This window comes from Hevea brasiliensis, chromosome 9 (assembly GCF_030052815.1).
Source record: "Hevea brasiliensis isolate MT/VB/25A 57/8 chromosome 9, ASM3005281v1, whole genome shotgun sequence".
Lineage (NCBI taxonomy): Eukaryota > Viridiplantae > Streptophyta > Magnoliopsida > Malpighiales > Euphorbiaceae > Hevea > Hevea brasiliensis.
Genome location: NC_079501.1, coordinates 10,170,502 through 10,300,494, shown reverse-complemented (window position 1 = coordinate 10,300,494; position 129,993 = coordinate 10,170,502). Strand labels below are relative to the sequence as shown.

Genomic DNA, 129,993 nt, shown 5'->3' with positions numbered 1-129,993 from the left:
ATATATTTTGTGTTTTTTTTTTTTTTTCTTGAGAGTGGTTCGTGTGCATATGCTCTAGGGGCGCATGGCACACACGTGTGTATGCGTGTTTTTTTTGGCGGGAATTGCCTCTTCTAATGTCCTTGGCCTAACCATACTATTTGGACTCTTAATCACGTGACTGGTGGTTGCACGTGTGAAAACTTTTTTTTCTTAAAAAGGTTTTTCTTTTGTTTTATTTAATTTTTTTCTTTTTGAAGAGGAGAAACCTCTTACGAGGCCTAGCTTTGGCCTGGCAAATGCGAAGGTCTTTGGGGCCTTTCACGTGTGCTTGTATCTGATTCTGATTATTAATATAATAATCCAAATATATATTTCTTTCAAAAATTTATTTCTTTCTTTTCTTTATGTGAATGGCACGTGATTGATAATAGATACTTTGTAGCTTAGCGATTTGTTTTATTACTGTATCAAATAACTCTTAAGGAGTTGTGGAATTTAGCGAGGCCAGTGGCCAGCGCAGTGAAGGCCCTAGCAAAAAATTGAAGAGACTGCTCGGTCCCTCAAGTAATAAAGGGGGTTTCATTCTTGAATACGACTGCTTGCACCTTATTATTTTGTGACCAATCCATGGCTGCTTCCTTTTATCTCCCTAAAGATATCAGACAGCTCTGCCACACTCTCATCTTTGATGGCTCAACTAATAATATTATTTAACATGCACATACACATATATGTATATACACAGAGCTCGTATTTTTATGATCATGTCGAGCAGTCGATCATACAGATAGATCACATACTTGTTCTTTAGGGCTTTTGTCAATTTCTTGCAGGTAAGTCTCATGGTGCAAGGCGGGATGCATTTAAAGGCTTGTTTGACATTGTTATTGAAATTGTTGTTGAAAAAATTACTTTTTTAAATATGCTAGTTAGAGAGTATTAAAAAATAATTAAAAATTAAATTTAATAAATTTTAATCATAAAAATATTAAAATAATAAAATAATTTTTTTTAAATTATTTTTTTTAACAACATATAAAATGATATTTTTATTTAGAAAAGCAGTTTTAACCTTTAGAACTCAATACTAAATAGGCTGTAAGTTGTTATTGTTTGATGGGATAATATTATTGTCGGAAAAACCAAGAACTTAAAAGCTACTTTATATTTACATTACCTTCAGAAAAACAAATGCGGAAAGGAGGCTGTCATTAGTCCTAGATCTCCGACATGTGGCATATATTATTTTTTGCATGTAGTGACGTAGCATAATGGCCCTTTTATCTTTTTTATTTTTCTTATACAAGTGATCATGCGTTTTAGGAAATAACCATGTGACCCATCATCGATCATTTTATATCATGCAAACTTTCTGTGATTCCTGCAGTATTGGTGATGAAGCAGTAGATGAAGCAATAACCTTTATCTCTCATCTTAGTATGTATAAATAGGATACCTGGTTCATTCACATCAATCACCAATATAATGCGAATATGGGCCATACCATATGAAGATAAATAGCAACAAGTAGACAATTTTTACCTAGTACATATTTCGCTCCTTTTTCTTGGATTTACCTTAGATCTTCGTTAGATGGGCATTTTATAAGCCTCTGATCAAGGACAGAATCAGGACCACCTGATTGATACAAATTAGTTTTTTTTTTTTTTAAATAAGATATTTGAGCCAAAACCACGCATCATGAATTGAAAATTCAGTTTGCAAGGCCTTTTTAGTCGGTTGCAACAGTGTGGAACCCATTTGCCATGGTGTCGGAATCCACTTGGTGATTTTTTTAATATCTCGGTTGTACTAATACTACTATATAGTAGCAGCTCACTAACCTATTAATGCAATTAATGTGGCATTTCCGCATTAGAAAAGCTCCGTGGGAGCCATGAAGATTTGGACCACATGACCAATGAATAGAAGAGCACCAATATATCTTCCCCAAAGTCGTCACATAAACAAATTTAAGGTCTGGTTTGGTGATCAACAAGTAATAACTATTATAAATCGTTACAGCCCACCCTCTTGAGTAAAATTTTATTTTATTTTTATTTTTTTTTTTAAATTAATCAGAACAACCATATGGACAAAGAATACGGCCAAAAGCTTATTTATTTTGATATAATAAAGAAAGTGGAAAGACAGGTATCAGGCTTTGGATTTTGTTTGCAATTGCTTCCCACCACGTTAATCCCTCGTCATGACAAATAGTGCCATACGAATTAAGAGGATGGAAATTTTAGTTGTATATTACGAGTTTAAGATTCACAGTGAAATTTATATATTAAATAAATTTTTCATCTTATAAACATAAATTTACATTTTTATGTATAAATTAAAAATTATAATTAATATAATTAAAATAATAAATTAATTTTAATATTTTTCTAATATATGCTTCACTCATAAATTACTTCTTTTATCTATTTTTATTTGTTGCATTTAAATTTGTTTTTTTATCTAAAATTATTGAGAAATCTAATGAACATTAATTTTTTTTTCAAATTTTATTCTTTATTTTTATTAAATATAATAAATATTTACACAATGAGTAATTAGGTGAGATAAAAAGTAGTTTAATCAATTAATATTATATTTTTATAAAAATAAAGTTATTCAATTATTTCTTTAATTATTATATAAAACTCAAATATGACATATAAAAATAAACAATAAATAATTTATGTTATTAAATTGTTCTTTAAACTAATAAATTTTATCAATACATATTAAATAGGGGTATACTATAGTAACTAATTAATAAATTATTATTTTAAAAATAAAAGTAATCTATAATTTAAAACAAATAAAAAAAAGTAAATTTATATTTTTAAAACGAAGAGAGTAATATGAAATTCACAGAAAAATCGCAGGCAAGTTTTTCCCTTAATGGGTTGTTGATCGGTAATTTGCTGCCATAATTCACCTATAATGCTTTGATCATGTGAAAAGAAAAATAAATCAGGTAATGAGCATTAATCATATGGAATACACAGAGAGAATGTGGATTGGGACCAATGAAAGGGTGACATGTACAACTGAAATAAGAAGAAAGGACCCAACTGCCAATGGCTATCACTTTACTAATAGAATCTGTGTGGTATGAGATATTGACTGCAGGTCCCCTTGGCTTCACTTCCTTCCATATCTTATCCCTTATATATATATATATATCCCCACAACTTTTCTTTTATGCTAAACAAAATGATCTTTAAAGAGTGGAATCCTAAGTATAAACCAAAATGCCAAAATTTCTTTATCTCTCCCTCCCTGCCAATGAATCTTGCTCTTTAGTTACAAATTGAATTTTAAAAAGAAAAAAAAAAGTGAAATAAAATAATAAGGAAATTCCAACTTTATAATAAGGGTGTGGCCATGACAAAAATGGAGGACCCCTAAAACTCAGCTTTTAAAGATGATTTATAGTTGTAAAAACCGTGGTTGTGGGGTTGCTGTAAAAGGTCTATAGGCCCATGGAACTAAAGGGTTCAAAAGCTGGAATGATTCACGCAATATTGGAGATAAAGTTTTTGTGATTTTCTGCTGAATGCAAGACAGCAATACTCTCAAGTTCATAGGGTACTCAAATGTCATCGTCCTATGTGTCATATGCTTTACCAAAAAGAAAAAAGAATATCCCTCATATAGGATCATACCCATCTCTCATGCCCTGGAAAATTTACATTTTGTCTCTTTAACAGTGAATTTTCTTATCTTTTAGCCATACCCATTTTCCAATTTTCATGGAAAATTAAATAATTTTCTCTTTTCGAGAAGTTTCATGCACTGATCAATAAACACCTCTAATTAGGTTGAGTTGGTATGTGGGAGTATTAAAGCTGTGATAAATGTGTAGAAGTATGTATAGATGAGCACGAAGTGATGATGGGGTTGTGGAAATTGGGGGCTAAAAAAAAGAGGTGTCTTTTGCGAGAGGGAATTTGGCTTTGGCTTTCCAACTCACATTGCCTCCTTTGGATGCCGTGAAAAGAAGCAGAAAGGGAAGCATGGGAGTGACTACTCTCGAGGGAGCGTGAATGTCGTTGTTCTTTATTGCCTTTGTGATAGTGCTTTGGACCTCCATTCATTCAGTTCATCAAGAGTGATGACAAAAGAGTCTTCTGTTCAATCATCAAACAAATATATTCAACCACGCAACACTCACACCCACACCCCCTCATATATATGCATGCATATCTCTTACATTTACTTCAACCCAAGTGTACGCATAACACCTACGTATGCATATGCAATTAGGGCTATTTTATTAAACAATATTGTTTTTGTATGCATACGTGCAAAGTGAAAAGCAAAGGTAAATTCAAGAAAAAAGATCGATCGCGCTGGCGAAAGCTTCCAAATATGGCATGGATTTTACTTGGCTTTGGTCAGCAAGGTAAAAGGGAAAACGATGGATTTGATCCTATCACAAAGGAAAATTAATTTGCTGTTTAGCCGAAAGCTTTGTACTCCACATCTCCACGAGGATTAATAAAAAGACCAGAAGGGGTACAAGGGATAGAAAAGTGCATTGAGAGACGTTTCATTATTGAAGGAGTTAAGCTTTTAACTAAAAAAAAAAAATTATTTTATGAAGCTTTCACACACTTCATATTGATTCTGATCTCATCTCATCATATATATATATATATAGCAACTCAATAATAAATAATTACCAATTAACTAATAATTAATGAAGACATAAAGCAACAGTACCAGAGCTTAATTGAAGTGCATTCCACATCAAAATCACACAGTGAACTTATATTTTCCACTTGTCGACAATGGAAAGAAAGACAAAAAAAGGACGGCCAGACACAAAAATTCCATTCTCGTTTATATGTGAAGTAGTGAATTCAACATATACATTTATACTGATCTCTCTCTCTCCACTTGATATTTCACATAAAAATATTTTTTTTAGCACAAAATTGTTTAGAGTTTTAAACTTTCTAATCATCTGAGTCAAATTTATAGGTGGCTATCTCACTATGAATCAAAGTTTAATCTGCAAATTATTGTTATAAGACCCAGAAAAGGGATTATACTCTTTTGGTGATAAGGAGGGAGCATATATATGTGTGTGTGCATGATTTGAGTATATAGTATACAAACTACAGAAACAATAAAATCACTTGCACCCAAAGTTTGATTCCCACTTTAGGAAATAGAAAAGAGATTGATGGGTTCAAAAGCTATCCATTAAGCAAAAGTTTTATGTATATATATATATTCTATTGGATTTTGATTTGTTAATGCCCATTGCTTTAAAAAATAAAAGGGTGTGTGTTTATTTACCAGACACCCTTTTTCTGCAACTTTTGAATTTTGTTTAATGGCGTTTCCTCTACTTTGGTTCTAATTTGATTATTTGTATATATATCATGCCCACACTGTAAACTCTTTATTAGCTAGGGATAATATATATAAAAATTTTGAAACAGACCTTAAACATTGTTTAACTTTATCTTTTCTCTCCTGCCCTATAAATTTTTTACAGGAAAAGGAATTGTTGAAATTAAATGAACTCTCCAACAACGACACAAACTCTTAGACTTAGGGCTTCATGAGCTAATTTTAGTTCATTTGGGTTCTAAATTGGCCCATTTAGCCTAGAAGGCCCTTAGGCTTATTGGGCTTGTGTTGGGCTGTGATAAAAGACAGATTTTGATTGTGGGCTTTTAAAGCACCACCGGCAAAACTCTAGAATTCTGTAACTGCAGCACATGGCCCGTCTATACGCTCTCCCTTTGCCTCTGCTCCGTCCCGCCAAAATTTCAACCTCAATCACTCCTGTCCTTCGCAATGCCAATGCTTCCCTAATCCTCCATCCTCCTGCTCTCTCCATCCCAATCCTCTCTGCAAAATCCATCTCTAGAAACCGTCTTACAGCCAATGCCCCTCACCAGAAGTACATTTACCCGGACCCCATTCCCGAATTCGCAAAATCTGTAAGTACATCTATGAGAATTATATATATATATAATATATATATATATATATATATATAAATTTTCCGCTGTGCATTGTCTTGTTTATCGTTTTTGTTTTTGTTCTTCGTTTTGGCTTATTGCAGGAGACCCTGAAGTTTAGGGCTGAGCTCTACAAGAAACTGTCAAAGGACAAGGAAACATTCCGTGATGAACTTGATAAAGTAGTTGACGTTTGCTCGGAGGTAAATTTTCTTTTATTTTATCGTTTATTAACTTGAGACTTTCTTTGAATTTTTTTTTTCTCCTTTCTATGGTGTTTAAGTAGGTATTGGATGTTAGCAATTTTTTAGCTGAATGTGTATTGGTATCAAACAATGACATGCAAACGGAAAGTTGAATATAACCTGCTCGAGAAAATGTGCAAGTGAAGCCACGGATTTCGTTTTGTGATAAGAATTTGGCACTTGCCTTGACGTCGCCAAATGAATTTAATGGAAGTCCTCAAAGAAGTTCATTGAATGCGCTTCCATTAGATTTGGAAGTGAATACACTCTGTTAAAATTACTGTTTTGCTGTTTCATTTCAATGTTATAGGTGCCATTATATTGAACTATTCCATCCAACATCTTCTCTCTCTCTCTCTCTCTCTCTCTCTCTCTCTCTCTCTCTATATATATATATATATATATATATAACTGCAAAATCAGAGATGGAGATAATCTGTATATATTGTTTGACAACAAATAAACCTTCATAGATCAGTATCTTATTCTGCTCCTAAGGATGAGAGTTTGACTGTTTGATTTGAAATTTGCTGTCTGGAGATACCAATCAATGTTGGCTACTTAGAGAGAGAAAATTGTCAAGGAAGAATGATCTCATACCAACAATATAGATTAATAAGCAAAGAAGAACAAGGGTGAAAAACAAGAAGGAGACTTTTTTTTTGTTTACATTAAATTCTTTTCCCATTACTTGTTGGCATTACTAATGAACATGTATGGGCATGTCTGTATCTGCTTGATATCCTTGCTTTCTTCTTGCATTATGTGGAAAGAAAGCCACATCTTCCATAATCATTTAAATTTGGCTAGGATGCATTGGGTTAGGGAGAATTGAAGCAGAGGGACTTGGATTTTATGTTTAGTTTAAATTACTTTAATGGAGTTTATAAGAGTTAGGCATCTTTATGTTAGCTGGAGATCTGACCTTTGGAACTCTCTTTTCTCTACTTTACTACCTCAATCTCTTAACTCTTTTCTCATATTCCTAATTCATCTTTCCTAACATATTCCATTTATCCATTCTCTTACAGAGCATTGAAGAATATGCGTAAATTAGTTTAAATATGAATTTTATACACCTACTTAAAAAGTTGTATTTGAAAATACCAGTATTTTTTTTAATAGCATTTATCTAAAGATGGGATGTTTGAAACTATGGCACGGTAAGAATATGTAATAGATTGATTTTAAATTCACAAAGTTGTGATCAAAATGATCTTTATAGGGTGTTCAAGCATATAACTAATTAACTATTTATTGGCATACTAAAAAATTCAACAAAACCGGAGGCCCTGATTTATGGCCAACATTTGTTCTTGCATTGAAGGAGAAAGACATTCATTTATGCTAGATAGAACGTCCTTGCTTGTTAGGATACTTAAAATTCCAACAAAAACCTAGGCTAACATTTACGGTCAACATCCTTACAATAAAAAGAAAGTCTGCATTGAGAATTTTGATTAGAATTTTCTTACATTCCACAGCTTACTTAAAGGGCCTAAGCCTAACTGCAAGTTGTTTTATCATTCATTCTAGGAAATTCTATTTTTCCACTGATGTGACATATGGTCCTAGGATTGGCCATGCTTTATCCCCTGAAATGTGTTTGAATTACAACCACAGGATCTGTCATTGGTTTCTTTTCATCCAGTTTTTATTGAACAAATGTCTAGCGAACACATAGTTAGCAAATTTGTGAAAGAATGGGTTCAAGGAGAGTATTAGAGTAAACTTGCTTGCTGCTTGTTCCAACTTCCAAACATTTTCTCTTAAAAATTTTCCAGAAAAAATTATTGGGGAAGAGGTTGTTGATATATGATGATTTGATGGCACAGCAAGCCTGCTTGCTCATTTTAAGGGTGGAACTGCAAGGGAGAGGAAATATTTGATTTGAAATTAGCTTCTCTTCATTATGTTGCTTGTAAATGTAGGAAGAAGTTCCTTATTCTGATAGCCAAGAGACATGGGTAAGTGTTTGGCCCAAATCACAAGCGCTGAACAGAATTTGCGTTTTTAAGGAAGTTTAGCTGGCTGTGGTTCAGCAGTCATTGCTAAAACAAATTGTGAGGCAGCTATGTAAATAAGATGGTAACTTTTGGTTTGTGGCCCTGGGAAGTTGACATCCTTTAATAGTGTAAAGTCCCCTTCTTTCTCTCTACGCTTTAGTGGTGGGAGGGGACAACTATGTAAACATGACATTTAAATTTCTATTCCTAAAAGAGCCAGAGCTGTAGCCCTTTTGCTCCTTTTTTCCCTGTGAAATTCCATTGTTTAAGTTGTTGACACCCTTTAGCAACTTGAAGCTCCTCCCCTTCCCTCTCTTGGGAAAAGAAAAATCAAATAGTTCATGCTATTCATATTCTTAAGAAAATGAAGTGGATACAGTTTTTATTTTATTATGAATTTGCTAAGTAATAATGATTATGGAAAAGGAGCCATTTTATCTTGTAAGCAACAGTGTGTAAGCATAACCAAGACGAAGGAATGACTTTGCAAAATGAACAATTGCGGATGATGCTTGGGTACATATGTGAGGAAATAGTACAATTTATATTTTTGTGTTTTTGTATTTTTACTTTATAATTTTTGTATTTTTTAGATTAATAGAGGATTTAGGCCAGCGTTCTTAGGCCTAAATTGGTAATGAAATGAGAAACAAGAAATCCTTCATCGCCTGATCTCAAATTTAGGTCCTAGAAACTGAATGATAATAAAAAGGTTACTTCCATTCCCATTCCCTTCTTCTTGATAATCATATGGGATGTTGTTATTTTAAGGCAATATAGGTAAATGATGATAATAATCAGCATTGAAGCCATAGTCTATTTTTCCTAGCCCACACAACTTAATTTTATTTTCTTCTAATTGAGTTTTATGGTTTCTTTCAGTACTGATTCCTTTTGAACTTGGTCGACCATCTTTTTCTCATCGCATGGGAACCCTGCGATTGTTTGACTGGATAACAGTTAGTAATTGACCCCAAAAGAGTTAACGGACCTGACAAAATTATAAGCACTGTTATACGGACAACTTCCATCAATTGATTCCAACTTTTTGTGCATGTCTAGTTCAATGTTGGCAATTTCTTCATATGCTACCTGTATGTTTGAAGTTTGAGATAAAAGCAAAGATCCAAAATTGTCTTTGATGCTAACCGGCTTGTAGTGTTGGAACAGATATTTAGCGACTTCTTGCACAAGGAGTATGGAGGACCTGGAACATTATTGGTGGAGCCATTCACTGATATGCTGGTTGCCCTCAAGGAGAGGAAATTACCTGGAGCGCCTTTAGCAGCAAGGGAATCCTTGTTATGGGCTCAAAACTATGTTGATCAGGACTGGGAAGCTTGGAACTCAAACCTACATAATTGACTTATTTTCGCTGTATTGATACTTTTATGTAGGATATCTTTTATGTTATGCTATTCTTATTCTTGATCGATCATAAGCTTGCAGAATATGAAGGCTAGAAAATATTACTTGTTACCCAATGGTAGATCCATTGCTATTTTTGTAGCTATACAGATTTCTTATTACTTGAAAACGGCTTAAAACTGGTAGCTTTGATTGACAATGCTTTCGACATCTGTTAACCCGTCTCCTTTGATGGAGTGATGAATCTATTTCGCTGTGTATAAGCAGTAGTCTCCAGAAATGTTGGAAGCAATCTACTGAATTTTTCATGTGCCACTGGAGCGATTTCAATAAAAACACCATCAGCTTGCAGCCTCAGAGATGCTTTGTAATGTGGGGCTCCATGACTTTGTCCTGAGTGCAGTAGAGGTGATTGATGGTGTCATTGGTCGGTGTCTTTCATTCTTGGTCGCCTGAAATTTTTTGAACACTATCAGAATGATCAATGTTCATTAATAAGCTAGAATGAAAAATACTTGAATAATAATATTTGAATGGTTGAAATTTGAAAATTCTCCATAACCATCTACTATTATATTCATGGACAAAAATTTAGTTGAAATAATATTTTTTTCCTCACAAAATTAAAATGAATTTGATAGGGAAAATAAAATGAATGAAGCTTTAGAATAATACAGGCCTAGTTGGAAGTATATTATTATATATACCTGATGATCTCTCTCCTTATCCTTGTCCGTATCAGCAGGCTTATTTCCTGCCTCACAATCTGAACTCTTCTTCTCCGATGCCGTCTGAGGCTTCTCAACTGATTCATTCTGCTGCCTCTTCATTTTCGCATACCTCTTTGCCCTCAGCACCTTCATTACTTCTGAACCCCCAGAAATAAGCAGATTATATTTAGAAGCTCAAAACCCACAAGACAAAAACTAGCACAGGTCGAGATTATTTAAAGAAGAAACATTGTATAATTAATTCTGACCTTGAGTAGTAACAAGGCGATAAGCATGGCCAAGTGCAAGAGTATCAGTAGACCTGAGAAGCTTGACACGAGTGAACTGAACAGTCTTCTTTTCAGGGTTATTATCTTTATGTTGATCCCCAGATACAGGAGGCAATGGAATAATCAAAGAAACGTAGTGACCAGGGTTCAATCTCATAACCTCACTAGCTGAAATTGGCCAATAAAGCCTCTCTATTTTGCCGCAAGGGTGCTGTATGACCAAAGCAGCAGCATCTATGGCTTGACAGTTGCCCATCTCTCATGGAAACAGCTAGGCTAGGTAAGGCAAAAAAGAAACAAAAGGATGGGAGAAAGATAAGGAGCAAGAAATGAAAGAAGGAGGTGAAGTAGTAGCAGCAGTCTCTTTCTTTACAGCTACCACCTCTCACAAATATACCAGTAAGGGTCTTAATCAATAATTCCTACGTGGTCAAATTTAAAATTAAAAAAAATATATATATATGAATGAATTTTAACATTTTAATTAATTACTATACTAAATGAAATGATTAAGATATAATGATTAAAATAATTGGCACTGGCACGGACGTCGGAGCGTGGTAGGGGTGCCACTTGGAGAGATGTCAAGTGATGGAAACACGGCCGGACGTGCTCGGCGGTGTCGACGGAGTCAATGGTCTTTGGAATTATAAGAGAAGAGGTTAATAATGAAAATATATAATAGAAAAGCTAGCAGATGTGCAGTACGTTCCTGTGTTTTTCTTTATCTGCAAAGCCTGTGCTTTCTTCTAACATTTTGTATTTGGTCTATGGCTCCAGCCAAAAATAAAAATTTTGTTTGTTTTATTAAAAATAATTTTTAATAAATTAAATTTTAAATTTTATAATTTTAAAAATAATTTTCTTAGTATAAACGATTTTAAAAATAATTTTAATATCATAAAATTAAAACTTATTCATCGATCCTTTTTGCTCTCATTGTCATTATTCTTTACTTCTTCGATTCTTACATATAATTTCTTAATTTTCTTTTCAAGGTTTTTTTGCCTCATTGTTCCATGAATCAACTTCTAATATTTCTCATCTTTCTAAGCACTGAATTAACCTTTTGATTTAATTGAAAATATAGCACATTCTGCGTACACATATAATTGAGAGATTAAGATTAACTCAACTCAACTCAACTAAACTTTATTTAATATATAACTTTTAAAAATTAAGTGTTTTAATTGTCATGAAAATATAATTCATGGATTATGATTATAATTAATGGGTTACATAATAAGAGAGAGATAACACTCTCTCTTCTTCTACCTATTTTAATTGTTAATTTTCGATAATATTTAACATTATTATCTTAAAATAATAATAATATATTAACAAAAAATAAAAATTAATTAACAACTACAATAGTTTTTCGGTTTATTGTTTAATTAGTTTGGTTTTTATTTTTATGCTTTTAATTATTAAATTATATTTTATCAATTTATTTAAAAGTAACTATTAATTAAATAAAATTTACTTTATAAAAAAAATAAAGTTATGATAGAAATTTTTAAATTTGATTTGTATTTATTGTATTAATATTAATAATGATTAAATTGAGCAATTAGTGGGTTGTCATAGAAAGCAAATCCACTATCTTCAAATCAAATTATTAAAAGATTAAGCACAACTTTTTTTTGAATGTTCCATTCAATGGACTCAATTAGCACATAAAATTTTTCACAATATGCTTTTCATAAGAACTTTTCCTTTAAGGCTCCCTCTTGGATTGTGGAAGGTGATATGGAGCAAATCATTAGAACTCATTTGCAATTAATTAATGTATAATCCTTTAATATAGTCAACAAATTAACCATTGAAATATTAAAAAGTGAAGATAAATTTTTATTTATTAATACTTAATATTAGAAAATAATTCACCAAATTTAAAAATAAAAAATTTCTCAAAGTTATACAAATTGAGTTAAAATAGAATTAATTGATTTAATTTTATCAATTCAATTTAATTTTTAAATTGAATTATTTATGCAGCAGCCGGCTTGGCGGCTTTCAATTGTTTGAGCATTTTGGATGCAAACCCTGGTTTCTTTAGTCACCATCCTGCTCCATTTCTCTCACATAAGTCAAATTGGCATTGGGATTTTGATGATATCAATATTTATTGGGAAAGAGACAATAATCTTCCCAAGGATATTTGACTCTTGTAAATCTGGTTTATGTAATCCCAATTTTTGAAAAATTATCTTCCATGATTCACATGTGTAAATGTCAGTCTCTGTAAGCCATGTGAGATGTTGGGTGATCTTTAACTCAAATAATAAATGGTGAATAGACAATTTCTGGTTCAAAGATGACTCTTGTAGGGGACTACATCTCCCTAGCTTGTTGGGACAATGGGTTTGAGGTTAAGGCAGACTTCAAATATTAAATACTTGCCAGTTGATGGAATTCATACTCTAATATGTTCATAGATTGTACCTTTGTGGGGGCTGCAAATTTAGGTCTGGTATCTGTATGTCTTGCTTTTAAAAACATTCTAAATTTCTAATTACCGTTAGTGGGGTTATTGTTTTAATATTTTTTTCTTCAAGATATATATAATTTTCAAAAGTTGCTTTCTCTACATTCTTGCCCTTTAATACAAAACACATAACAGAACACATCCACTCAACAGTATTTTAAAAGAATTAATGTCTACAGGAAAAAGATTAACTATTGAATTGAAAATTTGGGTGAAAGGAGAAGGGAAATAAGTACAGTACAGAAGTTATGGAATTTTTCCCAACTAAATTCTTAAGAGGAGATATAGCTCATTAACTGTAGTATAATTCTTTGTTCTCCAATATATAATCCCCACAAAGGATTATAATCAACATATATAATAGTATTCTTTTGCCATAATGGGAGAAGTGCTCTAGCTTTTGATAACACTTTCCTGGAAAGCAAAAGAAAGGGGTATTTATTTTTCCATGTATTAGAACAAGCTTTGGTGCAAGCACTAAGCAGGATTTGGATGAAATTTAATATGGAACACAAGGTGTCCCATTTTGGGGAAATGGAAAATATTATCAAATAGAAGTATGCTGCAAAATATTATGATTAGAAATCATTAAAATAAGGGTCAAAGATGTGGGCTGGTTTTCTATTTTTTATATACACCATTGCATAGCATATATATTGATAGACATAAACAAACTTTTGAAGATTTTTTTATAGCTAATTTAGTGGGGAACTTGAAGTTTTTTAATGCCCCTGGATTCTTGAAGAAGCATTAAAAGGTGTTGGAAGTGATGATCAAGAATTTGTATATTCTCTGCTCTCTCTAATGGAGCATTTCTATGGTCCTTAAACTAGATAATACAGCATCTTCACTGCATTCCTGGTAGTGGGAAGCCCAACTTTGTAACTTATTGATAAAGAAGTTGTAAATAGAATCAATCTTTTAGCTAGCTGTGGTGATGGGGATTTGCCTTGCAAAGGCAGCTATTCCCATTTGAAAACATGTGGCATCTATAGCTTTATTAGTTGCATTATTGAGTTAGTGATGGAATATTTAATCAAATACATTAATTCTCCTGATATAATAATAAGAAATTGGAAATTCAAATATTTATGAGTTTTCAAAGATACTTAATCATACCAATTTCTTTAATCAAATTAAAATATCAAATTTGAAAAGATAAACTCTAATTAAAGAACTAGATTTTGGGATATGATTACAAATGATAAAATCATGTACTTTATAAAACCATAATTGGGTCAACGTAGGTTATGAGCTCGAGGCAAAAAAATATGTGCAGTGCCCTTGTAATCGATTATCAACACAAATTAAAGATTGCATTGGACTGTCCCATACAATTTTACAAACCCAGCCAGACCCTACACTTTCCTGCCTTAGGATTCAACAATTCCTAAAATTATTATAAAATTGTAAATTTTAATTAAATAATTTAAGACCCTTTTAGCTAAATGGCTAAGATTAATAAGACCTGTAAATTTTAGAAGTATATGCTTAAAATGGGTGAATTGGTTGGCTAAAGACATTATATTAGAATGAGAGAGTTAAAAGGAAAATTCATGCATGACAAAAAAGAGAGAAACTTTTGACAACTATAGGAATACTGATTGAAACCATTCATTTGCATGCATTGTATGTGAGATTAATTGACAGTTTATTTGAATTATTGGTTTGGCAGGAACATGAAAATCGAAAAATAGACATCACCAATCGTGGTGGTCACCTCGTCACCTACAGCCTTCTGTGATTTATCAAATCAAGAACTGGTTTGCCTCTTTTTTTGGAGACACTCAGATTTATATTCTCCGATTTGCATATCTTGAGGGAACCACCTTCAATAACGTGCCGGTCTAATAAGTTTATCAAATTTGTTATTAATCACCTCATGTTGTTCCATTTCTATTCCACTTCAGAACCTAAGATTCTTGAGTAAAGCATGGGCCCATTCACTAAATTCGAAAATGAACATTTAATGAATATTAGCAAAGAATTTGGCCATTTGGCAAAGATTTAAAACCTCACTCGTGAGTTGCTGGGGACATCAAATTGGGAGGAACTAGTCCTTCAAGGCAACTCATGTGTCTTTATTAATCTCTGAGTGCATTATTGTCCTGATTATTATTATTTTTTTAAGCTAAGGCCTAAATATGATAAAAGGACAATTAAGCCTCTTGACTACATTTGGCACCAAATAATCTGACAACAAATTCGAAGGCTAGTGCCGGCAACACCAGGATATCACAGGTGTCTGCTTGCCCTTCGAAACAAGGACTTGCATAATGCTCCACAAGAACACTCCATGTAACAGTTGAGGATCAATGTCAAGTAAGATAGAAATGATAGGAAAGAAAATTGTATATATTCTTCAAACGTGATGTACATAATTTATACACAGAGACTGCACTAATCAATACATTTACAGCACTAACTACTCCCTTATTATAGGCTAATATAAAGCTTATTACTATATTTATACAGCAGCTAATTTAGGTAAAGATAATTACATAAAGGGTAACAAATATCTTTTCCAATACTCCCCCTCAAGTTGGTAAGTGGAGATCTAACACTCCCAACTTGCTGCGTAAAAATTCAAAGGTTTCTTTGCCTAAGGGCTTAGTAAAAATATCTGCCAATTGCATCTTAGTTGAAACATACGCTGGACGAATAATTCCTGACATCATTTTTTCTCGAACAATGTGGCAGTCTATCTCAATATGCTTTGTCCTCTCATGAAACATTGGATTTGCAGCAATGTGAAGTGCTGCTTGATTATCACAGTAAAGTGGCGAAGGACCTATTTGTGATACTCTTAAATCATGAAGGATATACCTTAACCAAGTTAGCTCCAAACAAGTATTCGCCATTGCTCGTTATTCTGCCTCAGCAGATGATCTAGAAACATTTGTCTGTTTTTTTTATTTCCAAGATATGAGAGAAGGACCAAGGAAAATACAACATCCTGATACCGATCTTTGAGTTGTTCGGCAACCTCCCCAATCAGAGTCACAAAATGATTTTAATTGCAAATTATTATTAGATGGCAAAAATAATCCCTGACCAGGATTTCCTTTCACATATTTGAGGACACGAATTGCCGCATTCCAATGAGATTTACATGGCTCATGCATAAATTGGCTCAACACACGAACTGAATAAACAATGTCCGGTCTAGTCACAGTTAGATAAATTAATCTGCCAACTAACCTTCTATATTTGGTAGCATCGTGTAATTTTTCATTGTCATCAAGATCCAATTTGCAATTTTGTTCCATCGGAAACTTCTCCGGTTTAGCACCTGTGAGTCCTGCGTCGTGTAGCACATCCAAGGCATATTTTCTCTGTGACATAAAAATGCCTTGATTGGAACGGGAAAACTCAATCCCCAAAAAATATTTGAGGTCGCCCAAATCCTTGATATGAAAGTGCTGAAGCAAATATGATTTGAGGCGATTAATTTCCTGTTCATCATTCCCTGTCAATAATATGTCATCAACATATATGAGAATAACAGTAATAGATGATGCATTAACTTTGGTGAATAAGGAATAGTCAGCTTTAGGCTGTGTATAGCCGCCTTCTTGTAGAACATTGGATAATGTAGAGAACCAATTTACGGAGGCCTTTAAAAATCAGAGAGGACTTATGAAGCCTACTTTGTGTTCTCCCCAATCCGGTGGCGGTTGCATATATACCACTTCATTTAATTTACCATGTAAAAATGCATTCGCACATCTAATTGATAGGTAAACAAAAGACATCTCAAAGTGGTGAGCTTAGCAGTTGGGGAAAAGGTTTCCTTGTAATTGATCCCTTCAACCTGTGTATAGCCCTTAGCGACTAATCGAGCTTTATAGCGTTCAATAGTTCCATCAGAATTATATTTAATTTTATAAACCCAACGACATCCAATAGGCTTAATACCATGAGGTAAAGGAACCAATGACCAAGTGTGATTCCGTTCTAATGCTTCAAGTTCAGCAGTCATAGCCTTCTCCCATTGGGGATGACCGGCGGCCTGATCATATGTCTGTGGTTATGTATGAGTAGAAATGTTTGCCAGAAAATGTTTATGAGAGGAAGAGAAACGATTAAAAGAAAGGAAAGATGAGAGTGGATACCTTGTACCTGTTTGTGAAACCCTTTTACCGGTAGGATCATTGGTTTGAGTAGACAGAATGTAAGAATCATGCCATGCAGGAGGATGTTTATCTCGAGTGGAACGGCATGGAGGATCAGGTGGTGATATATTGGGTTGATCAATGAGTGCTGGGCTTCGATAGGTGCAGAAAGATTTGGTGATGGACTGTGAATGGAGGAATCGATATTATTATAGAAGGTATCATCTAAATTTGTTGAGGAAGGATCAGAATTTATTTTTGGTAAGGTGGCAGGATCTATGGCAAGATTTGGCAATAATGGTGGAGGTGAGGATAATGGTGAATCAGTTCTAGAAGAGGAATGTAATTCAGAAGTCATGAATGGGAAGATATTCTCATTAAAGGTAACATCTCGGCTGATAATAATTTGATTAGAGACAAGATCAAGTAATTTATATCCCTTTTGATGATGTGGGTAGCCAAGAAAAACACAATGTGTAGCTCGGGGAGAAAATTTTTGCTTAGGTTGGACAATAGTGGCATAGCACTCACACCCAAACACACGGAGATGTTGAAGAGGAGGTGGCTTTTGGTATAATTTTTCATAAGGGGACTGATTAGAGAGTAAGGGTGAAGGAAGCCGATTGATTAAATAAACGGCTGTTAAAACACATTCTCCCCAAAAATGATGTGGCACATTTGATTGATAAAGTTTGGAGAGAGCAACATTTAAGATGTGACGATGTTTTAGTTCAACGACTGAGTATAGACACATGTATTTTGAAACTCAATACCATTTTTTTGTAGAAAAGAAATTATGGGAAGAAACTCAGTACCATTGTCTGTACGAAGTATTTTAATAGATTTATGAAATTGATTTTGAACAAAAACCACAAATCGTTGTAACAAAGATGTTGTAACAAAGATGTTGTTTCAGATTTATTGTGCATTAAGAAGACCCAAGAACAACGAGTGTAGTCATCGACAATGCTAAGGAAAAATCTCGCCCCTGAATGTGTAGGGACTTTATGTGGTCCCCAAACATCACAATGTAAGATTTCAAAAGAACTTTTTGTAGATATAGAACTTGTAGGAAAGGGCAGACGAGTCTGCTTTGCTAAAGGACAAGTGTTACATTTATTATCAATATTGCTGGAAAGTTTTAAAAAAGATAGAATGGGTGCAAGTCGTGATGAAGATGGGTGACCCATTCGCAAATGCCATAGATAAGAAGACTGAGATGTGTGATATGCAGCTGGTGAAGGGGTTGAAGGATGTATGTAGTAGAGTCCGCCATTGAGCCAATCATCTTCCTCAGAGTCTGTAAAACAAATTTGGAAAAAGAATAACACAACAATTGAGTGCATTAGTGATTTTACTGGCAGACATTAGATTCAATTTGAACGAGGGAACACACAACACATTTTTTAAAACTAGTTGAGAATTAAAAGACATTGTGCCAGTATGTATAATGTTGGCAGTGGCACCAGTCGGCAAATTAACAAGAGGAAATGGAAGCTGAATTTGTGTGAGAAGAGAAGGATCGAGGTGATATGATGCCCGTAATCCAAGGCTTAACAACCGAATTTGAAAAAGCATTAAATGGAGAGATTATACGCATTAGCGAATATATCTCCATTGCGAATTTTTATTTTGATTAATCATCGTCAAAGCCTGTGCTAATTTTTGCAATTGTTCATTGGTAAAATTAATCGAAATCCGAGCTTTCCGTACTATTGTCTCCCCAATTGTTGTTTCAACCCAAGATTCGATTGTTGCTAGATTGTATGGATCTAGCATTTTGGTTAGCCTTTTGAGTCGATAACGATCTTGTGCCCACTATTGTCACAAAATTTGCAATGATATTTTAACTTGCGACACTCATCAATATTATGGGTTCACAAAATTTTCTTTAGCACCTTTTGTGTAGAAATTCTCGGTGATGCTTGGACCAATCGGGTTTCTTATTGAATGATCATGGAGTATGCTTGAACGTTGGGTAATGGTTTCATCGGTAATATGTTGGATCTCACAATCTTGTAAGGATCATTGAGCCCCATGAGAAATTGCATCAATTTATCCTCCTCTCTTGTGATCATTGGTGCGATTGCAAGTCAGGTGTCTGATGAATCTCTAATTCATCCCACAAAGCTTTGATTTTGATGTAGTAGCCACGGACATTGTACTGAGTGATTGTTGCTATTGCTTTTGGATTTGGAATATAGCACAAAGATTCTTCGAGAAAATCGATCCGAAGATCATCCCACACTTGTTTGCATTTATGAGGCCGAATGCTATATCGTTCGATCGAATGAGATATCCATGAGAGTATCATGTTATATTGGTTCCATTTTTCAAATTCGGTTGTGGATGATGGCATTTTGATAGATCCATCAATGAAACCCAATTTTTCTTGGCAATGAGAGCATGCGTCATACTTTTATACGATTGATAATTTGTTCCGCTTAACTTAGTTGGAACCAACAAGTGTCTGGTTGATCGAATGGTGGATGTAATATGGATGTGATGGATCCATAATGTCCGATTTGGATTGATGCAAACTTCTTTTGACATTGAAAAACGAGCGGAAGAAGGTGAACAATTTTATACAGAGTACCAAGATCGGCGCTCTGATACCATGTCAAGTAAGATAGAAATGATAGGAAAGAAAATTGTATATATTCTTCAAACGTGATGTACATAATTCATACACAGAGACTGCACTAATCAATACATTTACAGCACTAACTACTCCCTTATTATAGGCTAATATAAAGCTTATTACTATATTTATACAGCAGCTAATTTAGGTAAAGATAATTACATAAAGGGTAACAAATATCTTTTCCAATAATCAAGATTTACGCTCTCCTTCAGGATTCTCCATTTTCTTTTCTTGCTAGCCAGTATAATTCCGCACTATAACTATGTTTGGTTTAATTTTATGATAAAATTCATTTGATTTGTACATAAATTTCATGATAAAATTTATTTACGAATGAGTTTCTTTATTTAATATATTTTACATTAAATATGGAATTCATTTCAAATAAAATAAATTTTATATTTGAAATAAATAATAAAAGAATAATTTTATCACTTAAAATATATATGATTTTAAATTTAAAATTCATTTACAAATTCTATCAATTTTGATGAAATTTAGTTTTGTTATAATAAATTTCATGAAATTGATTATTAAAAATTTTAAATAAATTTTTATTTAAATAAAATACTAAAATTTTATATTTACAATGAATTTTACAAAATTTTGCGAAATTCATTTATACCAAACACTACTTATAGAACAATTAGCTAAAAACAGTTTCACATTGAACCCACGGTTACCTGCATAAGCGAGCAGGTGTAGGATCACTTGGTCTGCACTTTATGATTAGGTTTCATACATCCGACACGGGCAACTGCCAAAAGAAAAGTATCAATCAAGGATTCTACAGAACCTTTCACAATGCGCATATGATAATGGCATATCTCCAAAATTTGGCCCTTTCAAGCGTTAGCTCGAAATAGGCACATATCTATCCAAAATAGAACATTAAACACACGCAATGCAGTAAAAATGAAATAAACAACAAAAGCAGAGAACCAACAAAAAAAAAAAAGAAACTTTGCTTTTATGCTAATTCAGTACCACTTTCAACTATCTGAGATCCATGTGAAGGAAAATGATAGTTAGAAGTATTAAAACAAATATTATACATTATATCACCAAGTTCTTGCTCTCTTAGATCTCACTAATGCGGGCAAAAAGCAGAACAAGATCCATGTTATGGTGTAGTGCCCACAACATGATATTTAGGGGTAAAACCTGAGCAAACAACTGCAGAATTTTATGTTCCAACATCACACAGATGGGAAGAATTTGTTCAGATTGAAAGGAAGGGAATAGAACTCTTCACTTCTTGTGTCCGTCTTGAATGACCGGAACCTGTCCCACCAATGCATACCTCTGTCTTTCTTTGTTGCACTGTCTTTCTGGTGCAATGTAGTGTCCAAGAAGAATGCCAATATGCCGGCAACAAAAGCCTCTGATGAAAATGGCACGTTTATCATGTCGTTGAACTGCCATAACATACAAAATTATGAGTCCCCAAGGAAAAAAACCAGGTTCCAAAAGGCTTATTATCGTTATTAATAAAGTTAAGGCATAGTCAGTTACCCATCTTGCTCCAGTGTGGACTGGACCGTAACCATTAATAGCTGTGTACTCATTGAAGTATTGTGGTATTGATAAGCCCATGAAAACAGAGAATCCAAGTATAAACTTTGTCCTGAAGCTGTTTAAGTTACAGAACTGAAGGAAACTGAGACCTCCTGAACCTGCTCATGTAATGAAAGAATATAAATTGCCTAACCTTGCAATAAATTATGACAAAAAAGAAATTGCAAAGTTTGAGAGGACGTACCAACATATGCAAAGAAAAGGCAATATAGAGCTGCAACAATTGGAACTGGAATTGAAGCAAAGACAGCACCAAATTTCCCTGGAAAACCAAGCTTGAGAATTGAGAAGTGAGAACTATATGTACATTTAATGGAGAATGACAGATTCACTCACCAAGAATGGAAAAGAAAATCATAAACCCTGCTGATATTTGAACAACCCTTCGGCTGCCAACACGTGTCAGTGCCAATAAACCAGCATTTTCCCTGCAATTAAACCAAAAAAGTTTTTCATGCCAATTTGAAGAATAAAATCATGGGAGAATTTGGTTGGAGAATAATAAGCTATTGTTATTTGTGAGTAAAAGAATATATTGCACAAGAATCTTACACAGATACTGCTGATCCACTTCCAGTTCCAAATATCCCAGAGAAGAGAATTCCTACTCCCTGAGAAGAGGATAAAAGAAAATTCAGTCGAACAGTCGATCAAAATTGTAATGAAAGAAATTGCACAAACTGTAGCCATCACAAATCAAACAAGATCCTATTTTCAGCTACATTACATGATACATGCAGGTAACAGAAAGGGAAACAAAAATATCGACTGTTTCTGTAGAAATTTGGGCCTTTGTTCACTTCTATAGAAATTGACTTTTATCAAACCAGAGAAAAAAGATAAGCAATCAGAAAACTTCTACCTGCCAACCAACACCGCGGCTAAGTATAGAAGGTGGCAATGGAGTGGCACTTGCATATCTCGACACAGCAATGAAAGCACCAGTGGACTGTTAATCAGAGAGAGAGTAAAGCACATTTCAGTGGATCATGAATAAATGTAACGAGTTCAAATAAAATTTTGGGGGATCATGTATAAATAAAATATAATGAGTTCAAATCAAACATTCATAGAACTATGAAGTACTAGAAAGATTTGGACTTTTTATGCTCAGAACAATGAAAAGATTACGACAGTAAAGGGATTCTAGAAATTGATTAAGTTTATTGAAGAACTTAGGAGGCAAAGTTCACCAGGCAGTACAATCCCATACCTATAGGATATGTTCATTGAAGATCCTATTTCCACAACTATGAGCTCAAGATATAGAAGATATTCCCACTAAATGAAATAGTAACACTCCAAGTTTATTAATACTTCTAAAAGTCGTAAGCACAGGTAATCAAACCTCTACAAGAGAAACAAATGATGCAGCCATCATTGCAAAGGCCTCTCCAGCATCAAAAGTGGGAGCTCCCCATTGGAAAGGGTATGGAACTCTAATCCTATATAAAAGTGTTAACAAAACAAATGAGGATCAGTAAGCAACAAAAAATGAAATTCATAATGTCGTATTTATATAATATATACACGTAAGAAAGCAACCGACAATATAACGTAATGCCATCAACAGAGTATATCAGCACTATCCTTCTAGATAACTATAACAGAATGCTTGTTTAGGTAGTCAATCCAAGCAACAATAACCACAACTCATCCATATACAGTGTTAAGATCTCATCACCGTATGTGTCAATAGAAGGAAGTTCAAGAACCTTACCATGGGGCCCCACCTATAATCCCCGCACGATCAGTTCTACAGCTTATTTGAGTTTTTGGTCCTGAATTCTTATATGCTCCACCAACAGTGAGGAGATGAGCATAAATCCATACAATAACCACTGAGAATATTACAGCAAAGCGATCAAATACAGCTCTCTCCCCCCGTATCAAATGAGGTAGATACTGCAAGAACTCATCAAGATTACTCATATTTGACAAAACTTTCATCTAAGACAAAATCATATGTTGACATTATCTTCAGTGCCCCATTGAAAGGCGAAAGAAGAGATATATGCAAATAAAATATTCCATTATACCTGTGAGAAAATAACTAGAAAGATGATCTGTGGCAGTCCAATCTCCACACATTTTGCAAGCTAGAAATAGCAAAGCCAATGTCAATAATGAATAGTATAGATGGGGGGCTAAGAGAGAAACTTTCATCCACAAATAGTGACACAAAACAATTCAGAAGAGAAGCATATATACATACCAGAGGAAAACCGAATTCATAGAGCCCAAAACCAGATAAAGCAACCAAAGGAACAGCAGATAATGGACTCAAGAACCTGGCAAAGTATAAATAAGCATAAATTGGTTGACATTAATTTAAGCAGATTCTTCAATATTGCAAAGCCATCACTAAAATTCCTAGCTACAGAGATTTTACTGTTTCTAGGACCAAATCTGACAATGGCATAATCAAGTTGGTATGACATGAAAAGTTTAATATGAATTGGAATTCACATTCAAAGAAAAGACAAACAACTATATAAGAGAGGAGACCCTGAAAGTGCTACATGCAGCAGAACTAAGCAATACAGAAGAAGTGGAAATCAGGTTGGTAATCAAGTCCATGAAACTCATGCAAAATTCAAGAATTGATCAACACATAAGGGCTGGAAATCATGGCCATGAACTTAAAACAAAAATTAAGGAAATCAGAACCAAAAAGTTGTCAGAGTTAATCAAATAATATAAAAATAATAAACCTTGCAACATTACGCCAAAGGCCACTGAAGCCAACGACAATCTGTAGAGTTGAGGCAACAATAAGAGAACCTTGAATTCCACGCATTATCTTCTCAAATTTCTGCATGATTATTTTATAGGAGCTAAATCAATATCATATCATACTTTATCTGATAAACAATACTAGGCAACATCCAAATGACAAAGGATCCAGTGAAGCAACCTCCTGGGGACTCAAAATGTCACTGTATCGACCAGCCAAAACAATCGAAATGGTGGTTGGCAAATAGGTAAAAGAGCCTCCAATTACTGCAGGTAGTCGAGTACCAAACATTGTTTGGAACAATGTATTCAATCCAGCCACAAATAGCAAAGTTTGAATCATCTTTGCTTTTTCTTCCTAGAACAGAGTTCGTATAAATGAGCAAAAGATACATATAAGCCAAATAGGAAGCATCTTAGGGCAGAAAGTTTGGCCATTAAAGCTTACATTTCCTCCTCCCATTTGGGGAACTAAAGTAGAGGGTATAAGCACTGTTGTCCCAAGCATCACCAAGTAGTGTTGGAAACCAAGTAGAATCGCCTCAGCTGCATTTTGAAATACCCCAAAATATAAGCTCATCAAATCAAGAAACCAATGCAGCTTGGATTGCAAAACAAATATACTTCCAAGTGGGTTCCATTTAAACCCACTGCCACAAATGGAAAGACAAGCAAAAGAAAATTGGAAATTCCAAGTCATCAAATGGTAAATTTCCATTCAAATCAAGAAAAATATGAATCAATCAGAAATCAACACCGTAAAAGATCAGAACGACAAAAAAAAAAAAAAAAAGAAAAAGAAAAACATGCATTCTATTTGAAAATATTGGATGCAAATAGAAACACGTTCTACGCAAACGGTGATTAAATTAAATAAAGCAAAATGGAACACGTCATGTTACATTTTTTTAATCTACAGGACAAATTCGAGTTGGAAACAACAGGGGATTTAAAAACAACTATCGCAAAATGGCTTATGAATCATGAATATCAGGACCAAAACACTTTGATTATTCCATGCTTGATGATTAAGCGGACAAATAATATCAACCAATAAAAAAATAACTAAAGAATGAGGAACTACAATACAGAAAATTAAATAAATAAATAAAAATGAACGAGGGAAATGAGAAACTCACGCCAAGGAGGAGGACTCGTAATGCAGTAAGCAATGTTAGGCAGTTGATCCTTCACTGGATGTGGCTGTAACTCTTCCTGTTTTGGCGGCGGCGCGGCTCCTCCTCCACCTCCTGCCATCGTCTCTCTCTATCACGCTCTCTCTGCTACTGATTTCTCCTTTTCTAAGAAATTCCTTTCACGACTTTATTTAGTCCTTGCTCACTAGAAAACCCAAATCTCAATACAGAACTCGGATCCCAAATATCTAAAGAAACCCAACACCAAATAACTACCAAAAACCAGATGCCACAATTTCCAAAAGCAAATAAAAAAAATCACCACCACCCTCTACACAAACACCCAGAGAACCAGTTTATTTAAACCCTACGCAAAGGAGTATCAACTGATAAGACTGCTAAACCAAAAAAGAGCAAGAAAAAAAAATGGCAGAAAAAACAAGCACAGAGCTGAGAAGCAGAATCAAAAGGCTGGAATAGCAGTGAAAAACACAATATTCTACGCTTATAAAGTGCACCCAGACGCAATGAACAACTCAAGTCTCAAGAGATGTAAAATGTAGCTTAACAGGCTTGTTTTAGAGCCCAAAAAAAATTAAAAAAAAAAAAAAGAGACCACTTGGAGAGCAAGTAACATAAAAGCGAGTATGAAGTGGCAAAGAAAAGCAAAAGGAGAGAGGAGGCTCCCAAAGCAAGAAAGAAACCAAAATGCCTCTCTCTGACACAAAAGAATCTATCTTATTTGCATTGCTTTACAATTTTTAATTTAATTTAAATTATTTTGCCACAGTGGGTCTACTTTCCTTTCTTCAATCACGTAAAGATAAAGCTTACTGATGCATAAAAGCTCCTCTCCACCATCACGTTTACCCATTTCTTGTTACTACACCAATATTCCCTGTTGTTCTTTTAGATGAAAGAAAGAATAGTTAATACTGATTTACAAACAGAATAAGATTATTAAACTAGAAGTCACAGAAGCAAGTCAGCCAAATTTTGTACTAGCTTTCTGGGTTAGGTTATTTGACGTATTTACTGTGACAAGAAAATCAAAAAGTAGTATTTTCTTTCTTGAAAACGAAGTAAAAGACGCGTTTTTGATATTGCTGCGAGAGGTTTTTGATTTTGCTGCGAGAGGATTTTGTAGGAGAGATGAGTCCTTTTCTTTTTGGAGTATTGTCAAACGCATTCACAAGCAATCTCCTATTCTGTCTGTCAATCCCTCTGTCGTGTTTTCTGACCTTAACGGGTTTCTCCTGACACTTCTTACTGAGCTGTTCACATCTCATAGAAACCATCTCTGGGGGCTCAAAATTGCACCCATGCATGCCCTGTTTTGGATTTTTTTTTTTTAATTTTCTTTTTCCTTTCTATCGGTCTAGAATTTGAATCTTTAACATCAAAACTACTAATCAGTAATCACTCAGACTCAGCTACTGATTCTAAAGAACAGTGCATTAAATCCTTGTACATGGTTGGTACACATTGTGCCGCTAAAGTTCTAAGCATGACCTTTTTTATATAATAACAAAGGATGATTTTTGGTTATCAAATATATATAAGTTAAAAGAATTATATAAAAAAATCAGATCATCTATTTGAAAAGATAACACGCTCAACGATAATGCACGCAATGCCTTCCACATTAACTTTGTTTTTTAATTATTTTCTTTTAATTACTAAAAGAAAACACCATCAACACTTAAAAAAGGTAGAAAAAGAAAATCCAAGTCAGGGGTAAAGAAGATTAAAAAAAAAAAAAAAAAAGAGGAAAGGCAACCCGCGCAAACTGAGCGTTGTGGCATACATTTAACAGTAGAAACCTTTATTACCTTTTTCTGGGCATGCAAGCCCACAGCTCACTTGTAATCTTAAATCTTAATTTTGGGAATCTTAAACATGTAATTTAAAATAATAATAATAATAATGGGAGAGATAAATGAGAAATCACGAAAACAGTCCCATGTGATAATTTTAATTTGCTTGCTTTCAATTATGAAATAAATGTACCTAAAACTATGAAAATTGCAAGGTTTGATTTCGCTGCCCCACAAGAAGAAATGAATGGAAGAATTAATCATATTAATTAGTAATGAACTTTAAAAAAGAGTAAAGGGCAAAAGCAATGTTTGAAAAAGAGAGGTCATCCACACAAATTCCTTCCCTCCATGTATGGATTGTATTATTCCTATAATCCTTTCTTTTCTAGCTTGTTAGTTTTTCTTTTTCTTTAATTTTCGTAGTGCATACATTGTTCAATTACTTTTGTGTTTATAACATACGATAATAAAATCGTATCAAAAATAAATTGATTAAAATAATAAAATTAGGAATTTAAGTATTCCCATCTCATTAGTTTAATGCTTAATTTGAAGCACTTAACTTGGGTAACAAAAATCACTAGGAGAACAGAATAGTTAACACTAACAGAGATGGTAATATCAATCTTAAATTTATAATACTCATAAATCCTTGGTAGGCATTTAGCATTCTTCATTTTTAACTTTAAAGCTGCTTTGAGAAGTTTTTTTTTTTTTTTGGTTCTCCATTACATTGTAATTTCCAGAACTATCATGTGAAGCTGTGCAAGTATCCAAAGCTGCTGCTGTTTGTGTAAAGCTCTAAAAAGCAGAACACACTTTATCTTACTCCAGGATCAGGAAGAGGCACTCACACAATGAAATGAAAATGGGACGAGCTGAGGCAGATTTCGACATTCTATGAACTATGATCCCCATTCCCCACCCTGTTAGAAAATCAAGTGTTGTTAGATTTTGACATTCTATACCAGTACCATCCTGTGAGAATTTATTGGCTACGAATGCCCACATGTTAGATTTGATGATGCTTCATCCTCCATGCTCTTTTCTGTCGAGACAACCAAGAGTTGATGATTACTAACATATTATTTTGCCCAGGAGATTCCAGCCAAATCATTTGGTAATTAACAAATTTTGAATAGAAAAATAACGATTGCAACGATAACAATTTTAGAACTAGTTAAGTGAAGCACTTGGCTATTCTCGAATCGAAGTCCACATTCCTCCTAATTCTAATGCTGTATCCCATTTTTTATGTCTCAGCTTTAGGCATTAATGCTCTGACACCAACTCTACTGGAAGTGAATTTCCTGCGAATGATAGCACAGAAATAATAATAATAATAATAATAATAATAATAATAATAATCCTAGCGTAATTCAGATAACTGACACATACTGCTCGAAAATTCTCGCAGGGCACATGAAAGCATGAATCCAACCGCTAAATTACGGTTTCCAACTATTCCATCCTAAAGGGCCAAAGATTAAAAAAATACTACCAGGCTCACCCGTAGGCATCTTCGTGGGAGAAAGTGCCGATTCATTCCTTACCCTCATTGCGTAAGAAAAATAAGAAAAATTTTAAAAAATAAGAATAAAAATTTTAATTCAATTCATAATGATTTTTGAAATAGAAAAAAAAAACAATTTTTCTCAAAAAAAATAACATTGTTATACTCTAACAAGTTAAAAAAAAAAAAAGCTTTTCAAAATAGAATACTTCAAGTATTTTAATTCAAATAATACCCATCACATTTTTCACAATTTGAGGAGAAATATTTTGAATTAAATTCATAAAGTTAAGAAATATAATTTCTCCTCTTTTCTCCTTTATCTTTTTTTCTTCTCAATTTAATTTCCAAACAAGAGAATTTAAATAAATCAAATTTCTCCTCCTCATTTCCCTCAATCCATAACTCTCTCTCTCTCTCTCTCTCTCTCTCTCTCTCTCTCTCTCTCTACACACACACACACACAGGCATTATTTGTTGATAGAATATTATGTAATCATGGAAAGGGTCATCTTTCATAGCAAGGAAGAAACCACATACAACTTGCTTCCATATATGATTTCAAAGAAATTTGGTCACATTCTTCCACAATGGCAACCAGGAAAGTACCTTTTTGATCGTAAGGTAGCAAGCTTATTCGACTTTTAAGCATATAGCATCTGCGAGGAGACGGCAGCAGACCATGAAATTGCAATAACTACGTTGCATAACCAGGATAACCTACCATCAATTTAGGTCCAATAGCAACATACCAAAAATCGAAAATGCCAGAGGCAGCAAAATGAAGGAACATCTACTTAATAATTCTATCGCGAAATCTATATTCCTTCATCAATATAACTTGCGATTGTCTCAGCATGGGAAACATGTTTTTCTCAGTTAAGTTTGTACTACAGCTGGAAGCAAGCAACACATCCACAGCAAACCATTTCTCCAGGTGCCTTTACCAACAGTAGTAGGACATGTACAACACTCATCACTGACTGGCACCACGAGCTTGCAACCTCTTTCTCTCAAACTCAATCTGGAAAGGAGCAATACATAAACAAATAAATTTTCCAAATTTCTGGGAGAATTAAAAACTAGTACATTTTGTTGTGCGTCTTACCACTTTTTTCACCCTTTCATTTGCAACAGAAGTTCCCCCACTTACAGAGTCAGGAAGATATGGACTGCTAACTCGCACTTCATTCATAACCACTATGACTGTCTTGTCCCAGCGCACTGGAAGTCTGGTTATATGCAATAAGGTTGATTGTAAGAACTATGATAACCCATTAATTAATTTAAGATATGTAATTGTACAAAGCAAAACCAATTTCACAGTTTAAAAATAAATGATGCTACAAGATTAAAGCAATTCAGAAGCTTCGAGTTCCATTCCATGCACAAGAAACAACTTGCATCACCTTTTTTTTTTAAATTGGGGAAATGGAGGCTAGGAGACAGACATAGTTCAACAGAATGCTGTCTGGTATGAGAAGTTGCAGATGACATATGCTTTTTTTGGTTAATGACTCACCAAATGCTGAGTTCATAAATTCAAGAACAATTCATCATTGTAAACAGAGCATGTCCATGTCATTTAGGCTCCATAATTTAGTTTAATGCAGAAGATTCAGCCAGCACAAATGCAATAAATAATGGAGCTAAGAGAAGAGGTTATCATACGGTTTTGCAGATTAAGTCTTCAATAGTTTAGAGCTAAATGAGATTATAATTTGGGCTTAATGAGTTAAGCTATGGGAGAATTTATAGGTCGCAACAAAAAATTCTAATTTCCTGCATGAACCGGGATGTGGAGCTCTGAACAGTCTTATGTGTGTTTTATTTGAATCAAGGCCTGGTTCTCAAAGTTAAAATATGTTAAAATTTTGAAACCTAACGGAAAAAAGAACCTAAACGTGGTAATAAAATTATTATTTTTTTGACTTCTGGCAATAGAATCCTAAGTGATTGATTTATTTTTGAAAGCATTAATGCCAGCCGTAAGACTTTTATTTCTTGTCTACTTATTTTTCCTTTTCATCTTTTCCAATTCCAAGTTCTGCTGCTGATTTTAGCTCATTGATCCTGGCTGCTCAGTGACCTCCAAGACCATCTTCTTGCACTAAAGAGCCTTTAAATTCATTACATCATCACATCAATATAAACTGTAGCTGCCACATATTTTTCCACTCCTCCTTCAATATCACAACAACCTGTATCTCAATATTTAGCTGCTGCCCAAAAGAGCCGCAGCATAATCTCTTTCAATTTGTCAACTTTTTGCCATCAAACTACTTTATTCTCCAACCATATTCAAATGCTGAATAATTTACACATTCTTGCTCAATTTAGAAACAGAAACCCCCAATTTAGTTAACCCTAGCCCTTCGAGAAACCCACCATGGTAAATTTTTCTTATCTTTTCAACATAAACAAACCATTGGACTAAGTCATCAAGAAGAAAAAAAACCCTCTAAGTTTGACAATGCTGAAATAAGCAAACTTATATGCTGAAATAAGCCCTCTTCTCTCACATTATGCCTTCAATTCACTTATGCTAACCATACACATCTCAGGCTGAGGAATTTTTACTTCATTACTTCTTACTATAATAACACATCCCTGTAAAGTGATCAAACTCAAAGGGTTTGTAGACCATCTCCAGTCAAACCAACTCTATAGTCTATAGACCATTATATCTCCTTCACCAACATCCAAATATCTACACCTAACAAAATCAGATATATGGTTCTAAGAGCAAAAGCACAAACAGAGACCACAAATGTGCATAACAAAAAAACACCAAGTAGAACACCTAACTTCGTATCCTCAAATACACAGCCGGATTAGGGTTACAAAGTTTACATTTCTATGATCAATATTCCAGATTAAAAAAAAAAAGAATCAAGGAAGGACCTTTGTTTCCACATAACAAGCCAGTATAGTATGAGTTCATGATTAGTAAGTTGAAAAGGAAATATTTCCACAAACTACTGTAAATGAATTGGTTAAATTTATTCAATACGTTAAAAATAAATCTCGCCTATTAATCTACTCACGCCAAACAAACCGTACTAAAACAACAAACTGACAATTAAAACATAAAACACACTGTCTAGCAATTTTGGTGGTCAGCATATAATAAGAGTAAGGAACATACGTCTTAGACAAAGCATCAAAGATACTCTGCGCCTCAGCCGTGACACCCACTCCAATCCTCTCTGCTTCTGCTTCTGCCTGCCTGCAAATCCAATATACCTCCTCAAAACCCGTCAAATTTACCAAACACAATTTTTTTTTTTTTAAGAAGTACAAATCCCCAAATGGTTTTTGTATCACTTGTCAAAAATCACCTTAAAGCCAATTCCTCTCTAGCTTGAAGAGTATGGAGATCAATATAACACTTCTTGACATCAAGTGGGTCATCGGCTTGACCTAGAAAAGAAAACTCCTTGATATAATTAGCTTTCAAGAACCTTATGTTTCTCCTAGGCCCAGGTTTCGATCCCTCTTGTAAAACGAAATAGTCAAGGAATCGAAGGGGGAAAAATTTACGAATCAGATAATTAGGGATATATACAAAAGAGAAATAAATTTTAATGAGTAGGCAAATAGTAAAACGAAGGATATGAAGCACGAGGATGTTGGATGGACGATCGAAGGTGATGACTTGACCGTCGAATTCGTCCCCTAAAGTGGTCTTGATGGAGAGCAAGCAGCCCACTGCAAAGTCCTCGCTGTTGTTGCTACCTTCCATTGCTGCCCCCTCTCTTGATTCGGTGTCCGCTTATTTTCGTTGGGTTTTGAAGTTTCGAAAGATTTGATTCAGTTGGCCAGATCTGGCCCATAATCCCAAATAACATTACGTCCAGAGCAGGCCCACACTTGGATTGACGAGATGCTACAATGTCATTAATTTAAGTTTGATTAATTATATGTTTTGAAAATCGAAAAAGAAATTTTTTATTTTTTATTTAAAAATTTAAAGGAAAATATGACTGTGGTAATTTAAGTTTTTAATTTTCTATATTACCAAGCAGAGCCTTAATTATTAATTCAATAATAAAGTTACTGTAATTTATTTTTTTTACTAAAAAATAAATATTTATTACACTTTTCAATTCTTTTGAATAGTATAATTTATTATTATTTTAAAATTTATTCTAAACATGTGAATTTTAATATAAATTTATTTAAATTGACTTATTAGTGAAATTAAATTTTAACATAAGAATTATTTCATTTAATATAATTTTTTTTACTTATTTTACTCTAGTTCAAATTTAAATTCAATATCTCATAACTTTTAAAAATAATTTTAATATCATTAAGGTAATACTCATTAATATTATTTTTTTATTCTTGTTAAGTATATTATCGTAATTGATAATGGCATCAATATAGTTAATTTAATAGTAATAATCTAAATAAACTCCATGATCCGGCCAAATATATAAATAGCACCACTAACAGAAAGTTAAATTTCATTTTATATTATTTTTTAATAAGTTTTTTGAAATAATTTTTTAATATTTTAAATACATAAAAATATAAATTATAATTCTATTAACTACTAATTATGAATTTATCGTGTTTATTATGAGTGTTACTTGAAAAAAATGGCGATTATGTAATTTATTAATTATTATTTAATTTATTAAACGGTATTATATACAAAAATATGTGCTCTTTCACTCGTATATAATTAAAATCTATTTGCCAAATCCTCACATGCCGTAACTTGCAGCCATTGGGTTCCGCTCGAAGAAGAGGCGTAGGATCATGATCCTTGGCTCTCTCTGTCTGAAGCATGGAGGAGTCAGTGTGGGGGGGGCAAATATAATCTACAAAAGGTACTTACAGTGGTCACCGTCACTGTCCCTGACTGAATTATCATTTTCTGGGTCGTAGCTGGTCAACACTCAACAAGCCCATCTAGGCCAAGGGCATGATCTATTCTCCATTTGAGGCCATTTCTCGTTCTCATGTGCAAAAGGCTCTTGCACTACAATGCCAAACACATTTTACCAATGCGCATTCCTATGAATTCCATATGGCAAACTATTTACTATTTATAAAAATAAAAAATGTAAAGCATAAAAATAGCAGGCAGCAGCCGTGGCTAATGAAAGCTCACAATCATTAGAAACAGGAAACCGAAAACCATTGCCTTCCATACAAATACAATCTTGCGCATATATAGATACAGTTTTAGATGATGATGGCAACAACACATTGAGTCTATGAGTTCTTACGTTATGACTTTTTTTTTTTCTTTAAATTCATAATATTAAGTAGTTGTATTTTCACACCCACACACACACACACATATATATATATATATATATATATATATATTTAAAAGGCATTTATTTAAGAGTATTTTATATATTATTTTCATATTAAAATGACAGGTGTGCTTCTGGACTCCCAGTAGCTTCATTTTTTTTTTCAAAGGATTTTAGGTAGGGGGTCATGCGCGAATGGGCCACCGTCAAAGAGCCATTAGGTTCTAAATAATACTGAATACTGGTTAACAAACTCATTAATTGAGCTCAATTGTTATCATGGCCATCCCCATTGTTTTGATGAAAGAAAAACACTGCTATTTTTTCTGGTGATAAAGTGCTGATATTGTCAGGAATAACGATCAGGTTTTAACAGGAAAATAATTATCTACTTAAAATCATGAAAGCAAGGGATCGTATACTTGGCGCACTTTATTTTCCCTTGAGAAAAACCTCTAAAACTTTTTAATTTTTCCATAAATATGCATTTATATAAATACAGAAAAATCGAGAAAGTATACTATATTATTGTGATTTTATGTGACATGAAATAATAAATAAATAAAAATTAAATACATAAGTAAATATATAATATTATTTTGAAAAAAAAATTAAAAAGTGATTATAGATTTTGAAGCTCACACACCTATACATATCTATCCATAATTGAATTGTAATTTTAAATTTTATATGAAATTATTATTTTATTATATAATTTATGAGAAAAATAAAGATAATTTCGCGAGGAGTATTTATTTTTTTAAATGAAAGAGTGACACGTGAGAAAGGGAAAATACAAATAACCATAAATTTGTGAAATGTCTCTTATCCATTTTCGATGTTTTCGAAGCTTTGTACAAAAGCGTATACATATATATTAAAAAAATTAATTCAGACGAGTTTTTTTTTTTTTTTGGAATAATTCAGACGAGTTTAAATTTAAATTAGTGTTAAATGAAATAAAAGGTAAAATAAAAATACACAAATAAGAAAAAAGTAGGAGTGGAGAGAATAGCGAGTGTTCGAACGGGGAAGAAGACAAGACTAAAGAGTCACGGCTTGCAAAATTAGTTGGCCAAGCCACAGGGACAATGGGATTCTCGACCTTTTTTTTGACTCTATCACCCCATTGAAAACTCTACCACACACACACCACACCCTCTCCCCCCCCCAACCCCACTGCCTCTCTCCTCTCATCCTCCACCGGTCCACACCTGGGCAACCCAAGTGCGCCACTGTACTGTTCTCGTGGCATCCCCTGCCATCTTGGAATAGGAATCAGAGCGGGAAGACACTAGCTGCAGGCCCAAAACACAGCAGACTTTGAAGATAGGAGATAGGAAACAGAGGGATAAAAAATCCCAGAATGAGCTCTTTTAGTCCTTCCAAAAACCATTCTTATCGTTCTCTCATTAGGAAGCTCCTTCCATGGACCTTTTATGCTATCATCCCTTTGGTTTTCTTCCGCTTGTATTTCTACCCTTGCACTGTTTCTCACTCCAACCTCATTCTCATCTCCTCCTCTCCCTTCTCTTTTTCTCCCTCTACTCTAGGTACATCATTCTACTCCGAAGCCTGTTTTGTTTATTTTCCTTGTTAAAATTTTGGGTTCTTCTGGCACTAACAAGGTCTTTTTGAAATTGTTTTCTATTGTAGAAGAGGAAAGTGCTAAGGAAACTACTCCATGTGACTACACCAATGGCGACTGGGTCCGTGACGAGAGGGGCCCTTTGTACAATGGTACTTCCTGCGGTACAATCAAGGAAGGCCAGAATTGCAACTCCCACGGCAGGCCAGATATGGGTTACTTATACTGGAGATGGAAACCAAAGCAATGCAAGCTTCCAAGGTTTGACCCCGACACATTTCTTCGACTCCTTAGAAATAAGCATTTAGCATTTGTTGGTGACTCCATGGCTAGGAACCAACTAGAGTCACTTCTTTGTATGCTAGCCACTGCCTCTGCCCCTAAGCTTGTTTATCGAGATGGTGAGGATAACAAGTTTCGCAGATGGCATTTTGATTCTCATAATATAGATATATCTATATATTGGTCACCCTTTCTAGTAAAAGGTGTGGAAAAATCAAATGCTGGCCCAAATCATAACAAATTGTATTTGGATCATGTTGATGAGAGGTGGGCAGCTGATATGAACGGATTTGACTTGATTGTTCTTTCAATTGGGCATTGGTTTCTACATCCAGCAGTGTATTATAAGGGTGATTCTATTCTGGGTTGCCATCACTGTCCTGGTCTTAATTACACTGAAATTGGATTTTATGATGTCTTGAGGAAGGCTTTAAAAACTACACTAAAGACTGCAATTGAGAGAAGAGGGGGCGGTTCTAATGGCAATGGGACTAAAGTGATTCTTACTACCTTTTCACCTTCACATTTTGAAGGTGACTGGGATAAGTTTGGTGCTTGTCCAAAAACCAAGCCTTATCAGGAGGGAGATAAATCACTTGAAGGAATGGATGCAGAGATGAGAAAAATTGAAATCGAAGAAGTTGAAGCTGCAAAGTTGAGTGCTATGCAATTTGATTATCTAAGATTAGAGGCACTGGATGTGACCAAACTATCGCTAATGAGGCCGGATGGTCACCCAGGACCTTATATGTATCCATTTCCATTTGCTAATGGTGTAACTGAGCGTGTGCAAAATGATTGTGTGCATTGGTGCTTGCCAGGGCCTATAGATACCTGGAATGAGATATTACTGGAGGTGATTAAGAGATGGGATTATCAGTCAATAAGAGAAGAATGAGTGATGACAATGTGCCAACATAGAGGGTTTGTCTTTGTGCTAAATTTTGATCCATTTGGGTGGTGTTTATTGCTCTTGAAGAGAGACAAAAGGAAAGGAGACAACTAGATAAGAGAGGTTAAGTTGTGCCAAGAATAATGAGATTTTGGAGTATCTTTTGGTTTTTGTTAAATGTACAAATGATATCAATGTGAAGTAAATATTAACAAATGATATCAAGGAAACCTTGGCAACATTCCAAGTGATTGGGACCTTCCATTTTGTCTACAGAGCAGTTTCTTTTGGATGTGAGTTATGCATCTTGCTTAACCGTTCCAACTTTTATCCCTTTTTTTTATGAACCATCCAATCTTTTAGCATATTATCCTTATAGAGTCTTCTTTCGCTGGAGATGTCTTTCTTAAATGGTCAATGACGCTCTTCCCGGTTAAATTAGGTGAATTGATTTGATCAAATCAGAGATACAGCACTGCAATAACTTGGTTGAAACAAACATGTTTTCCATTTTGATAATCAATCTGGTTAAATTAGGATCAGCTTAGGTGAATTGAATTGATCAAAAGCAAGGACTTAAAACAATATTATTTGTTATGAACTTCAGCTGCTAACCCAAAGTCTTCGTGTTTAGCTTAACTACTCTTAAGAGCACCAATCAATATCATAATGAGACCTGGCATAGAATGATTCCCTCTCTCAAAAGTCAAAACAACCCTATTCTATTATCATTATTATTATTAATCTTTGTGGGGGTCCATTATTTTATAGCTTAAAGGCCCTGGTCCAAGGGATCCAAGGCAACCTTGCAGTGCTTGTTTATGAAGAGACCATAATAAGACTACTACTATGCTAGATTTCAACCAAATACGAGTTAAAAAGCGAAAGGCTTTGCTTTGAAAGGGGAGGGCTCCGAAAGCGGCTGCTAGCAACTATTCTGGTATTAATAATCATTACGCCATTGCCATCCAAGCTCTAGCTTAAGGCCCTCTAAACGTGAATTGGGCTCCAACAAGTCCAGTTCTATGTATGCAGGCCATTTTATTGTGAGAAGAAGCGGATTTGTAACCAAAAAAAAAAAAAAAAAAGCTATTTGCTCAAGAATTAAGTGAAGGTTAGGTTAGGTTAGGTATTGATAGACTCCAATTCAACTACAGATGGTTAGGTGCTGAATGATCCAAATCAATGATTAAAATTATCGGCATTCATCCACTTGCAATCTGCATGATTTGCTGAACTAATTAATTAATCCGATAAGCAGAAAAAAAAAAAAATCAAAATAGGTGGTGAAAATTTTCCTCTGCTAATTTTTCTGTGTCAAATGTGAGCAGAATATGAACTCGCATCTCAAAATTACTGTTTCCAGCGAAAAGCAAAAATTGATGTTATTATGAACCAAAGGAATACCCAAGGCCTGTAATGCACATGAAAATCCATTCAATTTTTGCATTTCATCAAAGATGTTGACCTGTGAGCTGAGAGATATCCCTTGGTTTTCAAACAAATACCTCGAGGAAGATGGGATTTTGGCTTCAATCACTCTGCCTTTTAATTTTATTTTTGTTTTCCGAACTGGAAAATTCTACCCCCTTGGGAGCAAAATCCAATGACTGTATCAGAGAACTCTGGTGAAAATAGAAGCAAATGAGGTGACATAATTGTTTTACTTGCAACTAGTTCCTCACTTTGGACAAAAAGGTCATTGCATGGCATATAAAGAAACAAAAGGTTTACAATTTCAGAATTTTTGGGGTTATTTTGTTGATAGTTCATTAAATGATTCAAAAAAATCTCATAAACTATAAAAATCTGGGATCTTGTGAAAGACAAATCTGCCACTTAACCGGGAGGATGATGTTTCCAGTTATCTCATCCGATTAATCCAAGAACTGATGAACTGAATTCAGTCTTTCTATGGCTGCATCACTCTCATTTTCTCTCACTCTCTCCTCTGATCCACAACCCCATCAAAGACTACCCTTCTTTTTCTTATCTCCAAATCATAAACGCACATTTTTACCTTTCCACAAATCGTACCGTTTCAATTTCAAATCCTCCTCTTCTTCCTCGTCGCACCCCTCTTCTTCAACAACAACAGAAACAACTAGTGCTTCGGCTACCTATTCAAATCTTGAGGATTCATTCAAAGTAGGGAGGTTTTTGAGCAATGAAGAGATTGAGAAGCTTCAGAACCTTCAGAATTTTAGATACTATCAAGAACTGGAAACTGGGTCGATGTGGGTTAGGGTGATGAGGCCAGAGGAGATGGATATCACTGTTAAATTGCTGGCTGAGTCTTTTGCTGAGTCTATGTTGTTGCCTGTGGGGTATGTGTCTTTGTTAATGTTTCTGGTAAAGCAATACTTGATTGAGAGGAGAGCTGTGATGCCACATGCTGTTACACTTGTTGGGTTTTATAAAGGGAAACAGGAGAGTAATGGGGATGGGGAAGAAGAAGAGCAGGGGGAGGAGCTGGCAGGGACCGTGGAGGTTTGTTTTGATAAGAGAGGTGCAAATGCTTCTCCTCCTACGCCAACTCCTCCCAAGAATTCTCCTTACGTTTGCAACATGACTGTTAAGGAGCCACTTCGTAGGTATGTCTTGTTTATTCCTTTTTTTGTTTTGGTTCTTCGAATTAGGCATTTCTAATTGACATTATGAACTGCTCCATAAGAATTTATTTTTACTTATTAAAGTGGTCAATAATGATCTATGAGAGTGTTAATAAACTAATATATGAACACAATCACTTGAGGAGGTTGATAAAATATTCGTCCAAGTAGTTGACATACTTAAATGGCATTCAAATTGTAGCCTGTTAAGAATTTAGGAAGAGGATTTTAGGATCGTCGTTTGGAATTCAAACTTCACTAGCACTCATCCAAAGATTTGGTTATCCACCGTCTTTATTTCTGTTCTTAAGCCCTACACATACATTCCTGAGCAAACTTATGGTTCAAACCAGTTAATTGAACTGATAGTGAAAAGGGAAAAAAAGTAAGATAAACGATCTATACAAATAATGAATCTTAATTGATATGTTCTTTATTGAGAGAAAGAGCTCAATATAATTAAATGAGAATTTTGAGTATAGAGAATAGCTTTTTTGAACTTATGGCTTTACCATTGAATTGCCTTTGTGGAAACATGATATGCACTTGATGAAGTTGCCATGATCCACTCATCACCATCATTCAGCCTCATTCATTTTTTTTTTTTAATGTTATTTAACTTTCTACACCGTGACTCTAAGATACCACACCAGCTTCAAACTTGAAGCATTTCTGTGCAATGTATTGAACTAGCCTAGATATCTGACTGTATGTGTGGAACTTCCAGGAGGGGCATTGGTTGGAATCTTCTGAAGGCAAGTGAGGAACTAATTTCTCAGATGAGTTGCACAAGAGAGGTGTATTTGCATTGCAGAATGATTGATTCAGCCCCCTTTAACATGTATACAAAAGCAGGCTACAACGTTGTTAAGACAGATAGTGTATTGGTCCTTTTAATGTTGCAGAGACGCAAACATTTGATGTGCAAGAAACTTCCAATCTTAAAGAATCCTTCAGAACTTGATTTCTTGGACTCTGACATGGAACTTTTTTCACAATCGGATACACAGATGCCATGATATGTGTTTCTAAGGTGCATCAAACAGTTTCGCCATGTATGAATCATTTACTAATTGCAATAGATACATCAGCCACTGATTACTTTTGTTCTTTCACTTCTTTTTTAATTGGTCTCTTAGAAGTTATTCTTTAAGATTTTCCTGGCTGTCTCATGCTAATTACCATATCAAATGTTGCCTACTATATTTTTCAGGTCCAGTTTCTTCAGGATATTGTTAGACTGGATTTTGGTGATCATACAATCTGGTTGATTATGGTAGGAAGCTGGATCTGATTATGTGATGTCTCCTTCGCTTGTAATTTTTCACAATTATGGTAGAAACCTGTTGTGCTCCAGGTAACTTGCACCAGGTACCTCCATTTCTTGCTAGCAATTTACACTCAAAGCTTTATAGAACATGTATACGTATATTATTTGAAAAAAATGAGCATGAGCTTGGATGAAATGAAACAAAAAGAAAGAGGAAAATAATGGGCCACCTCAAGGAATCTAAGTTGAGAGAGATAAATTGAACAAGCATGGTCGCCCAGAGTACTTCTGGAGCGGATCTAGCTTTTATTGCAAAAACATGTTCCCTGTTTTAGAGCAGCACATGAAGAGGTGGAAGGAAAAAAAAATTTGAAGTAAGGAGTTGATGTTACATTGAGCCATACATACGAATGAATGTTTCTTTCTGGCCAAGTCCTCTTAATTTCTACTTTTAAGGTTCAAGTTTGTTGCCAAAAAAATCCTCCCTGTAGATCTTCATTTAACTTTTTGTGACACTAAAAATCACTAGTTTTCTTTCTTATTATGTGTCTATTTCTTTGTTGTATTGTTAAACTCCTAGGTGCCATAGCATCCAAGTCTCAATAACCTAATGAGGAAAATAAATAACGTTTATTACTGATGTAATAGAGTTTCTGGTTGCTGATAATTCATCAGGTCTATTTGACCATTTTGAATGTACGCAATGCTGTGCCCAAGCCTTTTGAATTTGTATATATGATCATTTGGAGTTCTTTTACACATTCAGTCATGGAGGGTCTCTCGCTGCTCTCAACACGGACACAACGTGATGCCAGGTTTGCGAACTTGGCTATAGATTCCATTGTGTATGAATTCCGACTTAGATCTGGATCTATCAACTTACGTAACTTCTTCCGATCATTCAGTATATGCCTAACCTGAAACAAAAAGGTTTATTCATTTGCTATTTCAGTAATGTTTGCTTAGTGTTGCTGTTGTCCTTGAAACCTGAGAAGAAAACATCTATGCCAAATAAGAAAAAAAACAAATTGCATACCTGTAGTACAAGGTTTTGATCAGTTGGTCCCTGACTTAAGTCTACAGCTCTGCGTCCTGTCAAAAGCTCAAGAAGAACCACTCCAAATGCATAAACATCACTTTGTAAAGTGAGTTTCCCTGTCTGTCATGAATGGAGATGGACTGATGTTTACACCTCACTTTCTATTTAAATTAAGTAGGAAAAGAAGTAGGATCTCAAAATAATTATTGTTCCTATTACTTGATTGAAAGCAAAGACCGTAACTAGCTTGGGAATAAGGCAACCAAGCCTTAATTAAGTTGGGTTAAAGTGATAGTGCAGGGGCTGGACTTTTATTGATGGTTGGTTCAGTGGTTGTCGGAGACAGAAATTCCTTATTCTATCAACAACAAAATAGCAGTTTCTTGATTTTGTCTGAATGATTAGTGAATCCTTGTGGGATAGTGTTTATTTGTTTTGCAGTGTTTTCAATTCAAACAGATCAGTTTTTACTTTTTAGGCTTAAAAGTTGCACGATGGTTATTTATCTATCTAGGAAGGATGAAAGATAGAGACTCTACATGGCAACAATGTTATCTATTTGTGCTTTGAATAAAATGCAGCTGATAAAGTTCAGGTGAGCTTGAGATTGTTGTTGTAAATTCACCAGAAGGACAACCAAAGGAAGCATGGATACTTGGATAGAAGTGCTTCACATGTCTAAATACTTTTGATATCATAAGCTTGTTGAATTCTGGATAATTGGATTTACTAAGCAAATGCAAACCTGTCAGAAGTGTGGGTTTAGATTTTTGCCAACTTAATTTGGAGTTTAAGAAGCTTGGCATGTTTAAATACTTTTGATATTATAGGCTTGTTGAATTCTGGATAATTGGATTTAAGAAGCAAATGCAAACCTGTTGAAGGTGTGGATTTAAATTTTTGCCAACTTAATTTGGAGTTTAGTATTAAACATGCAAAGCGGTTCCTAGAATGTCCTCTAGGAATCACAAAATAGAGAAATTACCTACTTTATCTGTATACTGCATGTTTTTCTGGAAGTCAAGGAAACAGTTTATGAACATAGCATAATACATGAACTTAGTATATCGAATGAAAAAAATGTTAAATCTAGTTAGGTTCATAAATTTGTAATCCCATGACTTCATATCTACCAAGTATTGTATGTTCCTAGTGTCTTACTTGCCTAACTATCATTGATGCCTCCATCAACATGCAAAGTAAAGCACAAACTAAGAATAGTTACATATTTCACATGCATGTGGTCTCCATGGTGCAGGAACAGTCATTTCCTTTTGCAAAGTTAGGCAACCAAAAGTTTAAATCTTATTATGATGAATTGCAAGTGAGTAATTAGGAGAATTTAGAGAATTCTGTTCCGTGATAAGGAGATTATAGTTGGCAAAGCAGCAATGAACTCTAGCATTCATGAAAGGACATGAAATTCTGAATAAACAATTCCAATTGCTCTTTAAACGTTTGCAAATTAGAAATTGAAGAAAGATGCATACCGATGTATACTCCGGGTCAAAATAGCCAAATGTGCCCAGAACCCTAGCTGTCACATATGTCTCATGGCCCTCTGGCATCAACTTAGCAAGCCCAAAATCAGAAATCTATGAAAAATAAAAATATGAAGTTTAGCTACAAATTTTCATTATATTGGGTTTAGAACTATTTATTAGCTGTATTTTTTAAGAAAGTTCCCTGGTTATGTGGGAGTGAAACTTTTGATGAGTTTCAGTTGAGAGTACAAAAAGCTTCAAGGTTATTTACCTTGGCATCAAAATTGGCATTTAGGAGAACATTAGTGGATTTAAAATCTCTGTGAACAATTGGAATCCCAACTGCAGAACTGGAATGGAGATAAGCCAGTCCCCTTGCTGCTCCAAGTGCCACTTTAAGCCTCAAGGGCCAATCCATTTTTGCATTCCGAATTCCTAGAAAAATTTGCAATTGCTAGATGTGACAATTTAATAAGTTTAACATGAGAAAAGGATTTTGAGTAATACCAACCATTTAAGTGATCTTGCAGATTCCCATTTTGCAGATATTCATACACTAGAAACCTGTGCTTCCCATCAGCGCAATATCCTATCAAGGATACCAGATTTGGGTGGTTGAGCCTGCTCAAGATATCAACTTCTACACGAAACTCTCGTTCTCCTTCAGCTTCTTTAAATGGTGGCAACTCCATTTTCTTGATTGCTACAACCTTTATATTGCAGAAGAGAAGCAAGTTCGTTTGTATTCCTATTATGTGGTATTGATGATTAACAACTCTTAACTATTTTCCTGTTTTATATTCTGGAATTTAATCGATTCACTGAAATTTTTGTTCTGAAACAAAATTATATTAGTGTTGTTGGTCTATTTGGGGTGTTCTGAATTTTAGACTATATTTGTGAATTATTTCATTTTCATCAATTTTGTTGCTGTAAATGACAATCCATTGCTCCAACATACCTCTCCTGACCGCAGAGTGCCCCGGTAAACTCTACCAAATCCTCCTTTTCCAAGCATTTGTTCATCACTAAAAGAGCCAGTTGCCTCCTCCATTTCCTTGAGTGTGAAAACTGAAGATACATGGTGTCTTTGTGTGGCCTGGGGAGTTTGCTCCTCGAGTTGCCAAAACTCCACAGGTTTGTAAACCCCTGTAAAGAAGGTAGGTGCATATTTAAACTATGAAACTATTTATGGAAAAATAGGTTAAAAGAGCATGTTGTGAGGAACATACAGGGATCTGTGTGTTCTTGGGACCTGCTTCTTCGGCGCTTGTTCCACGCGGAGACCAACCCAAAAGGCATGATGGCTCTTCCTTGGATTGAATTAACTTCTGTTTTCAGGATTTAAATGAACTCTATTATCTGTAACACCAAACTGGATAGAGAGAATGTTTCATGGAAATCCTAGGAATAAGAGATGTATCTTGACGCCACTGATCACTTGACAGAAAAAAGTGCAGATTAGGCTAAGGTCTTGAGAGTGTTTGCCTGAGTAAAATATGATGAAAATAGAAAAGATGATGAAGTGCGATATGCAAAAAGAGAGCAGCTGATATTAAGAGAATGGTCTCATGAGTACGCATTGAGCAAGGTAAGGTAGATAAGGAGAATACTCAACTACATCTTTCAACAACCTGGAAATTGGAGAAGGGGGGGAGAGATGTACTTGAAGAAAAAGGAAAGAAATGAAGAAAATAGTTGGTATTGCTTGCTTACCTTAGGGTGATGTGGTGGAAAGGTGGTAGGGGAACGTTTTGTTTGATAAGGATATACAATCTGCTGCAGTCTAATCCTCCTTTTTCATTCGATTTTTGTTTTTAACTTTTTATGAAGATAAAGGTAGCCGTTGAGAGGCTGTTTTCATTTGTTTCTCTAATTTTTATTTCATTTGTTTTCTCTCCCACCTTTTTGTATATTTTTTTTTCTCTGTTATTATTATTTGAAAATGACCAAGGATTTAGATATCAACAATTGGTTGATTAGCATTGATGTGGGAGGAGCTAGTAAGATCTCGATCTCTGTATTTTTCAAGTCACTATAATTCACAATTCACTAATTATAAAATGATAAAAACATAGGAGTCTTGAAAAGCGTAACTCCAGAATGTCCTTCCATGAAAGCTGACCCACTGGCTATAACCAAGGTTTTTGAGAAAGGAATCCCTCCTTCTGGGAAGATTGAACTTTAGCCAGCCTATGGCAAATCATTTTGTTTACTAGCTTTGGATGACGGGAGCATTCAATTCCCATTCTGAAGCCACCCATTCCTTTCAGGCTGAAATCTAATACGGCCCCGGTCCATTTGGGCTTATCAGTTCTATAACAGGCAATTTCTTTCGTGCTAATTGGGCCTCCAATAAAAAATCTTACTTTAGCAACTTGAACTATTTTTTTTTTTTTTTTGAGCAGAACTTGATTATTTTAACAAACTGATACCTCTAAAAGAAAATCTTTATATCTTAATCAAAATGGATAAAGATATAAAATTTCAATTCTCAAAATGAAAAGGAAATTCCAAAAATACTTTCTATTAGAAAATATAATTACAAAATTACCATTCTCATTCTCCCTCCTGAATCCCCTCAAACCCAGAAATCCCTCTTCTGTCCAACTAATCCAGGGTCGTCCTCCTCTCTAGCACACCTACCAATGCCAACTTTGTTAGTTGGGAAGGAGGCCAATCACATTAACGATGAAGGAGGTGAAAATTGGAGAAAGAGAAAAAAAGATTGAAGATATAAATTTGGTGGTTCCCCTCATTTCTAAAAATGATAGGACGAGCGATAGGGATAAAGATGGGAGGGGGTATACAGAGAGAGAGAGAGGGGATGGTAGAGTCTTTTCTTTTGACAAAAAATAATTATTTTTTAATAAAAAAAAATTTATTAGCAGAATTGTAGTATCGAGATAAATTAATTTTATTTTAAAAATAAAAAATTAATATTGTGAGTCTTTTTTTATCAGTGTGATTTTAATATAAGCCTGTGTCACAAAAAAATGCATGAGGTCCATGGCCTATTAACAAACCACTTTAACACTCAAGTTAAAGATTCATTTAAAGAGTAAAAGCAATGATAATAAGAAAGCAAGTGTTCAATTTAGTAGAATAAGTGTACTTGACTTGTAAGGTCATTTTGATATTTATAAAGTGAAACCTTGTATGACATTGGAGACGATTTCTAAAATCTGAGATTGTTTGGGTGTTAGATTTATAACCCAAAATCCTAATTCATTTGAAAAACTCTTTCCTAATTTAAATAGGAGAAATATTTCTCAATAAGATGGAAGAATATTTTCTATATATAGTATAATTTCTATTTTAGTGCTATTCTGAAATTGTGTGGAACTTCTAATCAAATTAGGATTGAGGGAATTAACAATATTTAGAATAGTAGAGAAATGTTATTTGACTTTACCCATAAAGATGAGCTTTGCCTATGGAATGTGGCTTTTTGCCATGGAGAGTAATTTTGCCCATGAGAGTGGCTTTCAGCCCACGAAATGGGGTTGTCACCCATTGTAGAGAGAGACTTTATTAATTGTTGACGATTTGGCTCTACCCATTAATAAGGGCTCTTACCCATTGTAGTCTCATGGAGGAAAAGAGACTTCGGCCTAAGATAGAGAAAACACATAATCTAGAATGGATTATTATCTATTATAGTTGAAAATACCTTTATGATGTAGTAATTGCAGTAGTAAATATATTATGTTATGTCCAAAGGAAATTGAAAGGGCTAACTAATGTATTTATTATGAATAATTTTTTTATGAAGTGTAATTGGGATAATGGGTAGTATAGCTTTAGGCTTATAATGATAATTATATTTATTGATAGTAGAAGATGGCATGCCTATGAACATAGCCCTATGTGAAGGGTAAACCACATAAATATTAATGTTTTGTGTGCTTGCTTTATTTCTTTATAGTTTATACACTTTTGTGATGCACAACAATTGGTATCAAAGCTTAGAAATGATTTTAGTGAGTTTGATTGAAGGTGAAGTTGCTGTGACATGTAAAAGTTGCACATGCAACATGGAAGATGCAAGCTCAAGGTAGTAGAAAGTTGAAATTGAGATGAAACTTTTGACATAAAATCAAGAAAATTCAAGATTTTTTTAAGAAAGAAGCAAGTTACACCCAATATGAAGATTTAAGAATGAAAATTCTAAGAGTTCAAGCTCAAACATGAAGATTTGATGATTTGACGACACCCAAAAATTTGAGGTATGCATCAGTTGATGGGTTTTGCGTAAAGGTGGAGATTGCTAAATTTATAACCCAAAATCTTAGTTGATTTGGAAGACCCTTTTCTAATTTGAGTGGGAGAAATATTTCTGAATAGGATGGAAGAATATTTTCTATATAGAGTAGAATTCTTATTTTAGTATTATTCTTAAATTGAGTAGAACTTCTAATCATATTAGGATTAAGAGAATTAACATTATAAAGAGAAGAATGGTGGAAATATTATTTGACTTTGCCCATAGAGAGTGACTTTCAACCCATGGAGTGGGTTTGTCGCCGATTATAGAGAGAGATTTTGCTAATTGCTGAGAATATGGCTGTAACGTCCTCACTTTAGGTATTCCGTACATTCTACTGTTCCGATGACTAATGTCTGTTCGGACAGCCAAGATGTCTAGAACTACATTCAAACTAGAGTGAGTAAATATAAATTGATTGAATAAAGACTAAGTAGAATTAAAGAAAAGTAAAAGAAGTGAAGTACAACTCGGTTAAACGAGCTGGGGTCACGGCGATGGGTGACCGTACTGGGAAACAACTGTAAAGTCAGTTGCCGATCCCAGACCTGCGATGAACCCTAGGAGATAATTTTAGGACTTAATTAAAGGTCTAATAAGGCATAAATGATATTAGAAATGCAAAAAAAAAAATTCATGAAAAATTTATTTATCAGTACAGACAAAAAAATAACCGATAAGCTTAACGAAAGGCATTTTGGTCATTTCAATCCCAGAGTTAAATTTTGATCTAATTGTCAATTAAAATAAGAGAGATTAAAACACATAAAATAAATTAAATCATGAATTATGTAATTGAAATGGGAAAATAAAAGAAAAGAAGAGAAAATAAAATTTATTGCATGAGCATGATGTCATAATGACATCATAAAAAGTGAAAGCCAATGGAAAAGTAACAAATTCTTATTAAGGGATAAGAAAGACATAAAATGAGACAAAAATCATTAAGAGCTAGTCTTCTTCTTCTTTTCTCCTTCCATGGCTGAAATTCATGAAGTTCCTTCTTCCTCCATTTTTTTTCTTTTTCTAAGCTTGATTCTCCCATTTTCTTCCCATAAAACCCTAGTTCACCTTTACAAAAGTTCATCCCCACACCATAAGGAAGCTAGTGATAGTAATAAGAAGAGGTAGGATTGAAGTTTGGCAAGTTAAGAATTTTCACAAGTTGAGGTTAGTGCTTAATCTTCTTACCTTTCTTCTTTAATTCTTACTTTGGACTTAGGAGGAGTTGAAATTGCATGAAATAAAAAGAAAATGACAAGTTTATGAGGAAGTGAATTTTGGCAGCTTAGGGAACCTTAGGAGTTTGAAAATTTTGACTTACCTAAATTTTATTAGTGATGTTGGTGAATGAAATTAAATGTATTGGAAGTTAATTTGCATAAGTGTGCTTGAGATTTGAATCTTGAAATTAGGGTTTGATCATAAATTACGGCTTTTGTGAAATTATTTGAAATTGACAAATTGAGATTGATTGATGATATGTAAAAGTGTTATGTATGCCAATTGAAGTAAGGGAGTTGGAGGAAATTGAAAATTTGGGAGTGCTCTCTTGTGCAGGTTATGGGACTCAATGAGTCCAGTTTGGTTTTTGACTTATAACTAAAATTGTGTGGCTCCAATTGGTATGAGGCCAATTGGAGATGAAACTAGGGCCAAAATACTCCATTTTTCATAAAGAAATCATGCCCAAATTCTGTTCACAAGTTGACCTAAATCCTACTTGAATCCGACTGTTTATACCCTAAACCCAGAAAAATGACTAAATAAATAGTATGTGTTCATTTGGCCATAACTTTCTTTAGAAAGGTCAGAATGACCTGATTTTTATACCATTGGAAAGTTTAAACATAGGACTACAACTTTTATGAAGAACACAGGCTCAAAAATGTCTCTAACCAAATCAAATTTCTAGCCTAAGTTGGGTCAACAAAACTGTCCAGAACTAAATTGTTCATAAATTCTGGACTTGAACCTATCTGACCAGTTTTGGCAAAAATGTCATAACTTAGTCTAAAAAATTGCAAATGCAATGAAACCAATGCTAAAATTTTTATAAGACATAGATCTACAATATTGTTGTTTTGACCAAAACCCTGAACCCAAGGGAATTAGGCCAAATTGCTAGAAAAATTCAACACATCAAAACATGGAATTTGACTAAACCACCACTTAACCCCAGAATAGTTTTTATAGCATATCTCCCACTAGGAAATCCCAAATGGGATGAGCCAAACTGTTCTAGAAACCTAAGAGATAGGGCTTCAACTTTGATTCAGAAACTTTTCTCAAAATTTGAGTGTAAGAACTCTAAAATGGGAGTCATAGCCACTGACCTGAACTTGGAATCCGATAGACATAGGGTACCTGAGTCCAGGCTAGTTAATTTGCTATAATTAATTCTATAAGATCTAAAAAATTATAATTCAAAATTTTAAGTAATCATAAGACATAGGGTAATAACTTCTATAAAAAACATTAGGCTTAAAAGTGGCTGTAACATGTCTAATTAATTAGACAAAGATTTACTCTAGAATCTGCCTGAATCTGGACCCAGAATGAAACTATGAACCAATTGTAGTTATTTGACCATAACTTGAGTTTTAAAAATTCAAATGACATGAATCAAAAAGGAAAACAAAGACAAGACATAGAAGAACAACTTCCATGAAGGAAGTATGGCCAAACAGTGGCCACACCTTGACCAATTTGTTAGGTGAACTTAAGACATCAAATCTGGACCTTGAGAAAGGTTCATAAAATGACTTGTTATATGATATGAAGTTAATCAAAATGGTTTGTTAAACATAAAAGTGACATGAATATGCATGTGGGACTTATGTTTCCCATCATAAGTAACATGAAAATGTTATTAAATACAACTAGCACATAATATGAAATTATAAATACTTAATAACTCTATTTTGCCCAAAGTACACCTAGACTTATTTATATAGCATGGATCGATTGGTCTATCAATTAGGGCTACAGATTATAGTACTGCCCACATGAATAATTATTGATAGACAATATATGTCTAAGATGATTGTTCTTCTAGCTTTATGCCTACCCATTTGCCATTGTGCCTGATTATATTTCTAGCTTTATGCCTGCCCACTGGCCTTGTGCCTGACGTGACAGATGTATACATATTAGACATACAGATATTTAATTAGTATGTTCTCATGTATCCAGTTTTTATAGTCTATCATAGGTTACTTAGGCACATATATGTGTAATACACTTTAAGTTTAAATAAATACATGAAGAAAGTATTAATATGGGTATAATAAGATTGAATATGTAATATATGAATAAAAAGATCTTGATAAATTATTTGCTCTCAAAGTTTCATAAATATGTAATTAATTCAAAAATTTAGTAAATTTTATATGGGATAATTATTTCAATTATCAGTTATTTTTATTTCAATTATTGCACCACTAAGCATAAATGCTTAGCGCGATGGATTGTTTTCTCATGTAGGTACAGGAGATTACCACCAGCAGTCGCAGCAGCAGCAGTAGACTCTAGCTAGGATCTTGATCAGATTTACTACAATATCAGTGTCACCTCAGTAGTCAGTTTTGATAGGGCTCATGTATATTTAGGTTTTTGCATTTTGATTATTGCATGTAAGTAAATTATGTACATCATTTTGTGAATGTAAATAAATTGTAAATTATTATATACCAATTTTATATGAATGTATGAAGTTTATATGAATGAAATGAAATTTATTTTCTTGAAATTTTATATGAGCTATGATATAATATAATGCCTGGAAAATTGATATGACAACGAGATGATGTATGAAAATATGAAAATGATATGAAATTGTTTTTAACAGGTAAATAAGGAAACTCGCCATGCACTAATAAAACAGAGGAGACCTTGTCTGGGTCTCCATAAAAAAAAATGAAATGGGATATAAAAAAAAATTTCTACACTTAAGATAATATAATTAAATATATATTAAATTAATATTGTACACGACAAGATAGGACAGGGTGCTCCAGCATCAAATGTAGCATACCTTGCTCGACTACACTGTAGACGGGTGAGAAGTGTTACATTAGCTCTGCCTATTGATGAGGGGCTCTTATCCATTATAGTCTTATGGAGAGAAACAGAATTCAATCTAAGGTGGAGAAAGGATTTAATCCAGAAATGATTATTATCCATTGTAGTTGAAAACACCCTTTATGATATAGTAGTTGTAATAGTAAATATATTTAGTTATGTCTAGAGAAGATTGAGAGAACTAATTAATGTATTTACTATGAACAATTTTTTATGAGATGTAATTGGAATGATGGGTAATATAGTTTTAAGATTGTAATGATGATTATATTTATTGATAGTGAAAGATGGCATGCCCATGAACGTAGCTTTATGTAAAGAAAGTGAACCACATAAATATTAGTATTTTATATGTTTGTTTTGTTTCTTTATAATTTATACACTTCCGCGATACACAACAAATGTAATCTCAAAATTCTTGGTGAGTACGGCCGTTGTAAACTGTATAGCTACCAATCAATTGCCAAGTTATTCCAATTGTTGAGCCTAATCCAGTAGATATTTGGTTGGCAATTGCTCAGAGTTCATTATTTGGATCTCTCATTTGATAGTCCGAGCTAACTAACGTTTAGGTGTCTCGACTAAACATTTGAGCCATCTACTGCTCCAGTTTTCGAACTGAGTGTCTAAACAACTTACCTTACTTGACTTTCTTTGATCGAACCCTTAATTATTTGACTATTTAACTGAGCTATTTGACCATTTGACTCGGTTTTTTGGGCCAAAGAATATCAATACATTATACAGAGCAATTTATTAAAAAGGACAAATAATTTACACTCTGAATTTTGCAACAAGCAAAAGTGAAGTGCAATGATCAAATGTTGCAAATGAAATGACCTAGCAAAACAATGAACAATTACAATTCTTTTTTTTAATTATATTTTGAATTCTCCTTTCTGCATTTTTTTCTTAATCTAAAAGCATTCCCCAAAAAATGTGTACATCTCTTCTATTGCTACTTTGGTAGGTTAAATGAATGGTAGGTTAAATGAAAGAAACAACAGAACAAAGCATATCTGCAAATAGTTTATAGTGCAAGAAGGCTTAATTACCTATACAAAAGCATGCATGAAGAAATAAAATAGACATTTCAGCAATAAATTAAAAGCTTGAGATTTTTGAAATCTTTTTAATGAGACCTAAAATCTAAATCCTAATTGTGAAGAAAATTAACTCTTGCCTATTTGAGAAGTCATTTTAAACGACAATTAAGGCAGAGGTAGTTGAACTTTGCCTCAAGATCATGAATTAAGTCTCCCATGCAGCCAAGAAATTAAGACCCCTTCCCAGCACTATATATACATGTCCATGTTACGCTGTGGACTCACCTCACTTGAGTGATTCTCTCTTAATCTGCTTTGCTTCTACATATATCAAAATGGCTTGCAGTGCAGTGAGGTCTAGTGGTGGGGTACAGGTTAAGATTAAGTCTAACCCAGATGAATTCTGGGATGCCATTTTCAACTCCACCAAGCTCTTCCCAACTGCCATTCCTAGCCTTTACACCACCATCTCTACCAGTAACGCAGATGGCACTGTTCGCTACATTAAATATGGCCAAGGTAATAAAACTAAATAATTTTTTTTTCTCGAGAGTTTTAATTTTATTAGTGAAAGTAATGGTTTTTGTTTTATAGATTCTCCTCGAATTAAACAGTCGGAAGAGCAGATCAATGAAAGTCAGAAGCCCAAATTTTCATATACTGTGCTGAGTGGGGATATTCTCAAGTACTACACAAGTTTCAGAGCAGAAATATCTATCGTTTTAAACGAAGATGGGGCATGGGCGAAATGGACATGGGAGACTGACTTTCCAAAGGCAAATAATCCTCTGGACATTGGAGTGGACTTGGAAGAACTTGCAGTGAAGACCTTGGGAAAACTTGATGATTATGTTGTCAGGGCATAATTCATGGGAGGATGATGTTGATTATTGACCACCTTAATCGCCAATTAATAAGTTAAATAATATAAATAAAACGCGTGGTCAAAATAATCTACGTATCTCCCATTTTATTTAATAAATAAAATAAAAATGGTTTTATCTTTGTAAGATCATATTTGTCAATTGATGTGTTTAAGGCTTCTCTTAGTGCTAGTATAACGTACACTTCCGTCTTTAACTAGCTTGCTATTAATTAATAATATATATTTTGGCAAATAAATAATTTAATTTGTTGGAAAAATTAAAACGTTACTCAAAAGAATTAGGTGTGAATATCTGCCATGATAGGATAACTTTTAAAAGGATTACAACCCTAGAAGTGAAGTAGATTTGACGATATCATCAATAAGGTCTCTCAAATCAAAATAAGAAATTTCACATGCACCATATGATCGACTGCATCTCCCTAAATGGAACTTAAAACATTTCTTCTTCTGCTTCTTGAAAATATAACTTTCTAAAATCAACAAGGTCTTCAGTTTATCTCTGAAAGTGTGTGTTTGAGACAATGCCATATAGCATCTTCCATACGTTCATCTCAGGCGTAACTTTGTGCAGCCTACACTACATATTATCCATTTGGTTGATATATAGTTGATACTTGGCAGCCCTCGTTTCTAATCCCTTAAGCAAAAAGTAATATCTTTGAGACGTTAGATGTTCAAGACCCCTTTTTTGGGAGAGAGAATTCATTAAATTAGTTAAAACACAGCAAGCCTAGGGCCTAACAGTCTCCTATTAAGGCAGGCCCAAAATCACCGATAGATAAGAAAACATACAAGGCCTCCATCTCAGCTAGCCTAAAACTTTCAGGGTCCATAAGCCCACAGCAAAACAAAACCTTTGCTTTCACAAGGCAGAAGTCGCCGCCGCCGACGCATCACCGCCCATCACCACCGTCTGGGAGGCAAAAATGAGGTTTCCTCCGATAAGCCAAGAAAACCTTAACAGCAACAAAGAAGCCCACATTCAAGACCTGGAAACGGCACTAGTAAAAATGGTAACTATTTTGGTAAAAATATGCTCTACATTACAGTGATCCATGTACAAGATTCTGACCACTTCAAAGAATTTATGTGATTGGGCCCATTTCTAGCACCGGGCAGTGATACAGCAGCAGAATTCTTGATGACAAAAACAGTGGCAGTTGAACCTGCCTTCAATGAATCGAAAGCTCCCATCTAATGCCCAACCTACTACCTGTACATATATAGATGTCAAGGTCCCTAAAATGCGAGTGATTCAAGTGATTTTCTCTTGTTCATTTACTTATTTCTTTTTTGCATCCATCGTCCCATCCCAATATGGCCTCTAGTGGAAAGCTCGATGTAGAAGTTCACATCAAATCTTCTCCAGATAAGTTCTGGAATAGCATTAGGGACTCCACAACTCTCTTCCCTAAGGCCTTTCCTGACCAATACAAGAACATTCGAGTACTCGAAGGCGACGGAAAGGCTCCTGGTTCTGTTCGCCTCTTCACTTACGCTGAGGGTACGGGCTTCAACTTCTTTGATTAATATAGAGATTCAATTTTAATCACACTATTGAATGTGGGTTGTTTGATTTTTCAGGTTCTCCGCTTGTTAAGGTATCGAAAGAGAGGATCGATGCTGTTGATGAAGCAAGCAAGCACGTCGCTTACAGTGTGATTGAAGGTGACCTCCTGAAATACTACAAGACTTTCAAGGGCTTCATATTTGTTGGTTCTGTTGAAGCATGTAATACTATTGCTTCAAACTCTAAATTTTCTACAAATTCCATGATATAGTTTGTGTATTTTGTTTGAATTCAGATTCTGAAATCTAGCTGTAAAAGTAGATGTGAAATGTTCAAACTTGTAAGACTAATTTTCTAAGTAAGGTGCTTCATCCCTCTCTTAGTTGATTAGGTAGAAATTATGTAATATTTAGCTCTATAAATAATCATGTACTGCAGAAAGTGTGTAAAAAAGAAAAGCAAGAAATCTATCTTATTTTCAACAGAAATCTCTCATATTTTTTCTTAGTTTTTCTTCTTTCAAATCCAACAAATGGTATCAGAGCTCTATTGATCTTAAGGGAGCAAATAAGAGTTTTCTCTTGTTGAAGAAACATGGCTGAAAATGCTTCACTTCCAGCACCACCAGTATTCAAAGGGGAGAACTACAACTTTTGGTCTGTCAAATTGAAAGCTTTTCTCATGGCATATGATATGTGGGAGACAGTTGAGAAGGGTTTTGAACCATTACTTCAAGACAATCCTACTATTGCTGAGATGAAGAAACAAAAGGAAGATTCAACAAAGAATTTCAAAGTACTCTCATTTCTCCATTCAGCAGTAGATGATTCAATATTTCCAAGAATTATGGGGGCAACAACTACAAAATCAGCCTGGGATGCTCTTCAGGAGGAGTTTCAAGGTTTAGAAAAGGTAAGAGCTGTTAAGTTGTTAAATTTGAGAAGGGAATTTCAATCATTAACGATGAATGAAGAAGAGATTATTAAAGATTATGTTTCAAAACTAGTTAAGGTTGTTAATGAAATGAAAATTTATGGAGAGAATATTTCAGATCAAATGATTGTGGATAATGTATTAGCAAGTATACCAAACAAATTTGAGCCAAGAATTGCAGCAATTGAGGAATCAAAAGATCTTAGCAAGCTATCTATCAATGAACTAATTGGATCTTTGCAAGCTCAAGAGCAAATATTCAATCTCAAATTTGAAAAATCTACTGAAGGTGCATTTCTAGCAAGGAACAACTTCAAAGATTCATCTTCTAAAGGAAGCAAGTTCCTACCAAGAAAGTATTCTCCATGTGGCATATGTAAGAAAACCAGTCATGAAGACAAAGATTGTTGGCACAAGGGAAAGCCACAATGCTTCAAATGTAAAAGGTTTGGGCATGTACAAAAAGCTTGTAGATTCAAGGAACAGAACACATCAAACACCTCAAATCTAGCACAAGAAAAAGAAGAAGAAGAATTTCTGTTCTAAGGAACAAGAAATTCACTGGTGAGAAGTGCACCAGACAAACTAGAAAAATGATGAGAAGTGCACCAGAAAATGAAAATCAAAACAATGGAGAGATGTACACCAAAAGTGAATGAAGAATGTTGGAGAGAATTGCTCCATGAAGAAAGAATTGGAGAGATGTGCTCCAAAGACAATCAATCAAAGCAGAAAATTGGAGAGATGTTGCTCCAAGACAACTTAATTTGGAGTCTTCAGCAAAAGTATCAAGGAGGAGTGTTGAAGCATGTAATACTATTACTTCAAACTCCAAATTTTCTACAAATTCCAATGATATAGTTTGGGTATTTTGTTTGAATTCAGATCCTGAAATCTAGCTGCAAAAGTAGATGTGAAATGTTCAAACTTGTAAGACTAATTTTCTAAGTAAGGTGCTCCATCCCTATCTTAGTTGATTAGGTAGAAACTATGTAATATTTGGCTCTATAAATAGCCATGTACTGCAGAAAGTGTGTAAGGAAAAAAAAGCAAGAAATCTATCTTATTTTCAACAAAAATCTCTCTTATTTTTTCTTAGTTTTTCTTCCTTCAAATTCAACAGGTTCAAAGGAAAATGGTGACAGCTTGGTGAAATGGAGCTGGGAGTTTGAAAAGCCGAGCGCTGACGTTGAAGTCCCACACGTGATTAAGGATTTTGTAGTAAATAACTTCGAGGAGGTGGATGAATATATTCTGGATCAGATTGCTTAATTAGATGCCTGGTGCACATTGAGTACCTATGGTGTTTAATGGTCCAGTAAATAATGTGGAGTAGCAACTCTCTGCAATGCTCCAATAAGTTTTTAGCTCTATTAGCTATTTGGACTATGGTTTTTGTCATGATCTATTGCTCTGCATTGATGTATGGAATGTTATTATAATCAACATATTATCCTCTACTGCATAGTTTTTGACACCTAAACGATACACATTAATGGTCAGGGTTCGTAATAAGGGTAATTACTCTTCTAACTTTTAATTCTCATTCATATTGTTTGCATGCTTAAAAGAAAATAAATTAACTTTTTATCTTGAAGGGTCTAAGTTAATAATTATCTTTTTTAAATATTAAAATTTATAAAGATGATATTTAATTCTTAATTTTTTTAACAATCTACTAAGCACATTTAAGGAGTATTTTTCTTAATTCCTTTTTCCCCCACCCGTGGTTGAGGACTTGAGGTTTGCATTTGCAATCTCAAGCATGACTACTCAAATACATCAATGAGGCCTATTACCACCACATGGTGGGGGATGGCCAAAATTCATTATTATATATATATATATATATGTTTCGTGTAATGAAGAAGGGAAAGGAGCTCGTTAAAGACTGAGGTCCGGATTCAAACAGACCCACGAGGTCAATGGGCCACGACATTCAATTTCTTGGCTTACCTTCTGCATTTGTCTCCCCCTTGTTATATTTTCTTAAAGCCAATAAAATTAGAATTCAGGTCGTAATTATTTTCAGTATTAAAAAAAAAAAATTATAAATCTAAACCCAAATCCAAAAACTCTGCGTGTATGTGTATATATATATATATATATTTCTTTTTTGAAAGTAATTTAGTTGTCTCACAGCTTATAATTGTGTGAATGTATCAGATACTTAGTATATTATTTGGAATTACACTTTAATTTCTAAGATAAAAACTATAGAAGCTGATTCTATTATACGCAATTTCGTCAATCTCATAAATAACAAGTAAATAAAGGTAAGTTAATTGAAATTGAATGCTTTAATTACTTAAAAAAAGTACATTACTTAAAATTAAATACAAAAATTTTGAAAAATTAAAAGACAAATAAAATTAAAAATATATAGACTACTAGAGTCTGGTTAAGTTATTATTATTTGATGTGGAGAGGCTTTTCAGGTTGCTATATATTTGATTTTCGTAACTCTTCTTGCAGGTATCTGGAAGATTTTGAAAGACATCTTGTCACCTTTTATAATTATCAGTAATTACCTATCCACTCTTTGGAACTACTATCAACTTATTTCTCTCGTATAAATATCCACTAACTATCAGATATTTATTTAATAATTATCTTAGGCTATAAATTAATTAAATTAATAAAATAAAATTAATTTAATTAATTCTTAGGCTTAGAAATGATTAATAAATAAATAAATTATTTTTATGTAAACTATATATATATATATATATTGTAATTTTTTAAATGTGTAAATATAATAGGTAAATACTTCCTATTAGAATCATAAAGTATTTACTTGCCTCCCGTTCTATAAAAAAAAAAAAAAAAAAAAGGAAAATATAATACATTCACAGTTGTTTTTACAAAGTCTATACATCTTCATCAATTTTATTGGGCAACACAGGGGACTTGCCGTTGTCCTCACTTGTTTTCTGCTCCTTAGCCTTTCCCCACGGTACCACGTAAAATCCAGTAACGATAACAATTGCTCCAATATAGCTGCAAGAATTTAAAAAATAAAATTCTGGAAATCAAGAATTCAGGATGGCTATAAATAAATTTGAAAATTTGGAAAATGAATTATACTAACCTTCCTAGAGACTGTAAATCTCTGAGAAAGATGACATCTGAAATAACAGCAAAGACTATAGCCAAAGGTATGAACATGGAAACATACACAGGTCCAGCCTTTTTCACGCACTATGCAATTAAGCTTATACGAATAGCACGCCCAATAATTCCCTGCATTTTACATAACATTAAAATTTTCAACCATACTAATTACCCATATTAAAACTCACATACACATATAAGAATCTATTATTATTTTTGTTGGGATTTGATTTAAAATTATGAGCATATCAGAGTTTGTTCTTTAACGTTTTTGAAAGATAGATAGGTCTGCCTATCAACTTACTTGATAAAAAATGGCAAGCAACCCCACATCGGATCTTAATTTCCAAGCGCTAGCCTCTTCAACGACAATCAAACCAAAAATTGTAGTCAAAATGGTCTCAAAAACAAAGTTGATACACATTACTTTAAGCACTGCTGGGAACTTCCTATATATATATATATATACACACACACACACACATTATTTTCTTTAATTATTCTTTCGTATAATTAATTTATGAATGGGCAATTAACTGACGAAACCTGTATAATATACAGTGATGAATCCATGAAAGCTTAAGCTGCAAAGGAAAGCCCTCCAATGGAGATCCAAGTAGCTGATGAGGATTACCGCTGAAAAGTGTTGGGCCTTTGTGGAATGTGGCAACAAATGCCCCAGCAATTGAGACTATGGTTCCCAATGATTTTGCATTGCTGCTTTTGCTTTTGCAGTCTAGTTTTTCCAGCCTAGCTAATTAAACCACCGACTTCAAATGGTGCACAGGATTCTCAATAAATGTAATACAAAAATAATAAATTTTTTTATGTAATTAGTTACTGTGATTAATATAGCATCATAATAATTACAAAAAATTAATTAATTAAATCACCATTTTTTTAGTGTAATTAGCTCCGATTGAAGCTATACAAAAATTTAATATAAAATAAAAATCTTCTATATAGTAAATTATATATTATAGTGAATAATATTTTAACGGTAGTGATTGGAAAAACATAGTAAACAAAATATAATTATATAAATTGAATAAATTAAAATAATAAAAATAAAATATAAAATTTATAATAAAAAAGTACTAATTGATTATGATTTTTGGAAAGAATGATTATGAAATTATTTGGAATTGTTGTACAAAGCATTAAGTAGGTTAGAGCCAAGCCAAGTATTGGAATTTCATGGTGATGGGGAATTAAATGGTAAGAAAGTGGGAGGGGCTGGCCTATAGCTTTCATGGAGTTTGACAAGAATACAGTTATTCCGTGAGATGGGATCCTCCATCTTCAAAGTAACAACATTATCTTTGATAAATTCAAACGAAACAATGCCAAACACAACTTATATATGGATTCCGATATTTTCATTTGTTTGGTACATTTTATTTAATTTAATCGCCAAAGTTATATTACTCATATGAGGTAAGTTTCTAGTTTTCATCCTCTCAACTTAAAAGAAAAGGAAAACCTATTTTCATGATAAGCTTGAGTTGCACATCATTCATATATATAACTATTTTCTTGAGAAGGACAAGTAATCGCAGACAACAATTAGAGCGTAGGTATATGAACCTGAGCTAGTTGACATACTGCTGTGTTTGGTTAATTCTGCTGACCACTTTGACAATACTTCACCTGCGTTCCAAAAATTTTCAATTTTATTTATTAAGAAAAGGAAGAGTTAAAACCTGATAGGTACAATGGCACAGATTAATTTGATTGTATATTGGTGAAAGAGTGATAATAGCAACTTTATTTATCCTGTCATGTCCTTTATTTTTCTTCAATCGACATAAAATGGTGCGTTTGTGAATATAATTCACGATAAACTAAATTTATTCTAAATTTTCATCAATAGATGATTTCAAACAAGGGAAATTTATAATTTAATTTTTGAGTTTTATGTATTATATTTTAATTTTTAAATTTTAAAAAATTAATTATTTAATTTTTAAATTTTACATTATATTTTATTTTAATTATTAAATTTTAAAAAATAAATTATTTAATCCTTTAATTATAATATATAAAAAAATTTAATCTATATTTTAATGTTTATAATAATTTTAATAAAAAAAATTAAATTAAAATTATAAATATTAAAATATAATATAATATAAAATTTAAAGATTAAATAATTAATTTTTAAAAAATAAAAATATAATATGATATAAAATTTTAAAATTAAATCATTAATTTTTTAAATTTTAAAAATTAAAATATAATATAAAAAATTTAGGGTCAAATTATAAATTTTCCATTAAATAATCTATCATCCGCTCAAGAAAAAAAGCAAACGATCAAATAAATTCTTTTATTTAATGACAGCCAATTAGCTTTCCCTATATGGCTGTTCTTGCAGGACCATGGACCATCCTAGGGAACCACTTGCTGAGCCCCTGCTAGCCAATAAAGCTTTTGTATTGTTGATGACGTTGAAATGAAAAATGAGACTTATCTTTTAAGAGGTGTTTGATTCATCTAGCTAATAATTTATAAATATTTAAATAAATAAATTAAAATATTTAATAAATTAAAAAAATAAAATTAATAATTAATGTGTAATTGATATTATATTTATTAATTATAATTTATATTAATTTTATTTTTTAAACTGTTTTTTTAATTAATAATTAATTTTATTTTATTTTTTATTTAGATTATATTATTATTTTGTATTTAATTTAAAAATTAATATTATTAATTTTTTATTTATAATTTTAATATCTTAATTAATACAATATAATTTTATTAAAATATTTTTTTATTAATAATATAAAATATAAATATTTATTTATTATAAAAAATATGTTTTTTTATATCTAAAAATTTTAAATTAATTATAAATTTTTTCTTTACTAATAATAATAATTACTTTATTATTTTATAATTATATTTTTAAAGTTATTTAATTATTTTTTTTATTTCAATAATAAAATAAATAATATAATATAATAAATTAGTAATTATATATTTATTTTAATAATATAATAAATGATGTAATATATTAAATTAATAATTATATATTTAATTTAATAATATAATAAATAATATAATATAATAAATTTATAATATTATATTTACTTTAATAATAAAATAAATTATATAATATATTTTTTTAATAATAATAATAATTAAATATAATTTTATTAAATATTTATAAATTAGTTATAATTAGTTATCGGTTTTTAATATCGGCCATCGATTAACAGTGACCAAACAGGCCCTTATGAGACCTGACACTTGGTAGGCGCTCCTTTTATTGGCTGGTTGCAATTTCTTTTCTTCTCTAGTGTCAGCTTTCAGTCTCCTTTAGCACTACGGCTGACAAAACACAATCAATGGCAATAATTTTTTCGGGCGTCATCTTAACGACTACAACCAGAACTGTCATAATTCTCTGATTGAACTGTTCTTTGACCATTTCGGTTCAAGATTTCTTCATTGAATTATTGATCCCGGCCAATAGCCACACTCTTCTTCAACAAATCTCAGGTAACAATTGTTACTTTCAGCGCAAACTCTCAATTATATTGGAACACTGAAGGGGGAGCAATTAAGCCTTTTTCAACAAAATCATGAATCTGACTACATCTTAATATAACAATTAGTTTACTAATATATTCTTAAAGACCTGTTCTGTAAATATCATATCATCCACATTTTGGCTTATTCAAACTTCAATAGCTGAGACGTATTCTCACCAAGCAGGACTAGTGAAAATTTTACAATTTCATTTAATCAACTCTTCATTTATAGAAAAATTTATCAGATACAGTTACAGTACACAGATAGAATCAGCTAAATGTTTATGAATATATAACTATGGAATCTTATACCCCTTCAGCTCTGCTCCGGAGCAGAGGGACATTGTTACTGAATGACTCAGAACTCCCTGCCCCATTGACCTCACTTGTCGTCTCCTCTTCAGCTTTTCCCCACAGCACAGCATAAAATCCAGTCATAATAATTATTGCTCCAATTAAGCTGCAAGATTTTGAGAACTAATTGTATTGGATTGCATTGGCTCAAAAACATGTTTAACTTCTATTCAGGATAGCGAAGTACATGATTTGTAATTTTCCTAAGATTCATTAATCTTGCAGCTTGTAAATAATGACATGAATTACACTGGAGCTGATGTTAATGATGGAGAGGAATTTAATAAATTAAACCTTCCAAGAGAAAGTGCATCTCCTAAAAAAATGGCATCCATAATAACTGCAAAGATAATTGCCAAAGGCTTGAACATGGAGACATAGAGAGGTCCAGTTCTGTTTAGGCACCATGCAACCAAGCTGATACGAAATGCAAGACCAGTAACTGCCTGCGTGTTACAAAGCATTGCCTGTGAAATCTTAAAGACTCATAAATACAAGGAGGTATAATTGTTCCAAGGGAGGTATAAGGGAGACAAATATCTAATCTCATTTCATTCTTTACCACTCAATGGCTACATAGACTTTTGGGGACATAGCAACTTGTGTAATAAGTATTCCAGGGGATCAACTCTCTTAAAGTTCTAAACTTACAACAGTGTTCGAAGTTCTTATCCAAAATAAAAGATAAGTCTGGCTATCTACGTACTGTGTATGATGCAACCAACCACATATTAAGCTTTAACTTCCAAGCACTCGTGTCTTTAACTACAATTAAAGCAAAATTGAAGACAAAATGGTATTGAAGAAGCGGAGATAACCAATTATGATAAGCACTGCTGGGAACTTCTTAACGATAAAAGTCTGCAAAAAAAAAAAAAAAAAAAAAAAAAAAAACGAGTTATCTGCATTGTAGTGGATCTTTCATCTTCATGAAAAGGGTAATATACCGAACCTGCAAAATATACCATGCTGAATCCAAGAAAGCTTCAGCTGCAAGAAAAAATGATCCAATTATCCACAACAGTTGCGGTGAATGAAGTAGTTGAAGAGGTTCTCCGATAATATGTGAATGTCTACTGAAGAGTGTTGGGCCTTTGTAAAATGTCACAACAACTGCCCCACCAATTGATATTATGGTTCCCAATGATTTAGCAATGCCGATTTTACTTCTGCAATCTAGTTTTTCCAACCTGAATCACCAATTTCAAACAATGCTGGTTGTCAGGAAAGCAAATAGTAAAGAATGCATAAAAAATTTCTTTCTATAACTACCTTAAAAAGCACGAAAAATGTCATACAATTTGAAAAAAATATCCTCCTTCAATAAAACCCTTCTTTTAAACAAAATTGACAAGAAAGAATAACCTCAAAATGATGGCAAGTATGAAGGTAAAAGCTGGAATAAGACTGAGCATGGCCGTCCCTAGTGTAGGAGAACTGTACTGTAAACCAACATATCCAAAAATCTGGGCAGAACACCTGCATGCAAAAGAAACCGAAAAATAAATATGCAAACCTTTCTTTTCAGAAACATATAGAACCTGTCGCTCAAGAATTTAAGCCAGGCAATTTTATTTCTTTAAACCAAAAGAGAGAGAAGCACATTATTAAATACCCAAACACTGAAAGCAAGAAGAAGTTGAAAAGCAAGGAGAAGGTGAGTGGAGTCCGGTTTGATCTGCCAATTACAAGAAATTTTAGGCCCAATTCTACAGAATAAACAGGGAAGGAAAATTATAGCAAGGAAGAACAGTTATAAAGATGTGAATACCTGTGGATTACGAGGGAACAGGGAAGAAGAACAAGAGCAGAGATAGCATCAGAATAAACAATAATAACATATTTGTTCAAACCTTGAGACAGAGCTACTTTGGTTTCTACCATTGTGCTAACTTGAGCCAGCATAGCAACCATCATCCTAACAAAGGGCAGGAAGGCCCCCATACTGCATATTGTTAATCCCATCTCTTGCATAGAAATTTCTTCCCTAACTTGTGAAGTGGCCTATTGTTTCAATTTGTTATACTGTCACAACCACTTGGGTAGACTTTTGTTTTTTTGGGTGCGTAACGAGTCTTTTACAAATGGCCCTAGAAAAGATTACAATGTGTTGTCCTCTTGACTTGAGTAAAATAGCGAATCTTTGGTCTTTTGCTCTTTTTCCCCTAAAGAATTAGAAATTTTACAAAAATGGAAAAGAGGAAGAGGCAGAATGAGAAGTGAAAAGTACTGTTGAAGTCTTAAGTGTGCTGGTTGAAAGCAAAACTTCCATCATGAAAAGTTCTTTATAACTACTTTTCACGTCACAATCTTCTCCTCAAATGATAAGAGAAGCCACACTACACAACTACATGTAAGCACATAGGTATCCACAGCTCAGCATCCATACGGGGCAAGCATGATGATTTTAGCAGGTAGCTATTTATATAATTTCAGATTATGGGAAGATTAATTATGCAACTATTTGGCACATTCTATAAATTGTTGAATCATGTGATACTATTACTTCCAACTCTAAATTTTTAGAAGTTCTAAGAATTTAGTTTATGTATTTAATTTGAATTCAAATTCGAAATGTTGGTGCAAAAGTAGATATGTTATGTTTAAACTTATAAGACCAATCTTCTATATATGGTGGACTACTCCTTTCTTAGTTGATTTGGCAGAACTCATGTCATATTTTGCTCTATAAAAAGTTTTGTATTGCTGAAAGTAATGTGATGGGAGAAAAGTAAGAAATGAATCAAAGTTCTAACTGAAATCTCTTTCAATTTTCTTAGTTTTTCTTCTTTCAAATCCAACAAATGATATCAATATTTTATTGATCTTGAGAGACATTATTAAAATTTGTTCTTCTTGTTAAGTATGGCTGCAAGTGTTTCACTTCCAGCGCCTCCCATGTCTAAAGATGAATTAGCTGCAACTAAGCGAGACTATGATAGCCCCCAAGAGGAGAATTGCTTCGAGAATAATTCGGTCAAGAATAGTTGGCTACATGATTGCTCCAAAAAGACAAATCCGCCCAAAATGCTTGGAGACATAGAGAGAAGAATTTCTATTTTGAAGAAAGAAATTTTGCTAATGGAAAAATGCACCAGAAAATCAATCAATAATGTTGGAGAGATGTGCCCCACCAAAACAAAACAACTTAGTTAATTGGAGAGATGTGCTCTAAGACAACCGATCAAATTAGAAAAATAGAGAGATTTTAGAGTTTTTGGCAAAAGTATCAACGGCATGTGATACTATTGCTTCAAACTAGCAAGACCCATCTTCTAAGTATGGCGGACCACGCCTCTCTTTATTGATTAAGGAAAGCTTATGTCACATTTTGCTTTATAAAAAGATTTGAATTGATATATGATTGCAACGGAAAATTGAAATTCATGAAATTTGTTTGCCTGAAGCGAAACTTTCATGTTCAATGCAACTGCTGGATATGATCACTTAAGGAACTAGTAATACACAGCAATCATGACAAAAAATTAATATTAAAGATGAATTCAATCAATCATACACCAAGGCCAAGCCATGTTTTATTTAGTGAAATTTATAGGTTACCAAGATTATACATAGCCTCATGGAAATTACTCCTGTTTTAGAAAGGAAACAAACTTTCTCTTCAACTCCAAAGCCTTGTCATGGTCGGGATTATGCAAATGGAAGCAGTTTTCTTCCTTTTCATTCTCAACAAGTTCAAAACTTCCTTTCCATTCACTCTTCTTCAACTTCTCACAGTAGTTCTTGCCCACACTGTTCAAATGGTCTTTCTCGGCTAAAAAAATCAGCGCCTTCTCACACCCAAGCCTTGCAATATCCTCCACAGGCGTGTTGATCCTAGGATCATCCAAACCTCTATTATCTGGACACATGTACAGCCACATTTCATCATCTTCAGTACCACCAAAATATGGATGTACCAAAATCACCCCAACCACCTTCACTCCGGCGTGTATTGGGTTGACCCGACGAGAAACGACAAAGTGTGCGATATGTTACCCCCTGCACTATCCCCACCAATAAAAACTTTCCCAAAATTAGCATGATCATTCAACCACTGCCCGGGACCATTCCGATTTACATGAGACGCCACCCATTGAAGCGCTGCCCACGAATCTTCATAGCATGCTGGTATGGTCGGGTTGGGAAGAGACCGTACGCCACAGAGACGACGAGGACGTTAGCCTCAGCAGATAGAGCAGCGCAGTGATTGTGGTAGACGGGGGAAATGGCAGACAGCATGGAGAAACCACCATCATGAATGTAAAATAAGAGAGGGAGTTTCTGATTAGGATTTTGGAGTCTGGGTAAGAAAATACGGGCGGAGACGAGGGGTTCCGTTGAGATAGTGACATCTTTGGATTGGACTCCAGTGGCAGGTGTTAATGTATGTGCTGTGTTAATTGCAAGTGTGATTACTTAATTTATGTATATATATATAATTTATTCTTAATAAAAGATTGCTTTATCTTTAATTTTATCATTTAATTTTAATAAATATTAATTAATAAAGATAAAATACATGGGACTTATATGCATAACAGTAAAAATTATAATATTGTTATAATTATGAGATTCTGACTATATTATAGCATTGTTTCAAAAATGTTCTTGGTCAATGTTACATCAAGATTGGACATTGATAAAACTGTTGAAACCAATACACGTTGCATTCTTTCTTTTATGAAAGGAAGCAGCAGTTCTCATTAAGCTGAGGTATGTAAAATACCTAGAACCAACGTGTAAGTACTTGTGGTGACAAGTTTACTGAACTGACCCGCATTAGGATTCCATATGGATGTTTACCTGTGTCTATAGAAAGACTCATGTAACAGTCGTGCAAATGATCTTTAGATTTGAAACATTAAGTTATCTTATATAGGAATTACTGTATTTTGATACTGCTCACATGTCATTTTATATAAAGATAACGAATGTGGCAGCTGTTGGATATAGTATGAACTATGTGGAGATATTTAATTGTTAAGATAGAATTCATCACCTTAGGTAATTAAGGAAAATATTTCAATTGTTCTTGGCCAGTATGGATTTTTAAATCCAAGCGCAAGGTAAAATAAGATTGAGATTTTATTTAATTAATCAATCATACTGGGAGGACAGAAATGATTTATATATAGCAGACACATTCCATGCATCAATGTATAAATCGAAATATTATGTTGAAGGGATATTAATTACACTGACAGACTGATCATAGAAAGGTTAGTCAAGCCACATTGACAAGTTCTAATATTTGGGTAGTCGTTACACATTGCTAAATGTCAATAATGATCTACAAATATAATTAATCAATTATGAATTGATGATAAAATTAAAGTATTAATTTTATTTGTTGCCAATATATTAGGAACCTAATGGGTCACACACATAAAGACTGTAAGTGAGGAATTAAATTGGATTATCAAGTTGGACTTGATAAAAATAATTCTAGAGACTTAAGGACTGAAGTATAAATTTAATTTACACTGCTTAATGTTCTATTAATTAAGTATAGACTTAATTTAAAGTTTCTAAAATTATAGGAATTAATTATGTGAATTATAATTCCTATAAGGGGTCAATTTATAATTAACAAATTTAAAGGGTTAAATTTATAATTAAAAGGGGTTGTTCCCTATAAATAGGGAAGCTTGTCTTCCATTCTATACAAGTGAGAAAAGAGCTAGCACTCATAAAAACTCCCAATATATTCTCTAAGAGTGTCTTGGAGAATTTCCTCACAACCGGTCTGTGTGGATACCATCAGAGGCCAGACATCTGGACGGCTGGTGGTTTGCTACAACCCGATCCGGTAGTCAGAAAATTTCATAAGCTGTTTGAGGTAATTTAATAAATAATTTTATTTTAATTATCACCATTCCATACTTAGTTAAAGTTGATCTTGTTTAATTGAGAATTAATGCTTCCTAACAGTGGTATCAGATCCATTTTAATTAATTATGGAATGGTTTATTGTTGTTGGTGTTAGTTTGAGTATTAAATTCATGTGATTATATATTGTTCCTCTGCTCAAATTTGGATCTGAAAATTTTGAAGATTTGGGTTTTGTTTCTTATAGATTTTAATCTATAATAAAAAAAAGGAAGGAAAAATTTGGGATTTTTTTTTTTTTGGAAACCCATTTGAGGGTCTTCCAGATCGAGCAAGGAAGCTCGTTTGCTGGAGATTGGCTCCGCCAAAGGACCATTCGGAATGCATGTTGGACGTCCGGTGGTCTTCATGGTGGCGATGCGTCGTCCAGCCGCCTCAAATGCAGCAGATTTATGGCTGTCAAAGCCATGCGAAGCTGTTGGTTGTGCGACAGGAGAATGGCAGCTTGATGCTAGTTCTGGCAGTGTCAACGACGCTCCTGCGGCCGGAAACAGCCGTGGAGATGGCTGCTGAACCTGTTGCACTTGGTGGTTTTAAGTGTGGGCTGCTGGTTTTTTGGAAAACCAGACTGGACGAGGAAGGAGAAAGGAGCAGTTAGCTGCCACTCTGTTTCATGATATTTACAGTTTTGCCACTGTGTAATACTGCCATTAATTTTGCTTGTAATTGCAAAACTGCCACTGCTATTATTTACAAAATTGCCACCGGTCATGTGGCTGTCAATAGGTTCTTGTTTTGGCAGAATTTGCAATTATGCCATTAAGATTTCCTTATTCCAGTTTTGCCCTTGAATTTCCTATTGACTAAAATTAATAATTACATAATATTATTTTATTAAAATTAATTCTACTTTTTTTTAAATAAATAAAATTATGATTTTATTTTAGTTCAATTGGAAGATAAATTAAAATTGTTTAATTTAATATTAATTTTGGAAATTAGTTTCTAAAATTAATTTAGGGCGTTTGAAATAAAGGAATTTATTGAATTAAATTGTTTAATTCAATATCAATTTTGGAAATGTGTTTTCTAAAATTGATGGCAAATTATGTAGCGTCTAAAATTGTTTTAGATTTTAATTATCTAATTAGATTAGATATTGAATTAAATTGTTTAACTCATATATATATATAATATTAGAAAATTGTTTCTAAATTATATATTGCATTGGGTAGTATAAAATTTAATTTAATTGTTTTGTTAAATTAATAGGTATTTAATTGTGATTAAATTACTTATTAATTAAAGGAAATTGTTTCCAAGACAATTAAATAGAATTATTTAGTGGGAGGAACATTATATATATTTTTTGATTTAATATTTCTAATTGTTAGAATTATTATTTAAATTACACATGAAACCAACAACAACAATAAGGATGATTAAATTTATTTATGCATTTTAATTTGATTATAATGCATGATGGATGGTTATGGACTAAAGACCAATGCAATTGCTCTTTATATGGTTGAATGTCTGCATATTCATAAATAGGGACTGTGTTCCCTGCCTTCTCTTATATTCTGTGTTGTAAATTCTTTTCTCATCTTACTCCCCTCAAATGTAACTCGAGGTTTCAATTTCTGAAATATGTAAACGTTATAAAGTTTTTAGAAAGAGTAGATAACAAATTATTTATGAATGTAAGCAGAAAGAGGAGCTGATGAATATACTTCAAGGAGTTGCTAAGAAGACTTGTGAAGTCCTACAATGCTACTACCTAGGTTTTTGTCCCTATAATTTTCTCAAATGGCTCGAGAAAATTATTTAGTAAAGTCCATAATCATCCAATTAGAAATGCATGCTAAGGGTGTATGTTATATATATGTGATGTATGATATTGCTAGCATGTTAATTAATGAGACCTAAAAATTGGCATAGACCCAAAATCCCTCATTCAAATATTAAGTACATGTTATGAACATGATGCCTTCCATTGTTATAGTATAAATCTGAGTTCTATATTAAAGTTAACTTGTTGAGCACACTCAAGGTTGCTTTTCCCTCGAACATGTTTATGGCTATAAAATATTAGATATTTGTGAACAATGGGTTTTACTTAACTGATTTACATGATTTGGATGAGCACACTCATGATCATGTAGAATCAGAGGCATAGTTTGGAGAAACATAAAATTATGTTTAGACAAATAGTTGTCACCTAACTGATCTAGGAGTTACATAGAGATGTGATTGATAAATAGTTATCTACCTAATTTAATTTTTTTTGATTTGTTGAGCACACTCAAGGTCAAATAAAATTAAATGGGGTCCTAGCCCACTAAGGAAATTAATGTGTTAAATTTCCCGAATTAATGGTGAGGGCTATTAATTTGAGTAAAATAGTGGGAGACCAAATGGATATTAAAGACCTTATATTAATTTGGTTAATGAAAATCATATACATGAAATTAATACAATTTTTATCTTTGCATTTGTAGATCACTAATATCACCATGAGTAACAACCATTCCCTACGTAGCATACTGGATACTAATAAGTTGACTGTGTCACACCTTACCCCTCCGTAAGGCATAACATGATCCCGTAGAATACTTAATGAATTACTGAACTTCACCTACCGATAACTCATTAAGTACCCTATAAGGGATTTTAAAACGATTTTCTTACATTTTGGAAGTGGTGAGCATTTTAGTGAGAATTAAAAATCATTTATTCAAGCTTAAATACTAGTAAAAATTTTGTCCATTTTAAATTTTGCCGCATTTTTTATAAAAATTTTGACAGAGTTCTGCTTGAAAACTGGAGTAAACAGTTCTTCAATTACCTAAAAAAAAACACTTCTAAAAATATTTCATAACTCCAAACCTTCAATAACTCAACCAACTCAGTTCAACACACTTCAAAATAATTTCACAATACAAAACAAGATTTCTCATCTCAAAATATTTAATATCTCCATTCACAAGCATAAAATGAGAAATTCATAAGCACCAATATTAAATTTACAGAAGAAAATCCAAAAAAATATTATTACAATTTATTTACAACTGCTCAACTACATTGATACATACAACATTTCCATATTTACATCAAAATTATCTACAAGGGTATAAAATAATACCCGTACAAAAGCTTGATGTGATCTTCAACTCAAGAGTGACTCATTCTCACGCTTTTTCCTTGCTCTTATCTCATGATAAAGAAAATAAGCCATCGCTGAGTATAAAAATACTCAGTGGTGCACAATAAAAATTTAAAATACCATAAATAAATCATTCATTGCCAAACATACTTTAAATATTTCTCAATCACATTTCACAAATATCCAAGTTCATAATAACACCATTTTGTCAAATAATCTATTAAACACAGTTTAATCAAACAATTTCATAAACACAGTGTTGCCAAGTCATACACAACTTAAGCCATGACACAAAATTTCCGATCAATGCCGCGTTGTACACCACGACAAAGCAATCTCAACCCCATTAATCGAAATCAATGAGGGAGGTGGCTAGCTAGCTAATGAGTACTCATTCGATCTACAACCTCAACTGGCAAGCCAGAGAGGGAGGAAAATAAATGATCTCAACCCCATAAATGGAGGAGGAATAATAAGTAACTGTCATGCTAAGTGTGAATCAAAAATCCATTTCAAATATTTCATTCAAATATTGCATACAAAAATCAAATCAATTTCCAAAGTTACAATTTGGTCACAAGGTGGCAACACAAAAGTTCATAAATTCATAATGCGTACTAAATCAATTTTTCAAGGATAAAATGCTTAAATAGGGTTTATTGTGCACAAACCTCAAGCGAGTCGTCTCTTAGCCTCGACTCGGTTCCTCGGGTTCCTTCCCGATATTCTTTTCAACTGAAACACACAATTTTACAATGTTTCAGTACTAGAACTTAACATAAATCCAAAATAAATTTAGCTTCACAATTACCTAGCTCTAACGTGCTAAATTCGACGTTCTTTAAATTTTGTGTTTTGGGTTACTATTCACTGCACTATTCAAGTCAAATAGTTGACTTTCTAAGGCTTAATAGGTATGGGAACTCCAACTTCACCCACATACCACATTTTGGTCATTAAACTTGTTGGTTTTGGTCATTTTTTCCAAGCTTAGATCATTTTGGCAAAATTGCAAATTTTCGGTTTTGGTGCTCCGAAGTTGCACTGTTCCATTGGTCAATCTACTGTTGGAATTTGGCAAAACTTCCTTCATAGAAAATGTTCCTTATTGTCTCAAGTATATTCTCATTTTTGGATCACCCCAATCGGAGTTTTGTAGCTCAAGTTATAGCCAAAATACGCCATCGCTCACGCAGTAATCGCTTATACTGCAACTATGGTTCTGGCAGGTTTTTGGTCCAACTTCATTCAGTAATTTGATCGAGTTAAGTTCATAATTTGGTCTAATTTCCTTCATACGAAATGTTCTACTATGTCTTAGGTTTCCATCGGTTCAAGAATCGCCTAAATCGGAGTTTTCTAGAGAGAGTTATAGCCATTGGAACTTTATTGCTCAATGGCAATTCTGCAGAGTTATAGGTTCAATAACTCAACTTTGCTCAATAATTTGACTAGGTTAATGGCATAATTTGGGGTGGTGTTCTCCATGAAAGTTTTAGATCTATTTCTTATCTAATTGTTGGTAAAATTTCAGGTCAATTTGACCTTCCTAGCTCGAGTTATGACCAAATGAACAATTGGTCAGTTTGTGCAGTGGCAGCCTGCTCTCATTTCACTTTGGTCAATTGGTTCACTAAGTTTTGGTCAGTTTTTGGGCATGGTTCCTTAATGAAAATTGTGTCATTTTATGTCTATTTTCATCCCCAATTGGTGGCATATCAATTGGACTTGTAAAATTTCCGTTTTGATCCTTCAAAGTTATTTGGTCATGTCAGCAAAGATGACCATGCAACCTCCGAATTTGGCTTCACTTCCAACAATTCAAACACATCTCCTTTCGTCATTATTGACCATTTTTCACCTCACACTAGGTCAAACATGCCATTTACTCATTTCTCTAAATTTTGGTTAACAAACCCTAACATTCAAACCCTAATTTCTAATTTATTAAAATTCATCAAATCAAAGTGTGCCAATCACATCTATTTGCTCAATTAGGCTTGTACACACATTTACTTGAACTAAAACACATCAACACTTCACAATCCCATGGTTGGATGAAATTTACATCTTTGTTCTCATACATAATTTTCTCAATTTTTCATGTTATTCTATCCATTTCTACTCTAATTCAAACATTTTTACTTAAAGAAAAGGTTGGATCAACTTACTTCAATTGAAGTTTTTCCAAAAGCTCCAATTCTTCTAATTTCTTCTTTCTTTTTGTTCTCAATAAGCTTGTCAAGATCCAACAATAAGATTTACATAAGAAATTTGTGGGATTTATGAGGTTGATTCAAGCTTTAAAAGCTTGATTTTTCATGGCTATGGAGGAACAAAGGAGAAAAGAGAGAGAGAAAGAGTGTGGACGGGAAAGAGGGAAGATGACCATTTTTTTTTCTTTTCTTTTATTTTATAAACTTGGCTTATGGAAGACCACAAATCAATTTAATAAATAATTTAATTAATTTGTTTATGACATCATGCATGATGTCATCACCTTTTACTTTTTGATTTTCCTTTCTTTTTTTTTTATTTTTTTTCTATTAGTTCTTTAATTTAATTCTCGATTCGAAAATTTTCTTTTCTCCGATTTTATTTGACAGTTAGGTCAGGAGTAAGCTCTCGGGGTCAATTGACCAAATTGCCCCTCGCCGGTTCATCCCGGTTTGCAAATAGTTCCATATTTCTTCCGACTCCCTGACCTAATTATTTGACTAACTTAACAGTTCTTTTTTGTGATTTTCTTTTTCCCACTGTATTTATAAGGGTCCTAAGGACCGCAGCGTCACTTTTTACGGTTCGAAATTTGAGTTTAAAACGACTTCACAGTCATTCCCGATGAGGTCACCCATCGCTGTGACTCTCAGCTCATTTAACTTCTTATGTTCTGTTTTTCTTATTTATACTTAACTAATTGAACATTACTAATTATTTGTGTTTATGGTTTCTCTAGTTATCTTAAGTGTGGTTCTAATCCCCTTAATTGTTCGGATCAACATCGGTCACTGGAACAGTGAAATCTACCAGGCTATGCAAACGGGGGTGTTACAGACTGGACCAAATTTCTTGGACTGGTATAGAAACTTGAGAATTGTTCTCAAGCAAGAAAAGAGGCTATATGTCCTTGAGCGCCAAACCGAGTATTCCTCATGTTGATGCTCCTGAAGAGGTACTAAGTGAGTTCATTCGTCATACAGATGATGATAAGCAAGCCACATGTGTGATGTTGGCTAGCATGTCTCCTGAACTTCAAAGGCAGCATGAGAATATGGATTCTCGAACGATCATTTTGCATCTCAAGGAGTTGTTTGATTCAAAATGCAGGAATGAAAGGTATGAGGTATCAAGGGAATTGTTCCGCTGTAAGATGACAGAAGGATCTTAAGTGAATGTTCATGTTCTGAAGATGATTGGCTATATTGAAAAATTAGGCCAATTGGGTTTTGTCATGGATCATGAGTTAAGTATTGACTTGGTCTTACAGTCTCTACCTCCTAGCTTCTCACAGTTCATAATGAACTTCAACATGAATCAGTTGGAAACTACATTACCTGGACTGTTGGGGATGCTAACTACTGCTGAAGGGGAACTTAAGAAGAGCAAGTCCCCTGTTCTTATGGTTCAATCTTCTAAGACCAAATCCAAAAGGTCCAAGAAAAAGAACAATAAGAAGAAAGGGACTTTCCCTAAAGCACTCAAGCCTACTGGGGGCATTAAAAAGGACAAAGGTACTTACCATCACTGTGGCAAAGAAAGTCACTGGAGGAGGAACTGTGCTGATTATCTTGCTGCACTGAAGGAGAAGAAGCTTAATGAAGCTTCTACTTCAGGTATGATTATGATTGAGATAAATTTATCTATGTCAAATTTATGTTCTTGGGTATTAGATACCGGATGTGGATCTCATATTTGTAATAATATGTAGGAACTAAGAAGACCTAGACCTTCTGTAAAGGTGAAATGGACCTACGGGTTGGAAATGGAGCAAGGGTTCTTTGCTTTGCCGTAGGAACATGTATTTTGTCTCTGCCTACGGGCCTTTTGCTTGAACTTGATAACTGTTATTTTGTTCCAGTACTAACTAGAAATATCATATATGTATCTTGCCTAGCACTGAATGGTTTTAAATTTATTATTGAAGGCAAATGTTGTTCCCTTTATAATAATGATATTTTCTATGGATCTGGTGTATATGCAAATGGTTTGTATATACTTGATCTTGAAAGGCCTATTCTTAGCATAAATAGCAAGAAATTAAAATCAAATAATCAAAATCCATCGTATCTATGGCATTGTAGATTAGGTCATATAAATGAAACAAGAATCACAAAGTTACATAAGGAAGGATATTTTGATCCTTTTGATTATGAATCATATGAAACATGTGAAGCTTGCTTAATGGGAAAAATGACCAAATCACCCTTCACTGGAAAGAGTGAAAGATCTACTGAATTGTTGGGCATAATACATTCAGATGTATGTGGGCCAATGACTATTCATGCTATATGAGGATACACATATTTCATTATATTTACTGATGACCATTCTAGATATGGGCATGTATATCTAATGAAATATAAATCCGAATCTTTTGAAAAGTTCAAAGAATTCAGAAATGAAGTGGAGAAACAAATTGGAAAGAGTATCAAAATACCTTGATCTGATCGAGGTGGAGAATACTTAAGCCAGGAGTTTCAAGATTATTTAAAGGAGAATGGGATTCTTCACCAGTTGACACCTCCTGGAACGCCACAACATAATGGTGTTTCTGAAAGAAGGAACCGAACCCTATTAGATATGGTGCGATCCATGATGAGTAATGTTGACCTTCCAGTTTCTTTTTGGGGCTATGCCTTACAAACTGCTGCATACCTTCTGAATAGAGTTCCATCCAAATCTATTGAAAAGACACCATATGAGATACGGATGGGCAAGAGACCTTCACTGTCACATATAAAGATTTGGGTATGTGATGCTTATGTGAAGCGTTAAATTTCTCATAAGCTAGGTTCTAAATCAGATAAATGCAAATTTGTGAGATATCCAAAACAAACAATTGGATATTATTTCTACCATCCAACTGAGCAAAAAGTGTTTGTCTCAAGGCATGCTACCTTTCTTAAAAGGGAATTTGTTCTCAAAGGTAGCAGTGGGAGTAAAATAGATCCTGGAGAAATTCAAAAACCACAAATTACCATCCAAATGGAACCGATGAGTGAGACTGTAGCATCAGATGCATAGCCTGAAACTCAAATAACACAGGAACTTTGAAAGTCTAGTAGAATACGTCATGCTCCTACAAGATTGGATCTTTTAATAGAAGCTGATAATGACATGTCATTCTTACCAGAAGAACCTGCTAACTTTCAGGAAGCAATGTGTGACATTGACTCCGTGAAATGGCTTGAAGCCATGAAATTTGAGATGGATTCCATGTACATCAACCAAGTATGGGCATTGGTTGAACCACTTGAAGGGATAAAACCCATTGGGTGCAAGTGGGTCTTTAAGAGAAAGACTGATATGGATGGCAATGTACAAACATATAAAGCCAGGCTGGTTGCTAAAGGTTACAGGCAAAGGTAAGGCATTAACTTTGATGAAACCTTCTCGCCAGTAGCCATGCTAAAATCTATAAGGATTTTGCTTGCTATAGCTGCATACCATGATTATGAAATTTGGCAAATGGATGTCAAAACCACATTCCTAAATGGGAATTTGCAAGAGGATGTGTACATGACACAACCTAAGGGGTTTAAATCCAAAGAATTTCCTAACAAAGTATGTAAGCTTCAAAAGTCCATTTATGGACTAAAGCAAGCTTCACGAAGTTGGAACATCCATTTTAATGAAACAGTCAAAGAGTTTGACTTCATTAAAAATGTGGATGAACCTTGTGTTTACAAGAAGATTAGTGGGAGTGGAATCATTTTCCGTATTTTATATGTAGATGACATATTATTAATAGGAAATGATGTGCCATTACTCCAATCTATAAAGATATGGTTATCCAAGAAATTCTCCATGAAGGATTTGGGAGAGGCAGCCTATATTTTGGGAATTAAAATCTATAGAGATAGATCCAGAAGGCTCCTTGGTCTGTCACAATCTGTGTACATAGACAAAGTGTTAAAACGGTTTAACATGGAAGAATCAAAACGAGGATTCTTGCCTATATCGCATGGTATCTCTCTTTCCAAAGATATGTGTCCTAAGACACAGATTGAGAAAAAGAAAATGGATAGGATCCCTTATGCCTCAGCTATTGGATCTATCATGTATGCGATGCTATGTACAAGACCATATGTATCTTATGCTTTAAGCATAACTAGTAGATACCAAGCTAATCCAAGTGAACGTCACTGGACAGCAGTAAAGAACATTCTTAAGTACTTGAGAAGGACTAAAGATATGTTTCTGGTCTATGGAGATGGTGAACTGGTAGTTTAAGGGTATTCCGATGCCAGCTTTCAATTTGACAAAGATGATAGCAAATCCCAGTCTGGTTATATTTTCATACTTAATGGTGGTGCTGTGAGTTGGAAAAGTTCCAAACAGGAAACTACAGCAGATTCTACAACTGAAGCTGAGTACATCTCTGCATCTGAGGCAAAGAAAAGAGGTCGTTTTGGATCAAAAAGTTCATCACTGAACTTAGTGTGGTTCCCAGCATTGTTGATCCAGTAACTCTATACTGTGATAACAATGGAACCATAGCACAAGCTAAGGAACCAAGGTCTCATCAACGATCCAAACATGTACTTAGGAGATTCCATTTGATCAGAGAGATCATTGAGCGAAAAGATGAAATAATAGAAAAGGTCCACACTGAAGAAAATCTTGCAGATCCTCTTACTAAGGCATTGTCCCAACAAAGACACGATCACCACCCGCAGGGTTATGGTATTAGATACATGGGTGATTGGCTTTAGTTCAAGTGGGAGATTGTTAGTGTATGTGCACTGCAGCCAATGTGTTAATTGCAAGTGTGATCACTTAATTCATGTATATATATATATATATATATATATATATATATATATATATATTATATTCTTAATAAAAGGCTGTTTTATCTTTAATTTTATCATTTAATTTTAATGAATATTAATTAATAAAGATAAAGTCCATGAAACTTATATGCATAGCAGTGGAAATTATAATGTTGTTATAATTATGAGATTCTGAATGCATTATAGCGTTGTTCCAAAAATGTTCTTGGTCAATGTTATATCAAGATTGGACATTGATATAACTGTTGAGACCAATACACGTTGCATTCTTTTATTTATGAAAGGAAGCAGCAGTTCTCATTAAGCTGAGGTATGTGAGATACCTAGAGCCAACGTGTAAGTACTTATGGTGACAAGTTTACTGAACTGACCCGCATGAGGATTCCATATAGAAGTTTACCTGTGTCTATGGAAAGACTCATGTGACAGTCGTATAAATGATCCTTAGACTTGAGACATTAAGTTATCTTATATAGGAATTACTGTATTTTGATACAGCTCACATGTCATTTTATATAAAGATAACGAATGTGGCAGCTGTTGGATATAGTATGAACTATGTGGAGATATTTAATTGTCAAGATAGAATTTATCACCTTAGGTAATTAAGGAAAATATTTCAATTGTTCTTGGCCAGTATGGATTGTTAAATCCTTGCGCAAGGTAAAATAAAATTGAGATCTTATTTAATTAATCAATCATACTGGGAGGACAGAAATGATTTATATATAGCAGACACATTCCATGCATCAATGTATAAATCGAAATATTATGTTGAAGGGATATTAATTACACTGACAGACTGATCATAGAAAGGTTAGTCAAACCACATTGACAAGTTCTAATATTTGGGTGGTCGTTACACATTGCTAGATGTCAATAATGATTTACAAATATAATTAATCAATTGTGAATTGATGATAAAATTAAAGTATTAATTTTATTTAATTATATTTGTTGCCAACATATTAGGAACCTAATGGGTTACACACATAAAGACTGTAAGTGAGGAATTAAATTGGATTATCAAGTTGGACTTGATAAAAATAATTCTAGAGACTTAAGGACTGAAGTATAAATTTAATTTACACTGCTTAATGTCCTATTAATTAAGTATAGACTTAATTTAAAGTTTCTAAAATTATAGAAATTAATTATGTGAATTATAATTCCTATAATGGGTCAATTTATAATTAACAAATTTAAAGAGTTAAATTTATAATTAAAAGGAGTTGTTCCCTATAAATAGGGAAGCTTGTCTTCCATTCTATACAAGTGAGAAAAGAGCTAGCACTCATAAAAACTCCCAATATATTCTCTAAGAGTGTCTTGGAGAATTTCCTCATAACCGATTTGTGTGAATACCATCAGAGGCCGGACATCTAGACGACTGGTGGTTTGTTACAACCCGGTCCGATAGTCAAAAAATTTCATAAACTGTTTGAGGTAATTTAATAAATAATTTTATTTTAATTATTATCGTTATATACTTAGTTAAAGTTGATCTTGTTTAATTGAGAATTAATGCTTCCTAACAGCAGGGTCATCAAATGGTGGGATTGTTTCCCAGGTTGGCATGAACATATGGACGCGGCCATCTTTGTTCGCCCTGAAGAATCTGAACTCGTGGGCAACTTCGTCATTAGCTGATGCCATTTTAAAAAATAAAGAAAATAAAGGGTTTTCAGAAGGAAGGGCAGGTGAAATAGGCCTTGCGGACGGAGACGGATAAAAGAGAGCTTCGGAGTAGCTATAAATGTGTTGCTTGGGAGACTGAAGTGGAAGGTTTTAATGGAAGAGAGGCGACACTGAATAGAATGCTGATTAATCATTATAATTGATCACGGTGGATTCATGTAGCATTTATTACAATTATAATTACAATAAAATCATTACTTCCTTCTGATACAAATTTTTTTTTTTCCGGACAGAAAGGATCTCCTTGCTGCGGTTCTGGATTTAACTCGCCGTTACAGTTACACCAGACTCAAGACGCACCGGTCCCAAAGATGAAGACCGACCAAGAAAGAAGAAACAAAGTGGAGTTCAGCCACTCCGATAATTTATTACTGGGAAATGTGCCTTATTTTATACTTATAGTTATAAATATATAAAATATATTAAAATAAATAATTATTTAAATATAAATTTTAAATATAAGAATTATTTTATAAATTAAGTTGAATGTAAAAAGTTTTTAAAATTAAATATTACTAAAATATAAGTTTTACCATAGATTAGATACTTAAGTGTAATTTACTTATTTTAGTTTCATTTATCCCTATTTTTTGATTGCTGATAAATTAAATATATTTTATAAAATAAAATTATATAAAAAATAAAAATATTATAAATTAATTATATAATATTAAAATAAAGTAACTAATTGATAATTTTTATTTATAATAATTAAAATAAAATATTACAAAATAAAGATAAATTTATTAGTTTTAACTTACAATAATATATTTTTTAAAAATAATTTAATATTTTAAATATTTTAAATTATAATTAATAATAATAATAATTTTTTTCTATAAAAAATAATAGATAGCATGCATGTTAGATTTATATGATAGTACTAATTAGAATGAACGATTAAAAAAATTAAAAAATATATAATAATTTATTAAATATAAAAAATAAAATTGAATAATTAATAGAAAAGAGAGAGTAGAATTTAAATAAAATATATATATATATATATATCACACGGAAAATAAAGCATTTTAAGAAATGTGTAATTTAGATAATTATCATTTTAGTATCACTTCTAGAATAAAGGTCTAAAATGCATATAAGAAATTGAAAATATGATTTTCTTTAAAAGCTTTCACCAAAATAATCCATTTACATGAACTGCACAAGTTCTCATTTTCTTGTTAATCTAATCCTAGTCGAGGATGCATTTGGGATAGCCCCAGGACTCATAAGAAACTCATAAATTGCTTCAAGGAAATAATGAAGCAGCACTCCAGTTATATCCAAACTTTTGTTTACTGAATTATCTGCAAGACTGTGTAAGGGACTGAGTTTGAATCGAAATCAGAATTAAATAAAAAATAAAGCACTGTACACTTGAGAAATTCATTCCCTCCAATTTAGGTTTGCAACAAACGGACATTTTCAACTGATAATCCGGAGCTTCCCAACTCTTTATCGTCAGTTATGTACTCCTCTTTGGCCTTTCCCCACATTACTGCATAAAATCCAGTTACAATGACAGTTGCTCCGATCAAACTGCAAGAAATTTTAGAATAGCATATTAATTGCTCTAGTTTTCTGCCAATCTCTAATAAAACTTACACTTCATAAGGAAAAGGAAAAATAAAAGAAAAAGTGAAATAAATTTGATCGGTTACCTCCCAAGACCAAGGTTTTCTCCTAAAAAGATGGCATCTAGGACAACTGCAAAGATAATTGCCAAGGGCTTGAACATAGAAACAAAGAGAGGACCAGCTTTCCACAGGCACCACATACATAAACTGGATTGAAACACAGTTGCAACAATTGCCTACAAAGATTTTGCCAGTTGGAGTTAAGTTTATCTAAGGAAAACAAAAACAGTTCTTATTTTTCATCATCTGCTCGATTTAACCTCTTTTCTTGTCAGGGTTGCGTACAATAGTCAACAACAGATAAACTTCACTATATGAAAACCTACAGTTCTGAAATTAAGAGGACGATTGTTGTCATGGTTGGTCTCTACTTACAGAGTATAAAACAGCAACCAAACCCACATCAAGCCTTAACTGCCAATCACTGGCATCTTCAACTTCTAGCAGACAACAGAAAGCAGACAGAATGGTACCAAATAAGCAGGAATAGAACATTATGGTAAAGACTGCTGGGAAACTTCTGACAGTTAATGTCTGCAAAGTTTTCAGGAAATTTAGACTCAGTATAGATCCTTGAATTACTTCTTTTTCTCTCCAGCTTTTTGAAAAAGCAGGCAAATCAGACCTGTAAAATGTACCATGCTGAAATTATAAAAGCTTCAGCTGCAAGCAAAAAGGCTCCAACTACCCAGATTGATTTTGAGAAAAGAAGCTGCTGAAGAGGCCAGAGAGCAATTGAAGATGTCTTCAAGAGTGATGGACCCTTGTAAAATGTCACAACAAATGCTCCTGCAATTGATACTATGGTTCCCAAGGATTTAGCTAGGCTGCTTGTGCTTCTCCAATCTAGTTTTTCCATCCTAAATACGCATTCAAAAATATGTGAGCTCACAAAATAGGTCCATCGTATGTATCCAGTTAAATGTCTATATAGTTGCACTTAATTACTTCTACACAAAGGAAATTCAGTTGCAATGTCAGTAACCTAGCTATAATTGTTTTAATCCTGGCCAGTCTTCTTGCCGTTGAAAAGCATGCAATTACAATCTTCCAGAGTCCTTGATAGTGACTAATTTGAGGATGACAGGATTAGCTTCATTTAATAAGTGCTATGGAAAAGTTATTCTATCCAAGAGTGAAAGTACCATTTTGTTGCCTAAATTTTATTGGAAGAGAATCCTTAAGCCAATGGAAAACGCATGTATTTTCCCAATGACCTGTTACCATAAGATTCTTCTCCTTACTTTTTTTTTTTTTTTTGGAGTAAAATCCTTCTTAAAAAATTGCAAGAAGAAGAAAGAGGAACCTGAAAATTATGGCAAGTATGAAAGTAAAAGCTGGGATGAGGTTCAGCATGGCTGTGCCAAGCATAGGAGAGCTGAATTCTATACCAACATATGCGAAAATTTGTGAAAGGACTCTGCATGGATAATAACAGAACAAAAATAAAACAAATTCCACACCTCAATCAAACCTTGGCTTCTTTCTTATTTAAAAAATATAATTACAAGTAGAGAGAAGAAGCCATAGGCCAACAATCTCAATATGAATCTAAAGAACATAAAAATTTTGCTGCAGATTTTCAAGTGAAGCGATTGAAAATATAAAAATTACAAACCCTAAAAGGGCAAGCAAGAAGATTCTGAAAAGTATGGAGAAGGTGAGTGACGGCCTCTCTGACCTGTCAAACCAAAAAAAAAAAAAAGTTCATCTAAACTTTTGACAAAAAATGGAAAGGAAAAAAAAACTATTAACATCAAGTGAGATAAGCTAGAATCTAGGACCTGTGGAATATTAAAGAACAAGGAAGAAGGATAAGGCTGGAGAGGGCATTACAGTAGACAATAAGGACATACTTGTTCATCCCTCTGGACATGGCTACTTTGCATACTACTAAATTGCTAACCTGAGCCAGAATAACCATTACCATTCCTATGAAAGGTAGTGAAGGTCCAATACTGCATAACCTCACAGCCATCTCCTCCTCCTCTTCCTCCTCTTCCTCCTCTGTCTCTCTTTCTCTCTCTCTCTCTCTCTCTCTCTCTCTCCCCCTCACACACGCACACACTATAATTGTTCTTTATTTATTTTTTGTTGTTTTTGCTCTGCCAATAATGTACCTTTCATGTCCAATAAACTTTTTTTTTTTAAGTTATCTAAACAATATTTTATATTAGTAATACCTATCACCCTCACATGCAAAATATAGTAGCATCACTAGCCAACACTAGAAAATATTTAATCCAAGGAAATTATAGAGTTTCATCAATTGATTCATAATTTTTCTATGCAACAGTTACAATAATTCACATCATTGCTCGTCCAGAGCTCAAGACAGCTGTAAGGTCCTGTAAGCATGAGGATCCTAATTCTTAAGTCCTCCCCCTCCCCCTTCACCCACTCCCTCTCTGGGAATTACAATGTCCTCATATCCCTATCCCTGACTTAAACACGAGAATCAATCAACGGTGGTGTGGTTGGAGTTGTTTGTAATATCCTATAACTCGTTTACCGTAAGGTTTTAAGTTTTTTAGATCACTCTTGAGATCTAACCTGCAAAATATACCATAGTGAAGTCATAATAGCATGAACCGGTGACAGAAATCCTCCAAGGATCCAGTTTCCTTGCGGCGATGAGCAGAGTACTTGACGAGTCAAGCCACTCAATTTGGGCATGATAATGATTGGTGAGCCTTTGTAAAAGGTCACAATAAATGCCCCACTGACAGACACCACAGTGCCAACTAATTTAGCGAGATTACTAGAGTTCCTCAAGTTTAGCCTTTCCATCCTACAACGTCAAGAAAAATCAATTTTAGGGCCATAAATTTGCTTCATCTACATTTTTTTCTGTCGCAATGAGCAACCTTATATATCATGCTCGAGCAAATCTTTTACAAGCAGGAAGAATAATTAGCCTAGGAAAACCTTTGTACTCATACTGCTTTATGAAGCATCAATGATTAAAATTAGACAAAAAAATAAAAGCATATACTGTTAGGAATATTTTACCAAAGGCCACACCTTTCACTATTTTCTAATTGGATATCTACTTTATAGACGGTCAGAAAGACGAGCGACTAGAAGTGGAGACCAATAATTTGTCATATCCTGAACTGCACTTCAATTTTGTGCTCAAAATATAACTGAGGTATGTTTTTTTATACAAGGGTATCCGCATTTTTTCACTTGCTCTCGATTCAAATCCTTTTTTACTGTAATTCAAAAAATTAAAAATTTTTTTAAATAGAAAAAAAAAGGGATCATGTACGTGTGGCCGTATGGGTTTTTTTTCCATAGTCCCTCGCAATCCATGATCTCTGCTTTGAGTTTCTTATTCTTAATCAAGGAGTTTACAAGGAAAAAAAAAAAAAAAAAGCTGAGATCTTCGGGCAGATTTGATGTCGAGATCATAAAAAAAAAAAACAAAAATTTCTACCTCGACATCTTCCATTCCGCGGAAAGCCGCTCAAGCCTGGGATGTTGCAAAGAGCCATCTGGATATTATATCTAATGAGATGCTCAACTGTTCGATATCAATTGAATAGGGAGAGAAGTGTGCCGTGGAGATTCAATCGGGATTATCGATCAGGCTCAAGTGAGGCGTTATATGTTCGTGGGTCTGCTCGATGGCTTCGGTCCTCATCTCCATGGATGGGTTATGTGATGACTCTTGGCTTTGGAGCCCGGAGGTTTGAGGAATTCAGATTTTGGGCTTGTGATTAGATAGTTTGGGCTTTTTCTGCCCATGGGTGTGCAGTTGCTATAGTCTATGATTGTATCGTTTATACAGAACTGAATCAATCAAAAATAAAAATTTTCAATCCACAAATTATAAATAAAAGTTAATTTTTATAATTAATAATATTTTTTTAGCAAAAAAAAATTAAATCTAATTGAGTTGCAATTAAAAGTTGCAGATTAATTTGAACAAAACCATAAAATTGGATCTAATTAGATTTATCTTGGAAGTTAGGGGCAAAACAATCTTTATTCCTTTAATTATCAGAACCTTTATTTACATTTTAAAATAAACTACCCAACAAAATTAATATTAATATTAATTGCTAGAACTACATGCAATGCAATAAATTGACAACATTTATGTAACTGGCAAGGAGCTGTTAGTATATCACAAATCAATATGCATCCAATGCCCATTTGAGAATTGAGATTTAAGAAGTTGTACACGTCTGTGATTCTCTATATTTTTCACAAAAAAGGAGCTTTTACTTGGAGTAGGCGTGCTCATCCTTATCTTGAACTTTCTCCGCGCGTATAATCTGCTAACAAAATGCTTTGCTGACTCTTTCAATATGTACTCTGGAATCTAAAACTTTAAAAAGGCATCTAGGTGAGTGAAAGTGGAAGGACAGCAACCCACCTACGCCATGACGTTGAGCTGACATGTACATCCAACGCCTTTTACAAGATTTTTATTTAAGGAGTTGATTAAAATATCTCCATCCTTTTCACAAAGTGCTTCTGTGGGGTACCTGAATTAATGGAAACTAGCAGCAAAGTCACACAGCAATCGCATTGAAAAGGGTACCAAGCATTGGGTTCTTGATGATTGCAATAATTAATTTAAGACATGCAGAGCGAAAGACAGAGAGCATTATTAAGGTGCTGATGATTAAAATTTGACTATTTAAGGTTAAATAGGACTTGATAAAGTTGTCTCATGTGAATTATTAAGGTCCCTGAAGTGCGAACTCGGTGATATTCTTCTAGTGTTAGAGATTGTATCTTTCTGCTAAACTACTTCTACCAGTCGACTGTCGAGTCGAGTTTGCGTCTGGTTTCATAGTTTGTCTGTTTGTTAAGTAAATTTACTTTCCTCGGCTCGAATATTACGGACAAATGAAATTACATTCAAAATTATTTTTAAATTTTTTTATTTTCATATGAATGCTGTTTTTTATTTTAAAACAGTCAGTATTCATTTGAATTTTAATAAACAAAGATAAATAAATTAATCGTATATATTTTTCCTTGATTAAAGCTTATCATATATTTATGTGCCCAACAAATGGACATGATCTATGTATAGTGAAGTTTCATTTAGACTTTAGTATAATTTTCATGCAAAAATGCTATACATTTGTGCATTTGTTCTGCAGAAGAGGGACTTTCGGGGAAGATGACTCGAAGCTGCACTTCTCTTTGTCTTCAACAGTTCTCTCCTCTTGGCTTTTCCCCCATACCACAGCATAAAACCCCAAGGCAATAATAACAGCTCCTATCACACTGCACGCATGAAGATGAGGGGAAAGTAGTGAAGATTGAAACCATTAGTTCTAATTGATCGCACTCAAAATAATACCTTCCAAGATGGAGAGTATCCCCCAGAAAAGACACCCCCATGAATACTGCTATAACCATCCCAATTGGTTTAAACATGGAAGTATAGACAGGCCCTTTCTTGTGGCATGCCCATGTATGAACAATGCTTCGAAGTGATACTGCAAACACTGCCTGCAATTTAAGCAGCATATCAAAGTCAATGCAAAATTTAAGGATGAATAAAATAGTCATTAAAAATTCATAGAAATGAGTAATTCGATTAATTTTCTATGCTTACCGAGAACCCAATAGCTACCAAGTCAATATTAGGCCTTATTCTCCAAGCATCTGGATCTTCCTCAGCGATCAAAGATATTGTAGCTGATAGGATGGTCACAAATCCACAGGTAATGAGTGTAATGAGAATCTCCGATGGGTAGTCCCTGATTATCCATGTCTGGAAATTTCATAAAGTTTCAGAGGAGAAAAACAAAGATCAATGCTCGAAGTAAAATTTTGGGGCAGATTGCTTAAATGGGAATAAAAATAACATACGTTCTGAATATTTTGGTAAAGTCTACCTGGATAATAAAAATTAGTGCCAGGATGAAACTGTGAGCTGCAAGGAAAAATCCTCCAATGACCCATTTTGATGAAGGCAAAAGAAGCAGCTCATTCTGTAATTTATTACTTGAAGATGGAGAGCCTGTAATTGGCAGACCTTTGTATAATGTCACAACTAATCCCCCTGTGATCAATACCATGGTGCCAATAGACTTGGCCTGACTGCTTTTGCTTCTCAAATCCAGTCTTTCCATCCTGGAGCCAAATTTGAATAAAATGTCATTAGACCTTTCTCATGAAGAGGAAAAAGAAATGCGAGTGAAGCTTTGCTCATGCACCTACGTTAGTTATTATTGAGAAATATTAAAGATTTAATAGTATTGTTCTGGCATTCTGATGAAATAAGCCAGGATCTCCAGAGTATCCTTAAATTCCAGGTGCAAATGATAATTGTTTAGTTAACTTTTCATATGTTGGAATCTGTTTGGAGAGCGAAAATTTTCATGGGCATAATTGAACTCATACATGTTTTAATAACTCTAAAATCACATTGGAATCTGAAGGAGATTGACAGGAGTACTCTGCTAAATGCTTGTTTAGAACAAGTAAATAAGAATGTGCTACTAAGTAATAAAGATAGCAAAGATTGTAAAATCAAGGATCGTGATTCAATATTAAAAAAAAAAATTGCAAACAAGTCAATCAAATCAATCAAGTTCTACTTTCATTAAATTTGCTAGACTAATTTGATGCCAAAGTGTTGTACAAAGAGCTCCAGATGCCAAGTGCAGAGCATGAGCAGTAAAATTGCATCAAATGAGAATATGATTTGTTAACTTGTTTCCATGATTTTTATCATAAATCATGATAATTGATAGCACAATCTAGTCTGCAAGCATAAGGCCAGTACTAACCTTGAGATGACTCCAAGCATGAAAGTAAAAGCTGGAGTTAAATCAGTCATCGCCGAGGCCAGAGTTGGGGAGCTGTATCCTAACCCAATGTAAGTAAACACCTGACCGGCACAGCTAAAACAAATGCAAACACTTCCAACAATTAATCACACCTGTTATATCTAATCAATGTTTGTTAGATGCAGGAAAAGTACTACCACAGCAGACTAAGCACAAAAATTCTTCCCAGTATGGACCATGTAATCGGTGGAGCGATTCTTTTTCTGCTCAATGAAGGGAAAAAGTAAGAAGAGACTCAAAGAAATGTAAAAGAACTGGCAATTCTTCAAATTTTATACATTTACTTGCCTGTAGAAGAAGAAAGAAGATGAAAGAAGCAAGAAAACGGCAAGCATGTTAGAGTAAACCACAAGTATAAAATGACTCATGCCTTTACTCATGGCTGCTTTGTTTACAGTGTTCATGGCTACCTCCAAGAACTCCATTGTGAGCATTACTGCTGTTACTCCCGAACCCCACATATTTCCTCTCCGTATGCTAATGCCCAGCTTCCTTGATTGAGTTCAATTATTGTGTTATATATATTGCTTAAAGGAAATTGCACCACTATTTTAGCGAAGATGATGATTTATATAAATGAGTCCAATCCATTATTGGGGTCGGGACTTGGTATTTTGCTTTTTGATATCATGTCTTTTTAGACCATACTATTTTATTATTTTCGTTAATGTTAGGATTGATAGGTGGAAGAGGTTGAAAGTCCAGCAAGAAAAAGGAAACATTGACTGTCATGACAAGTCGAGTTACCACAAACCTTGGATATCCATCTTGCTTGACGAAGTTTCCTTAAGTTCTTTTGCCGGACAATACATGACGCTGTCATTGCTCAATCCAATAATTTGAAGTGAAAGTAGAATCATCAAACTAGATCCACCACTGATCTTGATACCAAAATTGTAATTAAAAATACATTAATTTGCCCAGAAATATACACAGCCAGTAACCAAATATATACTCAAAAGTCGTTTGGGTAAAATGCAAGAATACTACACATCCACACTTCTGTTTTGCAAAAGTGGGGCTTTAGTAGAGCATGACGCAAAGTTAGAATTTCCTTTCTCTTCAACCATTTTTTCTTCTTCTTGGGCTTTTCCCCATATCACTGTATAAAATCCAAGGGCAATAATAATCCCTCCAATGACACTGCATATTGGTAAAATTCAACATAAGTCATTTCATTCACAAGCTTTTAAAGAAGAAAAAGAAATATTATGAATCAATTCACTTTTTTTTTTCTAATTTTCTATACTTATTCTTTTCCTTTTTCTTAATATTTCTTTGTTTTGTGCAGAGAATTATACCTTCCAAGATAAAGAGTATCCCCAAGAAAAGAAACACCCAAGAATGTTGCAATGATCATCCCAAGTGGCTTAAACATGGCAGTGTATAGAGGCCCTTTCTTGCCACAAACCCATGCATGAACTACACTGCGAAGTGATACTGCAAAAATTGCCTACAGAATTTAGCGGAACATCAAATTACTACGAAATTTTAACAAAGACCCTGCTTAAACAGTGACAAACTAGAAATATGTGTTTGTATATGCGTACTGAGCACCCAATAGCTATCAACTCAACATCAGGCTTTAGTATCCAAGCATTTGGGTCTTTCTCTGCAATTAGAGAGACTGGAACAGATAACACGGTCACATAGAGGCAACATATGACTGTTATCATCAACTCTGAAGGGTAGTCCTTAAGAATCCAAGTCTGGGTTATATATTCCAGCATGAGTTTATCAATTCCAGGTTAGGTTTATAGCAAGAAATTAATGCATGTTATAATAGCATATAAAAAGGCTGCTGATTTGGTCAGTAACCTGGATAACGTATACTAGTGATATGCCCAATGCACCAGCTGCACAGAGAATGCCTCCAATAACCCAGTTTGATGGGAGCACTTGCAGGGACTCGTCAATTGAGCTATTTTGTGATGGAACACCTGTGATCGGCTGCCCTTTGTATAGAGTCACAGTTAAGGCTCCTGCAACTGATAACATGGTGCCCACAGACTTGGCCTGGCTACCTTGTAATCTCATGTCCAGCTTTTCCATTCTAAAGTCCACATGATGTGAACGTGAACCAGTCATAAGCATTTTGGATGTAATTTTGGTATGATGTAAATTTCAGGAATTATTGCACCTAGCTGGCAGCCTGAACTATACTCAAATTAACCTGAAACTTTATATGTTATTCCAATTGAAAATCTCACTAAATTTTCATTTATTTATCTGCGAAATCTTAAAAATAACGAGCACTCTTACCGAGTAGAAAAGTTTGTATTCAATTTTTATATTACAAATTTAAAATAATCCCAAATTTTGCATGAGTAAAATTTCTTTTATTATTTTATTTTAAGTTAATTGTTACATTGAATAATTTTTCCAACACACAATGAAGAGTAGGAATGACAACGATATGGGTCGGGAGCAAGATCACCCCTCCCCGTCTTGCCTTACAAGAACTCAAGGTCGAGACGGGGCATTTCCCACTAAGGTGCGGAGCGGACGAGTTTTCTCTTGTGTAATTTTTTTAATTTTAATTTATTATTATATAATATAATTTTATTTATTAAAAAATAAAACATAACTAGAAATGTAAATTTTATATATTATTTTAATAATATATTTATATATTTTATTAAAATTATAGAAATTTATGTTAATAAGTAGAGAGAAAAAAACATAAATTTATTACTAAAATAAAGAATTTACGAACATAATTATTTTTTTTCTTTTTATTTTTTCAGTTCTCTCAAATTCTCTTTTCAGCCTTTTAAGTTCTCTTTTTAGCCCTCTCAAGTTCTCTTTACGCTATATTTTTTCAACAGTAACCTCTTCTTTTCCTTTTTTTATAGGAAAAGATTACTTTCTTTTGTTAGGTATGGGTCTTTTCCTTTTTTGTACAAATAAATTTTAATCTATTAATATCTAATCAACCCCCCATTTCTAACTTAATTTGCACTCCTCTATACAAGAAAATATTTTTATATTTTTTAGTATTTAAAATATTTAAAAAAAGAAGTTAACAAAAAATATTTTTTTTATCAAAATAGAAATTAAATATTTTAAAGAAAAAATACTTTCTTTTTTTTATACATTTTTATTTTTTAGATTTTAATAAGAAAACTTAACCCATTATTCCATCGTTATTCTATAATGAATAAGAACCGATAGTAATTGGTTTACCGTTAATTATTGCACTAAAATTTTTATTTTATATATATATATATATATATATATATATATATATATTTGCATATCTCTCGTTAACTCGCCGTTGATTGACGACGATTTTTTCTCTCTGGTAAGTGTGTAGAATGATTTATAATATAATATTAGCCTTTTTTTTTTAATCTCTATTATCAACTCTCAATTTAATTTTTTATATGTACCTATTAATTTTTATATATAATATTATTATAATATTGATTTTCAATAATTATCATTATACTAAATTAATATGACTGTATTTTACTTTAATTAAAATTAACTTATATTTTTAAATTTTTTTATACATTTAATTTGTTAAATAATACAAAATTTCTAATCATCTGGGACAATATCAAATAAATTAACTTATATTTTTAAATTTTTTTATCCATTTAATTTGCTAAATAATACAAAAGTTCTAATCATCTGGGACAATATCAAATAAATTGCATATCATAGAATCAAAACTTATGTCAGTGTAAATGAATATCGTTCACAAAATTATAAATTATTTCCACGTAATCTTAGTTAATTTTAATGTTGTAGTTAGGATTACGTAAAAATAATTTACAATTTTGTTTGTTATAAAATAGATGATATTATAAAATATAAACTCTGAATATTTTACTTTGACTTATAATTTATTTTATTTCAATTGACTCGTATATAAAGTAAAACGCATAAAAATTCTAATAGAATTACAGATAAAATAGAATAATCATATGATGGCTAAGAATATGACTCTAAAGGCAATGAAAATTTAGAGAAAATAAAAATAAATTTTTTTTTATGATTTCTACTAATTATTTTGTAATTTTATAATTATTTTTTTTATAGCTAATTAACTTTAATCTTGTATTATGTTAATAGTAAATTAATAAGTGTATTTGTGTTTTCCCCTCTTTTCACTTTTATATATATTAGATATATAAAGTAAAGTATTTTTTTTAATAAATATCAATTCAAATTTAAAAAAGCAACAATACAAGTGTGAATTTCTTTTAAAATTGAGAGATTTTAATAAATTTTCATTTTAAAGTGTTAGTGGTTCTAAAACTCTTGTTAATATCTTTAATCATTAAAAAAATCTTTAGAAAAGATCAATCGTGAAAAGAAAGAAAAACGATTGAAACACTTGAAAAATAAAGGGATATGCACTATACATCGTTTAAAAAAAAAAAAGGGTCATAAAAGAGAGATGGCTGCCGCTGCTCCGTACTCTCAAATCATAAATTTGGACAGACGGGAGCAGGGAATTCTCATCAAATGGGGGACAACTTTCCCACTATAATTGGTCTAATTTCTCTTTTCTCGATAGATTCTAGCTACGCTACATCTCTCGGAACCGCTAGAAAGTGATTGATAAGCCTGCCTTTGAATAGATGGTTTTTGGCTTTAATTTTGCCTTCAATTCGATCCGTTTAATACATAGTAAAACATATATTTATAATTTTTTTACGAAAGAGTCACCAGAAAAAATAACTCTAATTTTTCTCTCATTTAATTTATTGTCAGGAGTTTTATGTAGCATAATTCTAAAATATATAATTCAAAATTTTATTAGAGTATTTTTGCATTTAATTTCTTTTAAAGTAGGAAGGAGTATTCATAATTTAAAAAATCTAGAAATAATCAGTCTAATTTTCTTTTCTTGTTTTTTTTTTTTAATATTAGTCAATATTGCCTGGTGACAAATTGTCAAGCTCGTGCCCCCACCTAGAAGTTTAGAATACTGATATCTGTGCTGGTTATGCTTAAATTTCAAAAAAGACAATACAACAAACCAAAAAGAAAAAGCGTATTCCAGATGATCTAAAATGGTCCTAATCGGTGACGGATTGATTGCATTTCTATCAAAAATAAATTTCTTCCAAGCGAAATTTGAACTTCCCAAGAATTTTAACCTTAGCAGAAGTTTTTCCCAAAAAAAAAAAAAAAGGGAAGTTTGGCAGGGAAGACGCACCTGGAGATTAAAGCTAGCAGAAAAGTGAAAGCCGGTGTAAGATCAGTCATCGCTGAGGACATAGTTGGAGAGCTATACCTTATCCCAGTGTTCAAAAACATCTGAAGACTGAAACTACACATTACAGAACCACCCACCCAAGAATTTTAATGATCATATATCATGTGCTGAGATGATTCTAGTGATTGAAAACTAAACCAGGAAATTATAAAACAACACCTGATAACACCCATCAGAAAGATCCTTAACAGGATGGACACTGTAAGTTGGGGGAGAGGTCTTTTCCTGCAACAAATATATAATTATATATAATAAGAGAAAAATATGTATAAGTTTAGGAGCTAGAGGGTGTGTATGTAGTTAGTGTTCAATTACCTGTAGAAGATGAAGGAAGAGGAAAGAAGGATAACGAGGGCTAGGGCATTTGAGTAAACTATATAGACAAATTGACTCATGCCTCTGGTCATGGCTGCTTTCATGATGGTGCTTACGCCTACCTCCATGCACTCTATAACCACCATAACTGCTGTTACTCCTAAAGCTGCCATTCTCTTTTCTTTATTGAGTGTTTAGTCTTGCAAACTGAAACTGCAAATAGTTAGATGGGGAGGCTTTTGGTTTTGGCTCCTTCAATTTAAGTATATTGAAAAAGTCTGGAATTGCGGAGTTCCCTGCAGAGGGACGGAGCACTACAGGTCAAGGGCCATTGACCCACTGAGATTTTGAAAAAGATTAGGAGTATAATAGTCTTTTAAACAAAAATAAAACTAGTACTCTATTTTTTAATTTTATAATAATTTCTTTAAAATAACATTAATATTTCCTTAATATAATTTGCTTTAAATAATATTTTAATTCTTAAACTTTACAAGTAAAATAATTTTTAATTTATAAGAAAAAAATTATTATTTTCTGAAAAAATTATTAATTATTTTTTTAAAAGAAAATATATTTATTTATTTTCATATAACTTTTTAAAATAGTTCTCTAAATAAAATTTTTTACTTCTGTCATTGCCCTTGACAGAATTGTTGTTTTGCTCTATAAATCATTTATTTAATATTTACCAAGACTAATAAAAAAAATATGATTTTGATGATTCCCTGCAAGGGAAGTTTAAGCTTTGCTTTCGACACACTGAATGTTGGCCCCACTAACATTGTCTTCAGCGTTTCTTTCCTTGGAGTTTTATGCATCAATATATCAAGTTAATTATTAAATATATTCAGAATATTAAAAAAATAATATTCTTTTTTTCATAAAAAAATAAATTTTTTATAATATAAAAAATAAATTTTATATAATTATAAAAAATAATATATATACACTAAATATATGCTTAATAATTTCTCCATATATTAACGTGAATTGTTGCAAAAATAACGGAAACTATACGTCCAATTCAACGTCTTTTCGTTTGTGGACTAAACCAAAATAAAAAATCCAACCCTATTGAATTTTATTAGAATTGACAGAATTGTCGCAAATTTTTCAACTTAGTTGACTCTAAACTACAGTGACAACCAAATTTTCAACTTTTGGGGCACATGGGTTTGATTCCTTTTCGAAGTTACGACTTCATGGGGGCCAATGGGTAGCAATGGGCTATAGTTGTTGCCAATAGTATCAGCACCAAGCTGATGTCAAAGGTACGCCTGGCAAGAACCTAATCACCAAATTATTTTTTTAGTGGAACATGATTGTGTCATTTCAGGTCCTGAGTTCATTTGAGTTATTTATCTAATTATTATGCAGAAAAAATTTTAAATTAATTTTAAATTTTTTATATTATTTTCATGTCAAATTTTTTAATTATTTATTTAATTTTCATATTAAAATTTAAACTGAATTAATTAAATTAAACTGAACGAATTAATTTCAAATCAAATTATATAAATAATAGTCTTTTATTATTACTTTATCATTTTATGTCAATACTAATATGAAATTACTATTATATTATATAATTTGTCTTGATTTGGATTGTGGCAAGCAGGTGTAGTAATTTTTTTTTTAATCGAAGAATTGTAATATTCGAAGACATGAGTTTATTGTTCATAATACGCAACAAGATGGGCTGTTAGGGTATATACTTTTTTATTTTCTATGCCGGATGGATATTCCTAGATCAATATCAAGCAGTCTGCTATTTGTTTTTATTCTGGCTAGTTGCTTACCGCCAAAGGGACTGCGATGGAACATTTTGCCTCGATAGCCTGTTTTCTACGTCTCTAGTACTCGTATTCATTATTGACAGGGTCCAGGGAGGGGGAGCCCTTCGCTAATCGATTTAAAGCTGTTTTTTTGCATCAATATTAAATTAAATAAATTGGCTATGTGAAAGTGAATCTTGTCTTTCCCTATAGGAAATTCAATCCTTTTTTTTTAGCATAAACTTAAAATCTTCATTAATTAAGGACTATCACTAGTGATTCAATTCGATTAGGTTAATTAATTAATTATATATATATATAATTTTTTGAAATTAAATTAAAGTAAATTGAACTAAATGAAAAAATTAATCTAATAATTAAATTGAATTGAAAATTTCAATTTTTTTAAAATTAGTAATTGAACCGAATCAATCAAACTAAATAATCAAATAAAAACCTAAACAAATTCAAGTTAATTTTTTTAATTATATCTTAATTTTACTCAGCACTATTTCCTGACACTACTATTCAGAATAATATAATAAAATATAAGAAGTTATTTAATTTAATTATCAAATATAATTAATAATTATTTTTATTAATTAATAATTGATTGTAACTAATTTATATTAATTATTTAGTAAAACTTACCTAACTGCTATTGTCAATAAATAAAATGATTGATAAATGTATATCATATAATTTATTTTATTATTAAAATAAATAAATATTATTTTTATAAAAAATAATTATTAATTTATTATATCATATCATTCATATTACCATCTAAATAAATAAATAAATAATATATAATTTTTTTATTTATAGTACCATATTTATTTTATTATATATGCAAATGAGTAAAATAGTTTTGTTATGTTAAAATTGCAACAACTAATTATAATTAACTTTAATATTATAAATTTTTTGAATTATAACAGTTTAAAAAGTATATCAGTTAAATAATAGCGATTAACTACTTTAAAGATAGTAGCTGCTATGAATAATCAAATATTACTCATCATAATTAGAGATGACAATGGATCAGATTTTTGTAGGTACTTGATCCTACCTGACTCAAATAGGACGAGTTTGAGTAGTAAATAATCGGGTTGAGATAGGCTTGGGTTTATAATTTAATATCCATGACGGGTTCGGGTTTTATATATTGCGTATCCGTTATCAAAACTTATTTATACAAATATTTAATTAAATATAAAATATATGTTTTTTATAATAATAATTATAAATTTTTATATTTTTTATTTTATATAAAATAAAATTGAAATATTTTATTAAAATTTTAAAATATAAATTATTAATAAAAATTATTTTTTTATATAAATTATTAATTAAATATATAAAATTAAACTGATTTAAATATTTACTAGATAATAATAATTAAATTTAAGATAATTTTGAGTTTTAAGAATATTAATTGAGTTCGAATTTTAATAAGGTAATTTTCATGAATATCACGCCCATTACCATTCATAATAATAATTGAGATAAATAGAGTTTTTTTTTTCATATTAAATAATAGAGAAAGGATTCGTCAACAACATAAAATTATAAACCCATATCAAAATTAAAATTATAAAATACACAGAAAAACTTGATTGATAATTAAAGGTTGCATTTGCATTAATCCAACCATGTGTTTACTAATTGAAAACTGGACCGAATCCATTTTTTATAAAAAGGGAAATAAAATAAAGTTTCGGCACTATTGGGCCGTAAGTGGCGAAACTTTCTGAGGCCTGAATAGAAATTCCATCCATTTGTCTGCTAACTGCTAAATTATCACATACCTTATAGCTCTATTTTCAATATATATATATATATTAAAAAAAAAAGCCCTATGCAATGGTGCAATTGCCTTTTTTATTTTATATATGAAGTGCAATTTATATATTTGTATATACTTTTTTTATTAAGTTGGGTAATATATATATTTTTAGTTCAATAGAGAAACAACAAGCCTTATAACATGGATTTATAATTTTTTTTTTAAATATATAAAAAATAAATAATAAACTATTATTAAAAATTTAAAAATATAATATTAATTTCTTTAATTAGACTCAACGAAATTCAATACCTTTAAACTAATATATATATTATTAATGCTATCAAATAAATATTTCTTTAAATAAATAACTAAAAATCATTTATTAAATTATCACATTTAAAATTATATTATTGTCTTGATAAAATTCATTATTAAAAAAAAATTACATTAAAATTTTAAAGTAAATAAACTTTTTAATGCATAACATGCTTTTTTTTTTATATCTTAACTAATTTTAAATTTTCTCAAAGAGATGATTTAGTAAATTTATGGGAGGTCAATATTTATAAATATAAATAAATATGAAGAAGAAGAAGAAAAAAAAAAAGAGAGACCGATTGATCATTCGTTTTATAGTCTACATCTGGTTACACAAAGGGGTAATCTTTTTTCTTCTCACTATAAATGTAAATAATTTTTTACATAAATATATAAGAAGACTTAAACTCAAGACACACTCTTTTCACTTTAAGATCAATTAGATTAGTCCTAATTGATAAATTATATTACATTTTAAAATAATTAATATTTATAGAAATTGAATTTGTATGAAATATATATATATATATATAAACTAATCCAACAGAATCATAATTATCGAATCTTTTTTTTTATAATATTTCATCTATATTCTAAAGGACAATTATAAAATATAAAGTTCAAATTATAATATTAAAAAGTAATAATAAATTATTTAATTAAATTACGAATGATTGGGTATAATTTTTCTCGCAAATTAGAATTCAAATCATAAGAGAATTCTTAATTTTCACGATATGTCTTTGTGCGCATATATAGTACAGAACAATTAAATTTGGGTGATGCGAACAGAACACTAAAAGGCAAAGGTTGAATAGGTATTTGGTATGGCAGCAAATTAAACGTCAAATCCTAATATAGTTAAACCATAGTGAAAGTGAATCATAAACTGGCGTGTTGTCAATAAAGAATGGTTACATATGGCTTTGCCAAGCCATAGTGGAGTTGTTGTTGAGATAAAGTGCATGCAACCAATTGTCCTATACATATATATATAGCCTTTTAATAAAGTCCTAAAAAAAATATCCTACGAAATCTTGCAACTTAGCATTAACATATCATCTAAAAATTCATTTAATTTTCTGCATTAGAAAAGATTGGCCATTCCTTGGCAACTGGGGAACGGTAGAGGCACGTGGAAGTCACATGAGAAGGGGAGAGGGTAATAAGGTGATGAAGTGGGGAATTTATAATGTAAACATCTCTCCGATTGACGTGCAAAACAGAGGACAGAGACGAGTCGCCTGCAAACGCTTGGCAAGTACCAAGTACGCTTCTATCTTTCCGCAAAAGAGAGACAGAGAGAGATTCTTTTTTTCTTTATTATTTTATTATTTCAGAAGAGCTATGGCTGGCCATGTATTAGTCTCCATCAACTCATGCTTCGCTTGTTCTTCTCCTCTTAGTGGCCTAAATCTGTATCCCAATTATTCATGTGCCTTCTTCATTATTATGGCCTAATTCAACAAGCCAGCCCATTGTTTAGAGTCCTAACTAAGAAAATAGCCCATCGCTTACTGCAAATATGGCCCACCACCTCAGAAGCCTATTCCGTGCGCTCATGCGTTTTCCCCACTCGCTGCTATCTTTTGATTCATTTATATATTCTTCATGAATTTGAGTAATTTATTTTATTTAGTTCATCTAAAATTTTTTAAAAAATTAATAAAACCCATGAGAAATTTCACAAAATTTCTATTAAGAGTGGGTTTCAAATTTTATATTTTAAAAATATCATTTCGAGGATTTTAATCCAAAAAATAAAATAAAATCTAAAAAAAATCTTTTTGAGAAGTGAGAACAAAGAGCATCTGCCTACCATATGGCCATGCTCCCATGTGCAATCCTTTCTGTAAAGAGACCAAAAAAATGGCAAAGCACTGGTGCTGTTGTTTGACATTGAAATGACATTGGCTGGGGACATCTTAAAGAGTGATAATTTTTCTTTTTCTTAAAAAAAAAAAAAAGAAACAAAATACCGAAGAACTTTTAGACATACTATGGTTGGTAGTTAGGGGGAAGATGCATGAAATTGTAATTGCTTTGCTAGCCCCTTTTGAGGTCTCCCAAACGGAGTTTCTCTCTCATCTTTCTCTCTTTCAGAGAATTCAGTTAGTAAAAGAGGAAGGAGATGGCACTTCCTTGGTGATTGATCAAATGTCCCTATCTATAATGCCCCACATATCTCAGTCATGTTGTCCTCAACCAGAGAGCTTTAGATGCCAATTCCATCTCTCTATGATTGTAAGTCATTTTCACTTCTCTATTGGCTAAAGGACCTCACATCATCAATACTTAAAAGCTCACTCGCCCTTCCCCACCCCCACCACCCCAACTGGTACGTGTAATCATACCTTACTCACTTTTGAAGCTATATTATTTCTCATCATTACTATAAGCAATTCCTATGATTTTGCTAATCTGATTTCCCATAAGACAAGTTAAGATTCCATCTTTTGCATGTCTCCTATCATTTGGTATTTAATAAAAGCACCTTGGTTTTTGACTTAATTTGGTCTCCATACCTCTATCCATTTCAAGCTAGCTAGATCCCCCTTGTTTCGTTGTGTTTGTCGTAAGAAGCCAAGTATTATTGAGGATTTGCTGGATTAGGAACAACATTTATTACATGAGAAACATATTTTGAGTAATTAAACATGCTTTTATATTTAACTTCATAATTACGTGGTGTGGACGTTAATCATTTTGCTTGTAGAACTTGTGGTATTGGTTCCTCAGTACCCAAGCTACGACCTTTATTTAGGATGTTGATGGATGATAGATTGTGATGGATGAAGATATATATGTCTAAATGTTTGTCATGATTTTTTTTAAATCGTTTCACATTAAATTAAAAAATAAACATATATTAATTTATTAATAAATAATCAAACGTTTATTACCGTATTAAAAATTTAAATTGTTAATAGAGGTACAACTCTAACTTTTTATAGTATAGCAGCCTAAAGATTATGGGCAGTATACTGGACTGCTGAATTATTTTCACTTTATGCCAACAATTAGATATCTAAATCTAATCTCAAAATTCATGTATTAAAATTAAGCTTTGATATTTTTGTATTATTTAGATATAGTATTTTTAATATAATAAAATTATATGCGATTAATGAAATTGAAACGTGACGTTAAATGAGTGATAGAGGTGAGAGTGTAAAATTAACTTTAATAATATTTATGAAAGCTCAAGTCCAATTTTAAAATTCAGATTATAAAGTATTATTATTTTTTATTATTTAAATATGAGATATTTAATCTAATTAATGATTAAATATTTATCAAGTTCTAAATTGGATAAAATTGATAAGACTTAAAATGTCAAATTTTATGAAAATAATTATATTTCATTTAAATAAGTTTGAATTTTAAATAATGAAATAGTTAAATTTAACATAATATTAAAATTTTTACTAACAATGTAAATTCAAATATTCGATCATTTCAAATGTGCATCTATCTAGGTAAAGCATAATGATTTTGACAATTTCTTTTAGATGTAGACAAAATGTTATATTTTATTTATATTCATTACTACTATAATTTTAGTATCCATTATTTATTTATTTTTTAATAAGAAGGAAAAACTTAAAATGATAACATTTAACTAACTCAGACCAGTAGTATCATCTAATTAAATATACTTGCTTATTTTCACCAAATTTTTTTAGGGTAGCTGTATGTGAAATTTACTTCATTTAAGACTTGAATAATAATTAAATACCCATCTCTCTTTTTATCTTTCCAGACTTTCTAATTTTAGTTCAAGAATATTAATATAAATCATCAGTAATTTACCATCTTTTTCTTTATTTACATTCAATAAGTTCGTGTATAAAGGTCATAACATAATTTTTTTATATTAATGTTATTGATTATAAATGTTGTAGGGTTAAAAACCTTATAAAGTTGGGTAAATGTCCTCTTTTAGTATTATATATTTAAAAATTATATTTTACATTTAAAATTAAAATTATTACTTATTAATCACTTCGATCGAATCAATTAAATCGAGAACCAGTCATAAAACCGTCTTAACATCTTACTTCAATTTTAAAATACCGACGTTTATTAATTATGAGCCACAATGGGTGAGTTTTGAGATAGGGAAGCATATGTATCCACAATAGTGGGAACTGTATACCATCATCAAAATCGTCCATTATATTGACAGTTCAAGATATGGGGTAAACTTTAAAGTTGATAAATCACTTTCTGTCTCATTACCATTGCCCAAAACGTAGTATCTTCGAATGCTCTTAACTTAAATTGGAATCAGAATAATTTATAAAATGAACAATACATATAGCCATTCAGTTTGGATGGAAGCGATTGAAAGGGCATGCAGCTTCCAATTTGTGTGATGAAATCTTCGCGAGGAAGAGATCGATAGACAAGAAAATCTGGAGACCTTTATTGATTCATTGATTGATGATATGGAGAAGTTTGGTGGGGAGTTGTGGAAAGAAGACTAGTTTTACAGTGAAAAGGCCAAGGGAAAAAGGAAACCAAAAATTAATTTTTTTTTTTCGCCATATGTGCAGTTGAGCTTTATTAGGCCTAGATTGTGACCACAATGCCTCCACGTGATGTCTTGGAGGTTTTGTCTGTGTAAGAAAGTTGTAGTTGCAGTGCTTTTGAAACCTTTGACCAAACTTCTCTTACCCACCTTAAATTTTTAGGTCACTTTCTCTTTCTCTTTCTCTCTCTGTGTTTCGTCCACCCACAATCAATAGATCATAAGGGAGCTGTAGCTGTAGTGCATTTTTGAGTTTTATATTCAATATCACTATCATTTTCCTTTCTTATTCCTCACCCTGCACTTTGTTATTGGTGAGGGCTACCCAAGGTATTGCTATCCAGCTCCTGCATATTTGCCTTGCTACTTTATATATTATTTATGATGGAAAACCAAAAAATAAAACAAGTTCAGATATATATATATATATATATATATATATATAAAGTCCACAATCATGTTTTTGACCATTACCAAAAATAGATGACATCCCTTTCACATTATTATGTTTTGAATTTAATTATTATATACGCCTTTCCTTTTCTGAATATTGATCAATAATCCTCGCTCACTCATTGTTTTATAGTTTTCTATGTAATTTTTTCTCAAAATTTTATTTTGCATTGATAAGAAATAAAGATTGCTTAAAATTAACAAGTCTTGCATGCACTGTATGTTTTTTGCAAAGCAACAGTTTATTGATGATATCCAACCTCTTTCCTTTTCCGTTTCGTTATCCTTCCTTTTCTTTGGAAAACAAAAACGAAAAATTAAAAAATGGATCCAAAGAGCTACAGTACAGAGATTAACACACACTAGCTGTGTTGGGAAGTGTAGATTCCATAAAAAATATCAACGCAACGGTAGAAAACAAAGTTCTTAATTTCTTTAGAGGATAAGATATTTCATCACTTCAAGAAACGCTGAAGTTCAGATTTTAGGTAAATAAATAATCATCACCAACCCTTCCTAGTTGATTATGTTTGCGTTTGTGTTAGTGTTTAAGAAAAAAAAGGCAACCCAGCAAAACCTTCTCTTGCTTTTAATAAATATAATATAATATCAAACATTCTAAAGCAATATCAAATCCTGCCATTATTCAATCCCATGCCAACTTTTCCTCATTAAAATTAAAGTAATTAAGTGAGATAGAGATTTTTGCCTGCCTTTTAGTATGCATTATTAGATATTGTCTGGTAATCCATTTTATACATAATATAAAAATCACTTGCATACCCTTTGAAAGCAATTCTTTTGGATCTTTGTTGGGTTGAAGGATTATTTTAATGTGACATGGGATTGGAGAGGATGGGAAGAGCAGAGATTCCACATCCATAAATGGAAGAAAAGGATGGGGGGCATGCAGCATCTATTTTTCTTGACCAAGACTCCTGTGCCATTCTTTTCTCCCATACCAACCAACTTCTCTCCAATTCTTTGCTGCCATATGAAATTCTTGGAACTGTTATTAAAAAAGAACAAAGAAACAATATAACGTATACATATAATACGGCCACTAGAGCCATCACCTTTCTCCACCATCCATGAAATCCAAACCTTCATTTACTTGTACCCCTAACAGACTCCTTTTGCTTACGTCACCTACATCAGACCCTGTCTCCAACTCTACCATTTTACACTCATTGTAAATTCATGCACTACACAATTTTTAATCGATACCACATCATAACATCATTATAGCCCACAAATGGGGTTGCCTTCAAAAGAAGAAGCCAAAGGGAAATTTATGTAGATAGCATCGTCTGTCGCTATCAAAGAAATTAATAAATTTTGTAAATGATGGGTTATGGAGAGAATTATGGATTAATCACATAAAGCTAAAATTAATTAATAAAAAAAATGTGAACAAGTTTCTTTAAACAGGAGGTCAAAAAAGAAAGTGTAATAAACTGTCAAAACTTTCTTGGTGTCAGGGAGAGGAAATGAAAGCACTGAAAGCTTTTTTTAGTCATCATGTTGGTGTAACTTGCACAAACACACACAAACTCGCAGTAACCTCCACATATATGCACACTCTCTTTGTTCTCTCTCCAAGTGCGTGTGCATTTGCGTATGGCGTATGAGGGGAAAAAAAGAGAGAGAAACCCAAGGTAAATCAATTTTTTCTGCACTAGCACTGTATAACATTTATTTTTTCCCTTGAACCGGCCATTGCTTTAAAAGCTCCATTGATAATTTTTCTCTGAATTTGCTTAATCAGTGTGACCTCTCTTAGTGTGCCCACAAGCATCACAAGTTGCATCCCGTATGTCCATCATACAGAAAACTTGGATCAGTCAACAAAGAATCATGTGATTTTTGTGCTCTAGCTTTTCCCATGGTGGGATCCTTGTTTTCTATCTGCAGACTCGTAAGATATATTCATGCATATATATATGTATACATTGATAAAAAACTTTGAACAAAGTGGAGAAAAACTGTCTTTATTCAATTCAAAAAACACACACACATTACATTAACTGAGCTCATTTTAAATAGAGCTTTTGTAACAACAAAAGCCTAAAAGATGGACACCACTAAGTCTTTCCACCACTTAACTACTTAACAAAATCAAATGACAGCTGTTGCATAAGCTAAAGACTAGGACAACCAAAGTTAAAGCACGTGTAAAATAAATAAGAGAAATTAAAAAAATTAATTCAACAATCCCTCCCTTAAACTGAAAGTTTGCAAACTATCAGTTTAAAGTGCAGACACCGAGCATTTTTCTTAGCTTCTAAAATGCAGGCAACTTCAAAGGTTTTGTCAAAATGTCAGCTACTTGGTCTTCACTTTTGCAATAGATGAGATCAAGGACTCCTTCTTTTGTAAGATCCCTTAGAAAGTGAAACCTCACATCTATGTGTTTGCTTCTCCCATGTAGAACGGGATTCTTAGATAGCTTAATTGCTGATCCATTAGCACAATATATAGGAGTAGGTCCTTCTTGCTTTGTCACGACCCAACCTATGGGCCGGACTGGCACTAGGACCTGGGCCAGCCTAAAGCCCCCGAGGCCGTAGTAAGCCTAACTATTCCTCAACCCATAACCAAGCCCACAATTTAGGCCCAATATGCATATAAAAATAATTTAAATTAAACTGTTATAATTTTATTTCGGGCCATCTTAGCCCAGAAATCATCAGAGACTAAAATTAGGGGAGCCCGGCTCAACCCTGTTACCTCATTTTACAAACTGTTTAAATACCATACAAATCTTCATTTATTAATCTGAAAAATTTAAATTACACGATTCCTAATAAGGTCCACACTATTACTAACACATGCGGAGTTCTAGATTTTAAATTAGAAAAGAGAGTAAAACAATTAAAATAACCGACGTTAAACCTGCGAGGAAGAAAACAGGTTGCTCTGTAAATAACTCCTCCTGTGGCCTGGAAAAATATTGAACAGGAGTGAGCGTTCGACTCAGAGAGTAAAATATCAATTTTAACCATAATCTCTATAACTATCTAAAACTAATGCACCCTGTAGAGTGAAATGCAACATCAACCACATTTTCACATCATAACATCAAAAAGGTAATTTGGAGCACTCACACACCCAGTAACATCAATCATAATATATATGGGAGCTGATCCCCTATACAGCTCTCTTAATTCCAACTGTGCCAGCGAAGAACTCAGCTCGGACTTCCACTTAATAACCAAATCGGGGTCCCAGCGAAGAACTCAAGCCGTGTCTACCCCGAAGGACCGGGTCCCAGCGAAGATCTCAAGCCGTGTCTGCCCGTCCTATCCATAGTCTACACCACATCACACGCACGCCAACGCACACACGCTGCTCCAAATTACCACAACAACATACATGGCACTTTTACAGTTATGAATGCAACATAAATCGTGCCTAAAGTTTATCTACATAGATATATGCATATAAGTGATGCATGGGCATGCTTGAACATATAATAATAGTGAAATTATAATTAAAATTAATATTTTACTCACAGTACACCGATGACTATTGTGGCTGCTGAATGCAGGAAAATAGCTGACATCGATCACCTAATAATTAAATTATAAATTTATTAGTACTAAGTCAAAATAAAACTCTAAAGAGGCAATAGACAGCCTAATTTATGTCGAAAATCCGACAGAATTTCCTCTATACTTGGGACCTACCCAACCTGCAAAAAGGCTCAAATAACACTTCTAAATTCTCAATTTCTATAATCATATCTCATCAATATCAGACAATACTCAAAATCTTAAAAATTACGTTTTAGTCCCTATAATTGGCATTTTGTTAAAATCTACTCAAACAAGCTCTAAAAATTCTAAAATTTTGCCCCGCGGTCCTTAATAATATTATAAGACTATTGCAAAAAGAATTATAATTTTTAGATCATCCACGAATATTTTATGAATTTTATTCTAAATTGATATTAGTCGAAAATGAGCAACTTGGAGTTCGGGTTTACCTATGCCAATTTTGACACCTGGAACGCGTCCAGAACGTCTGAAAATGCTAGGATTGACTGTAATATTGACCACGTTCTGAGACTGGCCGTCGGGCAGCCGAATCTGGCTGAAAATGCAGTCCCGACGCCGGTGAGCTATCCTCGATCCGATCGCACCTAAATTAAGTCCAAATTTTGTTAATAATTATCATAAAATTATTTTTAAATTTTAGAAATCGAAAAAGTTCGAAAATCTCACCAAGCGATCTGGACCGTCCGATTATCGCCTTTTTCAAACAGTGTCCGATCGGAGCGGGACCAGTCCTATTTCGAAGATCTCGTCGTCCTGAGTCCATTGGTGGCCTCGGATTTCCCATCTGACGGTCGGATCGCCGGAAAAGTGATCGGAAACCGAGAAACCCATATGATTTTCTTCCAACTTTCCCTCAAACAGGGTGCCACTGGTCTCATTTGAAAGTTCATCATCTTGGGAGTCCGTGACACTTGGAATCACCGAAAATGGCCGCCGGAGTCGGCCGGGGCGACGCCGCGAAGTCGGGCCCCTGCTGCGTGCTCTCCCTCTCTCCTCTCTTTCCTCTCTCCTTCTCTCTCTTTCTGCTGCTTCCTGCTCGGTGCTACCGCCGTCTGGTGGTTGCTCCGACACAGGGGAAGGCCGACGGTACCTCGCCGGCACTGATGCTGGCTAGCCGGACGAAAAAAGGGAGGGAGAAAGTGAGGGGGAGAGTGGAGTCGGGGAGAGAGAAATGGGGTGGGGGAGTGCTGCATTTTTTTTTTTTTTAAGTTTCTGCAGTTTTTTTTTTTTTTTTTTTTTTTTATATGGGTTGTTACATTCTTCCCCCCTTAAGAAAAATTCGTCCTCGAATTTTCAAAGAAACAAGAGATATGCAAAAGAAGATTATCGGAACAAGTGCAATCATTACTCCTCCAGCTATGCAGAGATTGGTAAAACATTTATTCTTCAAACTCTTGTATATTATATATGACATTCTACCGCTCTCTGATTCTACTATAGTGTCCTATTTGTCATCATCTCTTTCTAGAGGGCTTTTATCTTGTAACTATTCATTCACCATTTTTTTTTTTCAAGTATTCGCTATACCTCACTGTTCTTGACTTGATGTCTCATAACTTCAATCAACTTTGGTGCTTGCCTCACTTTTATTACGCCCCAACATGTCTCTTGGTGACTTCAGTCATCATTCCTTTGTTTTAATAATCTCTGTTTCCCCAATGACATAACTTATGTTCCTTATTCCATGGTATCCTATGAGTAGCTTTCCTGTAGCACCTAATCTAGGCATCTTGTTCGAGATCTTCACTCTTCTTATGACCTCAGTGGTCAATACCTATAAATCTTCTCACTCCCATGATACTTCAAATTTTTAATCTCTTTTGTGTCATTACTAAGGTATTTAGACCAACCTCTGTCCATCTTATGTAACCAGTCAGGTAGAGTCTCCTCCAAGGGCCAAGTGTATCATTTATCAATATTGGAAAGTGAACTGGGTCTCTCCTTTTAGGTAACAAAAGTGTTTATATTCCCTGACAACTCAATCCATGCGACTTTATCGATTCTCACTCCTTCTCTGTAATAGAAATATCTAGACTTCTTCCTTTAGCTTCTTAGTATGTGGCCTACTTCTGACACATTGGCACTCAGATCGAGGCTCCACTACTCCTTTAATCTATCATCTCATAATAACTTATTTTAAACATCCCTTAGTGTGTTCCTAGCATACCTATTCCTCCTTATCCTCATCATTATAACTGGCTTTATCAAGCTTTCTTCCTGTCCTTTGCATCTTTCCACCTCCCTTTTCCTATAAATGGCCGCCGGAGTCGGCCGGGGAAACGCCGCGAAGTCGGGCCCCTGCTGCGCTCTCTCCCTCTCTCTTCTCTTTCCTCTCTCCTTCTCTCTCTTTCTGTTGCTTCCTGCTCGGTGCTGCCACCGTCTGGTGGTTGCTCCGACACGGGGGAAGGCCGACGGTACCTCGCCGGCACTGATGCTGGCCAGCCGGACGAAAAAAGGGAGGGAGAAAGTGAGGGGGAGAGTGGAGTCGGGGAGAGAGAAATGGGGTGGGGGAGTGCTGCATTTTTTTTTTTTTTTTAAGTTTCTGCAGTTTTTTTTTTTATATATGGGTTGTTACATGCTTGTACTGAAGTTCTGCCAGAATTTTTCGCAACCAGATTGCTTAACAAGCACACGCTGCAGCAGCTACAAACTCTGCTTCTGTTGTTGACAACGTTACAATTGATTGCTTCTTTGAAGACCATGAAATTGCTGCTGTCCCCATCATAAACACATAACTAGATGCACTTTTTCTATCATCTAGATCTCCGGCATAATCGCTGTCAGTAAATCCAACTAGACTTGATTCACAATTCCCATAGAACAACCCAAATTTAGAAGTACCTTGCAAGTATCTCAGAATTCTTTTTGCAGCAATAAGATGCATTTCTTTTGGATTTTGCATGTATCTACTTATTTTACTCACAGCATACATAATGTCTGGCCTTGTAGTGGTTACATACATCAAGCTACCAATAATCTGTTTGTAAAGTGTGTTGTCAACACTCTTTCCTGCAGGATCTTTGACAAGTTTCATTCTTGTATCCATTGGAGTACTCGCAGAGTTGCAATTTTTCATTTGAAATCTGTCTATGACTTCTTCTACGTACTTTTCTTGAGAAATAAAAATGCCACCTGCAGATTGAGTCACTTCTATACCAAGAAAATATCGCATCATTCCAAGATTACTCATATCAAACTCATTCATCATAGACTCTTTAAACTTATCAATCATGCCCTTGTCATTACCAGTGTAAATTAAATCGTCTACATAGAGACAGACCATGAGCACCCTCCCATCATTCTCCAATTTCATAAAAAATGTATGTTCATAGGGGCATCTGTGAAAACCTTCTTTCAAGAAATAGGCTTCAATTCGACCATACCAAGCCCGTGGAGCTTGTTTCAAACCATACAATGCCTTTTTTAGTTTATACACTTTATGCTCATGTCCAACCTTAATATAACCAGGGGGTTGATCGATAAATACCTGCTCCTTGAGATCTCCATGTAAGAAAGCGGATTTGACATCCAATTGAAAGATTGGCCATGAATTTTGAGCTGCCAATGCAATTACCATTCTGATTGTGTCATGCCTTGCAACCGAGCAAAAACTTCAGTATAATCAATCCCAAACTCCTGCTTGTAGCCTTTAGCTACTAAGCGCGCTTTAAGTTTATCAACTTCTCCTCTCTCGTTTAGCTTTGTTTTGTAAACCCACTTCACTCCGATGGATTTTTGGCCTTTTGGAAGTTCAACTAACTCCCAAGTATTATTTTTTTCAATGGCTGCAATCTCATTATCCATTGCCTTCCTCCATTTTGACTATTTGACAGCATGTTCAAAAGTTACAGGATCACAATCTGCATACAAAGCAAAGTGACTAACCAAATCCTCATTAAAATTAACTCCAGTTACCTCATAGTCCTTCATCCATGCAAGCCTTTTTCGAGTGCGAGTAGATTCAGCTGATTCAGCTTGTGCACTTGTTATTGTTGGTAGAATTTCAGAACTTGTTGGAGTTTCTTCACCAGTTGGAGCAATGTTTGATGAACTTTCAGTTGGCTGCACCTCTTCTTCAACTTCTTTGTCAAAAATAATTGGAGTTGGCTGCTGCCCACTCCAATCCCAAGTATTTTCTTCATCAAAAATAACGTCTCTGCTGGTCACTATCTTTTCTGTCAACGGGTTGAACAACTTGTATGCTTTAGATGTGTCACTAACACCAAGAAACACACATTTTTCACTCCTAACGTCAAGTTTCTTTCTTTTCTCATCTGGAACACGTGCAAAAGCAATACAACCAAAAATTCAAAAGTAATCTACAGCAGGTTTTCGCCCACTCCAAGCCTCCTCCGGTGTCAGATTTTGGACAGCAAATGTAGGACTTCTATTTAAGATGTGAACACTCCATTTTACAGCTTCAGGCCAAAAGACTTTTGGAACTCTTCCCCTTGCTAACAAGCTTCTAACCATATTAAGAATGGTTCTGCTTTTCCCCTCTGATACACCATTTTGTTGTGGTGTATAAGCAGTTGTTAGCTCTCTTCGTATGCCATGGGCTTGACAAAAAACTTCAAATTCTTTCGAGCAATATTCTCTACCGCGATCAGTGCGAAGAGTTTTGATTGTCTTTCCAGCCTCATTTTCTACACGCGCCTTGAAACTCTTAAATGCACCAAAAGCTTCTGACTTTTCCTGTAGAAAATAAAGCCATGTTTTCCTACTGTAATCATCAATGAAAGTAATTAGATATCTTTTACCTCCATTTGAAGATGGTTTTATTGGTCCACAAATTTCAGAGTGAATCAGCTCCAAAACATTCTTTACTCTCCATGATTTTCCTTGAGGGAATTTAGAACGATGTTGTTTGCCAACAACACATTCTTCACAGACTTTAGAAGGAGCAACAATTTGAGGAAGTCCAGTCACCATGTTTTTCTGTTGGAGAGTCTTTAGTCCGCCAAAAATTAGGTGACCATAGCGAAAATGCCATAGCCAAGAAGGATCTTTCACTTCAACCATCAAGCAAGAATGAATACTTTCAATCTTCAAAGGGAACAACCTGTTTGAATTCATTGGAACTATAGCAATAGCTCCTCTCTTAGGGTCATATATCTCACAGGCACCATTTTTCAAAGTGATTACATAACCCTTTTCTTGCAATTGTCCCGCACTTAATAAATTGCTTTTTAAGTTAGGAACATAAAGTACATTAGCAATTGTTTCAACAAAACCATTCTTGGTTCTAATCTTAACATCACCCTTTCCCAACACATTCACAGTAGAACAATCACCAAAACGTACTGTAGAATGAAAATCTTCATTTAAATGAGAAAAGAATGACTTACTTCCACACATGTGGTTGCTGCAGCCTGTATCCACATACCAAATATCTGACTCAGATTTTTCATTTGCTTGAACAGCCATCAACAAAGTTTCTTCTTCATTATTTTCAGCAAAATTTGATTTCTCTCCATTTTCTTTGTCATTGGATAGTTTTGTACGACATTCAGAACGGTAATGACCAAACTTATGACATCTGAAGCACTCAATTTTTGATTTGTCAAATTGTTGATCTCGACCTCTACTTCTGTTTTGATCATCATCACCTTTTGAATTAAAATGCCTGTTGGTGTTTCCATTGCCTCGATCTCCCCTTTCTCTTCCTCTACCTCTACCCCTCCCTCTTGAATTTGAGGAATGAATAAAGGTAGAGGCCTTCAAAGCTTGCTCCTCTGAGATAGAACTTCGGTTCATTTTCTGCTCATGGACTAGCAAGGAGCTTTGTAATTCATCAAGAGAAAGCACATCGATGTCCTTCGATTCTTCAATTGAGCAGACAACATAATCAAACTTCAGTGTCAGAGTACGCAGAATCTTCTCTACAATGGCCACATCTTCCATTTTTTCACCATGAAACCTCATTTTATTACTTATCTCCATGGTTCTTGCAATATAACTAGTAATGGACTCACCATCCTTCATTTGTAGGATTTCAAAATCCCGTTTCAAGGCTTGAAGCTGTGCTCGCTTTACTCTTGCTGAACCTGCATTTTTCTTTTTCATTGAGTCCCAAATTTGTTTGGAAGTATCTTTGCATATGATAGTTTCCAAAATGGAACGATCAATGGCTTGGAACAAGTAATTCTTTGCTTTGAAATCCTTCAATTTCAGCCCTTCAATTTCTGTTCGCACATCCGTTAGAGTTGCTCCATCTATCGATTCGGAATTCCAATCAAACGATTTGCCAGTACTCCTTCGATCTCAGAAAATTTTCCATCAACATGCTCCAATGATCATAGTGACCATCAAAACGAGGAATCGTTGCCTGCACAAAATTAGAATCTGAAGCCATGGAAAAAATAAAGCTGCTGCTTTAGTTTTGTTTTCTCTCCAAACTCATGTGTTTCACTTTTTAAGCACTCTTTTCTGCCCTTTTTGACCCGGGCTCTAATACCACTGATAAAAAACTTTGAACAAAGTGGAGAAAAACTGTCTTTATTCAATTCAAAAAACACACACACATTACATTAACTGAGCTCCTTTTAAATAGAGCTTTTGTAACAATAAAAGCGTAAAAGATGGACACCACTAAATCCTTCCACTACTTAACTACTTAACAAAATCAAATGACAGCTGTTGCATAAGCTAAAGACTAGGACAACCAAAGTTAAAGCACGTGTAAAATAAATAAGAGAAATTAAAAAAATTAATTCAACATACATTTCATAGAAAATAATAATAATGTTGCTGTGGGAGATAATAATTTCGTATACTGGGCATGCACCAGAAAAGAGAATTCTACCGAGGCAGCAATTTGCATTGATTCATAATGAAACATGTACGAGTAAGTATGCCAACATGTGCCTGCAGAAGAACATTTTGATAGTGTCAGGAACATCGAATATATGTGCCAACAACACTAAGGCATTACCATATATTATATGCATATCAAAAGCAAAATGTGGAGTACTACTTAATGAAGGACAAAATAAATGATAAAGAAGAAAATGACGCACCAACGTTGATAAATGAAATTTAATTCTAAATAGTTTGAAAGAGAAATTTAACTTAACACGAATTTTCCTTATTTAAATACTGTCTATGATGGATATAAGATTAATAAATATATGGTGGTATCTATTTATTAAATACAAAAATTTTTATTTCTTAGATTCATGATGAATCTGATTTAGACTAGAATTTCACATTAAACATAGGATAATCAACTAAATTGAATGGAGAACATTACATACATGATGAATGGGATTCAAGCTAGAATTTCACATTAAACATGTCACGACCCAACTTATGGGCCGGACCGGCACTAGGACCTGGGCCAGCCTGAAGCCCCCGAGGCCGTAGTAAGCCTTAACTATTCATTTACCCAACTCTAAGGCTCATTTGGGCCCAATATCAAGAAAACAAACGGACAGAGTCCGGCCATAAAATGAACTTTCCAACGGGGAGTTTTCGACTCACCCGACCTGTAAACATAATAAATACTCAATTGGGGAGGTCAGCTCACCCTCCACATACTCATATCCTCATAAAAATAAATGGGAGCTCAGCTCCCTCATCCAATCCATCAAACATGCATATCATTATACGTTTACAGGTCCAACATGATAATAATATTACAGACCATAATCAAATAAATACTTCTAACACATGCGGAAATTCTAGGAGTAAATAAAATTACACAAATATCGATAAACAACCTGTGAAGGAAAAAAGCAGGTTAACCAAAATAAAATCCTCCTGTAGCCTGAAAAAAAAAATATTGAACAGGAGTGAGCGTTCGACTCAGAGAGTAAAATATCAATTTTAACCATAATCTCTATAACTATCTAAAACTAATGCACCCTGTAGAGTGAAATGCAACATCAACATCATTTTCACATCATAACATCAAAAAGGTAATTTGGAGCACTCACGCACCCTGTAGCATCAATCATAACATATGGGAGCTGATCCCCTATACAGCTCTCTTAAATCCAACCTGGTGCCAGCGAAGAACTCAAGCCGAACTTTCGCTTAATAAACCAAATCGAGGGTCCCAGCGAAGAACTCAAGCCGTGACTACCCCTCGAAGGATCGGGTCCCAGCGAAGAACTCAAGCCGTGACTACCCGTCCTATCCATAGTCCACACCACATCACACGCACGCCAACGCATGCACACTGCTCCAAATTACCACAACAACATCCATGGCACTTTAACAGTTATCAATGCAACATAAATCATGCCTAGAGTTTAACTACATAAATATATGCACATAAGTGATGCATGGGCATGCTTGAACATATAATAATAGTGAAATTACAATTAAAATTAATATTTTACTCACATACTTGACGACAATCACTGAGGCGGCTGGGCGGAGGAAGAAGGCTGTCCCGGCTCACCTGACAATTTTATTACAATCATTTAATAAATTTGACTCAATATAAACAAAGAAAAGGACCAATTCGTCCTAAGTCGTGCCGAAAATCCGGCAGAGTCTCCCCTATACCTAGGACCTACCCAACCTGCAAAATGGCTCAAAACACACTTCTATATTTACAATCCATATATCCACAGCTCAATCATATCACACAGCCCCTCCTGGGCCCATCAAATCAATCATCCATCACAGTATGTAATATTTCAATTTAGTCCTTATAATTTACCATTTTTGCAAAAACTGCCCAAATAAGCTCTAAAAATTCTAAAACTTTGCCCCGCGGTCCTTAGCAGTATTACTAAGCTATTGCAAAAAGAATCATAATTTTATAAGCTACCACGAATATTTTATGGATTTTTAATCTTATTTAAGCACTAGAAAATTACAAAAAAGCAAGGTTCGGGTTTACCTTTGCCAATTCTGACTTCGGTAACGCGCTCGGGACGTCTGACAATGGGGGGCTAGCCAAAACCTCGGTCCAATTCGGAGACTTTTCCGGTAACGGGTCTGTCTGGCCCGAAATTTGCAGACCCGGTCAACTGTCGAATTTCCGCGAATTGAGGATACCTACACGAAGCCCATAACACGGGGGTTAGTACATAAATTTTTCAGAATTTTCTAAGCTCATTTAATGCTCGGAAAAACACTGCGAAGTTCCGTGGGACCCACCGAAAAACGGTGTCGGAAAAATTTGAAATTTATGTCGCCGCGAAGCTCTCGACGAGTGGAGCGCGCTGGTACCCTCGGTTTTCTCGTGGGATTCACGGTTTTCGAGAAATCTAGCCCAAAAGTCGAAATGGGCTAAAATCTTCCCTAGCAAAAATCGGACAAACCGCTCAATGGATTTCGGCGTTCTTGGTGTCTATGGAAAGCTCTCGCCGAGTAGATGATTTTAGACATAAGACCCGGTCCAATTGGTGGCCGGATCGGCCGGATTTTGGCCGGAGAAGCCTAAACGCCGCGCGCGCGAGGGAGGGAATTCGCGCGCGGTTTCTGGCCGTTCTGGGCGTGGCCGGGGTGGGAGAGGCGGGTCGCGGCGCCGATCGGTAGGTGGTAGGGGTGGGCGGCGTGAGGAGGAGGAGAGAGAAAAGAGAGAGAAAAGGAAGAGGGAACGACACGCGCGGGAGGAAGAAAAAAAGGGAAGGGAGCCGGTCTGATTCGACCGGTTCGATCCGGTCCGGTTCGATTCGGTCGGTTCGATTCGAAATACAAAATTTTGAATTTTTACTCTGCCTCGGGACCGAAAACGAGGTCCAAAAATTCCGAAAAAATTTCAGAAAACTCAGAAAAATATGTAGATTCCAAATATATTTTTAGTTTTACCACGTGGTCTTTAAATTAATTTTTAAAATCATCAAAGTTTATATTTTTGGAAAATCGAACCCGATTTTTAAAAATCCGAAAAATCTCAAATAATTTCTTAAAATTTAAATAAAATTAAAATACCAAAAATACTCATAAATAATAAAATTTAAAATCTTGGGGTGTTACAAAACACAGGATAATCAATCAAATTGGATGAAAAACAACCGATTCATATATACAAATATCGTTTCAATACCTCTTAACCTCAATGTTTGACAAAAACAGAACGATCATCAATCGCTATTTCTTCTACCACATTTACGGAAAGGACTTACATGTCAGATCATGTTTGTTTCATTGACAACAGATAATCCCATTAGTGCTCACAAATAATTATCATAATAACCTATTCAATGGAACCGACTCATTCACTATATAGGGACAACCATTTAAACAGGTAGCTTCTTCTTAATTTCTCTTCCCTCAATCACATGATCAATTATTCTCAAGTTTCCTCATTTCTCTCCTTTTATCTCTATTAAAACTCCACCTAACTTAAGCATTAGAATGCCTCATCAAATTTCACCCTGATTACTTTCTTACTTTTTCTCTTTCTTTTGCAGCCACACGTCTAGCAGAAAGTTATGCATTCATTACTACTCAAATAAACAAACGCACATATCTGATAATCTTATCACAGAGGAACAAAAACTTAGATTACAAAATGGTACAATACCTTATTACAGGTGTGGCAAGGCCTCATTTATATACGGCAACACGAAAACCAAAAATTTTTAGCCCTATTGCAACAATTCTTTAAAAGAAAATGTGGAGGTGGCCGGTTGCTAGAAATCAATTAGGGTGCTGCTGGTTGTTCTTTTACATTTGACCTAATAAATGAAGATGGTTATAAAGAAGGTTATCTGGGACTGAAATGAGTGGTAATACCTTAGAGTGTCAGAATGGAAAAGAAAAGAAAGAAAATGAAACAGACATTGGGGTTTGAAGAGAAAGGTACGGGTCCTAAAGAGCAATGGAGCAATACTGGTCATGATGCAGCGTATGTAAGAAACAAGAATAATAAGGTTAGGTCTTGCTGATATTTCCTAGATCATAATTGAGAAACGGGTAGAGAGCGAAAGAAAAAGTGCTTCTGGAGAGTAGTTTTGAATGGAGGATTGATAAAAGAGTAGAGGACCGAATGGGACCTGGGAGGCCAAAGGTGGGCCTCAGAAAATCATTTTGGTAAAATTTAAAGCATGATTAATTACTGTACCAGAGAGAGAGAGAGAGAGGTATATATAAATGCAATATCATTTCCCTGTTGGTAGGCTTATATAAGGAGGGTAGGATGTTGGGGTCTGCTTTCTTTTAAAGGTAGATGGGGGAAGCAAAGGAAAAGAAGATATAGGAGAGAGAAAGAGAGAGAAAGATAATGGAAGAACATCTCAGCCCATTAGCTGTGACTCATCTGCTTCAACACACCCTGCGAAGCTTGTGTATTCATGAAAACTCTCAGTGGGTTTATGCTGTCTTTTGGAGGATCTTGCCTAGGAATTACCCACCACCCAAGTAAGAAGCAAGATGTGTTATTAGCCTTTCAGACAAGGAAACATGTTTTCGTTCTTAATATGCTAAATAAATCATTTGATTTGATATTATCTTTTAATTTGTTTAGATGGGATGGTCAAGGAGCCTATGACAGGTCTAGAGGAAACAGAAGAAACTGGTAATTGCTTTTGGTTTTGATAATAAAATGAATAATTTGCAACTCATTTTGCTATATATCACAATCTTATGTACATAAATATATGCCAGGATATTGGTTTGGGAAGACGGTTTCTGCAACTTTTTTGCATCAGCTGCAGAGATCAACTCTAGTGATTGTCCAAGTTCATCTGTTTATGACAACTGTGAATTTCAACCCTATCAAGGGCTTCAACCGGAGCTCTTCTTCAAGATGTCTCATGAAATCTACAGTTACGGAGAAGGGTGAGCAATAAAACACCAAGAATAAAAAATTTGAATTCATTCTAAATATGGTTTGATCTTAATTAATTGTCCCTGAATAAAATTTTGATTGTATGTTCATATATCTGGTTTCTATATACGAGCAGATTGATTGGTAAAGTAGCTGCTGATCATAGTCATAAGTGGATACACAAAGAACCGAATCATCAAGAAATAAACTTCTTGTCATCGTGGCGTAACTCGTCTGATTCAGTAACCAGATCTCTTTCCTACATGTTTAGAAACAAGTTTATGTGATTTCATGCTGTTTTCTTTTTCCCTACAAAGAAAAATGGGTTCATTTAACTTTCTCATTATATATGTTTTCTTACACAGCATCCTAGGACATGGGAAGCCCAGTTCCAATCTGGTATAAAGGTATAACAATATATATATATATAGTACTTACAGAATCTCCAAAAATATAAAGATTTCAAATAGATCTACTTCCTTTGGCCTGATTATCTAAATATCTTTGCAGACCATAGCCCTGATTGCAGTTAGAGAAGGTGTTGTTCAACTAGGAGCTGTCCACAAGGTACTCCTTCTCTCTCGTCCTTACCTCGATCCATTAATTAAGTTTGTTTCTTTTGGCTCATTTGAATCTGGCATTGAAGGTAATTGAAGACCTGAGCTATGTAGTTCTACTAAGAAAGAAATTCAGCTACATAGAAAGCATTCCTGGAGTGCTCTTGCCACATCCATCATCATCAGCATTCCCTTACAACGTGAACGGATATGGCACACCAGAGGCATGGCACTACCAGAACACTATTGCACCACCAACAGAGTTCTATGACCACTTCAGTCAAGTCCCATTCAAGATAACACCCTCCATGAGCAGCCTTGAAACTCTACTCTCCAAGCTACCATCAGTGGTGCCACCTCCACAGCCAGTTTCAGGCTACTGTACTGAGTCACAGCCACAGTCAGAGTCCCCGTACCTACCCATGGAGTACATGGGCATGGAAAAGATGGCGAAGGAGGAGATTGATGAAGATTATAAAGGGGAAAAAGATATGGGTGAGAGTAGCAGTTCGATGTCAGCTTACCGTAGACAGCAATTTCAAAACCAGCATCAAGATTTGAATGTTAACACTAGCAGACCCAACAATGGGTATTTTGAGTGAAAGGATTTATTACTTGGTAGCTATTAGGGTATGTACGTAGGGATATGAGTATTGATTTCTAACTTGGTAAGCCTTTTAGTTTCAGTTTCACTTTATGTTTCAACTAAGGTTTTAGGTATCTTTGGCTGTGGAACCTATGGTAGCTCGCCCGCAGATTTCTCTAGATTCCTAGTATATATTATATGACATATTACCCCCACTTGCACAACCATTTCATGTTTTTTACTTTTCATGCTGATTGATTTTTTTTTTTTTTTTATGCCGACTGTTAAGTGGGCAAATCAATAATTGATTGCATATCTCATAATATTGAAAATTAAAAAGTTAAATGAATATCTCACAATATAAAAAATTATAAAAAAAATTTAAACCTTAATAATTTTACACGCATTTGATGAGACTCGTAATATATCAATTCCAAGTTAAGCTTAGAGGGATAGAAATAGAACTAATAGTTGATATCTATTACAATTAATATATATTCTAAATGTTTGATAAAATTATATATTATTATTATTATTATTATTATTATTATTATTATTGTTATATGTAAAATATTAAAAATTAAAAATATAATTTAAAAAAAATTATCTTTATGTATATACATATTTTTTATTAACATTATAATTAATTTAAATATTATTTATAATATTTTAAATTTATGTATTATTTTTTATAATTTTAAGTAATTTATTAATATAAAATATTAACTTGAATATACAAAAGTTTTAATAATTATCATAGTTTAAATAAAAATAAACTCAAATTAGTTACTGAGAGAAATTTTAAAAAAAGTAAACCGATATACCAGTAGCTAATTAATAAAATTAAAACTAGAATAGGTTATCAACCGCTGATTCATAATTAAATTTTACTACATTTAAGATAATTGTTAAATATAAAATATTTTTTTTTTAAAAAAAAGTTCTACTATTTTTTTTTTAATCTGCAAAAAAAAATTTTAAACCGTTCGATTTAAACTTAAATCGAACCACAACTGATGAGGTTCCTCGACTTGAAAAATTTGAGAAACATCTGACCCATCCCTATCCCATTGAAATAAATCCCATGTACTAATTCCCTTCCAACACATCCAATCCATCGGCCTAGGCCTTGAACGAAGCCGGATTGCATGAATCGATTTGGAATAATTTCAATTTTGGAAACTCCCATTCAATTATAACGTTAAGCGTAATTTTATTCCTATTCAATTATAGGTTTTGATTCGGATTGTTCAATTTTTAAAATTTTTCTAATTTGCAAAAGTGAGATTTTGACTCTGTAAATTTAAATTTATTATTTAAATATTATAAATAATTTAAAAATCTGAATTTAGTTCAAATACAATGTATTCATAACAAATTTAAAAATTTAAAATAACTACTTCAATCTTATTATTGAAGTAATCCATGTTGCTACAATTAAATATATTAATTCTATTTGATGTCAATTTTTAGACATTTAATAATTTTTTTTTAATCAAAAAATTTATAAATTTTAAATTTAAATCCTAAAATTCAAACGTAACCTTAATTTATTCAAACGCAACCATTGCTTCGCCCATGGCACAATATATTTGAGGATTTCTTTTACTATAAATATTTTAACCTAAGAATCATGTTAGCCTCTTGTTGCGTTTATTTTTTTTTTTTTTTCAAGTTGGTAGGTTTTCAATGACGACGGAAAACAAGAATTTGAAGAATGATTTGAGGCAAAATAGTCAAATTTGGGTTTTGAACCAAAAGTCAACCAAAATTATTGTGACTTTTTGTTTAAGGCAGAAGACAATCATTGCATGCATGAAATGTTTGCAATGTGAAATTGGGCCTCCAAATATCATTCCATAATGTATTAGTAGTTTCTGCTGGGGTTGCCAAATCTGGATTATTTATTGGCTCAGTTTAATATAAAAATATTAACCTATTTTTTATTTGTTTGAAAAATAACTCCACAAATACCAACTCAGTTAACATACCTGAAAATTTAAGGTCAGATCAAGTCAATTTCTTTGGATATGTATGGTGGAATCAGTTTCTGAATAACCCTATTCAGAAACAGAAGCGTAGCATATGAAAGAGGATGAAGTAGAGGGAGAGGCCACGGTTTGGAGCTTTGGATTGGTAGCGTGGATATAAGTCCGTCCCTTGACCGCCAAACCAAGGTTCTAATATTTAGATGGGCTTTAAGCCCAAATTGCAATAAAATTTTAGCCCAGCATGTTGGAAAAATCATAATCCTAATCCCATCATTGTGACTTTGACTTTGGTCAAAGATGGGTCTGCTTCCATGTTCCAGGATGGGGCCTTTGATTTAGCGGGCAATGCTTCAGCGGCACCCAAATTCAAACCCAAGTCAACATTCCCAACATTAAAGCCCAATTCGTTGCGCTTGCAGGGCATCCAGACAACAACAGTAAAGAGCAAAAAAAGCCCTTCAGCCCTTTAATATATATATATATATATATATATATATAAACAAAGCGAAAAAAATATTATCAAGTATCTATCGCATGACAATTTTTTTTAAATTTATTATATATTATTTTTTATAATATTATCTTAATATTTATAATTGAAATTATTATTATCTTTTAATTTTTAAAAAATTAAGACATTTTTATAATTAAATATAATATTTAAAAATTATTTATATTATTTTTAAAAAATTTATTTATATAAAAATATTATTTATCACATAATAATAATAATAATAATAATAATAATAATAAAAGATAATTAATAACTATTAGTTTAAAGAAAATTGGCTATTAATTTATGATATTATAATTAATCATAAATATTCTCTTTTACATTAATTATTATTAAAACTTTTATTTCACTTTTAATTATTATTATTATTTACAATACTGCCTAACATTTATTATTTAAATTGTTATTTTGTTTAAAATTTAATTTTTTAAAAATTGAGAGATTTTGTGATTAAATATAATATTTAAAAATTATTTATATTATTTTATAAATGTTAATTATTATTTAATTTTTTATTTTTTTAATTATTATTTTCTTTAAAATTTAATTGTTAAAAGATTAAGAATTTTTATGATTAAATATAATATTTAAAAATTATTTATATTATTTTTTTTAAAAATTTATTTATACAAAAATATTATTTGTCACATGTTACCTCTAATAATAATAATAATAATTTAAAATAAAATAATAATAATAATAATAATAATAATAATAAGTCATTGATGATCATTAATTTAAAGAAAATTGACTATTAATTTATGATCTCATAATCAACTATTATATAATTTAATTAACATTAAATTATTTCATATATTTAATAAATATTTTTATTGCATTGTTATATTTTCTATTATTTTTATTATGAAATCTTTATTAAAAATTTTGAGAGACAAAAAGTATAGTTCATATAAAAAATTATAAAAATAAAATATAGATATTATACTTATTTCTAATTAGTATGTATTATTTTTTATGTTAATATTTTAATATTCTTTTTATTTCACTTTTCTAAAATTTATTATTATTATTATTATTATTATTATTATTATTATTATTATTATTATTATTATTATGATGATGATGGCTAATTTATAACTATTTAATTAAAACGATCAAGTGAATAGGAAACATTTTACTATTATAAAAATTAAATTTAAATGTTTGTTCATGTTTTTCAATTAAATAATATTTAATTATAAATTAATTTTTTTATTTAAATGATTTTTATTTATTTATTTATATATAACATGTCATATGAAATATTTAATACACATCAAATACTTTCTTCTCACAAAGTATTTTCAGTTCACCTAAATACTATTAATTTTTTTTATTTATGCTATTTTTTTATTATTTCTTTCAAAAATTATAAGTTATCATTTTCAAAATTTATTTATTTAAATATTTAATTAATATTTATTTAATTATTAATTTTTTATAAATTTCTTATTCAATATTTCTGAAACTCTTCAATACTTTATTTTATTATAATTATATATTGAATACAATAATAACTAATATTTTAATTATTCATATTTTATTATCATTGATTTTCAATAAAATTATTTTTAAAATTTTAAATAAATATCTATATTTTTATGCATAAATTATCTCTAAATTATATTTGTATATAAAAGTAAAATTTTAAAAATAAAATATAAATATAATTGCATAAAAAATTTAGTTACAAATAAAAATATTAAAAATAATTAAAATTAAAATATTAAAATCATGAAATCTATTTTTTTAAAAAAGTAGGTATTTTAAATATTTTTTATATTAATAGAAAATAATGATATTTTAAAATTTTAATTTTTATGAAATGTATTTATTTTATATTATAAATTTATGTAAAGCGATAATTATTTTTATTAAAAAATTATTTTATAAATAATATATCAGATTAATAAAAAAGAATTTATACTTAGATATAATATTTTTAAAAATTAATATAACATAATATTATTTTTAATTAATAATAATATTATATATTTTCATTATTATAATAAAAATAAATACTTCAAATTTTTTTTATTATATTAATAACAAAAATATTATATTTATATATATTAAAATAATATTAGTTCCTCATTGATTTAATGTATTATCTGTAATTTATAAAAAATAAATATTAATTTATATAAATTATGAGAAAAAATATAAAAATTTCATAAAATTTAAATTATTTTTTGAATAAAGTATTTTTATTACATTTTAAACAAAATAATCATAGAAACTACTAATAATATATATATATATATATAAATAATTAAATAGATATTTTAATTAATTTTAACATAAATTAATTAAAAATTTATTCAAATTAAATTAAATAAAACAGAAATTTTAATTTAAAATTAATTTAATAATAATTTATGTTATTTAAAATATAATTAAAAAATAAAAATTATAAATTATCTATACATAACAGAGGCATTGGACTGAGCTTCTAATTTTTTTTTTTAATTTAACTCATTTTATAAAATCCGATCATGAGGCATGTGAAAACAAATATACATTAATTAGATATAAAATTAATTATGCTGGGAAAACCTTCAAATTGCGTATAAATATTAACTCTAAAAGGGCAAAAATTGTAAATAAATTAAAAAGCGAGAAAGAAATAATGAAAAGAGTGGGGCTGAGATTAGAAATGTCAATATCTACACGTGTGAGTAGGGTTAAATGTGTAGGATTCAGAAGAAAAGAACAATATAACTGAAGTGTCTGATCCAAAGTTGACTCAGGTGACAACATTTTACCAGTCAAAATATATAGAGAGCGAAGTGAAAGCAAAGAAATAAAAGGCCGACCCAACTCCAACAACAAATGCATACCATAGCGTAGGATGACAGGAAAGCAACGTGGGGCGCCACACTTTGAAAGCCCAAAAATGGGGGTTCAAAAATGTGAACATGTGCAAGCATGTGCGTTCCGTTCCCACCACCACCACCAGGTCCAACTAATTAAAACCAACACCACCACCTCACACCCACTTCACCACGTATCTGTCTCGCTCACACCATCGCCACCGTTATCCATGCTCATCTTACACCATCCTAGTTAGACATTATTCAAAAGCAGGCATTTCATGTATGGTAATACAATATATTATTAGGCTTTCCAATCATCATCATCACGGGCTTACATATCGATTAGGCTGCAAGTAAAAACCCTAGCAATTAATATCCTTTGATATAATTAATATGTACATAGTTTAATTGTTCAACAATTGTTTAACGAGATGTTTACGTTTTTTATTGTGATTGAAAAGTTACATATGTGCGTTTTGTAAGTATTTTTTTTTCTTATATTCACATGTTATATTTATAAATTAATTTATTAAAAATGATACCATATATTGAAAATAATTTTTAAATCTGCCACTCTCAGTAGGCAAAGGGAAGGGATAATTTAATCACTTTTTTTTTTTTTTTGGTAAAAGGGATAGGGAGTGACATTCGGGTTTTTTTATTATTATTATTATTATTATATAAAAATAAAATTATTTTAGGTGGCAAGGGGACCAAAGAATGTGCTTGATGAAGTAAAGATGGAACATAATAGTGACTGGACAAAAACCGTATGATTTGGTAATAATGTGCATGGCAATAAACTATTGGATAGTGATAAGACCCATATATCTTTCCCACAAAAAGAATGAAATATCTAAACGGACCTTCAAAAATATCATCCTAAGTGTATCTGTACATTTGATTATCATGATTAAAATTCGATAAATAATTAATCGAAGTGTAAGTTGGTTTGTAGTCTTATTATAATATTTCTTTGTGGAATAAATGGAACTGTTTAAGGTATGTACGTATAATTCGATAATTAATAATTACTAGAAACTTTCATAATCAGTGATATATTATTAAAAGATAGAGAAAATTCTCTGTAGCTCAAACCTCAAGGTTTTTATACTTTCTTAGGTTTAGCCGAGTGTTTGTTTCTGGTGGCAGGGGATGGTGATCTATTTGGTTAGGTAATGGTTTCCCTCTCCTCCCTCATTTGGGGTGTTTATAGTTATTGGGTTTGTCTAGATTATTTTACATATTTGGGAGCTTACGTGGTAAGAGTGTTTAGGCAAAAATTTGCTATGGCTAGATTAAAGAAGCAATGACCTTTTATAATGAGGATTGCATCTGGTAGGGTTAAAAAGGTTGTCGGTGGTAAGTCCTTGTGTCGTCCAACACTTTCTTTAGAGACCTGTTATGTTGTTCTCGTTGGGTGACTTTGCAAGGGAAGCAAAGGTTGTAATTGGACTTATTTTCTTCTTAGGCGGCAAGTAATAGAACGATGTGGCTGCAAAAGCATTCTCTTCAATTTTGGGTCTTCTTGTGTTCATATTCTTTAATTTGGTTTGGCTTTGGTTTTGGTTTGTTTCTGCTATGTAAAGTAATCAGTGGATGTGAGTTGCCGTTACTTTTTTCGTCTACTATTGGTGATATGTAGCGTAGGGATCCAGATTTTTTCCCCAACATATTTCTGGCAACTTTGAGCTTGATAGGAATGATAATTATTACCAAACCCGATTCGATTCATCCTGTATTTGATCAATTTTTTCCAACCTCAATATTATGCGATGAGAGAGGATTGGAGAAAAAGTCTCTCCGTCCCAAATTCTACCCGGCACAATAATATGTTATCATTTTATATTAAAAAAAAATTTATTTTGTTGATGCATTATAGGATTGGGTAGCATATCCTAGAGTGGGTCTGCTTTAGTTTCTTTTAATGTCTTTGTATTAAAAAAAAAAGAATTTATTTTATTTCTATTTATGTATACTTAAATTTACTTTTTTTTAAAAAATATATGGATATATTATTAAAATTATGTTTAAAATTTTTATTTTTTAATAAAATAAATTTATATTTTATAATAATAAATTAAAATAAAAAAAAAGTTCTCGCACGCAGGGAAATCGTCCCATCCTTAGTGGGAAAGTCCCTGCTTCAATCTCATACTTCTGTGGGCGGAAATGAGGAAAGTGATCTCTGCTCTCTGTCTACCCCATACCCTTTTCCTAAAGCTTGGCTCCCTCTCCTCTTCTAGTGGGCCGGATTCTTGTTTTAGGTTGATATATTTTCCTGATTGTATCGTGTGGTTTAGGTTTTGGTTGTAAAAACCCTTTTTTAATCTTTTAAATTTTAATGAAATTAATTTTCTGTTAAAAAAATAAATTATTAAAAATATTAAATATGAAATAAAAATAAATATATGAAACAAATATAACTATTAATTACCAAATGAATGGTCATTTTCAGTGAGTTGGCAAACCACGTGCACAGTATGGGTCGTAGGGTGCAACGGACCGTTGTGGGTTGATGAACAATACAATAGGGCCCACATACCCACACATGCATCGTGCTACGTATTTCCAACAAAAAAAAATCAATTATTATTATTATTATTATTATTATTATATCACACAACCATAAGCTGCACTCTTTACTCCCCTTCCATGCACAATGCTTTTTGAACTCGTATTCCCAGGAGTTTCTGTGGCTGCCTCGCAGGCGACAATAAGCACAAGTCATTGGCAAATATACATTTTCTGCAACTGACTAGCGTATATAAAATGGCCATGGGCCACCATAACCATAAGCTCAGCTCTTTTTCGGCATTACCAATACAAATCCCTAATAACTAGCTCCTTTTGGATCACTTATGGGTGATGAATTCAACGACAGGACTTGAAATTAAACTTTTAATTTTCATGTCAAGTGGGATTCCATTGTTTGTAACTTGTAAACTTTTTTTGATAAGCAATAGGATCATATTAAGTGAACTGCACGGAAGTACATTAGGTTGACAACTCTAACTCGTAAACTTGTCAAAACTTAAAAGGGTACTTTCTTAGTAATTAAGAGGGTGATTGGCACTTGGCATTGCAGGTTATTCAATGCTCATATAAGAATGTTATTATACCATAACTTTGCCAAAAACACTAAAAATAAGCTTCTATCATAATTGGGTTTTAGATTTGAGAGTTTATCCATAGAGAAAAGAATATTCAACTTCCAATTATTATTTTTTTTTTGTTGAAATTTGCATGAATGAATAGTGCATGATAGTAGTCAATCCCAATTTATTAAACTCATTATCCATTTCAATTTGTTGGATATGAATTTTTCAAATTTTTATTTGAATTATTGTTGATCTGGCCAAAAGTTGAAAACTCTCAACTTTTATTATCTTTAACCTTAGGAGAGTAGACAATTATTGGCAAAAAGAAAGTAGTTATTGATGATTTCTTCAATTTTTTTTTTCCTTTTATATACAATAAATCAAAATAAAGATTGGAACATGTTAGCTTCCAGGACAAAGCACATGAGTTCTTGCCAAAACCACCGTCTTCATCTATCAGCCGGCCCCCAAACTTTCTGCGCAATAACTCCCACCACTTGCATCATTTCACATAGTGTGAATAATATCCGTATAACTTGAATAAATGCACATGTATTGTAGATGTATATAATGGGTTACTACACATCTGTCAAAAGTCATGATCATCCTTCACATGGCTTATATATATAGAGTTTTAAATGTGCTCGTGAACCCCTGGAAGTTTCTGAGAGGCACTAGGGGACCGTTTAGCTCATTTGCAGCTTCTGCATGTATGCACAGACCATGCCTATATGTATCTCTATTTGTTTTTATGTAATAAAAAGAAGTTGAACCTTTTATGTGCAAATCTTCGACGATCACTCGCTCGACGATCACTCGCTAGATATCTCTGCAATACATATGCGGCTTCAAAGTTTGGCTTGCACTTATTTACATTTTGTTCATGACATGTGTACTATATGTGTGTGTATAAATTAAACTTTAACCTTGATCAATCTTATAATTGATTGATAATCATGCTTTATAATTAATTGCTATATTAATGCATGCATGATCTAAAAGTAATAGCATTTTAGTTAATTAATTGATAATCATGCTCGTGTTAACGCAAACATTTTAGATAGAATCCAGGAAACGTTGATCATCCAACTTATGTTGGTATATCTATATATGTTGTTAATTTATGGCCTCAAATGATTAATTGATATCGCATCAATTAATGTCATAGATATGCAATGTGATCCATTGATTAATTGAATCTATTTTTTTTACTACACTCATTAATTAATTTAAGTCAGCTGGAAACCTCCTGATATCATGAAACTGATTTTTAATTTGATTATTTGAGGTTTTTTTTTTTTTTTATTTTTTTTTTATAAATTGATTATTTGAGATTCAATCCACAAACATGTTTAGAAACAGATATGGGTGAATAATCAATGTGTCTCCTTTTGGACCCACTGTATTAACCTGATGGAAACGTGCACGTTAACAGAGTCCTCAAATTAAAAAGGAAAAAAAAATCTTAAAATTAATAGTGCTCGTATAACAACAAATAATTTCTCCTTCCAACCAAATAAATAAATAAATAAATTCTCCTCATGACTTAAAAAGGCAGGCATCGGACTAGTTGGCGAAATATTGCCCACACTTTTATTATAGCTGAAAATTATTTTTTAATTCAACTCCTGGAATATTTCAATCAGTAATACCAAAAATAAGGAAATGTTTTTCTTTTTTTTTTTAATAATTTTTTTTCTTGGGTTTCAATGATATACAATAGGGAAAGAAAAAAGTTGGGGACC

At 33.0% G+C, this 129,993-nt stretch overlaps 13 protein-coding genes, 1 long non-coding RNA gene and 3 pseudogenes across 29 annotated transcripts; 6 read left to right on the top strand and 11 right to left on the bottom strand.

The window, feature by feature from the left end:
* Window positions 1-5,693: 5,693 nt before the first annotated feature.
* On the top strand, window positions 5,694-9,751 carry LOC110632075 (protein PLASTID REDOX INSENSITIVE 2, chloroplastic). 2 transcript variants are annotated; one of them, XM_021780187.2, is made up of 3 exons: window positions 5,694-5,942; window positions 6,068-6,166; window positions 6,250-8,493. In XM_021780187.2, exons 1-3 carry the CDS (start codon window positions 5,718-5,720, stop codon window positions 6,319-6,321), a joined length of 396 nt encoding a protein of 131 aa, XP_021635879.2. In that variant the 5' UTR covers window positions 5,694-5,717; the 3' UTR covers window positions 6,322-8,493. The 2 variants fall into 2 exon arrangements, with proteins under 2 accessions (XP_021635879.2, XP_021635878.2); XM_021780186.2 differs by lacking the exon at window positions 6,250-8,493 and adding an exon at window positions 9,385-9,751 and having other exon boundaries at window positions 5,697-5,942.
* On the bottom strand, window positions 9,668-10,953 carry LOC110632074 (uncharacterized). The gene is made up of 3 exons (XM_021780185.2): window positions 10,562-10,953; window positions 10,290-10,450; window positions 9,668-10,034 (listed from the first exon to the last, which is right to left on the bottom strand). Exons 1-3 carry the CDS (start codon window positions 10,836-10,838, stop codon window positions 9,924-9,926), a joined length of 549 nt encoding a protein of 182 aa, XP_021635877.2. The 5' UTR covers window positions 10,839-10,953; the 3' UTR covers window positions 9,668-9,923.
* A 9,825-nt stretch (window positions 10,954-20,778) lies between these two features.
* On the bottom strand, window positions 20,779-25,937 carry LOC110632057 (nucleobase-ascorbate transporter 7). The gene is made up of 14 exons (XM_021780159.2): window positions 25,283-25,937; window positions 24,592-24,689; window positions 24,325-24,501; window positions 24,122-24,222; window positions 23,623-23,698; window positions 23,447-23,506; window positions 23,128-23,312; window positions 22,756-22,852; window positions 22,270-22,356; window positions 21,960-22,018; window positions 21,744-21,835; window positions 21,592-21,669; window positions 21,345-21,505; window positions 20,779-21,247 (listed from the first exon to the last, which is right to left on the bottom strand). Exons 1-14 carry the CDS (start codon window positions 25,398-25,400, stop codon window positions 21,029-21,031), a joined length of 1,608 nt encoding a protein of 535 aa, XP_021635851.2. The 5' UTR covers window positions 25,401-25,937; the 3' UTR covers window positions 20,779-21,028.
* Window positions 25,938-29,110: 3,173 nt separating this feature from the next.
* LOC110632066 (uncharacterized) lies at window positions 29,111-32,426 on the bottom strand. 2 transcript variants are annotated; one of them, XM_058152810.1, is made up of 5 exons: window positions 32,232-32,410; window positions 31,954-32,114; window positions 31,761-31,841; window positions 29,721-29,844; window positions 29,111-29,636 (listed from the first exon to the last, which is right to left on the bottom strand). In XM_058152810.1, the coding sequence occupies exons 1-5, from the start codon at window positions 32,355-32,357 to the stop codon at window positions 29,589-29,591; spliced, it is 540 nt and encodes a 179-aa protein (XP_058008793.1). In that variant the 5' UTR covers window positions 32,358-32,410; the 3' UTR covers window positions 29,111-29,588. The 2 variants fall into 2 exon arrangements, with proteins under 2 accessions (XP_058008793.1, XP_058008792.1); XM_058152809.1 differs by lacking the exons at window positions 29,111-29,636; window positions 29,721-29,844 and having other exon boundaries at window positions 31,595-31,841; window positions 31,954-32,426.
* A 2,633-nt stretch (window positions 32,427-35,059) lies between these two features.
* LOC110632062 (xyloglucan O-acetyltransferase 1) lies at window positions 35,060-36,974 on the top strand. 2 transcript variants are annotated; one of them, XM_021780169.2, is made up of 2 exons: window positions 35,060-35,441; window positions 35,548-36,974. In XM_021780169.2, exons 1-2 carry the CDS (start codon window positions 35,255-35,257, stop codon window positions 36,654-36,656), a joined length of 1,296 nt encoding a protein of 431 aa, XP_021635861.2. In that variant the 5' UTR covers window positions 35,060-35,254; the 3' UTR covers window positions 36,657-36,974. The 2 variants fall into 2 exon arrangements, with proteins under 2 accessions (XP_021635861.2, XP_021635860.2); XM_021780168.2 differs by having other exon boundaries at window positions 35,545-36,974.
* Window positions 36,975-37,942: 968 nt separating this feature from the next.
* On the top strand, window positions 37,943-43,977 carry LOC110632064 (GCN5-related N-acetyltransferase 5, chloroplastic). 5 transcript variants are annotated; one of them, XM_021780173.2, is made up of 4 exons: window positions 37,943-39,244; window positions 39,990-40,295; window positions 40,476-40,633; window positions 43,601-43,977. In XM_021780173.2, the coding sequence occupies exons 1-2, from the start codon at window positions 38,565-38,567 to the stop codon at window positions 40,279-40,281; spliced, it is 972 nt and encodes a 323-aa protein (XP_021635865.2). In that variant the 5' UTR covers window positions 37,943-38,564; the 3' UTR covers window positions 40,282-40,295; window positions 40,476-40,633; window positions 43,601-43,977. The 5 variants fall into 5 exon arrangements, with proteins under 5 accessions (XP_021635865.2, XP_021635864.2, XP_021635868.2 ...); XM_021780172.2 differs by having other exon boundaries at window positions 39,990-40,317; window positions 40,476-40,619; XM_021780176.2 differs by having other exon boundaries at window positions 39,990-40,317; window positions 40,476-40,619; window positions 43,586-43,977.
* LOC110632063 (probable serine/threonine-protein kinase PBL28) lies at window positions 41,144-44,863 on the bottom strand. The gene is made up of 7 exons (XM_021780170.2): window positions 44,288-44,863; window positions 44,017-44,204; window positions 43,567-43,765; window positions 43,327-43,490; window positions 43,062-43,166; window positions 41,569-41,691; window positions 41,144-41,449 (listed from the first exon to the last, which is right to left on the bottom strand). Exons 1-7 carry the CDS (start codon window positions 44,355-44,357, stop codon window positions 41,210-41,212), a joined length of 1,089 nt encoding a protein of 362 aa, XP_021635862.2. The 5' UTR covers window positions 44,358-44,863; the 3' UTR covers window positions 41,144-41,209.
* Window positions 44,864-52,751: 7,888 nt separating this feature from the next.
* On the top strand, window positions 52,752-53,483 carry LOC110632037 (MLP-like protein 423). Its single transcript, XM_021780127.2, has 2 exons — window positions 52,752-52,970; window positions 53,046-53,483. The coding sequence occupies exons 1-2, from the start codon at window positions 52,787-52,789 to the stop codon at window positions 53,315-53,317; spliced, it is 456 nt and encodes a 151-aa protein (XP_021635819.1). The 5' UTR covers window positions 52,752-52,786; the 3' UTR covers window positions 53,318-53,483.
* Window positions 53,484-54,279: 796 nt separating this feature from the next.
* LOC110632040 (MLP-like protein 423) lies at window positions 54,280-56,823 on the top strand. 2 transcript variants are annotated; one of them, XM_058152807.1, is made up of 2 exons: window positions 54,280-54,844; window positions 54,925-56,823. In XM_058152807.1, the coding sequence occupies exon 2, from the start codon at window positions 55,445-55,447 to the stop codon at window positions 56,327-56,329; it is 885 nt and encodes a 294-aa protein (XP_058008790.1). In that variant the 5' UTR covers window positions 54,280-54,844; window positions 54,925-55,444; the 3' UTR covers window positions 56,330-56,823. The 2 variants fall into 2 exon arrangements, with proteins under 2 accessions (XP_058008790.1, XP_021635821.2); XM_021780129.2 differs by having other exon boundaries at window positions 54,412-54,844; window positions 54,925-55,357.
* Window positions 56,824-58,653: 1,830 nt separating this feature from the next.
* On the bottom strand, window positions 58,654-60,197 carry LOC110632073 (WAT1-related protein At3g28050-like; annotated as a pseudogene).
* A 2,521-nt stretch (window positions 60,198-62,718) lies between these two features.
* Window positions 62,719-65,016, bottom strand: LOC110632072 (WAT1-related protein At5g40240-like; annotated as a pseudogene).
* A 1,321-nt stretch (window positions 65,017-66,337) lies between these two features.
* On the bottom strand, window positions 66,338-67,621 carry LOC110632071 (probable carboxylesterase 5; annotated as a pseudogene).
* A 13,984-nt stretch (window positions 67,622-81,605) lies between these two features.
* On the bottom strand, window positions 81,606-85,778 carry LOC110632051 (WAT1-related protein At5g40240). Of its 5 annotated transcripts, XM_021780147.2 has the most exons (8): window positions 85,585-85,778; window positions 83,930-84,936; window positions 83,764-83,826; window positions 83,452-83,565; window positions 82,771-83,005; window positions 82,521-82,679; window positions 82,170-82,321; window positions 81,606-82,047 (listed from the first exon to the last, which is right to left on the bottom strand). In XM_021780147.2, exons 2-8 carry the CDS (start codon window positions 84,121-84,123, stop codon window positions 81,909-81,911), a joined length of 1,056 nt encoding a protein of 351 aa, XP_021635839.2. In that variant the 5' UTR covers window positions 84,124-84,936; window positions 85,585-85,778; the 3' UTR covers window positions 81,606-81,908. The 5 variants fall into 5 exon arrangements, with proteins under 5 accessions (XP_021635839.2, XP_021635842.2, XP_058008788.1 ...); XM_021780150.2 differs by lacking the exon at window positions 83,930-84,936 and having other exon boundaries at window positions 85,585-85,777; XM_058152805.1 differs by lacking the exon at window positions 85,585-85,778 and having other exon boundaries at window positions 83,930-85,178.
* Window positions 85,779-87,112: 1,334 nt separating this feature from the next.
* On the bottom strand, window positions 87,113-89,681 carry LOC110632055 (WAT1-related protein At3g28050). The gene is made up of 7 exons (XM_021780157.2): window positions 89,258-89,681; window positions 89,107-89,172; window positions 88,910-89,023; window positions 88,013-88,250; window positions 87,730-87,888; window positions 87,472-87,623; window positions 87,113-87,395 (listed from the first exon to the last, which is right to left on the bottom strand). The coding sequence occupies exons 1-7, from the start codon at window positions 89,428-89,430 to the stop codon at window positions 87,242-87,244; spliced, it is 1,056 nt and encodes a 351-aa protein (XP_021635849.2). The 5' UTR covers window positions 89,431-89,681; the 3' UTR covers window positions 87,113-87,241.
* Window positions 89,682-89,820: 139 nt separating this feature from the next.
* On the bottom strand, window positions 89,821-94,859 carry LOC110632054 (WAT1-related protein At5g40230). Of its 3 annotated transcripts, none has more exons than XM_058152804.1 (7): window positions 94,518-94,859; window positions 94,362-94,427; window positions 94,143-94,250; window positions 90,788-91,022; window positions 90,520-90,678; window positions 90,271-90,422; window positions 89,821-90,112 (listed from the first exon to the last, which is right to left on the bottom strand). In XM_058152804.1, the coding sequence occupies exons 1-7, from the start codon at window positions 94,688-94,690 to the stop codon at window positions 89,956-89,958; spliced, it is 1,050 nt and encodes a 349-aa protein (XP_058008787.1). In that variant the 5' UTR covers window positions 94,691-94,859; the 3' UTR covers window positions 89,821-89,955. The 3 variants fall into 3 exon arrangements, with proteins under 3 accessions (XP_058008787.1, XP_021635847.2, XP_021635848.2); XM_021780155.2 differs by having other exon boundaries at window positions 94,143-94,256; window positions 94,518-94,857; XM_021780156.2 differs by lacking the exon at window positions 90,520-90,678 and having other exon boundaries at window positions 94,143-94,256; window positions 94,518-94,858.
* A 19,640-nt stretch (window positions 94,860-114,499) lies between these two features.
* Window positions 114,500-117,919, bottom strand: LOC131183047 (uncharacterized). 2 transcript variants are annotated; one of them, XR_009151190.1, is made up of 4 exons: window positions 117,439-117,919; window positions 115,807-115,964; window positions 115,302-115,359; window positions 114,500-114,720 (listed from the first exon to the last, which is right to left on the bottom strand). It is a non-coding gene; the product is annotated as an uncharacterized LOC131183047 (long non-coding RNA). The 2 variants fall into 2 exon arrangements; XR_009151191.1 differs by lacking the exon at window positions 117,439-117,919 and adding an exon at window positions 116,067-116,272.
* A 113-nt stretch (window positions 117,920-118,032) lies between these two features.
* LOC110632039 (protein RICE SALT SENSITIVE 3) lies at window positions 118,033-120,053 on the top strand. The gene is made up of 7 exons (XM_021780128.2): window positions 118,033-118,274; window positions 118,381-118,431; window positions 118,521-118,694; window positions 118,820-118,925; window positions 119,049-119,090; window positions 119,194-119,250; window positions 119,330-120,053. Exons 1-7 carry the CDS (start codon window positions 118,138-118,140, stop codon window positions 119,840-119,842), a joined length of 1,080 nt encoding a protein of 359 aa, XP_021635820.2. The 5' UTR covers window positions 118,033-118,137; the 3' UTR covers window positions 119,843-120,053.
* Window positions 120,054-129,993: the final 9,940 nt, after the last annotated feature.

Bases quoted from the DNA above. Each gene is read 5' to 3' on its own strand.
- LOC110632075 (XM_021780186.2), top strand. From the start codon at position 5,718: ATGGCCCGTCTATACGCTCTCCCTTTGCCTCTGCTCCGTCCCGCCAAA. The intron at 5,943-6,067 runs GTAAGTACATCT...GGCTTATTGCAG, and splicing joins TTCCCGAATTCGCAAAATCT to GAGACCCTGAAGTTTAGGGC. The intron at 6,167-9,384 runs GTAAATTTTCTT...GTGTTGGAACAG, and splicing joins TAGTTGACGTTTGCTCGGAG to ATATTTAGCGACTTCTTGCA.
- LOC110632074 (XM_021780185.2), bottom strand. From the start codon at position 10,838: ATGGGCAACTGTCAAGCCATAGATGCTGCTGCTTTGGTCATACAGCAC. The intron at 10,451-10,561 runs GTCAGAATTAAT...CTGGGGGTTCAG, and splicing joins TCGCCTTGTTACTACTCAAG to AAGTAATGAAGGTGCTGAGG. The intron at 10,035-10,289 runs GTATATATAATA...AAAAAATTTCAG, and splicing joins ATAAGGAGAGAGATCATCAG to GCGACCAAGAATGAAAGACA.
- LOC110632057 (XM_021780159.2), bottom strand. From the start codon at position 25,400: ATGGCAGGAGGTGGAGGAGGAGCCGCGCCGCCGCCAAAACAGGAAGAG. The intron at 24,502-24,591 runs GTAAGCTTTAAT...ACTCTGTTCTAG, and splicing joins CCCAAATGGGAGGAGGAAAT to GAAGAAAAAGCAAAGATGAT. The intron at 22,357-22,755 runs GTTTGATTACCT...TCTGATTAACAG, and splicing joins CATTTGTTTCTCTTGTAGAG to TCCACTGGTGCTTTCATTGC.
- LOC110632066 (XM_058152809.1), bottom strand. From the start codon at position 32,357: ATGGAAGGTAGCAACAACAGCGAGGACTTTGCAGTGGGCTGCTTGCTC. The intron at 31,842-31,953 runs GTGATTTTTGAC...TTGGATTTGCAG, and splicing joins AGAGAGGAATTGGCTTTAAG to GCAGGCAGAAGCAGAAGCAG.
- LOC110632062 (XM_021780168.2), top strand. From the start codon at position 35,255: ATGAGCTCTTTTAGTCCTTCCAAAAACCATTCTTATCGTTCTCTCATT. The intron at 35,442-35,544 runs GTACATCATTCT...TTTCTATTGTAG, and splicing joins TTTTTCTCCCTCTACTCTAG to AAGAGGAAAGTGCTAAGGAA.
- LOC110632064 (XM_021780173.2), top strand. From the start codon at position 38,565: ATGGCTGCATCACTCTCATTTTCTCTCACTCTCTCCTCTGATCCACAA. The intron at 39,245-39,989 runs GTATGTCTTGTT...TGGAACTTCCAG, and splicing joins GTTAAGGAGCCACTTCGTAG to GAGGGGCATTGGTTGGAATC.
- LOC110632063 (XM_021780170.2), bottom strand. From the start codon at position 44,357: ATGCCTTTTGGGTTGGTCTCCGCGTGGAACAAGCGCCGAAGAAGCAGG. The intron at 43,491-43,566 runs GTTGGTATTACT...AAATTTTTCTAG, and splicing joins TCTGCAAGATCACTTAAATG to GAATTCGGAATGCAAAAATG. The intron at 43,167-43,326 runs GTAAATAACCTT...TATTTTTCATAG, and splicing joins ATGCCAATTTTGATGCCAAG to ATTTCTGATTTTGGGCTTGC.
- LOC110632037 (XM_021780127.2), top strand. From the start codon at position 52,787: ATGGCTTGCAGTGCAGTGAGGTCTAGTGGTGGGGTACAGGTTAAGATT. The intron at 52,971-53,045 runs GTAATAAAACTA...TTTGTTTTATAG, and splicing joins CTACATTAAATATGGCCAAG to ATTCTCCTCGAATTAAACAG.
- LOC110632040 (XM_058152807.1), top strand. From the start codon at position 55,445: ATGGCTGAAAATGCTTCACTTCCAGCACCACCAGTATTCAAAGGGGAG.
- LOC110632051 (XM_021780147.2), bottom strand. From the start codon at position 84,123: ATGGCTGTGAGGTTATGCAGTATTGGACCTTCACTACCTTTCATAGGA. The intron at 83,827-83,929 runs GTCCTAGATTCT...TTGGTTTGACAG, and splicing joins TGTTCTTTAATATTCCACAG to GTCAGAGAGGCCGTCACTCA. The intron at 83,006-83,451 runs GTTCCTCTTTCT...ATGCGTATTTAG, and splicing joins ATACTTGCCATAATTTTCAG to GATGGAAAAACTAGATTGGA.
- LOC110632055 (XM_021780157.2), bottom strand. From the start codon at position 89,430: ATGTGGGGTTCGGGAGTAACAGCAGTAATGCTCACAATGGAGTTCTTG. The intron at 89,173-89,257 runs GCAAGTAAATGT...TTCATTGAGCAG, and splicing joins TCTTCTTTCTTCTTCTACAG to AAAAAGAATCGCTCCACCGA. The intron at 87,624-87,729 runs GTAAGCATAGAA...CTTAAATTGCAG, and splicing joins TGGTAGCTATTGGGTTCTCG to GCAGTGTTTGCAGTATCACT.
- LOC110632054 (XM_021780155.2), bottom strand. From the start codon at position 94,690: ATGGCAGCTTTAGGAGTAACAGCAGTTATGGTGGTTATAGAGTGCATG. The intron at 94,428-94,517 runs GTAATTGAACAC...TATTTGTTGCAG, and splicing joins TCTTCCTTCATCTTCTACAG to GAAAAGACCTCTCCCCCAAC. The intron at 90,679-90,787 runs GTTACTGACCAA...TATATAACCCAG, and splicing joins CACTAGTATACGTTATCCAG to ACTTGGATTCTTAAGGACTA.
- LOC110632039 (XM_021780128.2), top strand. From the start codon at position 118,138: ATGGAAGAACATCTCAGCCCATTAGCTGTGACTCATCTGCTTCAACAC. The intron at 118,275-118,380 runs GTAAGAAGCAAG...TAATTTGTTTAG, and splicing joins AGGAATTACCCACCACCCAA to ATGGGATGGTCAAGGAGCCT. The intron at 118,432-118,520 runs GTAATTGCTTTT...AATATATGCCAG, and splicing joins AGAGGAAACAGAAGAAACTG to GATATTGGTTTGGGAAGACG.